At 41.3% G+C, this 113141-nt stretch overlaps 3 protein-coding genes and 2 long non-coding RNA genes across 12 annotated transcripts; 2 read left to right on the forward strand and 3 right to left on the reverse strand.

Annotated features, from left to right (window-relative positions):
- Window positions 1-6528: 6528 nt before the first annotated feature.
- LOC111262186 (uncharacterized) lies at window positions 6529-34236 on the forward strand. The gene is made up of 3 exons (XR_002681444.2): window positions 6529-6771; window positions 7189-7469; window positions 34080-34236. It is a non-coding gene; the product is annotated as an uncharacterized LOC111262186 (long non-coding RNA).
- LOC111262185 (uncharacterized) lies at window positions 18167-64924 on the reverse strand. Its single transcript, XR_002681442.2, has 2 exons — window positions 63857-64924; window positions 18167-20005 (listed from the first exon to the last, which is right to left on the reverse strand). It is a non-coding gene; the product is annotated as an uncharacterized LOC111262185 (long non-coding RNA).
- Window positions 49440-73301, forward strand: LOC111262184 (uncharacterized). 8 transcript variants are annotated; one of them, XM_022836257.2, is made up of 5 exons: window positions 49442-50926; window positions 66024-66087; window positions 68066-68438; window positions 68734-69251; window positions 69455-73301. In XM_022836257.2, the coding sequence occupies exons 4-5, from the start codon at window positions 68823-68825 to the stop codon at window positions 70097-70099; spliced, it is 1074 nt and encodes a 357-aa protein (XP_022691992.1). In that variant the 5' UTR covers window positions 49442-50926; window positions 66024-66087; window positions 68066-68438; window positions 68734-68822; the 3' UTR covers window positions 70100-73301. The 8 variants fall into 8 exon arrangements, with proteins under 8 accessions (XP_022691988.1, XP_022691992.1, XP_022691993.1 ...); XM_022836254.2 differs by lacking the exon at window positions 49442-50926 and adding an exon at window positions 65423-65687; XM_022836255.2 differs by lacking the exon at window positions 49442-50926 and adding an exon at window positions 65423-65612.
- A 527-nt stretch (window positions 73302-73828) lies between these two features.
- On the reverse strand, window positions 73829-87199 carry LOC111262182 (uncharacterized). The gene is made up of 12 exons (XM_022836250.2): window positions 86569-87199; window positions 83280-83426; window positions 82741-82904; window positions 80881-80959; window positions 80219-80464; window positions 79716-79973; window positions 79179-79262; window positions 78580-78681; window positions 78119-78373; window positions 75777-76052; window positions 74799-75410; window positions 73829-74674 (listed from the first exon to the last, which is right to left on the reverse strand). The coding sequence occupies exons 1-12, from the start codon at window positions 86806-86808 to the stop codon at window positions 74432-74434; spliced, it is 2706 nt and encodes a 901-aa protein (XP_022691985.1). The 5' UTR covers window positions 86809-87199; the 3' UTR covers window positions 73829-74431.
- Window positions 87200-89387: 2188 nt separating this feature from the next.
- LOC111262183 (kelch-like protein 12) lies at window positions 89388-112243 on the reverse strand. The gene is made up of 12 exons (XM_022836251.1): window positions 111686-112243; window positions 105632-105773; window positions 103304-103499; window positions 100113-100294; window positions 99330-99487; window positions 97119-97369; window positions 96069-96239; window positions 95545-95666; window positions 95198-95363; window positions 94964-95034; window positions 94313-94443; window positions 89388-94056 (listed from the first exon to the last, which is right to left on the reverse strand). The coding sequence occupies exons 1-12, from the start codon at window positions 112081-112083 to the stop codon at window positions 93918-93920; spliced, it is 2127 nt and encodes a 708-aa protein (XP_022691986.1). The 5' UTR covers window positions 112084-112243; the 3' UTR covers window positions 89388-93917.
- Window positions 112244-113141: the final 898 nt, after the last annotated feature.

Raw genomic sequence — 113141 nt, forward strand, 5'->3', positions numbered from 1 at the left:
ACGGCAGAGCCAACAGAAGAGACTATGACTCCAACAGGGAATAGAACAAAGTTAAATTTTAAAAAAGGTAACAATTGAAACTGTGGTTAACATCACAGATTGTTAGTGTCCGAAACATAGGTAAAAATGAAATACACAAAAATACATATATATATTATGTCACAGACTGCGTGATTCGAGTTGAAGCCACCGCAGTAGTCCATTGTTTAATTGTAGTTTTACATTCTATCTGGTTAGCCACCCTAACAACGATGTAGGCCTATTATTCTACACAAGGACTAAGTGAACGAGGTAATGATGAAGATAGTGGAGTTGAGCTATAGGTTTTTTGCAAAATCCGCTTAAACTGAACAAATGCATTAGAACTGTATAAAGCCTTTTTTCTTCATAACAGTACTAGAGTAATTCTCTCTTCCACGAATTTGTCATTATGTTAAATGTAATTGCACCCGAAATTCAAAGTTATCTGTACTTTCTTTGCATAGTAGAGCTAATAGACACGCATCGTATGATCTTCAGTGTTTTAGCTATTCCTTACAGGCTGTGAGGAACTCAGGTGAACATCGAGCTGGCTACTTCATCGTTTTGGATTATAGATGTAAAAAAAAGAAGAAGGTGATCAGAAGCTTCCTTTTTAGCGAAATTATTTTTTTGGCTGAGTTAATGCACAGACTTTTTCTAACGCATACTAATTAATTTATGAATAGGTAAAAACATATTGTACCAGTGAAACAAGAAATTGTTGCATAATATATTATTTCGGATAAAGGCTATCATCCATCCATATGTTCAGTTCATTCGAATACAGTGATTTGAGGGTTTGCGACGAATTCGCGTACCCAGCGTAACTGTTTACGTTCGTAGCAGGTCAAAATGATTAAGGGTCAGGTGGCCCATGCGTTGTAGACTGCTACGAGATCGATACAGGAAGCTTGTATTGCGAAGCTTTGTTTGCCGATTCCCTCGTGACGTCGTTAGCGACGTCTCTCTGTCGCTAACGAACCTTATCAGGTTAAGAAATTGCCATCTGGATACAATAAGAATGTGCAGACGGAGTCTGCAGGCTGCAGGCGACAGTTTGCCATTGTCGTAGCAGGCTTGATAACTTCGCATCATCTATACGAATCCTCGCAAAAACATCTGTGTTCGATTGTTTGGCTATGGCTAGCGAACTTGGTTTTAATCGTTGAGTTAAGCAATATGTCCGTCCTAGCAAACTACTCGTTTTCGTAGCCTCAAAATGCAATGCCGGCAACAAACTTTACTGAATGACCCATTCCATTGGATACAACGATTTCTTTTAGGTCTATATATATATATCTAAAAGATAAAATTTGGTATCTGACATCTGAGCTGCCTGAAAAGTCCGGTATCTGCTTTGCTTTACGGGATTACAAACTAGCGGGGTGTCGACAGTTAAGGCTCTGCTGTTCATCAACGCAATCGCAATTAGACAAAGTGCCTTCGTTCTCTATCCTATTCAATTGCGTACGCCTACTTCATCGCATGATGCTCATCATCTTGATCTCAGTATCATAAATGAACTTATACCGGTTCTTTGATAGTCTTCCAATGAACTTCTCTAAGAAATGATTTACCCTGCGTGGTGAAAAAATTCTATTTGCTAGCTGATGTAATCATACGCTGACCGTCCACGCGGGTGATAGGGCGCCAAATTTACAACCATGTGGTACTGATTTCGTTCTATAGCTGAAATGAGGTGACTTTACTGGATTGGTCTAGTTCTTAGTTTCACAGATGCGTTTGACCAGCAAAACTGTATGATGTATTACGCCTTGTGTGATATATTGAAAGAAAAAAGCCGCTGGCATTACTGATTACCGCATTACTGATTACGAGCGTCCGCGCTGCTAAGTGCTTCCAGACCTTGCAAAGAAAACATTACGTTTGTGGTTGCTGGGGTATGTATAAGAAACGTTGCGCTGGTCCTATAGTTCGTGACGTTCGAGAGAGAACCATAGATCAAAATCAAATAGCTCGAAAATATTCTTATTTGCTAGGCTGGGACCCCGCAGAAGGGTATCGAGATGCCATATCTATGTAGAGATTATGCGCGTAGACCTAATCCAGTAATCGTGCACCCACAAAAGAGTTTTCTAGTTGTTTAAAATCAAGGGGGCGCCTTTTTTACACTGTAATGTTAAGTAGTGCATTTCCAAATTCTATGAACCACGAAAAAATGTCGCAGATGCTCTGCTGTGGCCGAATTGTTTATGAACTCGTATAATCTCGATATCTAAATGATATCTTGATGCCCTTAGTGTCCTGGTGATTTTGAATGTAGCCAACAAAATGTATCTGACTATTGTTGTCTTTAACCCTCGTTGTTCGAGTAGAGATCATAGCATTATTTCGAGTTGAGAGGGATAATATGTAAGTCATAGATTTTAGGAAGTGGGTTATTATTTCAATGTACTGTCTAGAGTCTTATAAAAACCTTTGCAATCTGCAACAAATACCTCTATATTCTTTTTTGAAATACTCCAAAAATTCAATATGATATTGATTTTAATCAGACTACCCGTACGTTGTCATTTTGTAATATATTGCTCTCTATGCCTTGCCCCTAGGGTCGATAGACAATGTTACATGGGCAGCTTTGAACGGAGCGTAGCATACTGCACAGTTCTAGTGTGTGCATACATATATACGTGTGTGTAGTATGGATCTGAAGTCTCCACGTTATCTCTAAAACAGAATATCACAGAGTTGAAAGATCTGCCAGAAGGACTCTACCCTGTCGATAGTTGATGCATGAATTGTCCCAAGATTCGGGAGACAATTTGCTTTACTCTGATTGCTTCAATTGAACTTGGATTTCCGATAGAGCCATCTGCCAAGATTAACATATCGACTGGTTGATCTCACACTGTTTATCGCTCATCTCGTTTACATGAAAATGCAACCTCTTGACAACATTGCAGGCTGTATGAGATTTCTCAAAAATTAGTCTTTATAGCGATGTTACAAGCCGTATACTTGTTGTCACACACAACAAATAACTTACTATCGGAAAGACTGAACATTTCCTTAACTTCTTGGGGTAGAATTAAATGTACACGTTGATGATTTTTTTGAAAGCCATATATATATGTAACTTGTATTAAAGCGTCCGAGAATTGTTCTAGTTGAAGCTATTTCAATTTTAATTCAAATGAAAACTGTGTTCCTGTTCATTTACACGCTGAAATAGCTTGATGTTATATTAGCTTATTGTAAGAGACACACCGGTGTCTGCTATTGGAAAGCTTTATCTTTCGCTAGGTATGTTAACTTGTTCTATTTATCTCAGTGTAGAAACCCTTATTTCAATTTTACCTTTGGGTTGACACCAAATCTTTCATAGCTGACTCTTCAAGGATGCGCTGAGCGCCAAATAGTCGTACTTACAACCCGCTTTTAACTTGGAAGGCAATTGTCAGTTGTAAATCGAAGAAGCCTTGGCAACTTTGAATGCTTAACGACGTCAGTTTTCCTTGAATTGTTTGCCTTCAGTAATGAATGACTGACATCTTCTATGATGATTCTACGCCTTGTGGTCTTCGCCTTTTTCCATCTTCGATCTATATATCTCAGTGAGACAGTTGTCCCAACGTTGGACGCAAAAACAGAGTCGGAATAAGAACGCGAACTGGGAAAAAATTAGTAAAGCTGACATAATACACTGAAAAAAAATGACATCCATTCCAGTAACGTCATCTAGGTTGCCTTATTTTTTGCACACTTTGTTAAGCGATTAAGCACTTGCAGCTCCGTCAAAAAATCCCATAAATTTCTTCGTACGAGCGATCTTTGTACTGTGAAATTACTTAACCTAATTATAATGATTAGGTTCTACCTAATGGCACCTCTGGAACCACTTAGCAGGCTTAACGCCCCTTATACGTTAAGGTTAAAAAAACTTTTCACTCAATGACTAATCTAATATTTTCGTTTATTTATTGTCGCTATATACAAACTGGTGAAGCTTGATTAAGGAATTATAGATAACGATAATACTTTAGGTCACAAATACAAATTCTGTGCTACTTGTGCCAGAGTACGTAACGCGTTATTTCATATGGTTATTGGAATATGTTGTCAAAAGTTAGACATGAAAACATTTTTTCTATCCTACTGAGATTACGAGCATGATTTTACACGCTTTTTCAACGTTTTTTTTTTTTTTTCTATAAAATCGGGCCAGTATTTTTGCTTAGCAGCTCGGCATCAATGCATGTCCTTGTGCTTTATTACGTATGTGCCTTTTGTTGCTATTATTATTATCTATAGTAAAGGTATTACTTATTTATACTCTAGAAATCCAAAAAATTCAGCTCGTGACGAAAATAACTTACTAATGCTTAGGGTAACTATATAGAGCATTATTCCGTATAATAACTATCACTTTGCATTAATAACACAATTTTATATTATAATTTAAAATAAATGAAATATGCAAGAAAGGGATAAATGTTAACAATTTAAGCAAAACGACCATTATTTTATTCTCATAAAAAATATGCTCCATATAAACTGAGGACACTGTATGCTTTCTGTAGAAAATACTTGATAATACTCTCTTTTACTTACTGCGTTAGTGACATTATCAAAAATATTTATCACGAACAGAATAATGAAAAAAAAAATCTGATAACCCGATAAAATCGCGTAAGAGACATTTTTAGCGTATAACATAACTTGAAGTTTTATATTCGTATTTGTATGGCTGTGTGGAAAGTACACGTGTAGATCTAAATCCATAAAAACTAGTGGAATGGTGTAGATGCATTGGCAGGAACATGCTACTTGATTTACAGAAGATTGGAATAGTTTGCTCTTCGTTGATTATTGGTCTCTTCCCAGAATTCCTAGTTTCTACTGTTCAGGTGATGCTGTCGCTGACTGTTCTTCAAATAGTTCGAGACTGAACTTTGTCTGGGAATGGGTAAGTCGCATGCCCTTCGTCCACGACTACCGCAAACGTTTCAGTGATGTTCAGAGTAGTTGGCATCTGAAATCGTTAGAGGCCATGCGCGATGTTAAGGTCTTTCAGCCGATACTCACATCAAGTCGAATCAGCTGCGTGATTCTGGCCCTTTTTACATTCAGCTTACTAACCTGATGTCCTAAGCCCATAGAAATGACCCAATCTGGATTAACTGCACAACAATCCGTCGTTTGCTTTAGGCGAAACAGCTCCTCTCAGGAGATAATCAGCATCAAATAAGTTAGTCAATATTTTTTTGAAGTCATAGCAAGACCACAAAGCTCTTTAAAACCCCTTTAATATAAACCGAATTTTTCCTTATAGACGTTGAGGCCGCCACTGAGCGGCCAGACCAGTGGTGGCTTTATTTGCAGCAAGTTTTCAAGACGGGACTTGCACCTCTGAATGCCAATCACAAATCCATGCAAAGTTTTCGTGTTCCCTTGTTTCTATAGGGTAAAAGTAGGAAAACCCTTCTGCCGCTATCCATATGATATATGGAGCAACTGTCCAGTCAAACAGGGAAAACTACTGGTAATGTAGAGGGCCCTGCAAAACCTCAAGGGATAGGACCTGATGAGCGGCTAGACAATACACAGGAATACGGTTGCACAGCCAAGCGCGTTAGCAGGCCGTGCTTTATGATCCCGTACAGGACGAAAGCCAATGGCAACGCAAGGGACTCAACAATAGAATGGGCTGACACTCGAATGGCGAATTCACAAATCCGCTAGTTGTCCCTGCAAGCTATGGCTTTAAAGCATTATTAAATCGAGTTTTGAACAGGACTTCATGAGCGAGGGTTCCACAGCACTAAACGAACACTTTGACAGCAAAGTCTGGTCTGTATAATGGATTAGACTTCAAGCTTTGAGTTTTTTTTTTTCAGTCAAACCGTGAACAGTGTATTATTCATTGCGCGTTCCTTGAGGATTTGTATCTACGAGCAAGCTACATATTATCATTGAGGTTCAGAGGCGCTAGATTAGGCATCGAGTGGCACTGCTCGAATTAATGAAATACGGTTTATAGAAAGTAAAATTCCATTACACTGCTGAACTTCGTGTATCGCGGCGCATACGGCGCAGTTTTTACTGATGCTCGTAACGCATACCCAATTAGAGGATTTGCTCGTGTGCTAGCACCGCACTCGTTGGACCCCTTCCGACGAACGGAATGGTGTGAGGCTTATTGTTGTAGTTCTCGGCTAGAAGGTTATAGTCGAAACGCAATTATTAACTCGAATCATTTGTTATTTACGTTTTGTCTCTTCAGACGAGATAACAAGATCCATTTATGCAATGATCCTTCACTACACTTTCGTGTTGGTAGCACACTGGAAGCGGTACTACCCCCTAGGAACCCTTGTTCAGACGGTGATTGGCCATAGCCATCGTGGCTGTAGGAGTCGCATCGGCACGGACAACCGGGAATTAGCAGTCCTCTATGAATGATGCTATTACTGGTATGACTCATGGTCTCGCATTTCAGAAGGAAAGAGAGAGGCCACCTAGGAGAACCGACGCTGTTTCCTCAGCTGTCAGATGGTTCGCCAGTGTAGCCGGCTAACGGATGGCTCCTTTGTCTCTCCATCCCTGACCTCACCATCAACGCTGTTATCCTTATGAAAAGGTTTACGTGGGAGAAACGTGTAGTTACGACTCGCAAATACTAATGAATCAACAATGACAAAATGCAAGAATAGCGAGCTGTTTGGTCGATCAGTCGGCCTGTTGTTCTCTCGAAGAATCGAATACAAAGGCGAAAACGGCAGTAGCAAGGTAAGTTCAACTGGGAGCACCAACAAACGCTATATTCCACGGTACCAGCTTGGCTTGGTCCGGCTCGAATATAAATCTATTTTTGACTTTTACATTTATTCATACAGGTTGTATAGTACGATGTTGACATTTCAAGTTGTAATCAGGAAAACACTCTTCCGTTTTTATCATTTTTACTGCTATCGGAGTCCACTTCCTTGACGAGTGTTTATCAGCCTTCGGAACTATTTAGGCCTTGGCCATCGAAGTCGTCGATTCCGGCTACCTTTTCGTGTTTGCTACAAACGCCATTGTAGTGTTAGATGCGATAAGGTCCAGCAAACCTAGTCATACGATTTCAAGTTTGAGTAATTTTATTCGGCTCGGAGGATTTATTATGTTATTCCGATTGTTACTATTATTCGTACAACTACACAGGACATATGTCCCAGTAGACACGCTATGTACAGGAGGACAGACTGTGACCGCGTATCGAGGTAATTGCTGCTGCTCGATCACTACCGTGTATTATTGAATGCGAGTTAGGGCTGGAAATGGCAGTTGGACACAGCCAGCGATAATTTTCAAACGATACCTAACCAACAGAACTGACGTGGTCATCGTTCAGCTACCAAGCGCAATTAGGGCTCAGAGGTGGTCAGTCAGCTACTTTCAGCCGGTTTGGCAACACGCAACAGAACGAGTAAAAGGTTAACCAGGTAAGCGAGTTTTACGTTTTCGAATGAAACTCCAACAACACATGAGTATTACTATTTTTTTTGTTGCCCTTCATGTACGCCGTGTAAATTTGACAAACAGATCACTATTTATGAGACTGGGTCAGGGAAGGAAAGGTGAAGCCCCTTAACTCCGTGAGTCGGGATAATCTATTATAATCCGGTTATGCATATTGTCGCATAGATTGACTGGCTAGCTACTTCTGACGATAATATGTCTGTACTGTAGGGCTTATGTCGCATGCGTGCTACATAACTACACTCAATAAGTGCGAGTGGGTGCTCGTATGGCAATGTAGTAGAGTTCCTCTGATACGATTATATAACAATTCAAATATCTGTGTAGATTTCTGGGTGCGACAAAGCGTGCCGCTGTATCTACGCAGGTACCAATGCACGTCTTTGTTTAAACGACTCGAAGAGCTTACTATTCCGTATAAACAACCGAAACGTCGCAAAATTTAGTACACCTGTTGAAGCAGTCTTGAATAAGAATAGTGTTTATTAAGGCTATCAAACAGACTGCATATCGGGAGACTGTAGTAAGTGATCCAGATGATGTCAGAAGTGTTACAGTGCCCAAGCAGCAATAATATGATGAAAAGAGAACTAGATTTCTCTATGTCTAAATATTTACGAAAAGGGTGGACAAGGCACGACAAGCACGAGGCTACTACTGTTAAGTTCAAGTACTGATTTTATTCATTGATAATGATATAGATCAGCTAACACTGTAAGACGACGACCATATCACTACGAGCAAAGTGAGCAGTCCTGTCCTATAAAACAAAGTCTAAGCGTAAGCACCCACCCTTATTGCCCCTTACACTATGTTTCTAACCGTATACGCTCTTAAATACAAAAACGATTATATATATATATGCTTATCGAAGCTGCCTTTTAGGCTAAGATTTTCAGGCCTCCATAAGCTGTCTTTTAGAAATCAAGATTGAGCGATAGGTAATGAGGACAATCCTGATGTGTTCAGCTTCAGACGGAGTTCCCAGCAGTGCTTTTCCCGATAATGAAGATGAGGCATTTCGTAACCATTGTACAGTGCTGACTTGCTCGCTTGGCGACGACCGCATTGTTTCGTTCACTGTAGAGCGAGTTGTATTGAGCCAAGTAAAAAGGGCGTAGAGGTTCGGAGCACTGATCGAGTGAAGCCGACCGCTAGCTTGATCATGCCACGTGGCTGTTTAAGACAGACACACACATATAGAAATCAACAAAAGCAATACAAAAAGCGCACATAGCCGAAAGAGATAACTGCCGCAATTCATTCATTTCGCAATCGGAATCAGCCTGTATCGCCTGTCGTCGTAGGGAAAGACCCGACGGGGTCTTTCCCTACGACTGCTTTACGACTACTTGTTGCCATTGATACTGCTATTTTGGTGATGTTGTGGCGGTCGTCATGAGCGACGACGATGATAAGTTGCCGTTGTTGTTATCGGCGCTATAGCAGTCTCTGCATTTCGAGTTGTGTGGCGGCGCCACTTAGTGTCCGTTCAGATCGCATCTAATATGTCTATGCGCGTGTTTATGTGTCACACGGTCGCGGACAACTTGGCGGGATAGCAATGGCAGTACGAATACTAGTTCTAGCAATCATGCCGATGGTAATAGTTGTGGTTAAAGTGGCACTTCGTTGGGGACCAGCGTCCTCTATCAGTGGTTAATAGGGTTCGTTGCTATCGTCGTGACAAAGCGGCCGTCTACCTGTTTGCCAGCAAAGTGGCAACGATAACAACAATGGTGTAACAGATCGTAGCTGCTGGTGGTGTGTTATGTAAAGCCCGACCGGGCTGGCCGCTTTGATTTTGGAAAACGCTGGCGTAGTGTCAGCTAATACGAGCCAAATTAAAGAGACAACACGTGCTCTTTAGGGTCGTCCATTACGCTACCAAATCGGCGATGTTGATAATATGAATGATGGCGGCGCCAAGTGATAATCAGAAACGGCTAGACGGGCCGTAGACAGCAACTTTATTTGGCCCTCAGCAGTAGTGCGTAAAGCAAGCGATAATACCGTTGCGGTAATACTGGTTGTATCAACACGAAGCTAGATAAAAACGGAGGCAACGAAAAAAACACAAGACAATCGTCGATCGTTTGAGCCGAGATTCACAGCGAGCCTAAGCAACGCTAGAATAGGCTATAGGACGGAGCCAAACAGACGAACGCAAATTGAATGCTATATCGGCACAAGGTTGGCCAGCGCCTTGGCATAACTTGAATTACGTACTACGTTTAGTTAAATCTTGCTGAATAGTGCAATTACTAGCATACGCAAAGATTCCTCTTGACGAAAGGTAAATATGGATGCCGCTTGTGTTGAGCCGATAGTGGCTTTACCTGACGCGTCACCACCGAGGTCGGTTGTGCTTTGAGTAACCATAATACGATACAATAGACGGCAAGTGACGCTACCGCCATTGAATCTGAGTGTATTAATTTACACGAAGAAAATGCACACACCCTATAGTTGGATCATGTCACATGCGCAGAAAAACACAAGGCGATGTAATAGCATCAAGCGGCCGAACTGGATCGTAAGGCCGATGGCCTAGTACGAACCAGTTAGTAAATGCTGCATATCAAGATTCTATAGCGAGCAAAATCGGCCGTAAGGTCAATTCTCGAGCATGGGGCCGCGACTGCCAATGGTACGGTTGAGACCAGAGCAATGGTGGCGAAAAGTGAGTTACGTGTTGTTAGATAGGTCCGGCTGGTAAGCCGGACGCTCAGGTAGCTTGGCATACCGCTACGTCACACAACGATCGAACTGGTTTCAGGGGAACGCCTGCAGCGTCCCAAATATCTCTCGCTATCGTCTCGCTAACAATAATCACCAAAGACCGATTTCACTATCATAGCATTATTGTGCCTGCGATATTAATTTCAATAGGACCCTAAAATAGTCATTAACTAGAGAACGAGGGCGCTATATACGTTAGAGAAGTGTTACATTTTCAGTCAAAGATCAATATTATATCGTCAATAGAGTGGTGTATACGTTACAAGAATAATTTTCCCTTAAAAAAATAAATATACCCTGATACAAACATCTTTTATAGTATAACACGGTACCATGAAATAGCATATTTTTATAGATTTCTATTGTATTAGCCCTGTTACGACTGCCATGAACTTAAATCAAATACGATAAGAAAAATCTATGGATTTGATGAACGTTTGCTAATATAGGTACACAGATGCAGTGTCGGTCGTCAAGGGCGGAAGTCTAGCATTCTTGTTCCGTAGTACTTGCAGTATAATATTTACTTACAAACGACTTTTTCAATATTTTGTTTCCCATCCAGATATCTCAATATATTCGGCACTATCTACTTTGACCCGTTGAACGTTTGAAATGCTCTAATAATAATGCATGCACAAAGCTAGTACATGTAGTACTTATTTGCCTAGACTCACGTTGCTCTGAGGCATTACAGCCTTTAATAGATTTTCCGTGAGCTTATCGGACACACACCAAGGGACGACCTGAGTGTCTCACGGGATGCTAACGCCGAAGAACTAGCAACCATCATTTGGGGGTTGTTGGTTGTAATCCTACAAGACACATACAATTCATTGCGGTTTATACTTGCGAATTTTTTAAAAAAGGTACATTATCGTTATTCGGAAATGGCCACTCGGGCTTCTGTCTACTCTTGAGCTCAATATAGCATTCGTTTTCGACAGTTACGTATAGTAGGCTGTGATATTGGGTTAAGATATAGGTAGTGCTGGTGTTCTACGTGACAAAAAACGCGGCGTTTTATTAGAATGACAGTAGCAGACGAATTTACTATGTATCCATTGTCACTGTCCATGAACTTCTCTCGTCTGTCAGTAAATTTATGGATTTATGGATCTCGCCAGGAAACATCAAATCTACATCAAACTTTATCCGGACATTTTTTACAATCCCCTTCTCCGTCGATTGTGTCGTTAGCTATTTGTTTCCAGGAATCAAACAAGGTGGTAATCTCTTTCAAAGCGCCCTTAACAACCATTGTCAGATGTGACGGGGCGTCGTCTATTGTGCGATTTTTGTTAGACAGCCTTGTTCAAGATTGTTCTGAATCATCTTGCTCTCCTCCTCAAGCATTTTTCTGTGTACAAAGCGTTTCCAGTCCCACCAAACACATATTATCCTCTTTTTAGTATGGATTTTTGGCGTCTCTTTGAGATTTTGAATACTAATCTAAAATTATGGTTGTGCGTTGCCCAGTGCCAAGCTTGATGTTGAGGAACAGCGGAAAGTCACATTTGCTTACACGCTTCAGTCAGTCTACGAGGTTTGACTTCTAAACAAAATTGACTAAATTTGAAATGCCTGACGGTAACCGAATACTCGCCAAACGCTTTGTGAGCTTGAAACCTTCACCGACCTCAAATCGCCGACCAAAATGGCGCATATCCTTCAGATCTGAAATCTAGTAGTTCCATTCAGTAGTAAAATTATCCCCTTCCTATACACCGCACAGGCGCCCGATTTGGTTTAGCATATTTTTGACCTTGACAAACTAGACGTCGAAAACGCACTCCTCATAAAAGCACGTATCTTTGAAGTCCGAACTCTGACATAGAATTCGATTAACTGCCCAATAAAATCATCATGGGCCTATCGCGAAGAAATGCCAGTTGCAAATGATGAAGAGAGTCAAGCACTGAAGAGCTGAAAGGGAAAAGGATCATTTAAGGAGGCAGCAATACGACTTCTAGCTTCATTCATCATTATTGATCCGAATCCGGGGCCAACCATATCAACACAGATAAAAACAACAGATACAACAGAAAATAATTTTGTGCCTAAAAACAATACACACAATATCATATAGCACTCGATAGGAGTGTGTAATGCCCAAGTGACAAGCTAAATGACATTTTTTATTTCTGTGGTGCTTCTACAATAAGTTCGAGGATTTAGACAATCTTGTAAGCCCATCAGACTATCGACTTGTAGAAAAGATTTGTGTTTGTTTCGTACGCCGAAGATGCTGCTAACGAAGTAGCTCTAAGTGATAACTGATTCAGGCGGTGGTGTACCTTGTAGAGGTTATATTGCAAGCCATGTTTCAGTTAGTGTCAATTATTTCAAGTGCATCTCCTGGTCGGGAGGATCTCCGCAGGTTTTTACGCATCACCAAACCAGTTGTGCCGTGTCTAGCTGTTGGAGCTAGGGACTGTCCTTGGACATAGAATTCGGAGGATCTAGAAAAATAATAGACAAGCGACACGTTAACCAGCGCTTTTCAGATATCATCAGACCGGATATATCATTACGTGAGTGAAGTACAAAATCTCCTGCTGCACCCTTTATGAAAGGTGTTACGTTTTTAAAACATCGAGAACACAAATCCTCTTTTACACCCAACGGCTTGCTTGAACAAACTTCTACGAGTAGAACAAGGACAACAAGTGAAGCAGGGTTGCTGTTGATAGGTAGACTTGGTGGTTTAGGGGTAGTGGCGGTGCCACGTCTCCATCTAAGCCTCCGCTAACCAAGGTTAAGCTAATGCCTGCAGGAAGCTCTCTCGTAACGCCTGTGGATATTCCAGTGACGAGACAGGTCGTCTCCTACTCAGCCTCCTTTTTTCGCGTCTAGCGTAGTTATAGAAGTGTCTGCCGGTGACAGCATCCATAATTACGGCTTGGCTTGACAACTAAATAGACTTCCGAAAAATGATTAGACAGAGAAATTTTAAAAAGAAAAGTGGATGTCTCACTTCTACCACACATAGTAGCTTCTCAATCAATTAGAAGGAAACGAGTATGAGATATGAATAAAGAATAGCAGGGCAGGGCTGAGTAGGAGACCGTACATGGAAGGCTCAGGGAAAAAATGGGTACGCTACAGTATCGGAGAAGCAAGCGCCAAATGATAAGGACTCGACTATTAGAGCCAAGATGTGCATGCCGCTGTTCCTCTTCTTGTTGACTGCATCGCCTAGAGGCATTGTTCGAAAACTATGACAGAAGAAGTGGGAAAGGCGATGGTTTAAGCAGTCTCCTATATATTCAAACTATGCATCCCTATGGGTGAATCTTACATATTTAATTAGAGCTACTGAGCCTTGCAGCTTTATAGATTTGCGAGCGTTTACGTTAAGATATACACTTTCACATGAGGAGGGCAACGCCTGTCAGACTTCGGACTGAATCTATATACTAAGACGTTGAGAAAAAACAAATCAATACTAATAGCTCTCAGTATAAGCCAAGTTATTCTCACGTCATAACTTAGTATCACTAAGTAGGAATTCACACACGCCTAATGAGAGGCAGCAGTTGTTATTATACGACAGGTATAAGAAATATATTATCAGCGAATACTTAGTAACTTACTCGCTGTACAAGTAGTTCTAATAACTGAGAATGACGAGTTAACGTATCGATGTTTTGGACCGACAAATCTTAGTTCTTACTCTACCTAAGAGGCCGAATAAACTGCTTATTTAAATTTACAAAAACAAGAACGACCGGGTTGATGCGTAACCTTGGTTTCTAGGGTTTCGTAAATTTGTTTGCTGAACAAGCCAAAATAAACCATCTGTGTGCTTTTCGCTCGCTCTTGTAGACTTTTTGCCTCTGCTTTTCCTGACTTAAATCTATCTCCGATTTCGTAAGCGCCTTAGTTGTTCTTCTAGAGCTATTTTTACTTCGTGCCATTCATCTTACATTTCATTGAATTTCTTCGTAATAGTCTGTGATAATGTGTACGATATGGTGGCATGCAACGCCGCAGGGGCTACTGACCTGGCATATGAAAAGACGTGTGCTGGATTATCAGTGTTGTTTAACGAAAGTGAATAGCATAGCGCGATACACGATAGGTATACGCTTTGTTTTGATGGCTGCGCACGCTTACAGATACGATGAATCTAGGCAACATTAGAGGCTGGAACACAGGCCGAAAGACGAAATGAGGCCGCTCCGGCGACGACTTGCTGCATGGCAAAGATGCTATCAGACTGGCTAAATTAGGGTTATGTAAATTCAAGAAAAACATACTCCTCAAGCATTGAGACCACATTATAAACAAAATATCATTACTAATAATGCTGTTATCGTGAACCGAACTGGCAACATTTATGCTTATAAGAACGTGTAGATTGATGCCAATAAAAATTACCCAGGAGCTGCATCTGGGCGAAAATATTCGAGCTAGACTGCACTCATTTGATCATTATGTAAACGGAAGCTATAATTAATAGGCTGTCCTATTAAGAAGCCAATTGAGACAATGAGGGCTACGGTTTGGAGGGTATGACGGTTGAAGCTATCGCTCGATTCTGTCTTCGTTGACCTGGAAGGTGACTGAAAGACGACGATCAGCGTCGTGCGGTGTCGTCAGCTAATTACATTGTTTGTTCTAGACTTCTAGGCCATTCATTAATGAAATTCTTTAGAGGTCCGAGATGTTTCCTATCGGACTAATAAAATCTCCAGATATCCATGCAAATATGGCTTAGCTTTAGTCTATTCAACACTGCCGGCGAAGACGTTTTCTGTCCTGTCGGACGGCTTGCTTTCGGGCCTCGTGGTCCAATGCTTGCACTAGGTTTTGACGAATTTCATTAACGCTTTCAACTTCGAAAAATCAATTCGAGAACTAAGCTTTGATTGTTACCACTAATGTATATACACTTGATGTTATATGAATTATTCTTCTTACTGCCGCGGTCTTCTGATTATAGCTACAGATATATAAAAACGAATTTTCAGAGTTGTTAAATCGTTACCATTCGCTAAATAAGTCTGGTTAGGCTAATACCTATAAACGATTTCACAAACCCTTTAGGCACAAGTACGTTTAACAAAGAACTATTCTAAACGATGAACTTCTGACTGCTAAGCTTGTCAACAAAAAAATAGCACGATTCAGCTGGCAGTTCGTCGTTGATGAACGCCTACAAAAGAAGATCAGAAATAACGATATATCTCACGAGTTTTACTCTTTCTTAATAGCCGAAGCCGATCGATAATGGGAACAAGATTCAGGTTAACTTTCTAATAAGTGAACAGACCTAGACAGCCGGCTCAAACACATTTTTACACTTACTACCACAAATAAACGATCGATCTTTGGACACACAAGTGATGATTTTCAACGCTGTAAAAGGTGCATCGGATACTACGTTGCTATCTACCGTTGCTAATGGACGTTTTGTGGTCATAGGCGTTCATCTGTACTTCTTCAACTTATCCAAAAAAAAATTGTTACGCGTAAACTCGACAGTAAATCGACAATAACTAGAGGCATAATAGATTAAGATAGTGACTGGTCTAAATTATAATCAAAATTTCTATGAAATGTGTAGGGCAAAAAAGGATAAAATGTCCGTATTGACAGCCAGATAGTGAGACTCGACCGTTTCCTGATTAGCGGAAAACCGGAATTAACGAAGTCGAAAGAATTGGGCCTATTACCGATGTGATAATTCGTACGATTTATATCAGGCTAAACTTATTCTGTTATGCGATTGTACAATTTCCACAATTAAGATTTCGTGACAATTTCATAGTCACTACAATGGACATATAATTGTTATTAAAATTATAAGCAGAAAGTATTACGTATAATTTATAAGCGCAAATTTACGTGAATAGCTAAGGAATGGCTTTAGAGTTCATACGAAACAATGATGAATCATGTTTATTTCTGAAGTCATATTGTTGATTAGGCAGGAGGGAACTTTTCACTTAATCAGAGATGTTTTACCTTAACCATATTACAGAAGCTTAAAGTTTGAAGCTCTTTCCTCTAAAATGTGCTCTGTTTGACATAAAGCATGTGAAGCCATTATTGGGTCTAGCTTGCCACGTGAAACATGGAATGTGTTAAAAAAAAAAAGCTGGAATACATTTCACATGACATTTTAAAGAAAATCATACAGGACATCTACCTCTTCCTCGTGTTTTTATGAGGTAACACCACTCGAAGTTCTCCACAAGGCGTAATAACTATTACAAGACTTTAGTAGAGCAGGAAAATTCGAGATGGCCTAACATAGCAATGAACAACAAGACTAACTTGGTGTGTGTTTCTTAAAAATCGGAAATACAACCCGACAAAAAATATTCAGTTGCTACGCTTAGGTTAGGTTAGGCTAGGTGTACGAGCGAACTCTAGTCAACCTGATATAAATTTTCATAAATCAGTCCGAACCAGAACCTGGGTATGAGCGATTCAGATAGCAAATAACTATTGCACTGCTCTAAAAAAGGGCGCTATACGCGAAGGTACTCAGTCCCGATGATGGGTAGCGTAACGGGTAGCTTGTCGATCTACTAAACTTGAGAGGCGCCTAGTGACTCGGGTTGAAATCCAAGCGTGGACACATTTTGTCTCATGCAGGGAGCCAACCGTATGATAGAGTGCTTAACGTTGACATTTACTCGAAACGTCAAAATGTTCGTTTAATAACACCGGCTTTCTAGAAGCAGAGCGTCTGGTGCAACGGAGGTATTTTTCAACCGAATTTCATATTCAACGAAATTGAAATGATAATGATATTGAATATATGAGTCGTCCTTTCCCGTATTCGTTGTGGCAGTCTTCAAACAGCGCCAGGATCCTTGTTTTAGTTTGAGATCGCGGGCTGAACCCTTTGCACTCTCGACAATATGTTTTAGCAAATCGCAGACATTTCTGCTTTTAACAATTGGTCCACCAGAAATGATCGCATAATTTTTGCTGCTCCATGGGTCGAGCTTACGAATCGTTCGAGTCATTTTGCCATGGGCTCGTAAGCGACGGTTCTACAAACACCGTAAGACGAACCGTACAAATCAGTCAGAACCACGTAGATCCCCTTGACGACTGCCTGAGAGTCCGCGGTTGAGCCAACACGGGAACAGAATCAGTATTGTTGGTCCCGAGTAATTATCATTTGGTGAATTTCTCTTCGACAATATAAGAGACGCTTCACAGCAATGTCCCAACACTTCAGGAGAGGAAACAGCTCCTTCTTTCTCATCAAATGAATAACACAAACGTATGTATTTTTTTAATTTTGTAGAAGCGTTTGTTGCGCTCGGGAATATTCGCTGTATCCTGATAAGGATGTTATTTATACAAGGGGATTCATAGCCAAGATACTTATTAGGATAAGAATTGTCATTGAAACATTTTACGTGATTACAACTTCCCAGATTAAGTAACATTATCAGCACGTAAAACTGTACAAGTATCCATTTTGTCACTGCACGTATCACACACTTTAGTCCTGCTACGATGAGTAACAGTAAAATAAGCGTATTGTGTTCTCTGGCGTCATAAATGACTACAGTCTATTTCAATACTATGCACATGTGACGGCCTACACGATTTCAATTGTTTTACCATTCTATCAAATTATTAGATCTTTGCAAATGACCGAGGTAACGCCAGTTTCTTTTAAAACACTTCGTCCCTCAAATAAAAGCGAAACGGAAAAAACGTGCTTGTGTATTACTATCGATAAATTCGAGTTGCGGAATCAAATTCTAAAAGAGGATAATGAATTCGAATGGTAGCACACTTTTGTACCTAACATAGAGATCACTTTCTTGTTGGTAAATACTGAAATGGATAAAGCTACGTGTGTAGAAGCTTCCCGTCAGACGACGCACTACCTTTGTTAAGCAATTCGAGTTTTCGAAACAGATACGAAACACACACTTGATAACACTCAACATTTTATTAAATGGTCGAAGTACACGTCCGGTCGACCGTTCAAGTCCTTTGCAGGTCCATAGTTTTCGTTTGATAGAATTCAAATCTCTACGACTGTTCAATCTAACTTTGCTAAGCTCTCCTGAAGTGCTGGAGTTAATGGCAGATTGAAACAGCGACTGAGGTTCTCGGTGGAGGATGGCCCAGCCGTTAACAGATGGAAAACGATGTTTCGCGTTAATCTGTGCGATACCACGGTTCTTCTAAGGAACGTAGCCTTCGTCCAGTTCAGTCGTTGAGATAATCCGCAGTGAGGTGCTTTGAGACTATGTTCAACTCGTATTTGTCGATCGGTGGAGCCTGGAGGTCGAAAAGTCTTCAAGTAGCTAAAAACATAATTGTCTGCATAAATATAATAAAAAATAAAAACATAAATAAGAGTATCTGCATTTTCGCCTGATAGGCTGGAAATATCAGCGGTTATTTTAAGACATTGGTTAACATATGTTAACGATGTGCTTCACAGGCGGCGGCTTTGCCACTTCCTATTGATTTCTTTGCCTCGGTTTCGATTGAGCTGACAGTCTGATTCGATTCGGAGGCGACAGAATGTAAGCTGGCTGAGGCTTGCAGCACATGGAAACTAAGCTAAGATTCCGTAAATAATTAAGTTGTCAGCATCTATGGGAACCATCACCATATTGTGGATCTGAGTATTATGTCAAGGAGATTTTTAAGCGGGACTAAGAAAAACAGAGAGCTCAAGTTATCATCCTGGATCACACTTGTAGCCTAAAAGAATGGTGACAGCTCCGAAGCCCTGCCATCGATTGTCATCCTGTTTTCCTGGAGAGTAATTTTTATTACGTTAGGCAGGTTTGTAGGAAGGCGGAGTCGACTAGGATGTTTACAGTTCGCTTGATGTTGGCAAGTAAGATATCGGTCAAACGATTTCTCCTGAATCTGCGGTTTTCCTTGGCTTTCATACTTGCACGATCCGAAAATTTGTTTAGTCTCCTTTTCGACAGATACGAAAGAAGTTTATAGCTTTTGCAATCTTTGATTCTGGTCGTCTTTGCCTTCAGGAATGGCGAGGAACCAGTAAGGAGAAGGCAGTCTGGGACAAAGACATTTGTCGAACAAAATGGCCCAGTACTGTGCCAGCCCTAGGGTTACCCAGAGGCCGTTATTTAAGTCGATGAGAATTAATGGGCTAATGGGACACGATTGATCCGTATCATTTGTACGGGTAGCGCTCGGCTTCTTTTATAGAAATATTCTTCTGTTGTTCCAAATATTTTTCCCGCAGGGCAGCACGTGTTTTCCGGCAGATCATCTGGTACGCTTTGCCTACGGGCCTCTTCATGGATTGTAGTGTTGTCAACACATTAAATACATCCTGGGCATGGCAAGGAGGGCTTAAGTAAAATCAAACCAAGGCAATTATCTTTAGGGGGGCCTTGACAAACGAAGAATTGCAACGTCAGTTGAGTCTGGACTTGGGAGCACTTCATATGCCAACTGACAGGCATTTTGCACGTTAGGTTACGTGGTAAAGGCTTATCTCTCGGACGAGCGACAGCCTCGGCGGAACCTCAAGGTCCAATTAAAATATGCTGCTAAGGTAGTGTTCTTTCAAAAATGAAGTGATTCTCTCCGGTGTATTTGATTTTATTGCAGCGTATTCAATGCAATGGTATATATCAGGAGACTTCTTGCAGAAACCTACAGCGCTAAGATTGACTATCCAGCAGCGATGCTCCACTACGGTGTTTCGAAAGGTTGACGCACGATTCGAAGGAAGTTGTCCTAGGCGCGTATTGAGTGTCCTGACACGATGACAGAAAAGCTGGAAAGAGAAAGGCCACAAAAAGCTTATCCGCGATGCTGTACGCTCTTTATCACTTGGTCACACGCCACAGTTGGCACACTTAAGCTACACAAACTAATACCATTGTCTCTCAAAAAGCGTATAGTAAGACGCTCTACTCTATAATTACAAATTACTGAGCTCCGCCACTGGGACGACCATAGATTGTTGGCTTTTTTTTTTCTACTATTTTTGGCCATGGTCTATGTGTTCAGCACGATCAAGACCAAACTGAAAAATTGTTTGCTTACCCTCACGAAAAGAACTGCGTAATTAATTAACTGTGTACATATACAAACAGTTGTTAAACCTGTAAATAATGTACCACGATAAATTAGTAAATATATATAAAAAATAAACAAGTAAGCCATTCAAACATTGCGAATGGTTTCGAGCATTAGTCAAACTAAGTGATGATAAAGTACGAGTAATATGTCCTGCTTATAGGTCCTCGGTCTGCCTGAGTTTTACTACAAATAAATATATTATATAGAATAATATCACAAAAAAAACGACCTAATGCTACTGGGCGCCTTAATGCAAGAGCGATTCAAATATTCGAAAAGTAGCACCCAGAAATGACGGGATTAGGAAATAATGCGCTGACTGATTATGTTTTCTGCAATTAGACATCCGAAAGTTATAGCAGAATAAAGACCAAAGCGGGCAGCAGTCATGGTGGCACAGAAGCACAAACCAAAAACCGAAATAAAAACCAAAGGTATAATAGAAATCCAAAAAAATCTGGTGCTCACAATTGGACCGAGTTCAATGTGGATTCTATTCGATGACTCTGCACGTAAGATACAGACGAAAAACAACGTCGCTAGAAATGATTTGATAACTACCAGTCGAAATATCTCAAAGAGGAACAGAGCATATTGAGGGATATGCTTTAAGCCTTAGTAAAAAATATCTCGAAAATAAGATATACATGCAGTAAAATAGTAACTTAAACTGTTGATTGGGGAAAATTACCCAAGCAAACGTCTTCTTCTGTATGTGGAAAAGATTACGAGCTCAAAAAAGAGAAAAAATAACTTGAAACATCAGAGTTTACGATACAAAAAACTGTAAATACTCAACAATCAATAAAATAATGTAATATAATACACCTTGTTGGTGCCACCAGAAACATTGCAGAAAGTGCATACTAATGCTGCTTACGAACTTGTAACAATGACTGAAGTCCATCCATCCAAGCTGAACAATTGTTTAGTAAAAGGCGACGATGGGATACCGAGCCGAACGAGCAAAAACGATAACCTCTTTGCTTGCCTTTTTCAATACCTGTGCAAACCCTGTATTGAGCCGGCTGTTTTCGACAACGCATTGTGAAAGGGCAAAAAACAACTAGTGCCAGCAAAAACGATGGACACTTAACGCTTAACAACCTTCGATCAGTAGCAGTTCCTTCTGTCCTTAACAGGCTGCTGGAGAAAGCCCTAAGGTAACTTTACTTCTAGAAGGAGAAAGGTTAAACCAATATGGATTCAGGATGAGGTGAAATACGGCAAATACGACGCAAGCAACGGAAAAGTAGTGTATTTTTAAAATGTGGATGGGGAAAGCAGTCGACGGTGTTAATGAAAAGCCATTAATCAACAATCTAGCTGGCTTCGGCATACATGGCTGAGGAAGAACGATAATCGGAAGCTTATTTTGCATATAATATAATAATAAATATAGGGTCCTATAGAATTCGGCAATGGAAGTTGTGCTTTTCGTTATGTATGGAAATGACCTCGAAGAGTTCTGCACTGACCTTGAAATTGTGCAGTTAGCTAATCATCCTTGCCACAAGTACTGCAAAGTATGAAGGGACAACAACTCTAGACGGCTATCAAATATTAACTACTGGCTCATTGTAAAATACCGCTCTATGAATATTTTTAGGATACCAGTGGTCCCCTATAGACGTAGCTCAATTAGATGTGATCTTACATAATTACAGATCTTCTAAGTGCTGGATAATGATCTAGGTGAGGCTGTTCTGGAATCTACGTATGGTGGTAATAGTCGTTATACTTAACCATATCATCTACGTTTTCATCAGTAGGTGATTCTAATTATTCGACTCTACAGAACAGGACAATACATAGAAGGACTTAGAAAATGACCTATCGAACTAATTTTAAATGCGACATTCATATCTAAAATGTCAGGCAAAATTAAGGACGGGTCGTAGATGTCTTATTATCCAAATTAGAAACCTATTGTCGACTGGCCTTCGTGAAAAAAATCCATTTCTCTTTAATTTAATCGTGCTTTAATGTGGCATTAGAACGCTCGGAGTCAGCGGCGAGGCAAATATACCACCTCGCGTCAGTCTCGATATAAAGGCCTTAAAAATGTCAAAAAGCAGCGATACAGCTAGGTAGTCTCGCAGATTTTCCAACATAGGTCGGTTATTTATGCGAATAGGTAGAACCTCTACAAGCAGCATCTAAAGGACTTGCTTCAGTGAAACAAGGAGGCCTAGTTACCACCTTATTAAACCAGCAAGCAATTGAACCTAGCGGCTCAGGCGACACGTGACTGCCGACTATCTGACCTCGGAACATCCCCAGTAGCTGGCTATGGCGTAGAGTTCATATGCAGAAGCTCCATTGTTGTAAACTGCGAGCAGCCGCCTTAGTGTAAAGCCATGTTTTAGGTATGTTCGTAGACAAAATGGGTTAGATTACCCACTCGCTGGAACAATCTTGTTTATCAAAGACTTGACACACAGATAGCTATGAACCGCTTAAATCACATGCGGGCATAGATTATATCCCATTTGGAATTTTCATGAACGAAATAGCCACAGTTTTGCTGAAGGATCCAAGATGTTAATTAGCTAGCTGGCACTTAATTGAATTACTAATAAGATAAAGTAAGCTAAAATTGTGTTAAACACCAGTTTGAGACAATACACTGATAAGTGCTCGTTCTTGGCCAAATAAAATTGCATTTCTTAAAAATCATCACAGACTACAAATGATTGACAATGCTAACGACAGTTACCTTTTTGGTAGGTATCGTTAGCACTATCAATTATTCGTCATCGTTCGGAGCCGTAAACCTTTATTACCGTCTAAATAAAATTGCGATCATGTGTTTAAAGTAGGTAGAATTGTTAGTATATATAATTTTAGTACAGAGAGAGAGAGTTTCCAGGCGCGTCGGTGTATCTGGCTAGCTCTTAACGCGTTGTCCAGCGGAACATACGGCGCAGTGTAAAAAAAACAGCGCCGTGAATTTCGCCAAAGACATTTCCGTTAAGAGAGATTCATATCGTTCATTTTCCCACCTTCCCAGCCCGCCACATATAACCCAATCATACGTTCATTTGGAATTCCTGTACAGCTAGTCGGCATTATAGTAAAAACAGTCGAGCTCATCGATTACTGGGACACTTCCATATATATGAAATGGGAATAGCATGCCCTTGGACTCGTCATCGACGGACATAAAACTGTCGCTGGCCTAAAAGCGTGCATTTGACGTAATAATCTGGCTGGAAATGGTCACCAACCGAAGGAGGATGCTATAAGTGAACATAACAATGTTAAATATCATTCGTAGCGCTGATCGTCCCCGATAGGCGTTTATCCAGCGATCCGAAGTCTACATTTATGGCATGGAACGTGGTAGAAGTCATTATTATTTAAAAATGCATATATCCAAGGGTTGTGGCAAGCACTGTCCAGTAATGCACTACTTGGCATACCCATATTCGCCATGTTTTTCTCGAATTTAATATCGTTCGTAACGAATAAAATTACTACGTGGTACTCCCTCGTCTTCGAATTCATTTGCGGTAAAATTGCACTTTATTCCCATGGTGCGCCCTTGTCAAATAAAAGCCCAGTTGCATAGAAAAAACGTACGAAGACGATTACAAATTGTACGTACATACATCACTTAGGAGGCTCCAGATTTCATTACATCATCAATCCTATGTCAAAGATTCATCACAGGAGTTTTTGAGCACAGTCCGGACTTAAAACGCACCCCTGTTAAAACGCCCTGTAGATAATTAATAATAATAATAATTTTGTAACTCTCTTCTGTGAATGTACAGCACTTGTAGTTATATTAGGCTTTGCGAACGAAAAACAGCGTACGCTTTTATCGCGAACTGCTATACTTGCCCGTTGCCATAACTGGCCCATGTCATTTCAGTGCATAGTGTATGGAACCTACTATAGACAGTGATCTTGTTTTACCAGAAGAAGAACGCTACCGAAAAATTTGGATGCGCCATACATCCTAGGACCGAGTTGAAAAGACGGAACATGAAAGGGACACACAAGATTCAAACATCTACGAATTCTATTGAGTATATAATAGCGTTGGAACTAGTTCACAGTTATTCTTTATATGTAATCAGTCTATGGAACATTATCCCAGATGCGATTGGGGAATTTCTCACTTTTAGTTACTTAAGTACGTTATTTTCGTTGTTGATACATGCTACTATTTAGTACAACGAACAGTACAGGCGGCAACCATTGAGCCTTATTAAACCGGGCAAAAGGTCATGTTAAGAAAAGGACAGGTTTGGTGTCACTTGATAAAAACTAGGGCTTCGCATAAAGGTTCGGATACTGTATATGTTGTCTCTCACATCTAGCCTCGACTTGGATGCTCTAGAATTACGCTACAACCTCGAGTCACCCGTAGGTAATACCGAAATGGCCGTTCTTCTCAGTAAAGGAACAGTCCCGAGAGCTTAGCATGTGAGCCAGTACATTTCGTGCTTTCGAGGCGTAACAGTAAAATCATAAATAGAAAAAATAAAGCAAGCGACGAATATTTGTATCGGCTATTTAAATCATTGAAAACTTTGAATAGTTAGATTTTCATTTCAAAGTAACATTAGCAGACGGAATTTCGTAAATACTCACACAAAGGATTTAACTACCGTAGGCTATGTGACTACCATCCGAAAATAATAAGTTTAAAACGCACAATGACGCTCTGTCTATTGCTTGAAGGCGAGAATGCTGGTTACTGTGACCATTGAGGCCTTCCAACAACATATAGCAAACACAATACACTGTCGGGCTCAACGCGGGATCCTTCCTGAAAATTGTAATGAAAAAGCAAAAAATTTCTCCCGATCTGAGTCCAGGACGCATAGAACCATATGTGGTGCACAACTTGAACTGCTACCGTCGGCAAAGCATGAGTCAGTCCATGCGTTTCACCAGATAAGCGAATCATGTCAGCCAAAAAAAACGAGCGATTCCGATGACAGTGCCGAACAGATTCAGCCGTAAGCTGCCGTTAATGTTCGCAGAGGATATCAGTGACATTCTTGTTTACGAGATATTGCCCAAAAAGGAAACAAACGATGGTGCTGGATGGATGTGAGGCGTTCGGCGATGACACATGACCTCTTCGCCTTGCCTGAAGTATGGCCTGAATCAAAAAGAAGAAGCAAATAATGACTTCAGCTTCATTTCTCTTAAGTGCAAAAGTCGTGATCTAAGTTCCGATCATATCCATGCACTAAAGAGCTCGATAGATGGTAAGGCGTCCATTTCCCTTGACTTTCTCAAACAAGGCATATCGAGACTAGCTATGGTAATGAAAGTCGTATGTACATAGCTGTTGAGAGAAGCTTACAAAGTTCAGCGTTCAATGCAGAAACGGCATGGGGGCACTCACAATGTACAAGAAAAAATAGTTTTCCGACCTGGTTGGTTTCCCGCATAGTTGGAAAGTCTTTTAGCTTTCATTCTTATTGTCGTATAACCATTTATACATTCGTATAACCTACGGATGCGTACGTCGGCACATAGGAATCAGTTGAATACATACGTCGCCTTCAGTTACACCATTCCGTCTAAGATAAGTGTTTCATTTTACAACGCGTCAGATGTTCTAATTAGTTGTCTTTCTTTATTTCTGTAGGTTGGTGCCTATTGAAGTCAACATAAAGCTCTTGTGAAGCGGAACATCCGCCAAACAGATCCTTCTAGGCACTTTACATATTTATATGTATTATAGCTTATAGCTAGAGCGGCGTTTGTAGGCACACAATGGCCAATCACTATGGCTCATTTCATGCTTCAGTGCTCGTTATTTGTATAACACCAATAAGCGCACCTTCGTAATTTACGAGAGATCCTTGGTTTATTACTATAATTGATCGAAAGAACACGTCGGTGGAACGGCAGTAGACAGAGAGAGACCGCTAGCCAGCCATTGTGTCGATTCACGCTAGTGACGGACTCGTCAACAATTTTTTTCTTTCTATCGCTACTGATCGTGCTATGAAAGACGCTTCTTTTTCCGCAGAATAGCGAAAATGTCGATATGGCAATTAGGCCAGTCGAAGCGCCACGAAGTCGCCCATCATCCGTCGCATGTGATAAATAGCTCGTGCTCAAGCCTCACTAAGCGTATGTGAGTTCGCGTCTGGTATTATCGTTAGCCTTCGTTTTACATCATCGCAATGAAATTACCTATGTAACCGTAACTGTCAAATAATACCACCAACGATAGATCACTGCAATATAAAAGTTCTAATAACTTTTGGTGCTGCTTGTTGCCGTTCTCAGACGGAATTCTACAAAAAACACCTTAAGTCAGATTTTAAGTATATAACTTCGCCCTCTGCCGTCGGCTATAGTAGTTAAAAAGATATCAGCCATATTTTTACGTAATGGTAGGCCTCTTCCTCTTCAAGTGTTGCAAATCGATTGAAAGCCTCGTTGTTGTCAACGAAACGGTTACGTTCGAGACTCCGGTCTGTTAAGTAAACTGTAGTTCCAAGTATATTTTATCTTGAAAAAGGAATCCTTGGTCTTCTGCAAAGGATGACCTACGAATTGACACAGTATAACACAGACGGCAAGAAAAATGACGCTTCAATATACATAGAGGCTAAGTACTGTTCATTTCTAAAGCCACATTGACCGAGATGTGAACTAGATTCAATGAAGATATACGACCAAACAAAATTTTCCCCTATGAATAAGGTTTACTGATACTTTGAGGATCGAAGATAAATAAACAATCTTTGGCTTAGAATATGTTATTTCAAGTGATGCAAAATCCTCACATTTGAAAAATACTCTTTAGGGGTGGAACTTCTTAAGTCAATATTTTGCATTGAAGGCATCTTCGCTACTACTTGGTTTCGAAATGCAGAGCGAATAAATCTATACCGACTGGAACTGTGGTTTAATGATAGCGTGTGTTTTTTAAAAATTTAAAAAACCTATCCGGAAGGAAAAGGTCCAACATCGTTTGAAGTTTTAGTCGAAGATACATGACCATAGCAGAACAACGTCTTCTTGGAAAGTCTATCCTCCCTACTCGTCCCCTATAACATCAGATGCGGTTGCGGCTAAACAAATCAACTTAAGCCTCTTCCGCCTGTTTCTATTCATGCTTCATGAAAATTATTATTCCCAACTTACCAGACAAACGCAGACTGGGCCTTAGTCTGACAGGAACTTGCTAATGCTTCGTTTTACAAAAGAAGTTCCAGCTAAGATGAAATTGTCTCTCATCTACCCGACATTAGTAGTCCGGCCTAATCGTATAAGGACAATTCGGTAAAATTTATTCATCTTCTATATCTAGACAACATAAGCATCATATAATAATATTTTGTACATACATATCTTGCAACAGTTCTGAGAAGACCAAAAACGATATATTTTTGTGATGGTTAAGGTGCCATCGTTTCATGCGAAGTAACATACGGACATTGAGAAGCAAGCATAGTACCTATTACACTGCTCCGTGCATCTGATGCATATGCACATTCAATTAGTTCTGGAAGGCGGACCGGACCAGCACGTAGCTCATACTGGAAGCATGTACTACGTGCCTATTTGTGACATGGCAATCTGAGCCCAGAAGAACGATTGGCAAGCTTTCGTGGACGTACAAAAGGCAAAATTCGGTATAGCTGGTGCAGGATGATTTAGAAGTCCATACAATCGGAAGCAACAATCAACACAGTTACGGTCTTAGACTCAGCTTTTCTATTGATTCTGAGGCGTTAGGAAGAGTAATAATAGCTTACAAAAAAAAAAAGTATATCCCGTAAATACGGGGACCGGGGCAACACGGACGTCAGGGTTTCTACAAAGGACGAAATATAAGTAGCATCGTATGAGCCGGTGCCCTATTGCCACAAAGAACTTGTCCTTCCAGAGTTTGCGTCTATGTTGGCAGACAGGATTAATAAATCCCCTTAAAACCTTTAAACAGCGCTCCACAGTTTCAGGAGAATCACTCAGTAGGAACGCATAATGTGTAACGTTGTAACAATCTAGAAAGACTGACAAAGGAAACTCTTATCTAACCTGGGCTTTGCAGCTCTTCACGGTCTGAAATACCTTCAAAGCGGCACACTTATAATGCTACTTTGTATCCACATCATAGATATACGTAATAACACAGTGGCTTTAATCCGGTCCCATTGGGATTACGCGAGGCTACATTATCCCGAGAAGGTCATTATTTGCCGCCACCATACCCGCATACACACACACGGGCTGAACATCTATCCGTGGTGGACCAACAATTCGCTCTTCGTGCAGAGAATGGAGTGATAATGAGTCGGACGCAAGCACCAACTAGTTGACCGCTGCCTCACTTGAGGTAGAGACCGAGATCAATAATCATAATTAATCTGGGTGGGCACCATAGAAAAATATTGCAGGCCAGACAAAAGGTAGACACAGAATCTGACATAAATGATTTTTTCGTTGATGCTTTACCCAACGGCCGAACTCCGGAAGGGTTCGAGTTGCATATGTACAAGAAAATCCAGGCCTGTGCATGGCGGCACCGCGAAATATTCCCATTTTCATATTGTCAACTCCCAGAGAGGCGCTATGCTAAGCTTGTTTCTGAGTCTCGTTAGACGCACCACGCCTAATGTGGCGAATAGAAATAATTGTCGTCAGCCATTAGGTAGAAAGGCCGACTAGCCAAACTAATGCGTTTGCAGCCGTGTTCAAGGACTACTATACCTGATATTACGAATGCTATTGGTGGGAAGGGTCCCAAGTGCTAGCAAACCGTTCTTTGGGTATTTTACAGAAAGGGCATGCAGAAAGGGCACCGCATGGAACCAGGCGGTATGAAGAAAATGGAGCGACCTTAAGTGTTTCAAATGGTTACCATAATAATCATGTACGAATCGAAGTACCATTTCTTGCGTGAAAAAACAACATAATTACTAGAATAATTCGAACTAAATAAATAAGCTTAGCATAAACAGTGCACTTTGCCGAATTTCGGTGACTAGGGAAATCGGGAAGCCTATATACGTTTTCCGGTTCTTAGGAGCACTATAGAACGTTTAAACGTACTTCATGTCGGGCTTGGCAATGCATCAAAAGCTGTTCAAGAAGCGAAGTCTATGCTCTTCAAAGACGAACAGCATGGTAAACAACACTGAGTACGTTTTTATCGTAAGCGAAACACAAACACTCGGTCCCGATCTGAGATTTCTCATCAATTGCCACCAAGTAGGTCTGATGCTGACACCCAACAAGATACAGTTAGCGAATAATGTAATAGAATTTCAAGAACAATGCAGTTGTAAACTAACGCTCTGTGACTTTAACAAATGGCCATGCGTATCTTAGCGTGTCTACCTGGCCGAGTATGAACCGTCATTGATTCCTCGAAAATTAATCGATTTTTTTTATGGCTATCCATCTTGTCCATTGGTTTGTAGTCATATTTCAAGGCGTACACGGCTGTGTACGCATTCGTACCGGCCAAAACCGTTTAAGTTAGCCTGCTAAGGCTGCACATCAAGCTAAGCCAAATTAGGTTCTCAAGAATTTCAAACAAAAATCTAATTAACTAAGCCTAATCTATATGATGCTGTCCCATTTTCAAAGTTCAACAAAAGCGGCAAAGCAGAAATTGTAGAAGATGTCGTAGATAGGAGTTTGTATAGTTGTGTGTGCTACACTCCTGGTAAATACATGCTAATGACCGTCGTAGACGACGTGCTTCTATCGGTTGATGCTTTCCATTTGCAGTGAATCGTCACTGAACACTCAGGAGCCATTACCGAGGCTCACATACATGTGTATTTACATACAAACATACATATGGGACTCTTGATGCTATTCTAGTATTTTATTGTATAATAGAAAGGGCTGCCTCTACACGTGGCAAGGAAAACGGATCTATCGCGCGAGAAGCGTACACAACTGCTGCCGTATGCCAATGCGTCAACGGGCTTAAGCTGCTAGGCTGCATTTGCGAGAACCATTAGCAGCGGTAGTGACGGCATCGCAGCTCTGTTCCTCAGACTCAATTGATCGAAGGATCGTCGCGGTGCGTAAGGAAGCAAAACGCACATAATAATGAAAGAGACCCATGGTGCGAAGACTATAAGGGTATAAGAAAGACTCAGTTGTGCACCATGCGGTGCCAATTTCTATAATAATAATAATAATAACAGCGACAGCAATGACAACTGCAGTTGACTTACCGATTGTCAGTGTTACCGTTATCGCCGTCCATCTGTTGGGTCGGCTTCCTTGCCTATCTGTCTGTTCGTCTGCTCCCGTACCAAGCACATGGACGACCGAAACCCTGACGGCGCGGACGCTGAAGGGAGCGACGAGAAGCCCTGCATACGTGTACGGTTGTCGTTAATTTCAGCCAACTAACAACAGCGGGCATTACTGCACCATGGCACCTTCAGAGGATACGTATAATGGGAACAAAACTGGTCGCTGCTGCGGTGGGAGGACCCGCGTGGACGAGTTGTTGACTGGTTCGTTCGAAGAGGTCGACGGCGCAAACACATCAGACATCTGGCGCGGATTATGACTGAAAGCTTACGGCTGGACGTCTGCATATCTGCCTGCCTGCCTGCCAGTCAGTCAGTTGCTCTGATTGACTCGTCAAGAATCGAGTCGGGAGGAACGCGGCAGTGGCCCAACGTTAAAACGGGTATGAACTCCTACGACTTCGATCACTGTGATCTGGAGGACTGAACGGATTTCAGCACACTTATGAAGCTATTAATCGATAATTACGAAGCTAAAATTGAGCTGGATGTGAGGTAACACACGTCCATTTGAATCGCATCTGAAGCACCTCCTAAACAGCGCTTGAGCAGATGCTCCGTTACGACCAGTAGACCTAACGCAGAAGACAATTTCAGAATAATCTGGACATTGTCTTTCGCCTAGCCTTTTTTATTGTTGAGGTCTCGAACTGCTACCCCGCAGCTGAAGGTAAGGACTTCTACTCAAAATTATGAATATAATTTAAATCATTAAACCGTGTGTACTCCAATGAAGTGTTTTAAGGAGCACTTGAACCTGAAACAATACCTAGATGGTCTCGTACAATACCTAGATACGTAGATTAGAGCAGAGTCGAATGAAACGTAAGGCTTTATGTGATAATCAAGATTAGAATATTTAATAATATTAGTTGTTTACAAACGGAAAGATAAAAAGAGCCATTGGATCTGTTAACAGGTAAATTATTGTTAGCATTACCAAAGTAAATAAGCCACATATGAGCAAAAAGATATTGTGGCATCAAGATATTGCTGGCTTCTTAGTGTAGTTGACATAATAATTATATTGGTGCTAATATTTGAAGACGACAAAAGGTCTACCTGGTCACGTAGAGCGCTGCTCAAATAAGTAATATACGTAAATAATTAAACAGGGAGGTTCAGACGATCCCTCGTAGCATTCAGGACTGGTGGCTTGTCTTATCAGTCAGTCACCATAGTCACACTTATTAACCGATTGAAGCAATCTGGACGAGCCTTAAGCTTTTACACGGTCTTTGTTATAGACGGACTTGACAGACATTAGACCACCATCGAATACGGGGTTACACCAAAAATAAACTTCAAAGATAAAAACAGTTGACCCTGACAATGGAGATATTCTATTGATGAGCAGTCGTTGCACCACGAGACAAATTTTTCTAAAAGCCTTTGTTCTAATTCACAAGTTAAGAAAAACGACACGCATTCAAACATATTTTTCCCCCATAGAAAGGAAAGTTTTTCCTATAGGAAAATACTATATTGTTCGTTGCATTAAGATTTACGGGAAAAGAGAACAGTCGTTTTATTGTGACGCGGCACGCATGGGAGCGGCCACACAGCCAAATCGCCTAGGTAAGTGCGATACAGAGCAACGACTTGCGGGTGGCCACCATCTTTTGGAAAGATGTTATGTTTCAACTAGGACAAATATAGTGGCTTACGAGACTTCGAGGTCTAGGACTTGATGCCTAATAGCAGGTCAGTTAGGTCTGCCACTTCTGCCACTTCTGCCAGGTCAGTTAGGCCACTTCCTAGAGTGACATTTAACAGCTTAGCAGCGCTTTGTAGTAGAGAGACTAGAGAGAGGGAGAGAGAGAGCTGTTGTACAATGCCGTTCCGACCATGTTAATTCCAGCTCTCTATAATATAGTTTCTATGGACGAACTGGAAGATGAATTCTGGTTGAGGACAAGCAACTGCCTTCTAAATCAAGTCAATTTGTCCGCCAGAGCTACGGAAATACAGCGGCAAACTAACGTTTGTTTGAAATTAGCTGACGAACGGTCGTAAAGCAGTCCGCGAGTAACTTGAGAAAGATGTCGCTTGTTTATGTAATAAATCTGTGTTAGACGCGGATAGTGCGAAGTGAGCGAGCTGATTCATACCTGATACGGACGTATATTCACGCGACACTTGTATCTGCCAGCCTGTACCTCACTCAGCGACACAGTCTAAAAAAACTAGCGGTATTCTAATAGATAGATTTGAGTCGGCTTACTATCTGCCTATATGAACATATAGTCTACCGGATGCTTCGTGCTGCGCTGTGCGATGGGGTATATGTTTGATCTGTACCTCTTGGATTCATATTGCATCGTAGCACTGCGTTCTTATTGTAGACGATACACATACAATGCAAAGTGTGCGTAACCGTAACAATTTTCGGTGTCACTCTTGTCTAATAAACTGTACCCTTGTTATTTTCTTCAAAATGGGCTCACAAAACATCCTTAATCATCATTAACATTGTCAGGCGCCGGTCCCCTATGCGGATAATAGCCTATCTCTGCATACACTCATTGATAAATTCACAACTTTACGACTGCCGGTATGTGTAATATAAACAAATGTTTATACACTGAAGTTGACGCCGCCGTTTCCCCTTTTTCCTAGGCACGCAAGGAGCCCGCTGAGCGATTCTGTAATAGTATGCCGTCAAACGCCGTTAATAATAGTGAGTGCTTTACAACAAGTTTCTACAAGGGCCCTGTAGAGCCCACCACTAACCTTTGCAATATTGAACCTTTTGTTCGGGTCACTTGTTTTTAGTGTAAGTAAACGACGATTAAACAGCTTTGAAGCTGTCTTAAAAGGATTCATCATACGAGTTCCAATGGTTTAGTCTTTTTGTCATAATATGGCATGACAGAGATGTTTCCAAACCAGTTGCTGAAGATAGGGGTCCCCATTTGAAAAAGGACAAAGTTTAATATTGAACCACCATCTAATAGCAAATTAATTGGTAGAAAAAATAGAGACGTAAATCATACGGTGACTATATGCGCGTCAGTCACTTTATCTTGACTACCCTAGCTGAAATAGCGAGGACGGTCTAGAACCATCTGAAATTACTATGAATTGTAAGCCATGCTCTTTTCGCTTTATATGTTTGATTGAAAGGCACTGTTATGATAATATACATCGTATATATATACTTAGATCGGTAATAGAGTTAGCAGGTGAACCTTCGCCAACACATTTCAATGTTCTTTCTACCATATTACAATTGATACGGGCTATCTATATGCTTTTTTTTTAAACGCCATTGTGTGACGGTTGCATTTCATATATATACGGAGCTAACTAAATAGCGGTTTTACTTAGAAGATACTAGCTCTATAGTGAACACGTACCCCCCAGTCCTCGAACCAAATTCAATTACCATTCAACAACACCAACAACAAAATTTTTAAACATGCTCACATAATTCCTAAATTATTGAGCAAAGGCTGCCTGACATGTTAATCTTATATGTTTATTTATTTATTTCAGTAACGAGGTCACATCTGTACTTTTGGCAGACAAAAAGGGGAGATGTTCTGCAACAGATACTCATAGAAGACTAGCCAGCGGGATGCGCCTCCTGTTACGTGTGGTCTATTTTACAGTTGGTCGGCCGACTGGGCATGTGTTACCACGATCAAATTGAATTTTGGCAAGTAATTTCACGCTTACCCATCACTAAGTAGTATGCTAGAACATCATTTGCATGCACGGCAAGCAGATTGAGTTTACTCACTATATTTATTGATAAGAATTGTGGTAGCGACTAACAAATGGAAATAGAATTTTCGCTATTCCAATCGTAGGATCCATTCAAGCGTCAGATGTTGTTATTGTTGTTGATGACGCTAAAGACGTGTTTGCCATACAAGAGGCAGCCCTCCCTGGCCGGTGGGTTCTGTTAAACTGAAGGACATTTGACATCTGTCGGCATCTGCTGTCGGGCCGCTGAATAGAAAATGAGGGCCTTTTCTAATCGTCGCCTGGGGAGACGTCGTTCTAGTTTTTCTGCGTTATCGGTGTCCAGCTAGTCGGTTGTTCTGGCCTCTCTATAACGTCAGTGGCAACGATTGCCATGACTATAATGGCAGTACCAGCAATATTGACGAAGGCGGTAGCGACGCTGTCGTTTCTTTCGGCGTTTGGCAACCTGGCGCCGCGCTGGCGTTGTCCACTACCGTCGCTGCCAGCCGCAACAACGGCTGGTAAGTCCGTCAGCCAACCAGCCAGTCCGCTTCTCTGCCTCCCACTTGATGTTTATTTCGCTGATGAGGTTTTCGAATTCTAGCGCCCCTGCTTTTCGACGGTAGAGCACTACAAAGGTGCCTACTACTTTAGGGTGTAGAAGGCATCTAGAGGTGTAGAAGGTTCTATTCGGCAGTTGATGGCTTAGGTTACATAGCGTATGCTAAATAGTTTTTTGGGATGCTATTTGGCGTAGTACTTTGAGCTCGATTCATACAGGTGTACCCGTTTGCAGTGTATATTTGATTGGAACCCGATTTATTCACAGTAATCAACCAGCCATTACTGCCACTGGCTCTGCCGACCTCCTCGTTGCAGCGCCATCGCGGCCGTCATCAGTGCTACCGAAAAAGACGTTTCATTTCAAGTCGGGGGTTTAGTACGAGCGATTTGAGGGGTGCTGGAGAGAAAAAAGGGAGGAGACGTTTATACCTGCACCATTTTCATATGAACGCTGCGCTAGTGTAACATTTTCCCTAATGTCGTCATGGTTACCACAGGGAATGCATCGCGCCATTTGCTGCCGCTAGCTTTGTTTCGTTTACATACATTTCTTACCATGCCGCTCCGAATTAACGCTGGTAAAAGGCAAAGGCGGGATACTATGGGTATGGATAGCAGGAACTGCTGGTGCTGAATAACACAACGGCAGTAATCAAAATGGCGCCGATTGGAGTGCTAATCCCCCTTCTACCCCACTGCTTTCGCGGGTACTGCTGATGCTATTAGTGCTATCTGTGTGGCGTCGCCCCGCAACGTCTCGTCTATCCTTACTGAGCCGCTGGCGACATGGCTCTGCACCATCAACAGCATTAACAGTTTGCCCCATCACATTATCTGCTCAATAAACTAGCAGACCTGCTCTACTTCTTGCAGTTGGACGATTGCCGAGTTGAACAGGTTAATTGGCAGACCACAGGTGGCCCGCATATGGCATATATTTTTAGATTTGCTTTTTATTAGTTTTGTCCTATTACTACTTTCGTTGACCGGTGAACCGTATGAAATACAGGTTTACGAGATCTCTAAAGAAGGAAGGACTATCGTTTGTAATAGTAACGCAAAAGATGATGATACAAACGTAATCTATAGGCCAATGATCTTCCTTGCCAAAGGTTAATTTTTGGATGACAACGCACTGTAAGGGTCGGCGTCCTAGTCCATAACATTCTAATTGGTTCGGCTCATAATGTACATTATCATGACGCTTTGGTCAGCCATTGATTCACTGATGTAGTCGTTAAAAATATGGAGGCTGCTTGATAAAAACTGCTATTCATAGCAAGCCGAGGGCGTCGAACGACTGCATAATCTATACGTGAAAAGAGCCTTAACGTAACCAAGTTTCGTACATTGCTGCTCAGGTGCCAAAGTTGAATTTTACAATTGATCCAATGAACATATTGCCATAAATGACTCTCTACCCTAAGCCACGGACGAAATTGTCGATCACTTAATTTGACCTCTAACCCAACCTCTTCGCACTCTCTCATCTAATTATAGAGATATCTACAAGCAAAGATGGCCCATAGATTTTTTAGCATCCGACAAAAATCTTCGATGGCACAGTAGGGCAGGAAAGTACCCCAGCCCTCCTCAAGTCTTAGAAAAAAATCAACAGATGTCGACGGCTCAGTAATTTTTAGGATCGATTTCAGTAAAATGAGCGAGAAGGTGAGCGAGTTCTAAAGTAGTAATGTTTCAAGTTTGACGGCCGGTACTGCCGTTAAGGACTGCTTCAGGCGGTTGGCTTCCAGCACAGTGTATGCACAGACGTGTAACGACGATAGGCTTTCAACCTAGGCTATCATGTGCTTTCTAGTTTGACAGGCAAACACCATCACGGGGACCCGATGTAGATCCCATCAGCCGCATCTCAACAGGGTTCTGCTAGATAGAATATAAGTTCGCTTATCAAGTTCTCAACAAATGATGAATATTATATCAGCATAATGGTTCAACTCGTCTGCCAATGAACATTAGAGATACACTAGACGGAGTCATGGGCGTCGCTCGACAGTTGTTTTGTCGTTGACTTAATTCATATGGTTTATTAACCAACATAACATAAAGTATAAGATCTACTTCACCCGTTGCCCTGTTGCAACGATATTATTTGCCTGCTCTAATATATTCACCATATGAGAGATTTTTTTTAGTATTGGCTAAGGTCGACTTCTGTTCTATATGCCTTTGATAGAGTCCGCTGATCCATTGATTCCCTTTCTGTGATGTTACCAAATCTTGAAAGTTACTTTATAATAAGTAACTATAGATTCTACTAAATTATATATATATATATATATAGATGTTTTGTTTAGCATATTGATTCCCAAGCCGTCACTATGGCTTAAGTATGTTTTTCTTTTTATGATTTTCTTTAAGCACTAAATAATTAGATACGTACTATATTAAACGAAGACTTAAACACCTGATATGTCTCGATCCGCATATTAATTGTAATTCTAATTACTTGAAGATTGTTTATACTTTGTTAGACATTGAATTTATATATTTCTTGACGTTATAGGTCCTTTCCTTTTTGATAAAGGTCAACTTTACCACTTTAACTTTCCAACTAACATTTTAAATATTTGCCAAAATAATTACTGAAACGCATTTTCTTACATAACCAAGCTGATATAATTAGTTGGGTCTTTGAAGTGTTCACTCAAAGATATCGATTCTAGGTATAAGGAGCTGGCTTGCATTTTCACTCGGCTCGTGAAAATCTATCGATCCCGAAATCCCTTATATAAAGGACCATATTAAGCTTTCGCCCGCCAAGGCTTCCAATGGGAATTTTCAACCTAAAAAAAAAGAGATTTTTTCATTTATTTAGACCTTGCTTGACGGGAGCTTTCGATTAGTATTAAAAACGACCCATTCTACATAGACTACTATGTAGAAATTTGATTTCCATTTTACCCATATAAAAAAAAAAAAAAGAAAAATAAAGCCATCAAAATATATACATACATATCTTGTCTTACCCCCCTACAACTTCCTCTATGCTTTTTGCAAAAAATAAAAAAGACTGAAAAGGATAGGCATGACAAAAGACGACCAACTTAGCTCCTAGGGATCGAAAGAAGCAACTACGCAATTGGATTACTATTTTCTTAGTAATCCAATTAAGAATCTCAAACGTTTCAGACGGTATCTTACCGAACCGCCAAAAACCTTCACAGAGTTGATCACAAAAGAAGAATCGGTTCAGGTTAAACAAGCAAACAAACGTAAAGTTTAAGCAATATATAAGTAGATGCGAGGTGCATTGACCTTACGTCCTTCGAGTTTATGCTATCATACAAGGTTTATGCAAGAAGGCCAGTCAACCGTCTGATTAATGCCTAGCGACGGTTACGGACGTAAAACTTGAAGCATTTAATCTAATAAGGATCAATCCTTTCATCTGTAATACAATTATCGCTCTTTTCTTTACTATTATCTACTGATTCATCACGCAACAGTCTTTCGCGTCGCCTGCAATTCTTTAAAGCTCCTGTCTTTAGAAAATGCGATTATTCCTGCTGTCGCCTCTATTTTTCCTAACAGTCGCTATTATCATTTTCACGTCCATTGTCTTTTCTAAATGTCGTCCCGGTTTTCTTTCTCGATCAACGGTAGTTGGCCGGATAACTCGTTCAGGCTGCAAAAACAATGCAAATAACAAACACGACCGGATCCACTGACCCGGATCGGATAGGTACGACCTGCAAATGTAAAGCAGACCTGCCTGCATTGCAAATAAGCAATATTCTTATTCTTATATTCTTGTGGAAAGCAATAAACCGCACTTAATTTCAATTTGAGAAGACCCAATGCCAAGAGCTTGAAGAAGAAGAAGAAGAATAAGAATCATCGCTACGCTGTCGTCAGATTTCTGTAAATTTTTAGTCAAAGATATATTGCGTAGCTGCAATTCGTAAGCTGCAACTAGGTAAGACGACCTTAGTTTTTATGTAAAAGGGTATTAGACATTTGCATATGAAGGGTGGGTGTGGATGAATCGTACAAAGATTGCGATGATAAAGGGGCCATTCGACTGGCAAAAAACAACGGGAAAAAAATAGCTTTATAACACAAAATTAATTATTTTCTTTATAGCAAAAGAATCTAGAATCCCTAGCTTACTAGTAACTTATTCCATCTCAGTACTACAGTTTTATAACCTATGTTACCGTTATCACAAACAGTAGCTATCTATCATTGTCGAAGCTTGGAGGCATAGCTTATTACGGCAACTCGATGACCAATCAGCATGGAGGGAAACGCTCAGGTTCTTGTTGCGTTTGTTCCAAGGGCAGGTCCGAATGAATTCGTAGAAGAATCGTTACCAAATTCGATGGACCACGTATAGAATATACCCCCTGTCAAATTGTGTACTCCAGTGCAATTTTTTCACCTAATAGGGCGTATTTGCGATCGTTTAATTCTGCTATCGTTCTATACTTAACGCAATGGATCATTAAGCAAACGATATTCTATTAAACAGAATTCGTCTCACTGAACGGTAAACTTATCGTACTATGAAAATTTCTCCAGCAAGTAATCGCAGTTACTTAGATACTACTACTCATTATTTTACGTATATTATCCGCATACATATATATATATATATATAAATATATAGCCAGACTTAATGCATAGAAACCATACTTTGGACTGTAATAGAATGAAATCAGCAATACTTTTTAGGGGTCAATAAAATAACTTAAACGAGTGCAATAAATTATATCTATGCATCGTACTAGATTTATTGAAAAGGGGGAACTATGAATTGCCGTAAACATATGTATTGTAGAATCGCGGGGAAACACGCTGAGTTTTTAAAACATAACTCAAAAATGGGTGTTTTCACACTATTAGCCGGAGATTAGCCGGAAGCGTGCATAGCGTTCGCAGACCTAGTACTCATTAAAGCCAAAAAAAACTTAATAAATAAATTTTTCGAGCCATTTGGAATATTTTTGCATTATTTTTCTTGCTGTCCTATGCCTTAAAGGTTGACTGTATAGTAAGCCTTTGTACCACTGCCTCGCACAAAAAAAACGTACCCATCATAAACTGTCTTATCCATGACACAATTACCCGGACGCCGGAGATCGCCTTCTCTCCCGTATGGCTCGAATGCAACAACTAGCGAGAATTTTGGTAACATCAGCGCATTGCAAAGTTGTCCATTAGATACTTTGACGTACAACAATGTCTTAACATGACAGCCGTCTGATTGCTAGAACTATTCAAAGACTAGCTAACTCAAAAAGTCATGATGGATTGTCACCACCGTCGGTGACACATCTTGTTTATCTGGGAATAGGTGATGTCTGGAATGGCTCGAGGGCTTGCTGGGCTGCACGGCTAATACTTCAGCAGACACGTCAGTGTCCGACACCAAGACCGTGACGTTGCAGTGCTAAATTCCTCGCCCACTAAACTTAGAACTAGCCATGTAAAGCGATGCCCAATGGTAATATAGGCCGTAATAACTTGAAACGTTTAAACACGTAGCCCGTTACCGACGGTAGGGAAGAAAAAGCGTAGCGCCATAGGTAGCCTACTAATTTGCCAGACCCAACATAGCTGAGAGCTAAATAAAATAGATTTCTGGAATCATCACCAAGCCGGCCAGAAACGGCGACCGCTGCGGAGAACAGGTCAAGAACTCTGCGCAGACAAGCAAATGGCAAAATAACGAAATCAACCGATTCGACTGTTTGCGTAAGCTTGATTTACCAAAATCCGGCCCCACCCACGCATGGTGTCACGTTTTCCCTTCAGGACCCAAAGCCTGCTGATTTCGATGTAGAAGCAGACGTTGATCGGGAAGCTTGCGATTGTCACTGCTTTGTACGATACGCGCAATGTAATTCAAGCTACCTGGACTGTGATCTGCTGTGGGTCGTCATCTGACTACGTTGCGCTAAGCGAGGTCTGATATTTTTTAACATATGCACGTTCTACTATGAAGAGTATATAGGATTTTTTCGCTCGAAATCTATAGTAGTCAAGTATTACCTGTTTCGAAAAGTGGTCCAGTAATGTCAACTGACTGAAATTAACAACAAGCTATTACTGCTACTGGATTCCCAGACGAGAGGGCATACATTACTGCTTGTCATCGCCTGACGAACGATGCTAGAAATGCCGTCGGAGCTAATAGTGAGTAGAAAGCTAGTCTATTTACGACTTGAATTTCTGTGAAGGAAAACTGTTGGTCAGTACAACAGCTAGGTTTTTTGGTATATTGTCGACAAGCTGCAAATGTTACCTGTATCATGAGCATGTAGATGCTGTTGATGTAAACTATTCCCGATACTTATAGAAAGCGCATTGTTCATTCTGTCTGTTCAAATCATCGCTTGTGCACTATTGGGAATCGATTCAGCCTCAAATGACTGAAAAAGCATTCATATGATATTCTAAACCTACCGAGTTCCTCCTCAGGGAACAATTTATGTTTAAAATTGCAGCTTAATTCAACATGTACAGACACTATCTGCCAAACATAAACAACAGTAATTCGACAGGGGCTCAAAATATGTTAGATGACAATGGCTAGACGCTAATTTTAACCAAGTGCCAAAATACAGTTGCGGCTCAGTAGAGCGGTTTTGGCCTCACAGGAGCGCCATGCTGGAAAGTCCTGTTGCTTTCACTATCCGCGGTTAAAGGATGACTGGAAGCTGGAAAGGGACGGAGAGTTCATTCGCCGAACGAGCGGCTGATAAACAGGAAACGGCACGCGAAAGCCGTCTACAAAGGCTGCCTGATATTGTCACCTAGCAATGAGCCCCTGCATGAGGCCAAACCAGTTTCTTCTAATGTGCTCATAGGCTGCTGATTTGTTCTAACTATCCTGAAATAACAGATTTGCCTGACGAAGTAGTATATCTCTGACAATCAGTCGATGAACGTAGACCTTTTAGAAAATTATGAACTATACAATTTCATCTTGGTTTTTCTAACATTTTTACCTACAGTTGCTATTTCACTGTAATATTGGCTGTTTTTCCCTTTCAATATATGCACTTATTGTAAAGGCACATTTAAAATGCTCACTAATGGTGAAGCGGACAGACTCATATCGGTCACAGTCGACGCGTACGCTGCCATACCAATTGCTAAAATACAACGACTTAAACAACTGGATGTTATTCCTATAGGTGAAGATTGCTTCTAGTCTTAATTAGTCGCATAAGAGTTCGGAAGGCGGGCCTAGCTACACATGTGTATATATCTACATATATTGGCGCGGATAAAATATTTAAACTTTCACATATAAGTGAAGGCCCTATATAAACGCAAAGCGAGCGCCTGTGAAGAGCCCGTCCGTCTCCTCATAACCGGCGCAGGGGAACGTGGTAAGTAAAGTCTTCTACCTAATCGACCACATTTCCCTTGTTTTTGTTTACTGGAAAAACATTACAGAAAAGTTGAGGAAACGTCCAGTGAGCGGCAAGCTGTTTTTGTTAGATGAGCTAGGTGTGAAGAAAGTGTTCTTGGAAGGCATCTGAATAACGGCAAGGTTAACCTGGGACGTGTTGAGCAAACTACGCCAGTGCGACGTTATCCGACTCAACGATAAAAGTACAGCTCGAACCACTTGTGAGCCCACAAGGTTGATCAGCACAAACCTCTACAACGATGCCGACCTCGTGACGCACTAACTACCAATATGCAACGGAAACATTGAAAATACGCGTGTCTTACATGAGCACGGCGCCCTTTACCGTTCCAGTCAAAAAAAGTACAACCCGTACTGCTGAGACCTAGGTGTCTTCAAACTATTATTAGGGTCATTTAAGCGCATCGAGAACTGTCGTCTGATGGCCAGAACGGTCTAGACAGTCGTGCGTTTACAAGGTGCGCAAGCTTGCGAAGAATGTCGCCGAAGTGGGTCTTTTATTAGTTGACAACGTATCTGGGGATCGGATTCGTTGCTGGAACAAAATAAACCTGGACCCTATTGACAAGAGAAAAAACGGAAATCACTGCAAATACTATCGTGAGAACGGGATATACGGCAGGACAACAGGTCTCCCATGGGCCTGTTTTTACAAACTGCTGCAAGACACTTTCGTTCTTGCTACCCAACGATAAAGTTGAGCTAGTCTATTATATATACATACCGATCACTAGCACGAAAATTCGGGGTTTTTAGAATGAGTTTTCATGAATAAGCCCTACCTACGTGCTCTGAGACTGTCAACAATGTTGATAGTTAATCTCGTACAAGCGGAAAAATTTATCATTTTGGATTATGCACCAGCGCGTATATGAAGTTAACTCATTTTTGAAAGATCGTACACTAACATAGCCTCATAATAGCAATAGTTATTTCTGCGTTTAAGCATACGCAGGCTCCACTTGCAAAAGACGCAATTTTGAGCAACAGGTCTGTGTATCGACCGTTAATTGTCTAGTCAATCTGTTGGCAGACACCTTAGTGTCCGCTCGAGAGCTTCGAAAGATGTCGGCCTCCTAAATGCTGACGCATATAGCGTGGTGATTGCGAATCTAGGAGAAATGCTATGAGTTTACCCGCCATACTGAAGCCCGCGCTCACAGATGGAACGTCGAAGCGCCTAAATTGAGTCGATCACTGTAATACAATAAGATTAACTGCTCTTGGTTTCTACCATTTGATGTGTGAGTCCTAAAGGCATTATGTCTAGTCTTTTTATGCATTTCAAAACGCGCTTTGTAGCGTTAATTTTTCCGCGCACTAGACGCCCTAGTTAAAGTTTATCTGTGTAGTATTTGTTACGGAATATTTGTCAAGAGACTTTTTATAACTATCAAAGAGCTCTTATTCTACCCTGTATATCGTTTATCCGTTGCCTGTGAGCACCCTCCGTCATGATGTCGCCAGTCTCAAGCAAGTAATAAAGAAAATTATAGCAAACAGTCGCTTTTGTTCATCGTGCTACAGAATGAACGTTGAACCTAGCAAATTTGTGACCGATCAAGCAGAACTTTGTCTGCCAATGATTCCATTGGCAATTGTGAGGCTACCGATATGTAGAACAAGCCGGTACTTTTTTGATGTGACAAAAATTGAGCATATAGGGCACAAAGTTGATGAAACTCGATTTAATGCAAAAAAAAAACAAATGATTATGCAGGTATGTAACAGCGTATATGATTTGCGGCATAACGACCTAACCCTTTGGTAATCTCTTGCGCCTCTGTAACCGTTTACTATGCACCTACTTAGTTTCATTGCTAGCTGTATAGCTTTATCGATAATTATGCTTTATATGGGTTTAGGGCAAACTCGAGACGAACTCAGGGTTCCCATGGAAATTCTAAGCAATGGTCACCGAGGAGATTGGTGTAGATTTGTGAAGAAACGCGACGACGAAACGGACGAAGTCTAGATGTCTGACATTGAGATAATAGATGCCTGGAACGAATGAAACCTAGGATGGCAATGGCGAACGTATTCTGCTTAAAAGTTCCCGTATAATGCAAAAGAATTCTCCATGGAATGCGACCCATCAGCTGTGGGTCCCACGAAAAGTTGCTACATAGTCATTAAAAGCATTGACCAAAATTTCCAAATCAGAGAATCCTTATTAACAGATGTCCCACAATAGGAATTTAGCTTTTGGATTAACAACTTGCAAATTGTAACGGTATTATATATATATTTGAATATATTTGATACATATTGGAGTATATTTGATACTGTAAGAATCTATCCGTGACCTATAAAGTTTCAATGAACGTCGAAGTTGGTGACCAGAACAGCTGTTAAGTTCATAGGCGTTTACTAAAGGAGCAATCAAGTCCAGTCGTGGGTCACATAAGATTAATTATTACGGTGTATGGCACGTGCAACCACCGTGACACCGAAGGCTATAACTAGGCATAGCATATCACAGAGAAATCATCTACGACATATTGCAGATTTCTAAGACTCATTATGTAAATCAGTTTCAGGTGGCTGTGTATTCAAAGTAAGGAACGCCTCTTCTCTCGGAAGCGTTGCTGTTACCGTTATCAATAACGCGAATATTTCTTGCAGCCGAAAAAGACGTACCCCCCCCCCCCCCCCCTTCCATTGATCTTCTCACTTCTTCTCTGTTCGAACTCTGATCTCCACGACCTCGTTCGTGTTGCTTGAAGTCAGAGTACCAGTTTCAAAATAGAAGACATTATTGTCTTTATTACTGAAGCTGCTTCCTAATTTCATATGCTCGTTTTAAGAGCAATAATCACGGTGGTGTATTGCGCTACAGTGTGTGTGTACCAAATTGCAAATACCTTTTGGTCTCATCGAGACCGTCTATATTGCTCTCGTCTAGAGAACTTTAGTAGCAAGCAATCAAATGTATAGTTGTCAATAGACCTGGTCATTCTCGTTGTATACTTTTACCCTGTTAATCAGTCATAATAGCTGTACTGAAGCCTAGCTGGAAGACTTTTAATTTGTGCTAAGCTGGCTGCCAAACTGTGGCTGTGGTGCTTGGCCAGAGCCGCCTTCTGATTTGGGAGTACACACGATATACTGCTCGTCGACAGCTTCTCTTTCCATCTGTACTCTATCGTTTTAACGTTACTGCTATGAACGAGCCGGAGCTTTGGGACGGACATCTGTGTTGGCAGCGACTGTTGCAGCGCCTTCCGAGGGAAAGGGCCCAGACGAGTCTGGTGCTGTCCGAGACGGTCCTTTCACACGTGTTGTGATACGGAAACCTTCCACTCTTTGCCCCTATCTTACGTCCCTGGTCAGGGGTCTATCTGTTTACCCGATTTACCTTCGCCAACCTCGCTTTCCTTCTGGAAGCAACCGTTAAAACAGAACGGGCGGCTAAGCCTATACCTTCAGTCCCCCAGGCTAGAGTTGATCTTTCCCTTCGCTAGACCCATTCTATTTCCTAGTAGCCCTTATCAACACCAACATTGCCACTGCAAGCAGTAGGTATAGTAGAAGGATGATCATCGCCGAAGTCTACACGAACACGGGCTATTAACCTTAGCCCTAACCGGGGATGTCATTTAACTTTTCCTGCTCTAAGCCATAAAATCGTATATATCGCTATTACCAAATAAGGACACCGATAACACACTTGTTTTCCATCGTTGGCTGCCTTCGCAAACTTGAACATAGAGCCAAACGACAGTTCGAGACGCCCTCTGGTGAGGCTACCTATGGTTACTTGAAGCTGACAGCAGCACCCCAGCAACAGCAGTAAATGAAGCCGCAATATTCCCTTTAATATGAGGCCCAGGCCTCTGGTTGAAAGGAAGCTAGAATGGCGGCTTCGAGTCCCGCCGACGACACATATTTCACAACCTGCGTGAGTAAATCTAAATTTCAGCAACAGAAGCAGCAGAAAACCTAGCTTTCAGTAATAATCCCATCACTTCCTCTTTTGTATAGGTGCAAAGTTAGTTAAGCATTGCAAGACACCAGATGACCAACAAGTAGCGTATTCGTGGCAATAACTTATAACACCAATATTAAAATTTCAAGCAATCATTTTAAATGCATATATAAAAACTTGTTAGCCTCATCTGTATCTTCTTTGTTATTCATTCTTTTCTAATTGCATTGCTTCTTAGCAGATTATATGCCGCAGACTGATCCCATTTCTCATTATCCGTCAGTATCATCATGAAGATCTCCTCGCATCAGCTCCGTATTGAATATATATACCGAACGGCTTTTCTAAATCCGAACTTTTCGGCGCAATACTTTGTTTCTAAATTATGAAGAAACAAAAATTGATATTTCAACAAATTTTCTGCATGTATTAAAATTATTGTTCAAAACAGTTATACGGTATATTCAGTATAACGAGTATATACTTGTTTTACAAATGCGCAAACGACTTCTTGTTAAAGTTCAAACGGATGTGCGAAAACCTTCTTAACAAATCAGCGTGTCGAGGTCGTTGTGCTCACACTTATTGGACTTTAGCTCGATAATGCCCCATATATCAGTAATCTGGCGAATTCAAAGCTGGGCTGTACGGCGGCCATGGGGGCCTGTTCTAGAATACGCTTACGCAAGCAGTTCCGCACTAGTCAGATAGTATGAGCCGATATGCCACCTTGCTGAACCTACTTTAGGCACTTTAGAACACGTCAAGAAACCCCTATGTTGACACACAGAAGTATGCCAGCATGACGTTCACTCACTAACAAGATATCACACCCGGAACACGAATATTAGCCGGGAAATCGCTTTCACCTACGATGCACGTATCTTCTAGATGGTGGGCAGGCCAGTGACTGTTCTGCGATTGCTTTTTGCATAAGTGGTAAAAATCCTCAGAACTGTTTTTGATAACGACTTTACAGATCAAACAGATCAATCGACAGAAATGCACTTTTGGACGGCATCGGTTAACTGTCGAGTTCATACTGGATGTTCCACTGTGCTGCGTTAGAACTTACTTTTACTGCCCCGCCCTCGTAACCGCTTTTTTACTTATAATGCCCCAGACTATCGATGTGGGGTGACAAAGGTTACAGCCTTTGCACGAGTTAGTTCAGCACGACAGAATTGGACAATAGCTGCTTTTTGCTTCACCTGCGAAAACTCCGCACTGTTTTTCCTACATTGAGCTTTGTACTTAAAAAACAGCTAATTTTTTAGTACCACAAATAACGAATAAGTGGAAGTCGGCCTTGGTAAACAGTGTATCGAGGTTTGTCCAAAATACATAAGCAACCCCGTATATATATCTATACATCCCTAGGAGTCTCAATATATTAAACATGTTACATCAGTTGATTGGTGTCGCGCCATTTGCCAGGTAAAATATAATCATTCCGGTGCTTTAAACTGAAACACCTTGCCCTTCTCTCTATCTGTAATACAGCAAAGTATTTTACCATGTTCAGACAGAGCAAGTTCGTGTGACCTCAGTTTTGGCAAATGCGTTTATTTATAACTGGTACTAAATTAATTGTTTCATATAGGGTGGAGTAAAGAAGAGACCAAATCCAGCACCTTTTCGGGTTACCGCATCCCATCTATCTAGATCTAGACATACATGACAAAGACCAGAAGCAAATAGTGTTTGAAGATTAGTCCATACAGGGTAAGGGGGCGTACAGATCGGCTGTGATGCTGAGGCTTCTTGCTTTTCTTGTGGAATCGCTACTGCTTCTGTCGGTTTTACTAAGAAACATCGCCGCTCTTTCTATGCGTCTGTGTTCGGGTGTCTGGGTCCTTAGGTTCCTGCTATCACGCATCAATATACCCTAAAGCATAGAACAAAAAAACAGAACACTTTTTGCCCCCTTGTCGCCCCTCTCCTTTTTCTCACGTTTTTTTTTTCTGACGTTTTCCCCTGCCCCCTCTAATACGGACAGTTTGAATTTCAGCCTGGCTACCCGCATTTCTTTACGTCTGCTCCTTCGATTTTGCACGGGACATCAAGCGGAGTGAGTCAGACATAGTAAGGCCCGGCCTGTGGGGGAAGTCTGGTAACCGTCTGCTCGGTGCTTTAGCGAAGAGTACGTACGGTGCAGAGCAAGAATTGCGGGCCTAGGCACGCGAACGTCATTTCCCTTTGCCTGTCATTTTTTATACCACAGTTATCTCCTTCCACTCTGCTCTGGTCTGTGGAAGCCGTGTGCCACCAGCTTCTTCCGGCTGTCGGCCTACAGATTAGCTTATCGACTAGCTCAACGAAAAGCTGCAGTTGAGAAAACCTTCTGTTCTCCGACTGAGCTTCTAGCTGGCTCCTGTGCTCTGCTTTGGGCTGGGTTCAGCTGCCAGAGTTGCCGCTTCTGCAGCTAGAGGGGAACCGAGGGTATGCTTTTGCAGTTGCAGCGTTTACTACTGGTACTGAACAGTGGTCTCGACAGATATACGTGTGCCTCACATGCCTCTTCGGATAAGTGTGTGTGCATGCCTGCGTATCGTTCTGTTAGCCTTCTGGAATGTGGAGCGAGAGATCCCTGTGATCCTTGGCGTCCTAAGCTACCTTAGTCCCGAACGTTACATCTACCTATCCCTGTATAAATTGTTTTTCTGCTGCAGAACAGGCCGAACGGAAAGAAGCCTGAGAAGACGCAAATAGCGCCGGAAAAACCGACACACGAACTGAGAGACGTAAGCTCGATAGACAGGTTTGTCATCCTTCGTTGGTTAATTACGTTAGACGCAAAGCGCGACTTATCCATTTTCAGCTGCCTAGCTATTGGTGTGCGGACCAACTATCTCGTGAGCGTACGTTCTGGTACGAGGTTAGACTCACAGTGTGTGCGCCGGCCTGCCTCGTTAGACCTTTAGCTGCTCCCGAAGAAATTTCTCTCTCACTTACTGCTTTGCACTCGCATCGTCTGCGTTTGATGTCGTCGTTGATTTTCGTAGTCGTTGTCGCGCCGCAGCGGCATCTACGATGTAGCGGGAAGGGCCCACTATCATCGCCAGTCCCCAAGGCGGTTAGTACGGCCTCTTCCGCTGCCGTTACGGTCGCTGCTGCTTTTACCAGGAGAACGGCGAAGTGGCAAGGGCTCTCTGGCGGCTAAACTGAGCGTGATCCCCCCTCTCTTTTCCGACACCCTCATTCCTCGTCACGTCAACGGACGGGGAAGGGCTGCCGCTCCCTCAGCCGCACGTGTCGCCATCCGCTCACCGCTGCCGCCAGACCGTCGACGGCAAAAGAGCCGACCCGACCCATAGACAGACACCAGATCGCCACAGCTCGTAGACTGAGAGACGAAACAGACACGATCAGCAGCACCGTCGTCGTCCTTTGCCGTTCCCGTATAGAGCAACGACAAGCGGACAGACAAACCCTATCGTGCACGCAATACGGCGACATAATAACAACCCTAGACGAAACAGACGCAGACACATAAAAAAGCTATAAACATTTGCCCAGTTGCTATCTCGTTGCTTGCTCGCTTGATCGGTTACTGAAGCGCAGCTTCGGCTGCTTAGAGGTTTGTTCATTCTTCCATCCTGAAATATTGTTACTCACTGTTGGCTTACCACTGACAAACTACTAGCGCCACTAGTAGCGATATATATAACCAGATAAGCATACAAATATATAATCTATAGGCACACAACTATAAAAGAGCGGTGGCAGGTTTCGTGTACGGTGAAACAAGTGCTGCTGGTGCCACTGCAAATTGTGCACCTTTGCTAATCGGACAGGGGTCGTTCCAAAAAGCACCAAACAGGCCAGCTAGCCAATGAGGACGACAGGCGGCGGTGGCGGCTGTGGTTTCTATTGATACTTTCGCGAGTAGCAGGTAGGAACCAAGGCTGCGACGGAGAATGCAGTAACCGGTCGGTCTCTTTCGCGCCGAGAAAACCTCGAGGATTTTCCACTCTGCGCCGTAGAAATTTAGTGTACGAAAACAAGTGCGAGGACAGTGAAGTGTGACGAAAGTGGCTGTACGTGCATGCACGCGTATCCTTCTATCTGTGTTGCTGCTGGTGCTACGAGCACCGATCGTGAGCTGATTTATTGCATTGCGTGATGTGTGTAGATATTATGCTATGATGGTTGGCCTCGATTGTGATTGTATTACCATTTCTATATGTACTGCCATAAGAACTGCGGTTGCTATTCGTTATGGTACGTTCGTAGGTCCCACTTTTAATAACAGTACGCCATGTTATTGGCATCGCTACCTTGCCTGTCGGTAGTCCGTGACCGAATGCTAAGGGTCACCACATGAAATGACGTCCCTGTGAAGAAGCCCAACAGCAGCGACGAAATCAGGGAGCAAGGCAACAACAGCAGCAGCGGTAACAATTCTTACCATAGCATTTAAGTGCTGTTGTCGTTCGAGTTCAATCAGCGTCCCTATCGCTGGCCAGCGTCTGGTGTGCAAAGAGAAAGCGGACGAAGACGTCAAATGGAAGATATGGTGATCTCCTATGATCACTACCGCTACTTTTACAACCTCTGTTCAGGCTAGTTACGGATTATCGATAATAGTCGATATCCTTATAATCATTATTACATAAATATTATTATAGACAACAAACGCCACCATCGTCAGATTGTGTGTCTTCTGACCAGATAGTTAGATACTGCTGTTAGGAGTCTACTAAAAATTGGACGTTGGCTACCTGGTTGCCACGGAGGAAATCTAGTACAGTGAGTATTACTTGCAGATACCATTAGATAGCAATAAATAGAATAGAATAGAAAGGGTTAGGCCAAGGCGCAAGACGCGAATAAAGATAGCGCGGTGAGGGACGCCACCGTCGGCGTCATCTTCTGAGTCGTCAACAACAAATTTATTACTCCTCTTCAACAATAAAAAATACTTCTCGAAATACTGTTAGTCCGCACGACCTCTGCATCGGCAGTTTGCTAGAGAATCTGCCTGTGTGACATATGCGAGGGTATTTTATAATAAATGACACAATTAGATGACAACGAATGTGTCGAGCGATCCTTGTTCGTGCATGTTCTAGTCTGTATGTCTATGCCGTTGTGTGGGGGTTAGCTTCTGATCGAAGTTCAGCTATCGCAAACGAAGGAGAAAGAGCCCTGAACTGGGTCCTGATAATGTATCAGAGTTTCGTTCGGATCACCTGACACGATTGATGCAATCTTCTTGGTTTTCGGCACGGAATTACTATATGATGATGATGATGGGCCTGATTGTGAAATCTATCTTTTACTGCGTAATCTTAATTTAAATTCAACGGTGAGCTGCTCAACGCTAATTAATATACATATCCTTACACTGTTCAGAGCCCTTTATAGTTCTGGATAGCGAAATAAATTTTGAATAGCTTTTCACCTAACCATACATACTTAGCAGAGGAAATTTGGCAGGTACTTACATCAAGTTAAGCTATAACTTTATGCTGATTGAACCTAATCCAAGAACAATGAGTTTACGCGAAAAGTTATCGTCTAGCGCTCAAAATCAGTGCTCCATGATAATTACCAGCAAAAATTCTGCTCGGAGCGCACCATTGACATGGACACAACATGAAGTCAGTCTGTTCTATCATCAAGAAGGGTCAGAAAAGGGAATGTTATCGAACAGAAGAGAAAGCGATTTCAGTGACCATAATGTATTTAAATAGATTCAGCTGTAAGCTGATGCTTATACTCGCAATGGACGTCAGGGTCATTGTTGTTACAATATAGAGCTTGAAAAGGGAATCGTCGATCCTGCCAAGCATTCATAGCTGCCGTAGAGCCTCATAGATACGTCGTCAGGAAACAGACAGCCTGCCAGAGTGGCTATTCGATGACAACGCACGGGCCCATCGCTACGCGTTAATTAGGGCCCAGATCTAAAGAAAAAAAAAAGAGATCGTGTGATCACTGTAGCTTGTGTATTCTCCAGATTTCAAGACTTGAGGTGGACGTTGAGAAACACAGCGTATCCTATAGTCGCTTCTTTCAAAATAACGAATCGATCACGACTAACTATGGTAATGCAAATCACTCGTAGTATATAGACAAACAATAGATTAGAACACATTCGCCATATACAAAAAACATCAAACGAATGTGCTTTGAAACTTATCAAGTTCTCTCAGCAGTTCCGGGAGTACCTAATACAAACTAGACTAAATACATTGATTCAAACTATGTTCTTAAGTTCGCCCTTTTAAAGCTTCTCAAGTTCCAAGGGTCATATCGTAGAACTGAGTGAAACCATGACTGAAATATTCACGACATGTGGAACATACTTTTCGCATTATGGAAGGTCATAATATGTTCATTGTTGAAGAAAGAGTCGACTACTTTCGAAGAAACAGCCGATCGGTCAGATATGAACTTCCCGCTTTTATAAGACAGGAACGAACTTGGGCTATATGTTTTATTACAAACCTTATAATTTGGGTTGGTCATTTAGCAGGAACAATACACAATAATACGTTGAAAATCATCAAAACCTTGAAATTCCGTTTTTACTTTGTAGGTGTCTTAGCGGATAAATTGAAATTCCCGCCTTTTATTGAATAGTCATAAAAGCTAGAGGCAAGCTGCAACATCGAGTTCCGCTCCTAAGCATAGGAACGCTTGAACTAAATGGCCAAGCAAATTCTGTGCAAAAATTGTGTTTAAATTTAGTTTCTACTTTGCGATTTCATTCTAGAAACTTAAACATGAATTTGTTCACTAGTTAATTCATACGAAGATGAGTATCCCCATCTGACCTATAATAGGGGTGGCAAGGAAAACGAGGACGCGCACAAGGCCCCGTTCTGCCTTGACCCGTTTCGTTGCCCAGTTGATCTGACCAGCTGGCGCCAATGGTGTTATCACCGGTACAGCCATTGCCCCTAATCAATCATTGGCCATCGACTGCCCCTCGCACCGGGCCTATGCCAGTGCGGTTGGCTAACGTTGCCTATCACGGCCCACCCCTATCCCCCGACTTGTGGCTGCCGGTATCCCACTATCGTCCAACAACAGTGGCGAACGCGGCAATCACCATCATCATCATCATCGTCGTCGCCGCCGCCGCCGTCGGCGACGATGGTATAGGAGACAGGTGAGCAAGTGTCATCTGGTTGCGTTGCCAATGGTTACATCTCTCCTGCTACTGCTGTGTGTCCGCGGTAGACATGGAGTGAGCGGCCTGACGCTGGATGACTCCTTAGCACTATCACACTCACCAATGCAGCAGGCATCAGTACGTGGGACGGAACGCCGTCATGTTTCTGTTCCGTCTCGCGTCACCGTATTCATTATGACCTTCTATAACGGTTGTATACATCTAACCATGGTTCGTTTTTTTGTAAAATAATGTTTCGAGTTTTACGTCCAGTGCTCTCGTAACTGACGATTTTCCCGCTCACTACTACAACTTCTATCATTATTATTCATTGTCTATGGTGGTACTACTATAAGTAGCTGGCTAGAATAGTTCTGCGATACATATTTGCTTTACAAATATTTTTCTAGTGGGTCCATCAGGTAACCCGTAGTAAGGTCGAATGAAAGTGTCAGAAGGAAGACGGTAACAGGAAACAGCTCTGTGTTTCAGTTGCTGAGTCCATTGCTACGGTTTGGCTCTTACAGCCGTCCCTGGGGTTGCTTTACTTTTCTCAAATGTTTGATATTCCGTGGTGGTAATATTGGCCGTGGCGGACGTTCGTTGTTGTGTCTATGTCATAGTAAGCAAACAGCTCATCTCTACCAGCTAAGCGAGCACCCGTCTGCCAACTCGACCGCGCGCCCCCTTGTCAGTTTATTCATCTGCTGTTCACTTGTCGTCATCGCCGTCGTCGTTGTCGTCGCCGTCGTCGTCGTCGTCGTCGTGTCCACGGAAGCGGCAGGCAGCGGCAGCAACGACGGACGCAGCAGCTTTCGCCGCAGGCACCAACAATGAACAATTCCCTTAACGCCGGTACCCACGGCTGTAACCAAATGTAACTGCGTGATCATGCTACTTGTTAAGCAACAACTTTAGTGGATGATCTAATTAAACTGATACAGAAGAAACAGTGTTGGCTTGAGCATTGTTGTGACCTTTTTACTATTGAGAGAGGGGTCATTGCTTTCCCACTGCAGTCATGAATGCGCTTTGTGTCTGGTATTTTTCGGAAATTGCCTGGAACTCAAATAAACTTTATTTTCATTCTGATGGGAAAGAAAAGCGACTTCTCAAAGTGGGATTTTGAAGTAGGCGATCTACCCATATATCACACGGCGTTTTTGTTTTGCAAAGTTGGGTTTCTCTTTTTGAATCTGTCTTCAATAAGTGCTGTTTTATTTCTATTGCACGGACGGTAGAAAACAAGAATAAAGTACACACGCACTGTGTCACGGTGATGAAATGGAGAAACAGATTGGCTGTGGATCTGCCTCTGTCTGCGAGAGACGGAGGAAAATATATACATGTAAAAGGCACGATGTTTATATATTCTGAGGCGGCCCGCATGGATAATTTTAGGCACTCCCGTTGCCATCACTATATAAAAACGACGTGTTGCTTCAATAGCTAGGATTTATATCGGCCTATCAGCCATCATTATATATATATATATATATAGAAGCATTTGACAAAAATGTATGTATATTGTACACCTGTGAAGCGCAAACTTGAATTGTCAAAAATACTCTCTCTCTGTCTCTCTCGCCCTCTCTTTGCCGTTATATATATATACATAATTTTTGCTCTTTGTCTAAGTCTATACAAATTATTATAGTTGGATAAAACATCTCGTGTATTGCCGGGTTTTTCCAATTAACTGAAGCTCGCACCTCAAAACTGATTTTCTGAAGTTACTGTGACGAAACCTTTTCTGCCATGAACAGGGCGAAAGACATCTTTAATAACGTTTCAGGTTTTTAGCCACAATTATTCAGTAGTGTATACTACTATACAATTTTGGACGTTATAGGAAACTTCTCTCGTTCTTTACTAAAAAGCAACAGTAACGTATGCTGAAATTTTTGATAATTAATTTTTTGGCTGGCATTGAAAAGCCAAATAATTGCTGCTATGCTTACTGCTACAAAAATTGCGGCTATTTTTTTTTGTAAATTTTTAAATCGTCCGTTTTTTGCGTAATGTCTTTATTTCTTCACAGAAGTCACTTTGCTATCATGAAATCCTAATCTAAAATGTAGAATATTTTCTAAACGAAACAGGTGCAAATTTTCGATGAGTATTCCTTGGGTCCTTAAACGGCATAATATTGATACGAGATTTTAGTCATTTTGACCTGGCTGTAGTTAGCAAAGAGCTGGGTAATATGCTAACGGTAGCATAGTAAGAGCTTAGTAACAATAGGATTGTTGGATAAATAACGTGATGATAACAGAACGTAAACATAATCGTGACGTAACTTAAAAATCAAAGCATGATCACGATAAAATTCCTATAATAATAATAATAGTAATAACAATATTACTAATAGTATAGTATTTGCTCAGATCCACCCTAAATTCAAACTTAAATGGTACTTTACTTTCTTAGAGCTTGATTTTTGTCTTCGCACTAGAAGAGCTTCGCGACGCGTTAGAGATATGTAGGCGTTTTAAGCACGCGTTATATTTAGAACTGCCACCAGGTTTAGCTAGTAAAAAAATTCGCTTAGTTTACCGTTTGACTAAAATGACATTGACGTAAAAAAACGTCCCAGCGTTACAACTAGCGAAATTTAGTAACTTTATATTTGACCGACCAGGAGAAATAGTAGTTGAATAGTAGAAATTTTAACTGGAGCCTATAATAGTCGATAAGCCATATATGGGAAATCTTATATCTTAGAGAAGATCTTAAGTGAAATCGAATAACACGACGTCAAATGAAAACAATTTACCACAATGTGTTGAAAGTTAAGCAGAACTGAAAATAACACCCGTGAAGATCTACAAACTTAATACTGCTTGTATTGTGTCCCACTATCCTACTTAATATATATATATATATATATATATATATATATATATATATTAAGGGCTTCCATTTCTACCGCGTTTAACGATGAACTCCAACTAAATGCAATTGTTGCTTTTACTATTGAATTACATATATGATAAGGCCTCTTGTACAATCTTACGAATCGCGCTTCTCCACGCATGCCGCCATTTACGTACCGCATTCGGAAGAGCCGGAGACTTTAATGCAACATCCACTTTCATATTAGGACCCTTTCGTAACCGCTCATAGATCGCAACGCTTAGCATCGTACTCTGCGGCGTGACATTTGGCTAAGTTAGTTGCTTTCGGTAACTGTGCAGCAACGGTTCGTAAAATATGCCCAATCCAAAATTGAGAATTTTCGACGTTGAACGTTACCTTCTAACGTTACGATATGCGGGGACTAAGTATTGGCCAGCCAATGAATAAAACGTTTATAGTTCTGGATTTGTTTTATGTGTGTTTGTTCAATCGCTCAGTTCTGCTGAAAGCATGGGTCATTTTATGTTTAACACTATGATCTACGAGAGGCGTTTTGTAGAAGTTTTTTTTATATTAACAAATGCTTATCAAAAAAAGCAAGCCCGTTATCAAATCGATCACTGTCGTTTCGATAGTAGGCGCGTCTGCTTCAGTGGCCCTGTAACGGGCCACGATCCGCTCGCTTTACTGAGCGTGCGCGGCCGCGACTGTTGAAAACGAGGCACGTCAACGTGAGACGACACTTTGCCATGAAATGGTGTCAACAGCAGAGGCAAATAGTAGCGAATAAACCCGTCGACCTTCGCTGCCTCTGTCGCCACAGCACGAGCCCCGTCTGTAGTGGTAACGGTATAGCGAACGTCGAGTCACCTACGACAAGCGCTGGACCATGACGCTGTGCGATTGTGTATTGGTTTTGTTGTTTGCCGTCTATTGATTACTCAATGCGATACGAGCTGCCACTACTGCTCTTAACACTCATTGATGGTGGGCTTATCACGATGCTTCCCATGCATCCCTGTTAACAAGTTAAGCATTCATGATGCAGCAGCTGATGACGATGACGACGACGACGACGACGGTGTTTAATCTGTCCCAGCTCCGGCCTTCGTTGAAATCCATCGACAGCATAACCCCACCATATATAGCTGCAAATGGGGATAGGAACAAGCCCGTTCGGCTACCTAGAGGAACTTCAGAGAGTACAATAACACCACTGGCTTGCGCCTGGGTAACGCTGCAGTTCCATGCGACTGATAGAAGTACACATTACTGTGAGCCCTGAGATTCAGGCAGATTTTCATTATATTGAAATTTACATCCAGTGGCCTATACGTGTGGGTAAGGGTCACATTACGAGTTTACCTTATTTCACTTTACGGTGTCAGAAGACACTCACCCAGTGCTTAGTCCGCAACAAGTCTTATATTTCAGCTATCTATAGCACATATTCTGTATGTTACGGCGAGCCAAAAAGAGAAACAGTCATCCAAAGCTAGGCCATCGGCTCGCCTAATTATGATGATAAAATCATCTATCGGGACAAGAATATCAATCGTTACTGCTGAGGTTGATAGTAAATTAAATAGCAGCCTGCCGGAAGCTAGTCTCATACTTAAACTAGCCAGTTTCCTTATGTGACTCAATTGCTTTCCTAACTAGAATCAAGACATTTGTCGATCGTTATCACAAGCACTTCTCCGCGCTTTGGTGACATTCTCTAAAATCAGCTCTCTGAATCCAGAGAGCAGCCGACCTTGTTAAAATACCTATGAGCCTTCTTGTTATGACCGTTTTGTAACATATATTTGGCTCTATGACAAGGATACATATATTTGTAGTTACTAGACTTCTGAACGTTGGCTAAATTTTCGAACATACTCAATTCTGTCTAACGTTTGCAACGTCCTAGAACTGACAAAAAATATGGGGACCGCTGTTGGTATAATCAATTATTATAGAATTCTCCACATGCTACTGACTGAAAATGGCGATATGCCGCTAACAGACATTGTAGTGGTGGGCAACTGGGTAGAAACTGCTGAGACAATAACCAGGACACTGCCGGTGCTGTCGTTATTGCGGTGTTGCCAGTCGTCGTTATGCCAGCTGACCCGTGGCGATTACATCACAAATTCTAGTCTCGGTAGATGGCATTTTGTTTTTGTATGCTCCGATGTGTTTATCGAATTCTCATTGCGAGCAAATACAGTTCCAATCCATTGCAAACGAACGATGCTCATCGGCGTGAACGGTTCTTGGGTCTTCAGCAGCGAGTGGCGCGAGGGAAGACTTTCACACGACGACCAAAACAACAACAACAATCGTCACTGTCTCTGATTATAGTAGAGCCGTAGTTTCAAATTTACTGTTTTATTAAGGATAGCAAATAGCCACATTAATAGATGTGGTGATACTTAGCTTATGATATTGCTACATGCTTCAGTGCAGCCTACTGTTTCCGCTGCGCGTTGCTTGACAAGGGAACCCGCAGCCCTTCGAAACAGATAACAACTATAACTTGTTAATTTCTACTCTGAGGTGGCACGAAATACTGTAAATCGATCAGTTTGTGTTGTCGATTAATTTTCGAGTTTACACAAGATTTGGTCTAAGCTGTCTGTCTCTCGTTGGCGTAGCCGCTTGGAGCCCCGTCGAGTATCGTCAGCGGCGGTCTCTCCACACTTCTTCCGTGAGGGCTCTCCAACACTTGAGCTTTCTCGTTTGTCGTGTAGCCCGTAATGTCGATGTGAGAATGCGCAATATCACCTTGAAATCGGTCGGTTGATAGCGGTAAGAGGGTGGAACACTACAAGGCTTTTCTACTGATTTACACTAAAGACGACCGTATTCCGCTGACAGCCACCTCGCGAGTTGCGTATTCGCACCTCTACGATACTTGCAGCTCTGGCAAAATATAACGCAAGCAAACAGGGAAAGGGCATTCCCTTGCGAATGGGTTGCTAGACAAACGGGCAGACAGGCACTCAGAAAGTACGATTTCTGGGAGATTGGCAAACGAAGTCGTCTATTATTACTATTCACTAAACGACACGTCGTAATGATGAAGGTGTATGTGATGACCGCTGCCTGTCCGTCGCTTCTTCGCTGAAGCTTGCCTTTCTGATGATTTGAAACTAGGCATCATCGCTGTGTCGACACGACGACATGCCACGATTGCTGTAGGCTTGTTCGACGCTCGTATAAAGCAGTAACGCGCGGCACGATGGTCTCGTGCGCCCACATGCCCTGACGACTCCGGTATCGAGCCATTTGGGCAGGAAAAAAGGAGCGTCTGGTGATTATAAGGACATAATCCTATTGTCGTCGTCGTCGTCGTCATCATCACCACAGTCTGATTCAACCTTTCAACAACAGCGTCGGCTCAATGAGCAGCTACAAAATAAGATATGCGATTATTTACAAACGAAATGTTATGATCGACCTTTGAGGACTGTAAGTCGAGTTCGTCGAATAATGATTTATTCGACCTAGTACCTGCAGGCTATTTTAGCTGCGGCAATGGTTTCCTACAATATAATCGATTAGCGCTTTGTTATTATGCGTTTTAGGGATAAGAACGCTTGAAACGCACTCTAGATTTAGTTCGGCTGACACGCCAGCATCCTCCTGTGTAACACTTAAAAGATTTATTGCTGAGCCTATCTCGAGAACTAGAGACACAAAGTGAAACACCCAGGTTGGCCGACAAGCTGGGCGCATCATCGCCTGATTTTTCCTTTTTTTTTTTTTCTTACAAGGAAGCTAAGGATACGGTGTGTGGCAATTGTAGCGAAGCGTGCGTTGTTGGACTAAAAAGTAGAGAAAATCAGTTTCAAAGCGAGCCACGAAGACCAGATAAGGCAGGACATAGCAGCATCTAACGAGGCAGGCAGGGTAGATGGGGTGGATAAAGATATGCCCGTATACTGCCTCTCATACACAGCTCGCGTCATCATCCTCAGTCGCTACGCCATTCTGCCATGGACCGCTGCGTTTAGTCCTATGCGGGACTGACTGAGAGCTTGGAGAATGCTTGCTTTTTTTTTTTAATACACTCCTCTTTAGTGCACTCGATAAGATGAACACTGAGTAAATTAGCACGCTAGCATTCCACAATAATAATAATATCTACGCGACGCTGGCCCGCACCCGAATCACGATTTCGAACCTTATGCAGCGCATGTCGCCCTGAACTGATGTAAACTTTGGGCGTGAAACGCGTACTTACTCTACAGTATGATGTGCGCCATTGCTTGAAGAAGACCTAACTGGGATAAGGGGCAACGAGTAGACAAGTTCGATTTCGTCGTCTTGTCCTCCCCATCTTACAGCTTCAAGTGAAATTCCCTTCCTAAGCATTTGCTGGACCCTTACAAGGGGATCCGGAAATCGTCGACTGGCCGTGATCAATCAGGTGGCACCTAGAGGCAATCCCTGGCAGAGGGCCTTGACTGCGAGAATTTTATTGACCCCTCTAGTCGGTTAGAATTAGCCATAACTGTTTTGTCATAATGGCTTGTGTGTTTGGTAACCGTAGGTCGGTGCTGCCAGACTAGGGTCGATCGAAGACAAACAATGTGCTTTCTCAAAACAGTAAACAAACCATGAGACGAGTTGGACTACATATACGTCTACGTACGGTCGGAATCGATAGTTAGCCATCTACGAGTAAGCCCAGCTGTTGTGTTGAGTGTAACTCAACAGATGGTGTTTCCTATAAGACAAGACAGGTTATTCATTGTTCTAGACAAAACCCTATCTATTTATCTGTTCATTATATCGAATGCTGCAGCGGGCGCACAAACTAATAATTGGAAAAGTCACTGATGGAACCTTGAAAGTGCAGCTCGTTGCGTAGGCAGATTACGATTCTCGGGTGATTGTATCACAGTTCGTATTCTGCATAGAAAGGATACACACAGTTATATACATACTAGTATACATGTCCCTATAGCAAGCTAACCGGTTTGCACTGCACACGTTTCCGACAGGGAAGGCCGTATGGTACATGAATTTGCACGATGACAATTTAGCATAACGAACCAGCATCCGTTTACGGTCATCTCTTCAACGTTTTCTACTTTCCACTTTATAGTATGAGCCGCAACTCTTGTACTGCTTGCTAGAATCGTTCAACAAAGCCTAACGAGCCCCACCATCGAATACCGGCAGAGAGAACTTCAAACCAATGAATACTACGATATATCGTAACTTAAACGCATATCATTACTATTATTATTAATTAATAAGTAATAGTTTGCCTTATAAGTAATAATAAGATATGTATTAAAGCAAAAAAAATTCAAGAGCTCTAGTGGTGAAAACAGTCAAACTAAGATACAATTTGACCGCTGCGGTCGACGACACAAACGAGAATTTTAAGAACCTTATATTGACTTCTTCAGCCTACGCTACTAATAACAACATCTTTGGAAATAGGTAGTATGACTAATAGGTGCCGACCAAATGAGGTCGACGCTAATTAAGGGTTACTTCGTTGTCGTCTATGGGGTTTCTAATGGTGGATTGTGGTTTACGGAGGACCGGTCACCAGTAATAATAACATTATTATAGTTTGCTCAGTATAGAAGTCCCACCTCCAGCCGAACTGCTCGGGCAGTTCTACAGTTTTAAAACTCTTCTTATTAGAGCTAGTTGCCCGCGTGGTGCGAAACACATGCCCTATGATGGGGAATCGCAATGGTGGGGGGGAACTGCATAAAAAATGATATAATGGGAGATAGCTTGATAGATTAACGAATAGTCAATGTAAATAGGCAACATAGCAACAAAATACAACAAATTTTTGTGTCATGGAGACTTTAATAATAGCTAGTGATAGGGCCATATGGTAGCACTGCGCGGACCGTATTTCACGGAAAACGGAAGAGCAATTTGAGCATTGCAGATCCAGCGTATGTTATTTTGGCTCCTGTAAACATCTGTGCGACATCTATGTACAGAAAATTTTAGATCGAGTTAGTCTATATACAAAGAAATATTAAAAGATCGATGAAATTCATTGTATTCGAGTAGACAAGCAAAAGAAGCGGCATGGCGTTCTCCAGTTTGAACGCTCATAGAATTTGCTTAGATACGGTTGTTGCACTATGGTTGCAGATATTTACGTTTACCTTTTCAAACCAGCTAAAAGGCTGTTTTTGCGGATCTACCTCCGATTGCGGACGAAGGGGCAAACATAAAAGCGTACCCATGCACTATTCGTCAGGTGCACTATTAACGGCGCGTCAATCATTACTCTGGACTTGGTTTGCACACACAGGAAAAATAGCCCACGTCTGTGATGTTCTTATCCGAGTAAGCAGGATTCAAATTTGCTTGTATTCACAGCCCTTTGACCCTGTGTTCGTTTTCAAATAGGAAAAAACTACGTACGTAAAAGTGAAATTGTATTTTTGAACTTTTTTTCTGGAAATTTAATTTTTAAGCAGCCCGAACTACTGACTATGACTGAGAATGGCACAATTTAGGAGTTACAGCTACCAATCGACCTACGCTGAACATCGAATAGTATCCAAAATCAGTTGGCCATCTTTTGAACAGCTCAGTACCTTATTGAGCAATTGATCAACGTTCATAGAAAAAAGCATGGATCGTCTTGTATCGTCCGAGTTGAAGGTTGCTTGTCTTGCCGGCCTATTGGAACGTATATGCTTATGTAGACATTTCCAGTGTTTTAGTATACTCCTCGTACGTTCCGTTAAGCAATTAAAAAAGAAAACGTTCCTCGTACGAACAACACATGCGATTCAAACGTTTACAGAGCTCACCCCATGCGGGCACTGCTAAGCACTTCCGTCGAATGGCACCTGATGGAGGGTAAAACGCCACCGACTCGCCCCCCTAATGCACGTGATAGATTAAGAGTGAGATGTTGGGTTAACCTCACTGATACGAGCAATGATCTCTATTCAAATGCATATGTACCAGCTTAGTTTGGAGGAGGGCGTTGTTTCGACTTGACAGAATAGACGGTACATTTTTACTGATCCTATTATGAATTTATGAAGAAAACATTCGCCGGTGGTATTTAGGTATACTCCATAGTAAACATCGTTTGTGTGGCCTTTATGACATAGCATAACGTCAATACTGTGACGATGTATAATGGCTTGGCTGCCGCCATCAACCCTATTATAAAGAAATCCTTCTTTGAATTTTACAGCTGTACAATTCTAGTATGGCCAAACGTTGATCAGCAGAGGCAACAGGTATGACTATCCCAATTTGTTTTTTTAATAACAGCCACTTGGCAGGCCACCACTAAGAAAGGACGTTATCTCATTAAAAAAAAAAAAAAATTAATATCGCTTTTAAATATTTTTTACATTGAATAACATTCGTATTGAAAATAATAGAGAACATTTCAATACTTGGCCTCAGCTGGTTATGGATTCTGAACCTACGCGGTTAGATGTCACTGCGATCTTCAAATACAAAAGTCCATTGTCTCATATTACGACCTTAGCTCCTGCCAGTAATTTTTCTTTCGGTGTAAAAATAACTATAGAAAATTTATTGGTTGGCAATGATATATCATTAATAGCAAATACACATCTACCAAAAAATATGTAAAAATACCATTAATTATGATCCCATCACACTAAATAGGCAGACGTATGACAATGATAATGATGTGCTCCCCTGTAGAACTTAGCTAGAAACTGACTTACTCGTTAGAAGCTTTCGAAACCCGGAGAAGTCAAACAATCTTGACGTAGAATTAAGAAAGGCAAGCTGAAAACATACGCTTCTTCTACGCTGTTGTCTAGTTAACCGGAATAAGTTATCGGTAGCCATACATTTGATCATCAAGCACAGTGTATCAAGTAGTCTTTCGAACGCAAATGTTCCCTATTTTTGGCGTTCTCCTGCCGACGCTGTCGCTTTACTATCTCAACAGCAGCAGCAATGAGAACCGATAATACTGAGACTGGCCAAACTGTCGTCGCCTACTGCGTCATAACATGAAAGACACATTGGAATTAGATACGGAAGGATGTATAGCTATCAGGCAACGAATAAATCAAGCAGACGTCATTCCGCTGAACGCTATTTTTTTCCGTATTTTACGACCGCTGTGCCAGGCATTATGCGAGATGGCTATCTACCAACACTAACCGAAGTGTGCCTATTCAAACCCAGACTAGCACGTATCCCTAAATTTACACATTAAAGCATTGTTACAATTAAAAACACATTACTCACTGCACTATCACGGGGACACCCCAACGACCATTGGCCAGTGGTAAACGGCCATTGCACCTAGAAAGGTAGGAAGGCGAGCAGATGCATCGATGGACAAATTAACGAACGAAAATCGTCTCTCACGCTTACCTACCCCTAGATGTCTATTGAGTCCCCGTGATAGCTTAGTGGGAGACGTATTTGCTTGCTAATCTCAGGGATACATTGTGGTCGAATGCTTAACGGCGATACCGGACGTAAAACTCGAAACACAGAGATCTCTGCGAGTTGCTTTCTTTTTATACCATCTTGTTTATAATTCTATTGATACTGATCTGTGCCTATTGGCAGCGGTCCGTAGCTGCCTCCGTCATTTTATAGCTACGACGACGGTGACATGGGAACGACAAAAACGACTGATCAATAACTGCTCAGTATTTACACGACCGGACCTCTTTTACCTTGACCACCGGTGTCGATATCGATTCGAAAAATGAATACGATGATATGAAAAGCCCACATGCAATGGCAACACAGACCACAACGCTAATTTTTCAAGTTATTTATCTACGGCTGCATTAAGTTGAAGTAGTTAGTTCTCTATACTTTCGTTATAACTTACGTAGCCATGAAAGAGAGAATAGTCAAACGTACACCGATATGATTAATATCTGCGTTATAGTTAAGTTCCGCAGCAGGTACAGCGACACAACGAACGTTCCATTTATCTCATTACAATATAAAGCGACAAGGCTAGTTTTTTGTGACAGTTTATACTCATGTAAATTTACTTATCCCTTTCCATACATTCGATAATAGCGCATACACCAAAAATGAATACACACCTAGCATGCTCCTGTTTAAAAAGAGGTTTCGGAGGCTCGAAAGGAAGATCTTGTTTAGAAATGTGTAGTTTCGTCTGCTATGAAGTGCAACGAACGCTGCTCTCCACGCTCACAAGAACGTCACAAAGGGCCAAAAGGACTAGCGCGCCCTAGCCGCCCTTTCCTTCGGCCGAGTCACAGCCTGCGGTGCCTGCCCGCTCGCCCCGGCGACTCTCTTTTCCCGGAGTTATCTTTCGCAGCTTACGAACTGTGCCTAGCTCCCGTTAAACAACGAAGTACTAGCTCGTTTCAATGTAGCTCACCACTGCTACGATACGACGAAGTTACATGTGAGGGAAGAACTGTTCTCATGTAAAGATACAGACGCTAAAAATATCCAATCAGCATGCGTTAATATGTATGCATATTTGTGCAATGTTACCAATAGCAATTTCCTTGATTACTCCGTGTAGCTGGCCAGCATAGGGAAAATGTGAGCTTTTCGGCTATAATAAATTTTCAGTCCTTCCATTTAGCATCACATTGTAGCTTAGGACGTGCTCAAATTCAGCTTTATGTGTGAAATTTAAATGTCAGATACGTTTCATGTCTGCAGGGAGCTTTTTATTGATTTAAATAAGTACTTTGTCGGTGCAGTGTATATCATACATACTACTGGTGAATCGGTAGAGAGTGTAGTCTTTTTAAAAGGTCCGAAGAGAGGGAAGCGGTGTTCCATTAATGCATGCAGAGCTTACTGTTCAGCCGATATAATGGGATGTTTCAGTTAGACAACTGTCTAACTCGTATCGTGTGTTCTTGCTATTAGGAGTACCGCCAAGCCCAAACTTGCAAAGTTCAACACGCTCCTGCTAGTGCAAGTCGAACCAGAGGTAAGCATCTTCTGGAGCTATCCTCGATGGTGTATACGTGGAGGCTAAAGAGGCATCGTTAAAATACTTATTTTCGGCTGAAGACCTATGCCTCCAGGCTACTGTGGCAACCAACTTCCCTAATTACAATCCTAATTCAGAGCCTCGTAACGTATGCTTTGTATTTTAGACATCTTCAAGTGAGTAACATCTTACTAATTCAGTTGTTTTCGGGCAGTGTTTAAAAAAAAAAAGAGTGCCGATGGTTTGTGTCTTAAGACTTGAAGTTGAGCCCATCCAAAACTACCAGAGAATCAGCTCATTACGAGCCGGATTTGTGCCAAAGCGTCATATATAATAACGATAAGAAAAAAAGCGCAACCGTTTTAACAGGATGTTCAGACCCAAAAACATTGCAAAATCTACGTTAAAGACCATATTTTTTCGCACCGTCCTTTTGACTTTCAAAAGATTCATGGATTGCGACATGGACATGGATGGTGGAACAGTTTTACTAACACCGAAGCGTATTACTAGTATTTACAAAACATGATATATCGTATTATTGTAGGCTAAAATAAGGCAGAACAGTCATTGGGCCTTCACCATGAAAATGCATCGGCTATTGCTTATAGTATCCTCATACATGGACGTGATGTTTGTATTGCTTCAACCGTGAGCGTAGCATGGTCAAACATCTGTTACTTTTTCTATTTACAAAGCCTAAGATACGCCTGAAAATAATAAAACGTTTTAAAATGGCCAGGGAAGCCCAACAAAAACGAGACGTAGAACTAAGATCCTCATATTTCGACGACTGTTTTAAGGGCTGGAAAAGTAGGGGATACAAATGCATTGAATCTGGCGGGGATCATTTCGAAAGGGGCATCTAGGATTTCCGGTGATTGAAGTGCGTGTGTAGTTGATATGGGAATAAACTTTGCTCATTTTTTTTTTTAGAAATAAGAGGCTGAAACTTTGTCGATACCTTTCAGCGTACTTTTCAGACGGCGAATTTTAAGCAGGAGATATATACACTGCTAGATGGCACATCACTAAAAAAGGAGTATTGATATCGCGCCAGCAAACGAGTAATCAAACGTGGGCAGGACCAGCCCAACAGAATTTCACTGGCGTAAATATGTTCTTTGGAAATGTGTTCGATTTTGTTTAGAAGCATTCACAAATGCCCTCTATAGTTTACAAGGGATTTACGTTTAGGGAATTACAGCACATCTAGACAATAGTTTCCACCGTTACAAATGTGTGCGCGTAATATATGCTTACCACTTGTATATAGTTACATCTTGTGGTATAAAGAGTCAGCCCGTTACCGAAAAACAGTGACAGGTCTCACGTTTATGTGATTTCGAAACATCCAAAGGGAGCGCTTAGTTAGCCTTATTGCCAGTTAGTAGACGTACCAATAGGACACTACCTGTAGTGAAACACAGTTGTGTGTGTGCAAACGTCATGCTACTTAGTCTAATTTCAGAATCATCACACTATAGTCAAACAATATACAAATACGCTTCTAGCATCGAAACGTTATGGTGTCCATAGATTTCTTCAACCCCTCTACAGGTTGTCTGGCATGTACAGTGCATAGTAAATTTCAGAGGCACAAAAAAGCTGTCACGGAGTAGGGAATACTTAGCAGATGATAGCATTGGTTATGATTTGCTTGACATAGGTAAAAAGATATCTGTTCACCCTCATAGTCTTCCCGGCAAATGCTCCCACGGCAGATGTTTACATCATGCTTGTTTCATTCCAACTGTCAGTTCATCCTTGGTGAGGATCGGAAAGTTTGCCACTGAAGTAGAAAGTGATTGTGTACGGATTAGGCTGTGGCGACTAGCGGGTATCATCTCTCCAATGTCGCCTTAAGGCGTAATCGTTTGGCCTCAAGCAGACAAATACGCTAGCGCATTCTATAAGAGATCTGTTCGTGGCCCGTCACCTTCATTGCAATTAAATCTCATTTCTCCGTTCACAGCACAACAAAACGGAGGGGTTATTCCTTGCTTCTCTTGGATGGTTGCGCAATCGAACGGCACCGAGAGGAATCTGCGTTCGTATGGATGCCGACATCCACATGAATAGCCTATTGGGACGAAGCAAAGAGCCACTTTTAACATCAGTTGTTGCTGCTGCTGGCGTTTTTGTAGCAGAATGACTTGCAAACGATAGCCTTTTCACTGCTCACGCTCCCGTAAAGTACCGTCGCTCCAAGCTGAAAGCGAAAAGTCTGCATACGTTGGGATACTGCGTCGGCTTGTACTAAAATGCCCTTTTATTGTTTTTTTTCAATGATAATGAACACAGCGCGAGCAGAAGCTGAGGAAGAAAGAAGAGGAGTGCATCATCACGTAAGTCGACCGAACTGGTCCTCGCAGTCGATTGGTCCGATATGACAAATGATTTGACATAGGTCGAACCGTTGGTCAAATCGGCACTGACTAGTCTATGGACAGTTATGGTGTTTGATAGTAAGTCTCACAAATAGCAAGCCATCAGCCTTTGTACATGTTAATCGTTTGGTCGACTGAGAAGCAGCGTTCTGACAGTATTATTGATGGAGTAGGCGATAAAGGTTCATTGAAATTACTTTAATAAAGCTAGTAATTTTCAATAACATACCTATTCGTGTCTGTTCCTCTGCAGTGCTGCCGGCATCATCATCATCATCGGAAACAGTATACAGCGGCAGCCGTAGTAGTGGTAACGAGGTTGTGACAAGTGTACTGCTTTTGATGACCGCTTCTTCCGGTTGGACTAAGGAGCCGCACGTCCCAGCGGATGTGGAAGCGCTCCCATCGCCGCTCTCACCGGCTGCAGTGCTGAATCCTCGTCCGTTGCAATACTCTTCACAGCTATCATTATTATCAACACTGCGACCCAACTTGTCACCAGTAGACATTAACGAAAGTGGCCCTGGACTATTGTCAGCTTCATCAGCCCGTCTCGACATCGACGGCGACGAGAGATCAACGGGCAGCAGCAGTTACAGAGTTAACCAAACTAGTATCTCGTCGTCTTTTTCGGTGTCAGTATCGTCCGATCATTTATCGGAATTCTCTTGCGAGTCGCTGTCAGCGGGTGGCTTGTCGAACAAGGAAGCTTCCGCCTCAAAACCCATGGGGTCCAGCTCGTGTTGCCGTCCTCCTAACGCTTATGAAAAGGTAAAGGCTTCTATGACTTCATCTAATTATTCATCGACAAGTGTCTTTGCTCTTGATAGAAGATTCAAGCCTGTTGTAAAGTCATGTCAGTTTAATTGTCAAGCTATTTCTAACTTAGTCCAAGCTGCCTTTGAGAGAAACTATACCTATACACAGCTAATCGCATTTTGTCGCTTTCAATCGTATTGATTCTGTTCGCACAGGTCCTGTCATTGGGCTGTCCTTCTTGTATACCTTGCGGAAGGTCCTCGTCCGATGCGAGTCTCGCCGTACTGCTACAAGTAGCGCAGCGCTCTCGTCGCTGCTCAGGGCCACTCGACAAGGGGGGGAAGGCGAGTGGCAGCTCCGATACCTTTTCGTCGAGTTCGGAGCGACCCCGTTCTACGTTTGGAGCGTCTGCGTTCTACAATCCTTTTGAACTCGAGCAGCGTCAGCGACACATCGAAGGCACCTTCAGGGATTTTCAAATCCAGTCGAAGTCGGCACGCCATAACATCGAACTTAACCTGCCAACGCATGTGAGGTTACGGCCTGGCGAAGGTCCCCCACCTTCTCATGGGCCATGGAGCGAACGTAGACGTCCTCCTAACTACTTGGATAACTGTGTCCGACCACCGCCCAACCGAAGTCCTTTTACTCCGTCTGCGTCGTCATGTTGGAAAGCAACAGCCACTTTGAAAATAGCCCCAACATCCCAGGGAAGTCATGTGTCGATCCCCGGAAAGAATGGAGGTTATAGTACGAATGACAACAATAGTCACAGTCACACTAATAACAATAATCAACGCAGTAATGCAGACCGCGGTACTGGAACCCAAGTCACCTCTAGCGGACGAAAGATGCTTTGACACAAGGCTTTAAGTCGATGGGTTCAATTCATATAACCAGTACTAGCTCTATACGGTTTTGTCGTAGAGGCGATAACGCGGTGGCATAGTAATTAATACAAGTTAGGTTACGAATACCAACAAATTTCACTCTTTGGATTACTGAGGGAGTATTTTAGCCAATGGGAAAGAATAGCACAAAAGACTCAGATCAAAAGAAGACACATGGCATCAAAAATAGGACGATGGCAACTACAGAACACGATTCGATTATATTAACGAAACAATGAAGCTGTAAAAGAGACACATGCTTTCCTCAATGCATAGCGTTCGAATGTAATCATGATGACCAACGTGGACAGTGAACGCGTAGCAGTGAGTCACCGTCACCCCATCGATCGAGTGAGGGTGGAAGCACTTCCGCACGACTGCGCTGTCACAGACAGCGATAGACGGATTACTTAAGAGCATTGGAACGATTATAATAATAATGACTATGATGATCTATGATGGGGACGGTGACGGTGACGTAAAAGAAGACAACGGAAAATGATAAAACAAGGAAGAGCAATTAGCTTCCACAGCTCTGGCGGTCACGTTCTCACCTATTTTTGTTTCCGGATAGCTAAACAGAAGCGGCTCACGGTACGTGCGTATTACCACTACATATGATCCCGTCGAACTAATTTTTTTTGGGTTTACTCCCTCGGTAGAGCAGGTCCCAAGTCGTTGAAAAATGTATGGCTTGTAGCTGTTCAGTGTGAGCTTGCCCTGAAATACAAGAAAAAAATAGCTCATGCATCAAACTGGGGACTACTTAGAACGGATGAACACATAGATACGTACGAGTGGTCAAATAAACGCCAGACGCGACCAAATTCTCTGTACTTGATATAACGGCTAGTAATGATCGCCACGTAAATTAACGAGAGACTCCACTAGCTGCGCTAGTGAAGCTAACAGTCTCTGTTTTGAAAACAATAAAAAGAATCACAGTGGGGCTCGGGAAATTAACGGATCAAGGGCAGGGTAAGAAGATTACTTGTATTATAATAATAGTGATGTTGCGGTGATGTACACGATAACAAGCTAAAGGAGCTTGCTTCGCCGCAGAATCGCGGTGAACAAACAGCATGATTGCCACGCTTTCGGATTCGAAACGTTTTTGTCTACCTTAACAGAGGAAGAGGTGGTCTGCGGTAAGTTGGCAACGAGAGCTGCTGCTGCTGTGGGAAATAGTCAGTGCAATTTTCAGAAAGAGTCAACCACTCGCGCGGAGTCGCTCGAAGGAAAAAAAAGTAGAAGGGAAAAGAAATGATTGTAAGAGATAAGAAACGCCATCGACAAAGCACCTGCTACGGTTCCATGGCGATCAATGCTACTTGTGTTGATTACAATGGAAACAGGACTATTAGGTAAAGCAGCTAGCATATGATATGTCTGACGACGCCGCCAGAACTAGGTAAGAGTAGGTAAGTTAAGTTTCGGTCATCTAATTGCTGCGACCCCGTCGGGACTCTTTATGGCAGTTGGCCCAGAGAGTGGAGCAGAAAGAAGGGGCCGCGAAGAAAATTAAATAGGAGAGATAATACAATTAATCGAAAGAACTGGAAGTCCTATGAGGATTGTAACATTGCAAATGCTTACAAACAGGGAACTTACGTAAGGTTTTAACGCTACGACAGAAGCTATAAACGCAAAAATCACACGTTATTATCAACATTAACTAGTTACTAGTACCAATGATGCTGTTACTTTGCTCGACACTTTGTTTGACAAAAGAATTAAATGAGACGAGGTAATAATTTGACCTAATTATTAAGGCGAATAGCTGTGCTAAATGAAGAGCCCAGATCACTTGTATAATATGGTTTTTTCGATACATATAGTTTAACACTCATGTATCCTTAATCATAACAGGAAGCTGCTGAGTATTATATGCCAAGTGGTCACTGATACACAGATAACGAATGAGTGGAATAACGACAATAGTCCATATGCACATAAAAGATAAACAAACAGCAACGGTTTGTAGCATCTATAACGTCTAGCTCACTTGCGGCAATACTTCTATGCAGACTCTTGCAGGAAACGGCAACAGTAACTTGAGGAATGGTGATTGTGTGCATTTATACCTCTCTCTCTCTCTCTCTCTCTCTCTCTCTCTCTCTCTCTCTCTCTCTCGTGAGCTACTTGTATGTGACGGTGATAGTGATGATTATCACGTTGAAATAACTGTTTCAATGAGAACCTCACGTGCCTCCTAGGATGCATCACGCAGTCCCCGCTCGCTTCCCTTTACACGACCTCAAGACCATTAAAAATAATAGCTCATAGCAACCGCAATAAGTAGCGACTATTATTTTGATTCTGAGTTCGGTGATAATATCAATGATGGAAACTATGATGATGGATTATTATGTACAGGAAGCTCACACCGACGTAATTATAACTATAACCGTAAGTCCGTTGTCGTATTACTTCCTGTAAGTATAATAATAAATCGAACGTCCCAGTTATTTATTATCTAATAAGAGCATCTATGCGAATGGTGTTATAACCTTGATAGAAAGCGATTACAATATGTAATGATTTTGCCTATCCCAAAAAAGTTCTTAATCTGCTTCACAGTCGACGGAAGCAGACTGAAGTCGATTCTATACCGAATAAATAACCGATCTAATAATTCAACACGACCTCAGGAACGAAGTAATGGTGCACTGTGCCGTGTTCCAGTGTAGACAACTAGAGGAAAAAAAAAACAAAAATTAAATTTGAAGGTGTCGAGTCTTTGGGAAGACCGTCTCGGCGGGTTCAACAACCGCAGTCTTTAGAAGAGTTTCAGTGCACGTGGCCATATTCGGGCACTGGGTGCCGAGCCAATGTTCTGGATACGTTGGCTTTTTTTTTACAGATTGAGTGTACATTTTGATAGCGTTTCCTTTATAAATGGCAAATCATTGAAGCAGAAAAGCAGCAAAACAGAACGAGGTGTGACAATGTAGCAGAAATTAAAGCGCAACACTAAGCATTACTACTGTTATTACATTAAAAAAAATTAGAGCTAAACGATGATAATAATAATAAATGTTAGATTAGACATCCGAAAACAGACAATATACGAAGGCATATAACCTTCTAGTATGTAAACTTCCAATGTAAATAATATCAATAATAATGAAATGACAATACACACCAGGGAATAAAAAAATTCGAGCGCCAACTTCTATTGTGCTTTAGCTAAATATATACCCAAAATTTACTTTCGTTGCGAGCCATGACTGTTCCACAAACGATCATTTTATGCAGAGACTGGACTAGACTCTATAAATTAGTTATCAAACGTTTTCCTACTCATTTATCGAAATGTGAAGAAGAGTCGTTGGTCCTAGGTAGTAAAAAAAAGGCTGTTTGAAACTGATGCTGTGCACTGCTACATTTGATTGAATAAGGGTCGAAGCTTTGGGTGTAGAGGCTATGCTTCTTCAATTTTTACAGTCGCTGATTTAAGTGGCGTTATTGCGTATTCAAGATTATTGAAAAATAATTCCTGAAAACCTAGACAGGAACAATAAGTTACGAAACCAAAGCAGTGTTGGTGCTTTGGTTTCGTAACTTATTGTTCCTGATATGGTAAATTTTGCTTAGATTAACCAATTGGATAAATGTTGCTTTTACCTAATGTAACTTGATTTAATTTAAAATATTGATGATTCCTTTTTCATAGGGTTCAAAAATACACATACAGTGTGCAAGACCATGTAATGATATCTTTATTTTCTGATATCGATCACAATGCGCCAGCGACCAATATAACCGATATCCACGGGGGTGTTGCTTCCATCGTATCAGTTTGTGCTTCATAACTTTCTCAGTCCCAGCAATTAAATCTGCTGTTGGTAACACGCACAATTTGCTCATGCCAAAGCAGAGGCATGAACTTACTTTATCTATCAATCTTCCTTTAACCAACCCCAGAGATCACGAGTTAACACTATTATCTACCAACAATGTTATCCATTGATCGTTGCTCTTGCCGCTGAGTTTTATATATTAGCTTGCTATGTATTTTGCCGTCATGAGACGTCGATTGGTTTCTATGAATACGCCAAAGTTGAACATTCTAGTTAAGAGGTTGTGATAGTCAGCAGTCAGCGGTGTGCGTTATATAAAGACCCGGGTGTATCATCTGATTGCACGACGGTCAAGTGTTAGGCACCTCACGACAAATGCAAAAAGAAAGTACGCCGGTGGGATCTTTTAAAGCGTAAGCAATCGGTTACTTAATTGCCGTCAGACGACGATCCGTGGTGTTGACGTCGAAGCTTCAGAGTGTATTTTGGGGGTCAAAATTCAACGTTCGAGCATTGTTCCCGGTTGTGTTTGGCGAGCCCTGAATTTCGCTAGGTTATTCTCGGCAGTGCTAGCACGTGCCTCGGCATCCTCGAGTTCCTCTTGGCATTTTCGATACTTGCTCATGCTGAGCGAAGCGATCTCCTCAGCCTCTTCGATCTGACGCTGATATTCGCGCGCTTTATGTTGCATTCGGTCTACTACGTCCTGCAGCCGCTGGTGGTTCTTCTGGTCCTCCTCGATCTGCAACGATTGAGTGGCGAACAGCAGTGCTTGTTTAGTTTGCTTTGCTATGCGATCGATTGCTTTAAAGAAACGCATCATGATATCTACATGGGTAAATGTAAGTAAAAAGTTCATTGCCAACCTGGAACATGAGCTCCTTAATACGCCGCTCGTCTTTTCGGTAATTTTTGGCAGTATCTGCATGCTGTCGCTTTTCGGTCTCCAGCTCAACAGTAGCTTGGTGAAATTTGGCCTCTAACGCCGCGATCTGCTTACGTCCGGCGGCCAACGCCGCAGCCTGGGCCAGATCTAGTTGCTCCTGCAACTCACGAACTTGATGCTCATAATTTTTGAGTACTTTCTCCAGGTCTGCCGAATGATGCTGCTCTTGCGTCAATTCGTCCGCTAGACGTGCACAATCCACCATCGCCTTCTTGGCAGTTTCTTCCTGTTGTCGCACGTTGACGATTGTCTCGTCCAGATCGCTATGCAGCGCAACCAGTTCACCCTCAAGTTTCCTCTTTTGCAACGATAACGTGGCTATCGCCGCGGCCGTCTCGTTGCCTTGCGTACGCAATTCATCCACTTCAGCCTCAGCGGACTTTCTGCCGCGCTCAGATTGTTCGAATAGCTCTCTCGTTTCTTCGAGTATACACTTCGTTTCGTTATAGCGGCGCTCGGCTGCTGTACAGGCCTTACGCATTTCATCATGTGCCATCTGCTCCAGTTCCAACGCCTTTTGGGCCTCATGAACCTGTCACAACGAAAGGGATATCAGGACGAATATGAAAGATGCCTTATGTCACCACGTAAGTGCTTACAAAACATAGAAAATAAATGGATGGCTTGCTATTACAAAATTTGGAAACATCGAATTACGTAAATTAGTTTGGGATGCCAGTGAATCCGTCGGGAGTAAACACCAGAAAAATGGCGTAGAAGGCTCGAAATACGTTTCGATATTATAACAAAACTATATAGAGCTAACGTGCTATAAGTCAAAGCACGGTCAGAAGTCATTGATTTTGATAATAATAATAATAATAATAAGAGAGAAAAAATAGAGCAAACTAAACGTGATAAAAAGCAATTGTATGATAGTCTTCAATACTCTACAGACCATATTCTGATATCGACGAATCGTCGCTTGTGCTTCAGTTATGGATTTATTTACGTTCTCAAGCTCGATTTCCATTTTATTAAAATCGGCCTCAAGAACCTTCTTCTTGTGGAGCGCGTCCACCTTAGCACGGGCTTCACTCTCCAGCGCCGTTTGCAACTGGTCTAGCGCCTTCTGGAAGTTCTTACGAGCTTCATTGAATTCTTGCTCTTTCTCTTGCAGTCTAGTAGCGCAATCCTGACGAATTTGCTCTTTCTCAACCTCAGCACGGAAAAGCTGAAACATAAAAAAACTTCACAATATTGGTTTTTTAGCTAATTGTGCATTTGACTCAGTCAAATTGCTGCGGCTCGGCATCCCTCTTATCACACCGTAACCTGAAAGATTTAAGGGACCCTACTTATACCCCATAGGGCATACACACAGTGTATCGAATGAAAATCCTGTCTGAACATGTACTTCATGCATAGACCTAGCAAAGGCTTCTTTTTTATATCGAAATAATCAAGATAAGTCAAAAAAAGCGGCTTCCATATAATTCTAATTAATAAACCTTTAGTAAGCCAACCAAACATATCCGCTATTCTAAGGCGGGTTATCAAGACATATATAGTTCTGTAAAACTAAAATTAAGGGTAGCACTTCTTCTTTAAGTACGCGCAATCGACGCATCGGTCGTTCGCGTATCGTCATGGTGTTATATATTTTGTTAAAACATAACCTTTAGCTCCGGTTTAGACATCGGTAATAATCACCAATTTTTTCGCAAGATGCGCTTGTGTTTCGTCCATCTCAACAGTAATTAGCATTTAGACGCTACTCTTTTTCTTTACTTCAAGACCTGGATTTCGCAGTGTAATGTATAGAGTATGATTGGTTCAGCTTGTTATAAGAAACAGTTCAAAGTGTCAATTGGGATCTTTTAACATAGAAGTACATAGAATCGAGTTGTGTCGCAAAGAAAAACATCTGCTATATATACTGGGTACTTGAAAGAGAGATATATATAATGATCTTAATTTATGACCGTAATATTTAACTGCATTCTAAGGCCTAAGATTTACGCCACACATGTTAAATTTTCACGCACGAAATGTGACACCAGGCGGTTTTTAACAGATAATTTTAGACCACTGCGTCACAAGTTGCCTTGCCGCTTAAGACAAATTGTGTTGCATTAGAGTTAAGCTACTAGTCCCCTTAGCGGGTAACGTGTTTCATGTAGCATAGGAAGCTAGAGCTGTTAGGATGCTTCCTCAGAATCGTGGCTAACCGGGTTATCACGCGTTTGTCAAAATGGCCGTTTAACAAGCCCAGGTTTGCAATGGTGTGGTTAGTTTAGCCAGACGAACATAACTTGATTGGGTATGAAAAATGGAGCATAGTTAATTTACTCAAGTTCTTTTCAGTACATTTTTTTTTTTGAAAATTTAACATTTGAAACAAAGGTTAGCTGTCTGCTAGTCCGAACCAAAATGAATTGTTTTTTTACAATTGAATAAATTTAGCTCTTGCTTGTATCAGTTAATCAACTTACTTTTTATGGTCAGCGCTGAGAGTTATACTAGGTCGGCCTGTTTCGCCAGTAAACTTTTTTGTGTTTGCCTTTACTGTGTTCACTCATTCCTAGCGCTCGAAAAAAACCACATATTTGTCGTTTCTTATATCTTTTGTATTGCTCATATATACACCCATTTGTAAAGCTCAAATGCTCCTCTACCTATTCAGAATTACCCAGAATTTATATAAAAAAAAAAAACAAAAGAAAAAACAAACAAAAAAAAAAACGAATTTCGAGTCAAAAATGCCACGTTAGTTTACGTAAAATGAATATTAGCAAACTTTTGTGTCGACACGAGCTAGTTCCGTATACATAAGTTAGCTCCTGCACAGTATTTGCATTATCTAACTTAAAAAGTGTGCTGTGTCATATATACTCGTATTGTCGTAGTCCCTGTGCATCGAGGAATACGTGTTAAGCATTAAACACAGCTTTGGCAGGACGATGCTTTGCCAGACATTTTAGAATGCATATACAGTATAGTCGAAAGCTTTTTATTTTTCTATTAAAACTTGACTTTGTTTTTTCTTCCTGCGCGCACGAAGTCACATTTGGCCAGCGTAGTTGTCTGTGATGCCCGCATCTATAATATAATAGAGTGCCTTATACCTCTAGTTTCGTTAGGACAACGTTCTATTACAATTCGTTAGAATATATATATATTTGAAGCGGACATGTAATCTTAAATAAAAGCCAACATAAACTGAAAGCAGGCCGGTGTCTAGAATAACGAAAAAAGTAAGTTAGACGCAAAGCCGTGGACGATTTTTTCTAGACTGACCTTATTTTCCTGTCGCTCGATAGTAGCATCGGCTTCCTCGCAAGCCACAAGCGCATCGTCCCGTTCATTTTCAAGTTTTTTTCGTTGAGCCAACAGATTCTGGATCGTGCTGCCTTCCTCTGCCAGCTGATCTAGTACATTTTTGAGTTCGTCCTGAAGGCTCTTGTTCTCACGCTTTAGCAGTTCGATATGCTCAAGTGCCTCATCGTATGTGGCCTTTGTCTTGAACAGTTCTGTAGAGTAGTTCCGACATTCCTGTTAGAAGTAGATGTGGCTTTCATTATTTCTCACTTAACAGAACTCTTTTCTTTTTTTTTTATAATATAACATGCCAGATTATTTCGAAACAAGCGATTATGCGGAAAAGTTGATCATTCAGCGTGTTCATTCAGAGCTTGCAAGACGTACTCCACGCCGACGGGTACACTAAATTAGGTATTAAAGTACCTGACAATTCATACCTTTTGCGAGGCATCAAGTTCGTGGGCGAGGTCGTCAGCCTTAACTTTCCATTCCGCAATAGTCTTGTCGAATGCCTTTTGTTTCTTCTCCAATGTAATTACCTAAAGCCAGTCAGAATCATTGCCATCTCTATACGTTACTTTTTCTACAATTAAATATTTCGAGTTTCATTTCTGGCACCATTCATTTTGCGCGCTACAGGTATTTACCTGTGAACATAAAAGGTTAACCGAAAAAAAAACGTTCGTTCAATTTCAAAGCTTTTTACTGCTATGATGCACTACTACTTCTCTGCTGATAGAATATTATTTATAATATGTAGCAACTATAGTGATTTGTCCCAAAAGGAAAAAGGTTAATTCTGCCAGATATCAGACCCCCGTGGACGATGCATGTCTCGGCAAACGATTGCATACAATGTAGTTGTTTTTGATACTAGCCTCTCATGTTATTCAAATATAAGTTCGTGTGATCGCAGTCAGTGACAGGTTATGTATTGTAGCCCATAGAGCACTAGAGTTAAACAGGAGAGGCAATGTCAACATTCTTATTGTACCTTACATGCTCGAATAGTTATCCTAAATGATTCAGGACGTACCTCATTTCGTAGGTAATCACACTTCGCTTGACTGTCGCGGAGTTCTTGAGCTAACAGAGCTTTATTTTTTTCCAGAGCTAAAATCTGTAAAATCAAAATATTGACGTTCGTCAGATAGTCTCTGGTCGTAGCTGTACGTGCAACTCGACTCGTTTGAGAGTACAACTCTCAAAAGAAACTAATCAATTAGTACGAGACGAAGCTTCTGCTATAATTGTTCATACTGGTAGATATAGTTGAACGAACAAAACGCAAGCCTTCTTATTAATGTAGTTTCTCTAGCGTTTACAGTCATTGTTTTCTTTTAAATTGCCTTAGGAAACCCAGATATTGTAGCGTTCAGCTTGACACACCCACTAGGCTATATTCTGCACTTTTATTAGCATACGCTGTACGTATATCGTTTGCATGTAGCGGGGTTTTACTCGCGCTGAGAAGACGTTTGCGTTTCTTTGCAATACGCATAGGGTATCAAGTCCTCCTAAAAGCAAGACTTGAGTGAAATTTATCTATGAAGCGTTTCTGCCTGTTTCCAACCTTGGTCTCGTGAGTTGCGCACATCTCACGACTCTCGTGGAGTTGTATGACGAGTTTTTTGTTCTCCTCTTCAAGCGGTGGGATAGTATTTATAATCAATTCGTTGTACTTAGTTCGCCATGCTTCGGCTTCGTCAGTGATCTTGGCTAGATGATGCTGCAAATTAACCTTGGCAGCTTCCTCTTCTTGAAGCGATGTCTGAATTGTATTAACCGAATGCTCGGCCGCACGCTGGCGACCTTCGGCGGCCACTCGTTCCTATATATTCGTCAATATTTGAAACAAAGTTAGCATGACTCAAAGAGAAATAGGCACAGCATACAGTAGCCACCCTGATTGGCCACCGTCGTCGTGAGGCGCCTATACATATTTGTACGAATTAAGAAAATTATATATGAGAAGACTTATACTGGCTAACAACTGAGACTGCTTCAGCAGTTGCCTCATTAACAATGCTGACTGTAAATTTTCTACGATGAATTGGCATCGATTTTATAAATTACTCTGTTCTCGTGATCCGCCCTGCGTGTTGCGTCTTCTGCCTGTGTGGCCAGCGCACTCTTGGCCTTAGTCAAACCACTGATCAAGCGTTCCGCTCTATCAAGTTTTTCTTCAAGTTCAACTTTGGTCCTTTCTAACTTCTGGCGCGAATTGTTGAGGTCGTTAACTGTGCGGTTGGCTTCATCTAATCGAAGCTGCATCTCGTTGCACTGCTGAGTAACGGCCTTCATCTGTTGTTCCAGTTGCGCCTGTGGGCGACACGCGGAATGCGTTAGCCCTTTGGATATCTTAACAAATGCATTTCTAAGTAACCGGTTAGTCACTGTGTGTGTGATATAGGCGCTTGACCTACTTGATCAGAAAATAAAGTCGATGGGCCTTCAATGGGCTGAAAATCTGTCTAAATAGGTACTTCGATATAAAGCTACGTTTTTTTTTTCGCTAACGAATGACATATTTACTAGGCCAATGGGAACAATTTTTAGACAGACCATGCCGATTTTATAGATAGAGCAAATAGTATATTTTTGCAATTGAACTATTAAGAAGCTGCATGATATCGAAACGATTGAAATAACGATAGACTAATTAATAATAATAATAATAAGACTGCTAACATTGTATGCTATACGAATCGTAGCATTATTATGTTAAAAGTACAGACCTGATGTTTAGTGTGATAATCGAGCAGTTGGGTCAGATTGTTAACTTCGGATTTCAGGCCCGAACGCTCCCTGTCAATCCTGCGAAGATCGGGAAAAGGTTTGTTATATCTATTTTTTGCTATACATCAGAAAATACATAGAAAGATATTTCTGCTTAAAAACCATTAGCCAATTTGACATGTTGCTTGCTACTGGCGTATAGGATGCCGCCCGTTCGCGACTAAGTACATAAAAATAGGTTCTAACATAAGCTAAATTATATAGGAAATTATTTGTTTATGATATTGAACTAATTCAATGTAACGCCTCAGCTAGCATGTGCCATCATTTGGACAATTTCGATCCTTCCCGCCAAACAAAAAGTTGTGTTAACTTACAGTCTCACAGTGGTGGGCAACAGCGCGTCATATAATTTCGTTTGTTTCGTACTACCATTTGGTGTAATTTGGCTATTACAAGCGGGCTCAGTGGACCTCGAAATGGACCACATTTTGAGCTACGCGCCGCTAACAGACAAAGTTTGACTGGTCACTATTCGAAACACGAATTCGAAATAAAAAAAAAAAAAATAAAAGTAGAAAAAATAGTTTAATCTTGAAAATCAACGTTCGGAGGTTAGATTTCTGTTCTTGGACCGTTTCATTAGAGACAGCGGAAACAAACAACATAGATACGAGAAAAAAACAGCAAGGTAGCAGTATAACAAGTTGCGTTTATAATAACCGCCTATCATTATATATAATATTGCGTTTAAACAAATGATATATTGTGACTTTACTCTGCGTTCGGACGCTAGTAGACCAACATTGTTTAGAACAGTCTGACCACGATCGTTTACTAGTCTAATTTATTCTCTTTCCTTAAAAACTGCCCTATTCCAGCAGCAATAGCATCTGTCCACGGACTAATAGTACGAACAACGGGGTCATAATCTGGGTGTGCTGTGATCAACGCTACAGCCGACGTGGGCAGGGCCTCCATGCGCATTCAACCCGCGACCCTCTCTATTCATATAGGTCCTCAGGTCTTCTTCTAGGTTATGCCTAGCTTAGACGAAACGTATCTAGTACTAGAAGTAATAATATCATAAATATGTACATTCGTTTTGCCTGTAGCAATCAAGCAAAGCCAATTTGGTTTGCTTTCATAGCTTCCAATTGAGGTAAAGTAGATGAAATCAGGGGTCACCCACTAAGATCTGGTCCTGGATGTTTGACAGGTGACGCAAATTGTTTACTGTCGCTGAATAGCAAAACGAAATCAAGAACAGGATCAGTTCCTATCGCTCGCTACCGTTTCGGAATGATCTTAATGATTAAGAACACTTATTCACTTATTTAGTCCTCCACTAACTGAATAGATGTCGCAGATTTTCTGTCGGGCTCTGATGCTAAACATGGCTTTAGACGTCTGACTAGTGAAGTGAGTCCACGCCGAGACGTGAACCGAAATCACCACGTATACCCAAGTTCCTAGAATTTCTAAGTGCCTCTTAAAGGCATCAAAGACTATCAAATTAGGGATTAAGTTTGAAGTTATTCAACCAATATTTATTTACTTGACATGCTATGTAAATTCTGACATATTTAAATACGCAACGCTGAAAACAGCAGTGAGCAACGTCAACGAGCTGACTTTATTCGGGTTGAAAGCAGCGTAATAGCAGAATGATCATATTTACCTATGTCTATGTTTAGCAGTGCTGCATCTATCTGTATGCAAATTTTCGTCCATAAAAAATATATACATCAGCTAAATTGACCTTAAGGATCACTAGTTATTATACAACAAGACGACAGGATGTCTATAAACGTTCGTCTATTTGTTTAAATGGGCATGTTTATATAAGTGTTTCGTACTTGGCCTTAGCTTTGTTGAGCTGGTCGATTTGATCGGTGAGCTCATTCGAATGTTCGTTGTGTTTTCGGCGAAGTGCCGAAATGTTCTGCTCGAACTCTAGGTTAACCTCTTCAAGGTCCTTGCGTATTTTTGTCACTTCCACTTCCTTTCGTTTAAGTACTTCCTGAAACCGAGCGCAGTACGACGCTGAGCTGCCTATATAACTATCGCCACACCATGATTTAATCAATCTGAGAGAAACATATATTCAGAAATAATTAAGTGATACAATACAGTATGTTGCCATGACAATCTCGACGCATCAATTGCAGCCTCAGATACTGTACTGCGGGTATGTTGTTAACAAGCACATGACGAATGCTAGCACTGCCGGCAAAATGTGTTTCTTTTTTTATTCTTGGCTTCTTTCTATCTGAATGCATGAATGAAACGCTATAAGATGCGTCTACATGTACGAAAGCTCTAGCACGAATAGGATGCAAATGCTTGTGAGCTTCATTGAAAAAGTCATGCTAAATCAGAGTCTACACAACTTTACCTGTAGTGATTTTTCGTTTCTCTGCGCTTCGAGCAGTCGATTAGAAATCTCATCTAATTCTCTTCTTGTTTCGGCCTGTTTCCCTTCCGCGCGGATTCTCCCCTGACGCTCGGACTTCATCTCTTCCTCGAGTGCCTCTAGCCGTTGCTACAGAACGACAAGGTTGATCAACAGGGATGTTACCGATGTTTGCTAGCGCCACAAATACAACAAACTATGAATATCCGTGTTTACGTAGTTGGTCTACTGTAATTATAGTTTTCATGGGCTACTAGGTCCGAGCATTAAGAAATTGTGAGATGAAGCTAATTAAGATAGGCACTTCGAACTGTTCAATCCTTCAATCAATTTGGCTCGCCTTTTTAAAGATGCCGAGGGAGGCGGCCCGCTCGGATCTACGTTTCGTCGCCCGTCTACTAGACTGGCTTTCCCGTTCCGTTCAAAGCGTTATAATATATTTCCTGTTTAGTAGGTGCAAACTGATTAAATTTATAGATTGAGACTTCCTCTGTGGATTCACTAGTTACGGAACGGCGGTACATTGAACTGACCTCATTCGAGTTCGAAGAGTTATTAAGGGCCATCAAGGAATCATGTCAGTGTGAAGCCGCTTCACTGTAGTACCCCAGCAGAGTTAATTAAGCTTCGCGAGGCTTGCAGAGTTTATGCAGTGAAATACGGAGTCGTTTCCCAGCTGAGAACTCCAACGTCGATAGCAACTATATTCGGCATATTAATGTGGTATGAAAAGAGGGGCCCGTTGTGGGTGTGGAGTTCATTTGCAACGAAGTATGCAGCGGATCACGAATGGGGTGGTCCGATGCAAAACATTCGGGACTTATAGGCCAGGAATGGTCTATTCAGTAACCTACTTCTATTGATCAGCTGCTGACGAATGAAGACAAAGATACATTGGAAGTGATCGGACGACAGCTTGTCTGACTATTAACACATGCCTAGAAGATTGGCGCTTTAGCAGCAATGACAGGCAGAGAACTATACGTGGATAGAGCGGCCTAGTCAAAAAGACAACTGCCTAAATTTTACAGCGAGGGCCCGTACCTGAGGGCCTTACAGACCTGCATGACCTTTTTAGTAATGTCAGATTTAGCCGCTACAGTCTCATTCATGAAGGATCCGAGTTTTTGGATCTTTTCCATGAGTTGTTCTTTAGCTTCGCTATACAGGAACCTGCCGCGCCTGCTTATTCTTGTGCCGTACGTCCTCTTGGGAAGTGGCTGGCAGCCGCAGTTAAGAAATACAAAATTCTGTGGCCTCGGCCAAAGTTCGTTGAACGCTGAGCTATTCGATAATTCCTGCCCTTTGGCCATAATGGACGCACGTGTCCTTTGCGATTTTTTGCGCATTTATAGACTTGCAGTGCCACGATTGTCGGATGAACGCCTGTTTCGAAATAACGTTTCGTACGCAACTATGTTATTTATTGTTACGCTGGTGAAATTGAGTTACTTACCATTGGTGACAAACGTAGCTTTCAACTTGGCGTTCTGCATATAGATTACTAATACAGTGTCAAAGTTGAAACGGCGCCTACATATTCTAACGGGAATTCTCATAAATGCGCAGTTGATATAATATATGTATGATGATGATTTTGTCTAGTTGCTCAATTTCTATCACAGATATCGGAACCCAGTGACGGTTGCCACTCGATGTTTATGTTGGCCACGTAAAAAAACACATTACTTGCTCTGGATAACTAAATTGTTTGCATTTTATTACGCCAGCATCATGTGTCAAAACTCCATTTCAAGGATCAAGCGAATTCCAGAGTTACGGTTTGCGTCGTTCTGAAGCATCAATCAATAGACATCATGAGAAAGAAAGCTGTGTTTTAACGAGTTTCTACCTTAGCTTACGAGGTCTATGTATTTGAAACGTTGCAGATAAAAATACGGTTGGGGCGTATTTATTGATGCCTTGTAGAAGAACCTAATAAAAGGCAGGATCTGAATATCTATTGGCCTAGACCACATTCGTCTGCTACATGTTACATTTTCTGCAAATAAAACATCAAAGATTATCTGAAAAAAGTCCTTACTTGAGTGCGTGCAAAAACCTTTTTTAGTCCACCGAAAAGCTATTGTTACCCTTTAACCATAGATTAGCCCTATGTGAAAGGCGCCAGTTAACCAGTCATTGGAAAATCTAATCTGCCCAGCAACAGCTGACCATATCTATAAAGTCACCAACGCTAACGCTCGTTGCTGCGCAATGAGACGATTTATTGATGAAAAAACATGGACAGATACCGCGAGACCTACTTGCTTTTTATAGCATTTTTTAGAGGAACATCCTGTCTTAGAACGGCATCCCCATATGCATAGCTCAAACAGCGAGTCTTATAAAGATAAAAATCTGATTACCCACGTTTATTTGTATCAGCAACAAATAAAAAAGCTATACCTGCAAAATATATTATTTGTTTCCTACATATAAAGGGCTAGCTGTTTATGAAACAGAGTTACCACGTCTTCTCTGCGTATCGTGCATATATCATGGGTTTCGCTATAGAAATCCTATTCAAAGTGAAGTCGACCGGCCGACCGTACCTAATTGTTAAGTGAAGAGTGATGAAGACTCCTTCTGATTCTGCACCATATCATAAATTGGACGTGGCAACAAATTTCATACTAAAATCAATTAACTAAATCACTATATCAGTCACCAGCTACAATGTCTCGGCAGAGATCAACAGCTGAAGAAGCTGAAAGCTTTTTTCCTCTCTGCGTGGATCGCGCAGGTTTTTAGAGGGTAAAAAAGCTGGGCTCGCATGGGATCGGCACACGGCTGAGAATTCTGCACAAAAATCGTTTCAAGTGGGAATTGTTTTTGGCCTGTTTTTTAATTAACTTAGCTCTTCGCTGCAATGTCCGGCCACCAGAGAATATTCTGGATTCAACCTAGGGTAACACGCAGCCATACGTGGAATACATACGGACGCCACAAGGTATTGTGTATACATATATATTGATCAGAAGTCGTCGGGGAAGGGTACCTATCTTCCTATGCGGCTAAAGTGGGTCTTTGCGATCACGAGAAAAGAGCAGTGTCGAAGTTTTGATCATTACGATTTGGACCTCATGTCATAGTCACCCGAGAAAGACGTTGCATTAATGAAAAATTTTTTCCCTAGTTGTTCCAGCTGCAGCAGTAGTTTCAAGGTACATATTGGTCATAAACACCGATTTAAACATATGAAAATATGCAATCCCATTTTCGAATATTTGTATATTTTCATTATTTAGCAAATTACGTATATACTCACGTTATAAAACATGTGCACCATCGTAGGGTTTGAAGCGAACACAGGCTGCTGTAAGTCGCGGGCGAGTTGTTTCGACTCTTGAGAAAGCGAATAGTTTGGGGGGACATAGGCCTCATGTTTCTGGAATGGATAGAATGAGCCAGAAGCCGGTGTATTTCTAGCCGCCTGAGCGGCAACCGGAGATGCAGAGGTCTGTACTGTCCCCTCTTCCCCTTTATGAGAACCTTCCTCAATTTCCATTATAATCAAAATAGTTAATCTGCTGTACGAGTTTTGGTAGTTGGTAGAAGGACTGGTTTCAGTTCACTAAGCACTTTACACGAAATTATAGAGAAATAGCCAAATGCAATTCGTTCCTGCTGAAAATCCCTAAGTCTGCTTTCAAGACGACTATTTCCAGACTCGCGACTCTACAGTCTTCGAACGGCTGCAGTAGAGCTTAATCAGAATCCCTTCTTCCTCTGCCGAAAAGCTTTTTTTTCCTTATATATACGGTGTTGGCACAGTGGTCATTGCGGGTTTTCACTAGCAGTTCACACTGCAAGTTATTGCTTTAGGGAGCCAGGTTAAGCACAGGACGGCTCCGAACGCGAAAAGTCACGGCCAGTCGGGGCCAGATTTGCTCGAAAACTGAAGTTCTCGCCCAGGAGACAGCCTAGTTCAATCGCAAGTGCAAGCGGGTGTGGGTGGCGAGACGGTCGCGAAGAAGTGAGGAGGACACCGTAAAGATGACTAAACCACCGTTTAGACTCTGTGCACATTATCAAACGTATATACATACATCCGAGACAACCAGTAGGTAAATGATGGTGACATTCGAAGAGTTTTAGGGACACTTGAAGTAAAATGAGCGACTCCAACTGTTCGTTTAATTCGAGGAGAATGGTGAAGTAATTTCGAAAAATGCACATACAGCTGAAAAGACTAGTCTTTACTGAGCCAGCAAAGCCGAAGTAGCTCGAAATACTTCACGAGCCTAACAATTTATCCAGAACGTACCGCCAGATCTTCCATTAAATCAGCTAACCGTCGTTAACTTGACATGAAATGTTCGATTTTACATCTAATGCTATACTGCAATTTAAAAATGCTCATAACAAAAAGGATAAGAAAATTACAGACTATTTTTGTTTATTTAGCTCTTCTTCAATATCTAATAGCGGAAATTCTTTAATTAGTCGTATAACGTTTCGAGAAACACCAGCCAACTATACACGACGCTTATCTCGCTCTCTCTCTCCCTCCCTCTATATATACATGCATATATAAAGGTAGGGATATATATACGGCGGGGGGAGGGATAGTGTATACTCATATATGGGTTGCTGCCTTCGCTTGGTGTTTTTGGAAACGCTATACTAACTAATTAAAAAAAAACTGCCGCCGTTTCACTGTAGTTTTACAAAGCCGACGGATCACTGTTTACGCGAAAGTTTCATGTGAACACGTAAGTGCAGTTATGGTAAGGGTTATGTAAAGTTTTTTTCTTCTAGTATTTATGTGTGTACAAATAAACGTATTGAATGATCCGTGCAGCAGTTTCGATCCGTATCAAGTGATCGAGAAAGTACGAGCCAATTAGGACCTATATGTCTATAGAAAGTATTATTGCATGATGCGTAATTGGCGCTGCTACGCTCGATATGTTTGCCTCGAGTTAACTGTTAACTACACCCGCATATGGCTGTGTTAGAGAAAAATATCTGGTGAAATTTTCACACGATAGAGAATATCTGCGTTCTTTAAGTGTGCGTCACTTAGAAGTAAATGCCTCTTACCGATGAACCCAAACAAAGTGACGATTTTCTTTCGTGACACGGCAACAGGGCAGTCATTGTTCCTGGGATTTGAGTAGGAGTTCTAGTGACACAACAAGGAGTGTATATTTAATTAGATTGTCCAGACAATTGACCTAAAGGCCACGCTTACCATAAATCTGGTGCAAAAATGCGTTGCAATTTTCCGACAATCAAGCTATTAGGTAAATTTGCTCAAACGTACCCTAATTTTTGACGAACTATTAAAGAACAAAAACCAGACATTTATCTCTCGACACCTCAAGCAATACGTAAAGTAGAATTTCTAAATTTTATTATATCGCCATTAATTGAGATTGCATTGATTGGAAAGCTTTATCATCGGCACGACCTCTCAGAACGACATAGAACGAGTTTTCCTATGCCTCCTCACCTAGTAGCCTCCTTTTATTCTATGCTGGCCTAGCTCGGCCTGACAGTATCAGCCACATCAGTAGCAGCGTTAGAACTCTCACGTCTGTGTCACATACGGGGTTTAGTAAATTTTGTTGAAAAAAGAGCCTTTGCTGCACCATGGGCCTTGCCAATATTGCCGGCACCAGAGGCCAGAGATTGTCCTAGGCGCCGTCGATGGTCATGAGATTGGCATCCGGTTCTCGAGCTGCGCAAGTCTTTATCCCGTTTTTGTGACATCGTTTTGAATCACAGTCTATGTCTTCTAGTTTCCTCCGCCCCCGCCCAAACCATTTCCTTTAATCTGGGCCAACTCTGCCTGGGCAGGAACGAGCCACCGGCGAATCAAGCAGCTATCGACAAACGCCAGAGAGTATACGATCAGACTAAAAATATTTACGTTCTATAGTATAACATTCTTTACATTTAGATCTAATGGGCGCTGTCTCAGGCATTAATGAACCGTAAGAACGTAGCTTGACCAGTAGTTATGATAACCTGTAACCCTGCTCTCTATCCGTCATGCAAAACATTTCGTTGAAAACTGTGACCGTCATGCTTTAGCTGCCATAGGGGACAATAAAATAAGGAAAGAGGAATATCGAAGAATACGCGATTTAATAGAACAATACTTTATTTCCATTTGCATATATAAAATAAATTTCAAGCCAAATTAGTCTTTAGAAGCAGGAGTAGATCGATCATTTAAACAAACTGAGTTAATTGATCTGGCTTGCTTCGTCGGGTGATACGTCCAGGTTAGACAGGGCGATACCAGCTATGGGAGGGCGCGTTCACGTTAAGCTAGGCAAAGGGACAAGAGTCCCAGTTAGCCTGTCGAAAATGGTATCTTAAGGTTCCCGCACTGACGATTCTCACAGGGTGTCAACGATCTATATTTACAATCTGCTATATAAACAATAACTATTCGGTCAGTCAATATAAAATGCGTGAAAAAATCACAATAGACACGTTTTCTATATCAAAATGGCGCTGTTTTATAACGATGCAATATTTTCGAAATACATATTCTAGAGGAATGACGGTAACCTATGGAAAAGTCCGGAAATCTGAATGATTTACAAATCATCTCGGAACTACAGCGGCAGAAACAGTTTACTATATAAGATTGAAATTCCGTAAACGAGATAGTGTTAGGACCACCGTGAGCCGTTAGCTTAAAACCTGCACCAGGCCAGAGATGTTTAACTTCGAAATGAATTTGTGATATTAACGTCAATCAAGAAATTTCCAGGAGTATGGCGGAAGCCAACCGATCTATCCTGATGTTTACCAATGTGAATCTTAGTTTGGTACAGCGAACTTCAACCAAATGAATAAGCTATGGAAACTGGGCGAATGAGTGTTGTATGAGTGTTCCTATTCTAAATACATCAGAGGTACGTGTTTCCGTTAATTAAGAAAGCAGACCTAAGTTATCTGTTTACAGTTAATAGTATTTAAAATGAGAATATTTGTTCTTTAGCCGCGCAGTTTGGAGAATGTGCAATGTTGTATTAAATGGGGAAAATTGTCACTTTTTCCGAACATTGTGTTAATCTTACTTTGTACATTCGATGCCGTACTAAGAATCCGTTCTTAAGTAATACGCAATATAAGTGTTGGCCTATTTGAAGCTCTGCGTACTTTCGTATGATAATTGCAAATGGATGGGCTGAACGTAACCGCATCAGTGGACATGATTCGAAATTAAACGTACAATGACATTAGCGGATGTTATTCATTCCGGCTTCATGAGTTCCAGTCGGTCAATTACGGCTGAAGTGTACTTAATACAACGGGAGGTGGCGATAAACAAGCTACGCATTAAACAGGCCAAATGATTGAGAACTCAGCTAGACTAGTCCCGTTTAACGGCAGCGCTCAGTCTTACACCGCCAGAGAGGGAATGGCTGTAACAAAAATGCACGAACTCCCTGTCATCTATCATAACCGGCAGACATAACTCTGATAATTCCTTTTTAAATCTCGACCTTTTTCTTTACCGATATCAACATAGCTTCGATATTGCCCTTCAGCCCTTTATAGGCTCTCGCATCTTAGACGTCTGCAGCGGCGAAAGGAAGCATATCGAAAGTAGGAGCTATATTCATTTGCCGTAGTAGTTTCGTGCAACTAATGAAGACCTTAAATTGGTCCGTCGAATAAGAACCGCAGAGATATTGACAGACTTGCTCGGCTTGTTCGTCAACACATCTTTCTGCCCAATGCTATTTCAATTGACTTTGGCTCCTGCGACACGATTTGTCGAACAAATACAAGCATATGTTTACGTATTGACCTTACATATTATCATCATTTATTACTGTTTCAGACGGAAAAGATCAAGAAACTGAGCTTCACAATTATCATTTTAAACGTAAGACTCTGCAGTCTTTGTTTATGCGACGGGATGGTTTTTTCTCATATAGCTGTGAATATCCCGTTGGCTCACATACAAGTAAACATCGATATTAAATAATACGAAACATCATTGGACTCTCCTTTGGGTCGTTCCATTCGGTGCGTCTGATGACAAAAATGTATTTTGCAAATTGATCTAATATGTTCTCTGGCAAATATGTACAGAAATACTTGTATAAAACGTGAAGAGCTACTTATGGCTCAGCTTGAAGCAAGTACTCTTTGATAGTGTTTTCCACGCTTGTAACAGACTGTATACACAAAGTAGTGCAAATAAAATTATTTGCAAAAAAAATAACACTTACAGCGTAATAGTCACTTAATAACATAGCCTACACTTTTTCATGTTAATTGACAAAGCAACGATCGAACCCCTTCGCAGCGGATATCAATTATACTGTAGTTCATAATACTATCTTACATATTTTAGATTACGTATCAATTTATTTAGTAGATTCACTTGAAGACTCGGTCATTTTTTCTCACCTTTGTTGCTATAAGCTCTATGCAAGGGGATGTTACGGTGCTCCATTCACAGTCATTATGATTTTTGTCTATCGAATTAATTCTAGATGCGTAACGGATGAGCAGGACTCATAACCTTCGTATTTAAAGAATATTCAGTTTTCAACTTGAATTGAACAAGCGGCACTTTTCCCACTTGAGCTATCACCACTAACGCAGTCAGGGATACCCTTCGAGTTTTACATTGCGTTCTTGTCGGCCACCAAACGTCTACTTTCGTCCATCTCAAGTTAGTGTTAGAATCATAGAGGAAAACACGAGTATCTCAGGGCGTCCGACTAGCAAAGACTTGCGACTTGCGATCTTCACTATTTTGATTAGTTGAGTGATTCACGACTGTTTTCGGTTGCGGCATCGAAACGGGCCATCCTAGTTTAAAAAAAACAATAGGCTTTTAAATATTGGGTAAAAAAAATGCCGCATTCACTCGGTACCAGACACAATAAATCTCTAATCGTATTACAGCAAATACTCGTCGTTTTGATTGATAACATTCTGCGGTTTATCGATGAAAAACGTTAAGAAGTAGTTTTCGCACCTCCTCCATTAAAGTTAAATCGACATCATTAAGGGAGTTCCGCAGATACCGAAACAGGTCATACCTGAATGGTGCGAGATCTGGGCTATACAGTGGATACATTAAAATTCCCCATACAAGTTTCCTTAATTTCTCCCAAAGAGCTGAAGGCATATGTTTAGGCAGATTTGGACAATGGGAACCGACGCCTCTTGCGTTCACTAGTTCGGGTCGAGCTTTTTTATGGCTTGTTGTAATCTTGCTAGGACAGAAATCCAAATATCGTTCTTTCAGGCGACGGAAACTTACAACGCACATGTCCTCACAAAATTATTAAACGCATAACGTCGCCTCGATGTGGGCTTCGTCACAAATTGCAGAAAACTTTTTTTTGCGCATCAGTGTACTCCACTGTCATCAACTGTGATCGGTCACTTTAGAAACGGCCTGATTTCGTAGCGTTCTTATAAAGTTTATAGAAGTACGGCCGAGTGAATTGTTTTCGTGTGGTATTTAGGCATCAGGCTTTCTTTTTCTTAGCCAGTTTTCCCCAGATGGTTAAACACTGTTTGGTTAATGTTGATAGAGGATAGTCCGTTGGCGATATTATGGCTACCCATATGTTAATACTGCTGAAATTTCATAACTTTTCTCCGTAATTAGTGGATCAATGTGAAGAGCATCTTTCACATTGAAATTTCTAGAACAAAAACGACAGAGCTGTGGTTGGGCCATTTTTTCCGGTAACGCGTCTTGATTATAAACAACCCACATTATGGTATTATTTGTGTTTTCATCGTGACAAAGAATAGTCAAATATTTTTATAGAAATTTCACGAATCGTCAAGGAAATCTAGTCTGAATAAAGGCGTCTCAACACACATGCTGCTAGTATTAAATCTCAGCTTTTGAATAACACCAACGCTGACGTGGTTTATATTGTCTGAGATATGTGACTTCTAAATAATTTAGCTTTGAAAACAGTCGGCAAACCAAGGTTATATATTCACTGATTTGAGGCCATTGACCATAGTCATCGTCGCAGTCATGCGCCATTTTGACGACTGACATAAACGAGCCTTTGCATTGGACTGGAGAAAATAGAAACGCTTCAGAGTTTCAGCGAAGATCGAATTAGAAATTTGGCCATTTCTACTCCCCTGAAATATATAGGATATGAGTTTTTTTTCTGTCCTATTGTTGTAAGGACATAAATGAAAGTGGGCGATCGTTCAAACGTCACGTTTAAACAATTTCTCCTCGTCGACAAATTTACGATGCTAGCAAGAACAATGCATCCGCATTTTTGATGCGTGACGGACGTATTATATATGTTCTTGTTTGAAATTGTATTGCACTGCATAATAATTATATTCGGTTGCGAAGTAGTTCTTCAGCTAGGAAAAACGCATTAACCTGTTAGCCTACACATTTTCATAATGGCAATACAATAATTTAACAGTGCAACAATCAGCTAAACAAGCGGTAACGATGCCGTGCGGCATTGCTATAGGGATTCAAGTGCCCTCGGAACGTTTACAGTCATCACAAGTGATCACTGCTTTGATGTTTTCAGTTCTGCAAAGCCACACCCCGTACATTCATCAAACGTTTCCCCGCTATTGGGCAAAGAAAGAAAAAGATCAGTGCCACGAATTTCGGTTATTTTTCGGTCAGCAAGAGTTTTCGAGTTCGGCAGTCAGTTCCGCGTTTAAGTGTCTGTTCTTGTAGATCAGCTGAAGCAGCGATCCGGCGCAATGGGTCACTCCGGCGCCAGCCCGTTTTTTACAAATCTGATGAGCAAATGACCACCTGCGAGAACCGCAAATAAATTAAAGCCAATCATTAGAGTAAGTTTCATTCAGGCGCAGCAACGCTGCCAGATCATAACAGGACCCCCCAGTATACTGTTGAAGTACCGGAAACAACTCTCTTCCATATGTATCTATCGTTGCCTTACGGAATAAATCCTTCAAAATTTCCTTAAAAATTCATCGTGATAATTTCACGCAGGCTCGATTCTAGTGCGAACGTCTAATGAACGTCCACGACATATAAGGACGCTCACTTATTTTGAATAGGATCGTAGATTTCGACAGAATCGAGGTACTTCGTTCCATCATGACCGCCGACAGCGTAAACACGATTGGCTAGGGAAGCCCCGCCAACTCCTCCTCTCGCGACGCACATTGGCGATACCTGCGTTATTTAACACGAACCAGGAATACGTAAGTTAGAAAAGACAATTCCAGAGTTGCTTGGCAAAAGATATCACTATTAGGTAATGCGAACTGGATGCCTTTTAACGAACCTTTTAGTACTCGCAGGTGTTGCAACGATAACATGATCATCTACCGCTACGGCAAAGCAGACTCTACACATAATAAGCGTTTGCTCGAAAGCTTTATGCAGACGGGCTGCTCGCCTCAGACAATTAAATTACTTAAAATGGGCTCAGTTGACTTTCGGGAATCCTTCCTTTATTTAAAGCTCAAGCTTCATTTTGTGTTGAAACTCCATGTTGAAAATATATTGCATTCTGTATTTCATTCGTGTGTTTTTGTCGCCTACAAACAATCTACTTAGCACAAACATGGTTAGTGAACAAAAACTAGCTAACAAAAAGTAACTTTTTCCTTTATTCTTTTCCAAGCCTAAAAAACAAGGAAATGTATGGCCCGAGCTCAGTGCCACTACCCATAATAAAGGAGTAGCCTACCTGTGTCCATTCGTCGCGTTCCAAATCATATAATTCGGCAGATCTTAAAGGTACGTTGTTGTCAAATCCCCCTAATGCGTAAATCGCAAAGCCAAAAGCAGTTTCGATTATATTGGAATATTGCATTGAATAAAATTAGACTCACTGTCGAAACAATGATTACTTGAGATTACTACAAACGAAGCAGACAAACGTTTCGTTTATCGTATACAAGGCAGAGATAATGCAACTTACCAAACACGTAGATATATTTGTCGACGAGGCCAACGACGGCAGCAGCTCCGGCGCGTCGATGCTTCATTGAGGCAATATAGGTCCATCGATCAAGATGTGGATCATATTTCTCGCATGTAGACAGTGAGGTCTGTCCTACGTTTCCTCCAAACGCATACATCGTGCCCTGAACAAAAGAAAGCACGCCAAACTGCACCTCTTGCGATAGTAGCGTTGTTATACTAAAACTATCGGAAAGCGTACATATATCATTATCAGACGCGAATATGTCGCCAAGTAATCAGTCAATCTCAGACTCTCGTTTGTTTATTATTCAAGTGTATGATCAGAAAAACGCTTGTAGCTACCTGTACAGCCACAACAGCGACACCTCCTCGAGGCGTGAGCATCGGAGCGACGGAGGTCCACGAATCATTCATGATGTCGTAGCGTTCCACTTTGTTAAAAAAATTGATATCGTCTAGACCACCTGTACATATCAACGCGTTACAATGTATATATATATGTATGTATAAATTCTTATAGTTATGAAGCAAATCTATATGTGAGAAGCAAGTAATAGTTGCTTTATGACAGGCATTCTCGTACTCACGAAAACAATATCAGCTTATTAGGTGAAGTACGTCTGATAACGTGCGTATTGTAAGGCAAGTAAGCACTCTTCAATAAAATAGAATATGTATGTTTACGTATCGTACGCAAAACCCATTACTTAGATATATTAGCGTAGTAAAAGGGCAGTTAAGGAACACTAGAACATAATTTACTGCAAAAACCGATGCTAGATGTGTCGATGTCTATCACTAAGCATTATTATCATGCCCGTCTGGTAAGGTCAGCATGCTACCATAATATTGCAATGGTGACTGACCGACAGCATAGATTGGGCCGTGGTCAGCATTCAGAGCGCACACACCGAGCCCTCTACGAGGCGTCCTCATGGGCGCAAGAGGACGCCACTCATTCAGGTTGGGCGCAAACATCTCACACGAACAGAGGTGACGGTTGTCTTGTTCACAACCACCCACTGCGTATACCTTCCCTGTAACAGAAAAGTTGGTTAGCCCTTTACGCCATTCTATCAGATTCTAAATAACAGCTAGCGTACACAATCCGTACACAGTCGTGAGGCAATGAAGCTTGTTTTTTTTCTAGTTCGCGTAACTGAATGAAACCTTATTGCATTTGCATTTCTCGATTACGGATAATTCTTTGGTCTCTTTTAGCAGCTCATTTCTATCTTCTCCTGTGAAACGCTAGATCTCCAATGATTAGTCTAGATTAGGAGCTGCACCATGACTACTGAACATCTTGGCTCTTCGGCCGTTCCTCAAACGAAATGTTGTCTTCTGACAAAGCAATGAAAGAAAGGTTTGTAAACTCAAAGCATAGCTGTATTTCTTTGCACAAGCTATGAATCTGTTGTATTGACAGGATTGAGGAGGTGAGTGGAACTCATGGCCGGCACGGCTTCTGGGACGTTATTGAAGAGCTCACAAAGAACATCGGCGACAATTTGGTGATACTTTGGAGGTGGACTGAATGCGGCAGAGACCCAACGACCAATGCCTAAATGAAACAGCAGTTGACGACCAACAAGGCAAAACTCAGAGAGATTATTGCTACAGCTGCTAACGGGCGATTGGGAAATTAACACCCATAAACTAATACGACTGAAATCGCTAATGCAACGCTCGGAGACGGTCATGCAATGTATTCAAAAATGATGCAATGAATATTGTCAATCAGTCGATTTTCAAATCTTCCAGAAGTTCAACTCATCCTAAGTATCGATCGAAGCACGAGGACGTGCAGGTGTACCTTTCTACAAAACTGTGCATAAAGTGTCTCCATTTTTTTGGCAAAAAATTCATGCACTCCTTGCTTGAATGTATATGAAATTCTATATATTACAACTCACCGGCCACGCTGCAAGCGGCAACGTGTCTCCGACGAGTTGTCATGTCCACCCCGCGGAACCAACGATCATCGAGAACGGAATAAAATTCTATGGATGCGCATGGTCCGCCTGTCGTATCCCTACCACCTATACAAAACAGAATTCCTGCGTAACTCTTGCGCGGCTCAAAGCGATCCGAACTGATTGGAGCTTCACCAGATAGAAGTGATGCACGCCAGAGTTGATAGTCCTTTGCTTGATCAATAAGATTTCTGTAATGATTTAAGAAGATGTTAACTTTGGCTTTCCGGTTGGTGGCAAGTATGACCAAATTAAAGTTACTCAATCGGCAACCAACTCTTTAGAAAATATTGCTTTTTAATAATGACAACGCCCATGATTATATTTTAATTAAACGGCTAAGCTTCCTTTTGAAGAAGAGGTTTGGGATTTTTTGGGAGTAGCTATATCAGACTAAAACGTACGCTAAAATTATAGCTACCTCGCTATACAAACAGGCCAAAGATTGCACGTGAGTTTCGTTTTTACGCGTTTGTACGCGTTTTTACATCTTGGTAGTGCAATAATTTACGGGTACCTACATAGAAGCATTATTTAAGATATTAACAATTAGACTGAATAGATTCCCAGAGAAGGGGGATAATTTTGATATTCTGAACATCTCAACAAGATATTCTCAACAAGGCGGAGGGATTCGGAGTACCTTCGCCAAGGAATTTACTTTATCTGGCGCAGTGGGGACACTTGACTGAGGTAATCGCAGCCCATCTACTTGTCAGCACATGCCAGTCTTTTCTATTAACCCGTAATACTATTAGGTTGGATACCAAGTTCTCCTGGTTCTTTCATTGAACGATAAACACAACATTTTCAATTCCTGTGCCAGAAAGCTATTATGTGATTCATTCTTCGTCATTACTTAGCACTTTCCTTCATATCTCTATCATATAGTATATGCCTTCTCGTTGGAAGGTAGCTGGTTTTGTCTCACAGAAGTCTACGCTTTGAGTTGAGCTATAGATTTGCATGAAAGCTAGGACCACGAAGGTATTGCATCGGATATTTTTCATATCCGATTAAAATTCGTCGGCATTAAGCCCGGAGAGAGTGTAACAAATCTTCCTGTTCAAATCCACGAGGGCACCTTTGGCGATACTTGTCGTAAGTCGCCTTGCATTGTTATCGAACGGGGTGACCTCAGCTCATCTCGGGGATCTTTTTCTTTTGGATAGCCCGGTTGACGGTCAAATAAATATTCCGATTAACCGTCTGGTACATACATAGGAAGCAATTCCCAACAAATCAAGCCCTTGCTGTTCCACTGCACGAGACGCATAATTTTTTTTGATGAATATCTGGTTAGACTCTCGAAGGACCTCTTTTGTAGACAGGAATCCCACTCTGGCTCTTGTAAACGTAGAGACATCCCTTTTAATTACTGGAGATAACTCTGTGCAGTGTTCGGTTATTGTGGCCACGTAATGCTCGACATCAAGTGAAGTGCAAGGAAACGTAATTCCTTGTTGGATATAGAGATTTCATGAAGTAGCCAAGGTCCAAGTTTCTGTGTATGCCAAAGGATTTGACGCGGCTAACGATGGTCTTCTAACTGCAAACTATTTAGTCGGCCAATTGTTTGCCGGCCGTCTTTTTTCAGAAGTGCTTTTAGATGGTCATCCAAAGCAAAGGGCGTCCTCTAAATGCGAGATGCCCTTTTCGACCTTAGTCAACCACTTCCGAACGGTTCGTTCAGCGATAGCGCCATTATAAAGTACCGGGTCGACCAAGTACATAGTACAGGAACTATCTATTCGGGTTGGTTCAGAATAAAATGTAAAAGAGGAATTAATAGTTGGTAGGTATTGGCGTAAGCAAGTCTAATTGTCGGCGACTTGTTTCGGCCATTTTAGTTTGTATGAAATAGGCTTTGTCCTGGTAATGTCCGATCACACGTAGGTAGTGTTACAGGAAGAAGATACACAATTATCAAATTTTCTATTGTGTATTACCCTGCTATTGTTTTCTTTGCTACTAATCTCTAAAAGTGTTTGATAGTATATTTATATAAGATAGCAATAAACGTATACAATCCTTGTGCTATATAGCACCGGTATAATAAAATACGAAGAAAAATTCACCTAATTCAAACTAAAAGACAAGTCGAAGGACTAGTTATTTACTTTCTAAGGGTTTCGACTTGCGTCAACCTGCCTGCAATCGATGTTATCATAGAAGTCGTAGAGGACCGTGTTACGTAGGTAGCACGGCGGAAGCAGTGGTAATCGGATTTTCGATAGGAGCCGAGCGACGAGTCGTTGATCAGAGCTACGGCCACCAACTGATAGCCATTTCAAAACACATTCATACACCTGTAAAGATAGACAGGCCAGATGTCACACCCTACGAAATACCAAGAAACAATCTAATAGGGTTGGTTCTTTTCTAATAGAACCAGCAAAAGAACGTCGGGACTCGTTGCCTTTCCCGATTTACATTGGAGTGAGGATTTTTTGGTTCTAAATAGGTTCTTCGCGGCCAGTTGTAGAAGCTTTATAGCAAATCGTTCATCTTAATTAGGTATACCTTTAACACTAGCCGCTAATTGTTCGATTTTTCTGGACTAACAGTGTGTCGCTACGTGCGGCAATGGAAGCGTTGATCACATTCTACACGTATTTCTTAAAATAGAATTTGAGAAATTTTTCTAGACAGGTTGAGTATGACGCAGCGACAAAATACACTAATGTGGATTAATTTTTAACTAATAAGAAGGCCACTACAAAGTTTTTTCTGTCACCAACGACGCCTATTTTTATGACAGTTACATTTTCAGATAGTTATGCTGCAGATAAAAGCATATCTAACAAAAGATATTCTTTCAAAAGTTCATCTTGTAGCCCAGATAGCAGCGCGCCTTTGTCCGATAGGCATGCTGGTTACTAAGGCTACTAATGATGCACGACGAGATTTCTTTCTCAGTTCTTATAGTCTTACCTGAATCTCACTCTCGACACACAGCTTTGAAGATTCGAGCAATTGTTCCAGGACCAGTGCGTCAAGGTTAAAAAACTCCTCCCCTCCGCAAGTAACAATTGCTGGCCAATTGCGTAATATAAATCGTTGGACAGCTTCAGATAAACCGTGTAGACCGTGAGCTGCAGCGAAGTGCCATATGCCTTCAAAAAAAAAACGTTCAAAAGTTTACCGCTGGTAGCAATTCCTTCCTCATCTTCTGCAGTATTTTATTGTATCACCAGTATGTGTACACTGGAAGCAGTGATCATATAAGTTCGACTTCGCCTATTGAAAAATAACCTTCGATCTGTTTTTGTGCTTATTACTTTTTTTTAAAGGGGACGTGTTTCAACCAAAATTGAATGTTAGCCGGATAAATCTGTAACTTGGGTACGGGAACTTAAAATAGTGGCTTCATGAAGTACAGTAGTTTACAACAACTATATTGTATACAATACTCTATTTATGCTATGTAGACTCTCAAAGAGGAACTTCTAAATTGAGATACCCAAATTTATCCACTGTCCATTGCCGCTGTTAATAAATCAGTATATAAATTCATTTGTGCTCCTCTAATGTTTTGTACATCTGGTTGTACTGTTTCCAAATATCTTAAATAACGAGCTAAATCAAGAAAATGACGTACCGCCCATGGCTTGATTACTACTAGCCAGTGATAAATTTAATCATTACGACAGCTCACAACCACAGGTTTCAGGTGCACCTAGAACTAGAGAGCTTTTACGCGGTCTAGGTCAAAGGCAAACATGTACACACTTCATTTCAAGCTAGAAGAGACCGGCAATCTGAGGCACAACGATACCACGGATAAAAACTTGCAGCACTTACTGTTTCACCAAATCTTAGCTTCTTCTGCGGCGCCCAAATGGCATTGGGGTGATTACGAATATACCATTTACGTTCCTGATTAAGTGACTTGTTATGAAAATCCATGGTTTGCTCGCCATTGTTGTTGCATGCTAGTGTCCTTCGTCTCAACGTCATATCAAATGCTGCAATCGAACGATTCAGAAGGCATTTGATAGTCCACAGGCTATTTCTCCCAGTCATCGGCCGACACTCTATATAGATCCACGTAACCGATGATCCACGTAAAAGTATAACCGGTATTAACTGTACGCGTGGGGGCACCCTCGCCACGCACCGCACGGCCTGATCTGAATGTCGGTGCCATAGCTGAGCCCTGAAGCCTTCGGGTTGTGTAGATCCAATCTAGGAGCCTATTGTTTTTAAACCTCTCTTGCAAGACACCCCGTCAGCCAGTCTGAGCTCGGCACGCCACAATTAAACGGACCAGAGAAAAGCACCGCATTCATAGACAGAGGACACAAATGGCAGCTACGTATAGGAGCCAAAACAACTATAGTGTGTGCTCTCTATGGTCGCCCAAAGGCAGAGCTCTCTGAAGAGATGTTTCAGCAACGTTCACGATTGAGTTGTTTAAAAGGATTCCCGTCTTTTGAATGTGTTGCTTGAAATGCTTCGTTCCGAAATACAAACCCGATCGACTTCTGTCCACTCGGAACAATGACTATAAATGAGAATAGGCAAGCACCTTACCGATTACTTAGACAGAAATGCGTATCAGAAGTGAATACGCTCAATGTTAAGGTGTCTTTCTATTAATCTGTGATATATTTAATATTTTGCATTATGATGTCCCTACAATGCATGTTATTGAATTAACTGGATTTTAACTATGCCACCCACTGTAAAAGCTAGGCGAATTCCGAAACTACATACTGTAACGCGTCTTGATATTAAATAACTCCCAACACCAACGTGTAAGAGTACGGCTGCAAAGCCAATGTACACGAGCCGTGCACATGGAGGCTAACGGAACTTTAGGTCCATGATTTTCACGCACATGATTGCTAGGGGCTTAAAGGGATGCTTCAATGGGTAACGTGTCATTGGGTCGTTCATTATAATCCGATCGTGTCATACAGCAGCTCAAGCTAGTTGAAAGCAGACCTCCCAGAGACAGGAAAATCTTAGCAGATAGGTAGCTGCTATGATTTGCCGAAGCGTTGGACTATGGGTTTTTCTCGTCAGATTCTTTGTATCGACAGTCCAAGCTTTACACACTCTTCGCTCGTGATTGTCCTCAGTTACTGAATACCATACACACTGACGATCTAACCGATGAACAGACTGGTCAGGTTATTTCTCCGACTGACAACCAGCACACTCGTATGTTTGTACCACCTCCTTCAAACGCTTTCAATGCGATAGTACTCGAGTGCAGTCAGATAGCGTTTCACTGTCATGTCAGCGACGTAATATAGATAGGCGCGCAGCAGTTGAAGCAGGCAATTAAGCATGAAGGTAATGAGGCTGCGGGATGAGAAGAGTGTCTAATAGACAACTATGATAATAATAATAATAATAATGGATGATGTGTACCGGTGCTTATTATATTAGTGACGCGTCTACATGCAACATTCACTGGCGCAATGAACATCGGTGCGTTCTCTGGCAAAAAAGACATCGTCTAATGATGATAGCAACAACGGCAGCCATTACCTCTGCTTATTCCATTCACTGCCATTATCATAACGACCGTTATCATTGTCATGATAATATCCTTCCTTCCTTTCGGTAAGAAGACGCGGCAAATCCGAGGCCCGAATAGAGAACCGAATTAAACGAGACAAATGAAAAGGAGGGGGCGTAAACAGAATGGAGAGCGATTCGTACTGAGCCATATCTCCGTTACCTCGCTGAGAGCGACACGCGCGAGACAGTTAAATGAATTCACTATTTCTGTTTGCCGTGTCTAGTCCAACTCATGTTTTCCCTTTGCCTGTCCTTCAGTGAACAAACAGAAACAGGGTGTTTAGCATGATTAATAATAGCCAGCGCCTCTTCATAGTATTTAGCAGAAGTCACTCTTCATCTCAGGGTAACCAGATGGCTGAATAACAGCATGACATATGCCGGATGAGACAACATCGCAGAAAGGTTACCTTTCAAGACTGCCACACCGAAAGTAATTATAGAAGCGTGCCGTAGCAGTAGTGAATCATCGTGATTGTAGACTGCATTCTCGTATTTGGCATTTGTACTGTTTATATGACATGCAAGGGATAAAGCATCCTGAAAATGCCAGTCTGACAAAGGCAGCAGAGCACCTGAGCATCGCTTACCTAGACAATTATTATGTGCGAGGATTTTGTCCTTGATATACTGGCAGCATGCAAACTCGAGATTGTCAATTTGAAGTACTGAGGCGGCGTGTAACAGTGGTTGAATCGTCAAGGGACTGAGACGAATCTGTGATGAATAGGCATACTCGATGATAGCTGCCACTGCGTTTGGATTTAGTTCTTGAATCTCCACAACCTGAAATACCCACCAGTTGAAAACTAAACGTATGAAAAGTGTACAGAGTGATCTGCTTAAATTTGCAACGTTCTTTTTGCTTTGCTCCTAAAATTGTATCTAGACGAAAACAGCTAGCTCAACTTCCCACCTAAACTATGGCTTCGATTGAGGGCCTAAACTATAACATTTAACAGCCACTTTGAAGATGTTCCATCTCTAATCAATAGACAACTTACGTTTACGAGTCGAGCATGAAACGATACTGAAAACTGTTGACTCAATAAAGTTTAATTCAAGCGCGTTTTACGTGAGAAACTGAACTTAAATAAATGTTATTCCAGTAGCAGGCCAAAAAATCGTCAAGATACAAAAGTTTAAGATAGTCAAAGAATGCCCAAAATATTGAAGCTCATTTAGACGACCAAATTGGCAATAGGTACTCCTATCGAAGACGAATGCTGATTTTTGTATCAATGATACGGAATTATCAGAAATTACGTGGAAACAGGAAATACCTCGTAGCCCATGGTTTTGTACACGAGCAAGTGATGGATACAGTTTGAAAAATAAGTTTCTTAGAGGGCTGCCGAGAAAAAGGTAGATGTTGCTTAAATGGGGAAACGCTACCAATGTTAGCCGGAAGGACATATGCGAAAGACGAGGCTGAATGCGCGCATTCAGTGTTTCCCATAGCAGTGTATTAAAGGTCCTAAGAGACGGGAACTTTGAGGCCTTCCTAGTCGAGGATCGGTAAAGGGAAAAAGACTATCAAGGATAACGCAATTGTCAATTCTCAAGTTCTTCAGTATAAATCCTATTAGGCATCTACTTCATGACAGTTTCTCAGTTGTTCTGACACCCGCTTGTAAACTGGAAATCCATAGAGAATGAATGAATGAATGAATGGATGTCCCCCATGACAAATAGCCCCACAAAATTTGTCCAAAGAAGCGCGAAAGATTATTCTGTAAGGTAGCATTGTTTAGTATATGTCTATAGTATGGTAGGCCTACGTTTAAATGTGGATCAGTAATTGATGAGGATTAATTTAATCATGCCAAATCCGTTGAATGATTTTGGTGACAAAATAGCTACAAGGATGCTTGCCTGAAAGAACTTTGCTATAGTGGACAATTCTAAATAATAATAATAATGATAGGAGTAACAGCAGCAGCTCCTGCTGCAAGCATTTGTGACACAATTAGGCTCGAACGGTCTGCTTCTAAAGTGTTCATTTTCTATTCCCTTTCCTCCTTTACTGAGATTCTAATCTAAGTGTACAAGTAAAACCGCTGGAGCTCTTCAGCCCTGATATTTATCTAATTATTGTAAGTAAGGTGTGGGCTATTTCCGTATATACCGATAGCATGCGTTTGGATGAAGCAATCAGCTACTGGGAAATGAGAGTCGTCGCTAAAATGTAACACGCGCGGTAGGAACATGGTGATACGTGAAGTTGATTGATCTAGCGATCCGTGTACGAGTTTTAGGTTGACTGGTCAACGATCCTCTTGGTAAAGATATTAATAGGCATCAAGAAGATCAAGGGCGAAGCGTGTCACGGCAGCTTCTGGTGACCACTATCTTCCGCGTAAACTAAATCTCAATTGGGATCCAGGCGAAGAGGTGCATATGTACAGCGAATAAACTGTATTATCGCTGGGATGGTGGAGGAAGCGATGGTTTTTACTGATTGCGAACTTAGATCCTCTCACGATCATCGTTTTTCCTATATGTGCAATAGAAGCTGGCGGTAGCTTGAACGGCTAAACGTCTGTCTGAAGGAGACTAAGGGTCGCTGCTTTAGGTTCACCAGCCATACACATATATGAATTATCAATTTTTAGGAATATGAATCTATCCTACGAATTAGTAAGAAACATGTGTGTCTATTCTAACGGTAAATCGCAAGCAGAAAAAAGATCGAATACCTTCAAAAGGTGTGTTGCATGCTTCTTTTATTTAGTTCGTTTGTTACCACTAAGTAAACATCTACTCCATCTTTTGTTCCCAGATTCTTAGCAGTGCTAATTTCTTTGCTTACGTACGTTATGTAGAATTTATGTGTCGTCATCAAGCGGGTACCTCTGAAACCATGATTATACAAAACGTTTTGGTGCTTTAGAAGTTTACGCATATCCTAGACTTACCGTCTCAACGGACTCTCGAAGATTTGATGTAAACATAGCGTGGAAATACGGTGAGATGCAGGCGAGAACGAGACGGTGACACGAAATGTCCCGTGAGTCGGTTCGAAGTATAACGTCACACAGCACCCCCTGTTTGTAAAATCTGCAAGAGGAAGAGTCGCATGGTGGATACGCATATCAATATGGACATAAAAATAACGATTGAATACTACTTGTGTTTCATAACTGCATTACATCAAATCAAAGAGGTCTTTATTGATAGGCTCGTCGAGAAACGACGATTTCTGTCGATAGAACCAATCACAATATTGGCGAATGAAGATCCCAAATCTATCCATCCGTTCTGTTATAGTGCTAAAACTCGGTGTCCGTGCGTTGTTGATTTTTTGGCTGAACTGAGCCTTACGGCAATTTATTCCATAACCCTTAAAAATTCTGATTAATTTTCCAAGTTTTAAGAAATGCACACAACAATCAATCTAGAAGAGAAGTATAGATTTTACACATTTTCGCGATTAGTACATAGGTGATTTTTATTGAAAGAGTCCATAATGGATGCGGTAGATCTTTTCAAATGTGCGACAGTTTGTTCTCCTTGTAGAAGGGCGTGATGCTAGCTTAGTCAATCTGCGTAATAGTTGATAAAGTTGACCAATTCGATAACTATGCTCGGCTGAAGGAGTACTTTTTCCTCTATGGTAAAACTGGCAAGATAGAATAAAGTATATCACCTCTCCAGTTTGAGAACGGGATTAGCTATTCAAGGACACGGGGTCGAAAGTAGATAGAGCCTCAGGCTGGTGCGGCGCGCACGTTTTGAAGTTACTTTTACACATATAAGGTGTGTCTTACGTGATTTTGTACAGATAATTTTGAGATAATCATGCGTACGAGCGTATAGTACATTTAATATCTTAGTAGACTGATTGTTCTCGAGCAAAGGGGTTATAAGGGCGCATTAATACGAAAGCGGATTCGTTCCAAACCAATATGGAAAGGGATAATAGAATAATTGCACTAAAAAAATGGAGCCATTGATCTTAAGTAGAAAATTGACTTCACCAAAAAATATGATCACTCTAGCGGGCATAACAACACAGCGACGGCATAATATAACAGTATAAATATGGCATAGAATAGTATGTTAGAACTTGGACGCATCGGAGCAGACGGATGAAATATCTCTAGCGTAGTATTCCAATAAGACAAACGACTATGTAAAACAGGAAACCTCCACTGGAATAAATGTCCCTATGGGGGACAAATCAAATTAAGAAAATAGCATTACTGTAATTAGACTTAATAATTGTGTCTGTCCGATTAGGAAATCCATCTTTGAAATCGACCTTTTGAATGTTTCTGTATTGTTGTCTATGTCTATCTAGGGGTGATTGACGATGTATTCTAATACAAACAGTGTTCGAGTCGAAACTACAGCTTCAAAAATTCTATGTAAACGAGTAATATATTTTTTTCCCAAACACTCTCTGAATGAAACACCGAAATATAGAAGGAAAATGTCGACGTAAAGTGCCACCTTCTTGCTATATCATTGGATCGATCTCAACAAGCTGAGTACATCTTTTTATTTGAAAAAAAATAAATAAACAAATAGAATATATAAAAAAAAAAGCCGATACTTAAATGTTTTGCCATTTTGCATAGGTGACAATGGAACGACAATTTTTTACGTGGAGGCCTATGTGAGGGCGATTAACGATTGAAGGCTCTCGATGAGTTGAATCGTAATAGGATCTGCATTTCGATACTTAAAACTCAGTTTTTGAGTCAAAAATTAAATTTTATTAATGAAAGCTTCTTTATAAGAAATGCAATTTTTGTTATGAATTGATAGATCTTGCTAAACAAAGTAAGAATGCCGTGCGTCTTCCTTGGCTATTCTTCGGTATAATAAAGGCAAGCAAGACATTGTGATTTACCTCGCCCTGTTTATCTCATCTCGTAATAGGACAAAAATCTATTCTGAAGGAATTAAAATTGACCAAATTTTTTGCATATGTCAATTAGAAAATTCCAATCATTTATATGGCAAACGTGTCGGCAAAATAGTTTTTTTAGAAAGTGTTTTCATGAAGATTTTTTACAACAAAAAAAAAATGCTTTACTTAAGGTACCATTTTCGTAGCGCTGATTTTTTGCGCCAATCATATATTTCGACGCAAAAATACAATGCACCTTTTAGTACACAGATCGGATATTTAGGCATAGAAAGCGTTAACTGTTTAACTTCAGTGACACCATATGAAGAGTTTTTTAAATGGAGATCTCTTTTGGGGGGCGTTTCGTTGTTATAATGGAAAGCTTTCGATGAGCGGAATTGAAATGTAATTTGTGTCCCCATATCTAATTTCCAGTTTTCGGAACGAAACTACTATTTGAGCATATGGGAAATTTCGAATAGTGTTGAATGTACGATGGATATTTTTTGCGACGAGCTAAATAATGATGCTATGTATGTTGCTGCACCTTAAATTAACACTTTGTCGTGAGAAAAATAAAAAACCGAGTCGATCATATTGGTTTATCTTTGTAGCAATGAGTCCCAACATGGTTTCAGTGAATTCTAGTAAACTTCAATTAGAATATTAGGTTAAATGTAACGCGAATCAGGTCCGTTCATGTAGGCGTTCATGGTAGCATAATTGCAAAAAAGGATTAGGTTTAGTAGAATAATATCAACGTAATAGCTGTTGGTGTGTCCTATAATGTGGAATAGACTGGGGGTAATATTAATAAGTCAACTAATTTAAATAAATGGCATATTTACTTATGTACAATATTATGTTTAGTGTAAACAAAAATCAGTCAAATATTACTGTTCTATTTCTATAAAACGTACCATTTTATATCGTTTAAAATAATTGTTTTGCAAATAAACGCTATTCGTGAAATTCAACGGCAACCGTGAGCGCAGTGATGCTGCTGCAGTTGGACCTTTTGTCTAGGTCTAAACCAAATAGACCGCCCATGTCAAAATGGGTTAGCGGACTTAAATGCTGAGCTGTTAATAGGGCAAACGTTCATCTACATCCCATAAGTAGAGTCTGGTAAACAAATTTTACGCCCTAACCTACCTACTAAGTGTTGTGGAATCGGGTGGCAAGACTTTCCAAGGGTATAATGAACTCGCTAAATTAATCACATCTTCTCTTTGCAGTTTAGCCAAGCTCGCCATTAATACATGCCTGAATGCCCCTCCTATAACATCTTTGTCATCCACTGAATTTCTCACCGAGGAATTCATTAGGTCCACTGCACACGTAGGAAAGGCTTACATACTGTTATTCCGTCTAAATTTTAAGTAAGCACTGCATGTAACCGCCTACCCGCTAATACTAATATTCAGCTTACTTCTTCCAGCGTCGTTCTAGCATCGTTCAAAATAGTCTAAATTACTCCCTTATTTGAAGGCAAGGGTAATCGTTGTAGTCCAATAAAATATAGATCTATATCTGCGACCCGTTTGAAAAATGCGTCAAACGTCAGTTTGAAGTGCACATATTTGGCACAATTTTTGCTCTCAATTTGGCTTCCTGTAATAACTATAAAAGTAACATCCACTTCTGCAAGAAGAAACGCCTTTCTTGTAGCCTCGAGTGCTGCCGAAAAGGCGCTTGACAAACCCTGGCTGATGTCGATCGCCTCTTATGACTTTTCTCTCGTCATTTGCGATCAATTGAAACTTCATTTGACCAATTCTTTCCTCACTGTGCACATTAGTATTGCATATACTAGCTAGTAGGGTTACGCGAGGTTCACTTTTATATCCATTTATATTCATCCTTCATATGAATGCACTGCGAATCCTGTGTAAATAAATTGCGTGCCGTTTATTCTGCCAACGACCTTACTTTGGTAAGACAGAAAATTATTCCCTAACACAAATATCTGTAGATTCGAACGTTAACTAACAGAATATGTCTGTCTTGAAGCTTTTTAATGCTAAATATTAGGTAACCTAATCAGCATTTATAGGACAATCATTTAACAAATCGTTGTCTTGGCTTGACAAAAATTTAACTTTTTATTTAAATCACGCCTGACATCCTCTTAGTATTCAAATATGGTATCCAGAATACAGCATAATACCATTCTGGCTACCTTTGGACCACCAAGATTATTAAAGCTTCTCAATGGGCAGAACATTTCCACTTCTTCACAATCATGTACGGTGCGAATTTGTTGCCGTCACGAATAAAATGACATCTGATTCCCAAGCCTGTCGGCCTTTAGGACACCCTTTCAACAATGTTAGCTCAACTGACCGTTCGCAGAAGCAACGTACTACCTTCCGCAAATTATCGACGCAGATATAGTTAGAATTTCTACCACCCTATATCAGCTGCATCGAAAACCAAAACGTATCCGCTTAAAATTACTAAGATGCTTGCCGTGCAGCTATTTGTTGCTGACAGTATCCTGTTGTTGTTGTTGTTGTTGTTTCATGCTACAGTTACGTTACATTAAACTATCATGAAGTTCTAGGCCGATGTCAACCTGTTAAAGGTTGTATGTTTGAATAAAGTTTATTTCAATCCCAAATTTTAAATGCTTTTCTGCTGTTGTATTTGACTGTGGCCCAGTAAATGCTCATATTTTTTACATGTTCAACTTTTTATCTGTTGGCATCTGCGTGTTTTTCTTCTGATTAATTCTTATTATAATTCTTTTAATTGATAATTTAAAATAACAATAAATTTTGCTCGATCTGATCATTTATTGCCTTGATTTCCTTACTCAACATTCGCTCAGCGCCATAATGACAGCGAACAGCGTTTAAATAAAGCAAGAGACAATAGGCTCGAAGTATATCCTGGACTTCGACTAAGATCTATCGCCGTCCGTTTCCTGTTCTCTAGTTTTTTTTCCCCTATAATTTTATGTCGTTCTCATAGTTAGGCGTTGGAAATCACGAACAATACTTTCGATATGTCCTTTTAAGATCAAGGTAGCAATCTCATAATGGAGTGTAGAAAAACGAGATCATCCTTAAGCTCAAAAGGCTCGTACCTTAGAGCGATGCCTTTGAGCTTAATGGGCCATTTGACAAACATAGGTGTATAAAGCCAAAATATTAAATATCACCTCCCAGAAATCTCATCCTAAGCACGCTTTCGTATCTCCTCGTCATTGTGATTCTTTCATATGAGTAAACCCGATGCGACTCAATGCATGTCATCATGACGGCGAAGGATCGCTTGGGCTTCATATGAGTCACGTAAACAGGTTTATTTATTTCTAGAGGCACGGGGGATTTAAGCGAAGATCAAAAACAAAGGCTTCACGACGCTTGCATCTCTTTGGCCATTCTAGCACCGAGTGTGCTGATCCCTATGACGAAAATGCATATTCTTCAATAATGGGTGAGTGCAACTGAACCAATGGGACTTCACCTTAAAACAAATGTACACTCGCTGTAGCTTATGGTGTTTATTTGGTGGCTTAGCATAGGTGCTGATCGCTGCCGCTCCATTGGTCCTGGTTCCATTATATCTAAAGCGTACTTTCAATATTTGGAAAAAATTATGCTTAAAAAGGCAAAGTTGTTAAAGAGAGCTAGTCGTTCGTAATGGATCACAATGCTAAACCTTATATTGCAAGAATCGCGATAACACGAATGCAGGAACTACGCGACGAGGCTCTTCCTCATCCACCATACTAACCATGCATTGCTTCTAGAGATGACCATTTTTTCCAAACTCCCTACAGTTCCCTTATAGAGTAAAATTGCTCAAACCTCGACATGCCAAAATTGTCTTTCAGAACTCTCGTACCCCAGATTTTTACAGCTGTATAATAGATAAATCACTGTCCAAATGACAGAAGTCATGAACAATAGTGGGCAATATTTTTATAGAAAATTCACTCTCCCAGATTTCGCAAAGTAGAATAACCAAATGCATAAAAATCACGTGCTGATATGATCAGAAGTGTATAAATTTTTTGCCTGTTTAAGCAGAAGGCATTTGTAAGTAAAGTCACTAAAAATTCTATAGCGATGCTTATTTCGTTAAACCCGTAAAAGAAACGTACCTTTGGAGGGTTTTAAAAGATCGAGTGGGCAAGTCCGGCGCGACGTAAGTTAAGCTTTCAACATCTTGTGCTGTACGCACAGTTATCTCCGGAGACACTTCAATGGCACGTATCGGTGGTTGTGGCGGATTCTCTGTGGACAGCGTGGAAGCAGATGCTCGCGCGTATGAAGCGCGAACGGTTGTAGTGCTAACCGGAACAACTTGTGACGCCGTAGGCGCCATAGTAGTGGTAACCGTAGTCGGCATAGAGGGTAAGGATGCTGCTATTGGTAGGGGTAAAGTTGCTTCTAGGGGGTCAGCTTTTAGTTCACAGTTGGTTGAATCACTGCTCACATTTTCGGGCCAGAGAAAGTCACTTGAGCGGCTGGTGCTTCCCGAGGCTGTGCGCGCCCTCATTGACTCGTCATATACGGCCGTCGTCGTCGTCGTCGAAGTCTAAAGCCACCACGCTCGCTCTATAATTAGTTTACGTATATGATCTATAAGCACAATGATTCCGTGAAACTAAACTAATTACTGTAACCCAGGCGCAAATCCTATCACCGCTTTTGAAATAAACGATGTTGGCATGAAATCAAAAGGATCCCAGCGTTCACATAGCCCATTATGGAGTTCGAAAGAGGACCCGTCTGGGGCAACCGGAAATGGAGGCGGTGGTTTCGAAACCGGAGGATGGTGCTTCTTGCATTCAAAAGAGCAGGAAAGGGCAGATTGCTAACAATAAACCCAGCTGAACACTTAGGAATCCATGGAAAAAGTCCTGCAGGTAGGAAAGGGTAGTTTAATGGTGGGAACGGGGAGAGAGCAGTGGGCTTCGATCCGAGGGAAAGAGTTTGATTTTGAAGAGGGAGAGAGGCAAGCTCCCTCATTGAACTCAAAGATCGCATGTAATGGCACTTCACAGGGGATGTAAAGTAACATTAGATGCGCCTGAGGTGAATATATCAAACGAGAGAGAGAGAGAGAGGCAGAGAAAATGTTTGCGCTGTTGGAAATTAATAGATAAGGCCTTAAATAAGGCCCACAGGGTCACTTCGTAGATATAATTTTACAGATTGCTTTTACTAAACACAGAATATCTATCTGGTGAGCGAGCTTTTCTCCTAGCTGTTGTGAAATCATATCATCATCATCAGGCTTATCAATGAAGTGCTACGTTCACCTAAAATGTTTAACATAGCACTTGACTTTTATAAGTGCAAATATAGTGGATTAAATTATAGGTTCGTGCCGTTTTTAGTAATCGTTTTCCTCCTCTGACAGTGTGTAAGCTGTGAGGTCCATTGCTAGAACCTTGCAAGCGCTCGCACAAGCTCTTTGGCTGCCAAATCTTTTACGTTGACGGCACAGATATTCCGGACTGCTTAGGCAACTTTTTACGCGAATAAGAAAGGCTAAAAACGCTGCTTTTGTCAATCGACACAAGCACTAAGGCAAGTATTATTATAATAATA

This window comes from Varroa jacobsoni, unplaced genomic scaffold (assembly GCF_002532875.2).
Source record: "Varroa jacobsoni isolate VJ856 unplaced genomic scaffold, vjacob_1.0 scaffold_631, whole genome shotgun sequence".
NCBI lineage: Eukaryota > Metazoa > Arthropoda > Arachnida > Mesostigmata > Varroidae > Varroa > Varroa jacobsoni.

Excerpts from the sequence above, each read along its gene's own strand:
- LOC111262184 (XM_022836253.2), top strand. Across the intron at positions 69,252-69,454 it reads CTCCTAACGCTTATGAAAAG|GTCCTGTCATTGGGCTGTCC; the intron begins GTAAAGGCTTCT and ends CTGTTCGCACAG.
- LOC111262182 (XM_022836250.2), bottom strand. The coding sequence starts at position 86,808 with ATGGAAATTGAGGAAGGTTCTCATAAAGGGGAAGAGGGGACAGTACAG. Across the intron at positions 80,960-82,740 it reads CTCAACAAAGCTAAGGCCAA|GATTGACAGGGAGCGTTCGG; the intron begins GTACGAAACACT and ends CGATCTTCGCAG. Across the intron at positions 79,974-80,218 it reads GGGCGGATCACGAGAACAGA|GAACGAGTGGCCGCCGAAGG; the intron begins GTAATTTATAAA and ends ACGAATATATAG.
- LOC111262183 (XM_022836251.1), bottom strand. The coding sequence starts at position 112,083 with ATGAGGGCGCGCACAGCCTCGGGAAGCACCAGCCGCTCAAGTGACTTT. Across the intron at positions 103,500-105,631 it reads TTCGAGAGTCCGTTGAGACG|GTTGTGGAGATTCAAGAACT; the intron begins GTAAGTCTAGGA and ends TGGGTATTTCAG. Across the intron at positions 97,370-99,329 it reads TATGATAACATCGATTGCAG|AAATCTTATTGATCAAGCAA; the intron begins GCAGGTTGACGC and ends AAATCATTACAG.